Source organism: Caloenas nicobarica, chromosome 4, assembly GCF_036013445.1.
Source record: "Caloenas nicobarica isolate bCalNic1 chromosome 4, bCalNic1.hap1, whole genome shotgun sequence".
Lineage (NCBI taxonomy): Eukaryota > Metazoa > Chordata > Aves > Columbiformes > Columbidae > Caloenas > Caloenas nicobarica.
Genome location: NC_088248.1, coordinates 79,464,248 through 79,602,746, shown reverse-complemented (window position 1 = coordinate 79,602,746; position 138,499 = coordinate 79,464,248). Strand labels below are relative to the sequence as shown.

The window sequence follows — 138,499 nt, the reverse complement described above, 5'->3', positions numbered from 1 at the left end:
GAGAGTGACACTAAAAAGCAAAGAACCAACCGCGGTCATTCACTTTATACTAAAAAGGCAGCCCCGGGCCAGCAGGCGGGCCGCGTTCCGCGGGAATCCCGCAAAAAAAACCCAAACCAAAAACAAAACAAAAAAAACAGAGAGCCGCGGCAGGAAAGCGCCCCTGTCGCAGGGACGGCCGCAAGTCCCGAAAACGAACACCGCCGCCCGCCAGCCCGGTGCCGGAAGGCTAACGCGCCCGGATTGCTCTGCTGGCCGACGGCACCCGGAGGCAGCGCCTCCGAGTCCCGACCCCGGCTGTCCCCGGCCCGCGGCAGCATGCAAGCACGCGATCGGCCCGCTCTGCACTTGAATTGCCATTCCCTCCGCCCATCGCCTCCCCGCCCGAAGCGCAAAGCCACGTGCATATTGGGCGCGAGGCCTTGCGCTGTCTTTTTGTGTGTGCCTTTTCTTTTTCCTTCTCTTGTGCCACGTTGTCCAGAAAGGGGAAGCTGAGCGCGTGGGTGCCACGGCTCCACGGGGCTCCTCTCCACGGGGAGGGCGCTCGGGCCGGGAAGGACCCTGAGCCTGGCGTGGGTGGACACACCCAATCGCACGTACGGACACAGAACCCGCCGGGCCTCGCCCTGAGCTTCCGCACTTCCGCCAAAGCGGCACCCCACTCGCCACGCCGCCGAGCCTGCAACCGCACCTTAGCTCTGTTTTTAAACATCCCCCTGACAAAAGGGGGCTGCGCCGCTCCCGGAGAGACTGCAATACCGGGAACGGGCGCTGCACGGGAGACACGGCTCCAGGCCACAGACCGTTAGCCCACCTGCCCTAAGAGTCACACGCCTCTCACCAGCTTCGCGAGCTCGGCCATGAGGGCAGGAGGGGGAAACCTAACTAAACACCTCCCCACCGCACTGGCCCATCCCGTTCCTCCTGTTCCAACGTCACGGTCACCCTCGCCACGCCCGCACTCACCTGCCGCCTATTTCGCCGCTCCGTTCCCCTCGCTCCCTCCCACCGCGCTCAGCGGGCACCGACACCCGGCGGGAGGTTCCCGCCCGTCACCTCATGCCCCTCTGCCGGCTCCGGGGACCTCACCAAGGACTGCCCTGCCCTGAACCGCCTGCCTCCAGATCCCCGGGAGCCGGCCGCAGCGAGAGCTCCGCAGCCTCCCGTCCCTCGCCCCGACGCCCGTCCCGTTCATTCCCGGTACCCCCCCGAGACACCACGGACACGCTTGCCAGGGAGCTAGCTATTCCAACTGGATTGAGTCGGCGCGCTCTCATTGGCTGCTTTCCACCCCACCGCGCTGCCCTCCTATTGGATGCTCCTTCCCGCGCTCCGCCCCCACAAGCCCGCGCCTGCGCCGGACCTGACTGAGGACTACGCCCACTTGGGCATGCGCAGTAGGGACTTCGCAAGCACCGCCCCTCCGCCAACCTCATTGGCTGCCTACGCACGTCAATCGCCATTCTCGCCGCCTATCAGCGCTCCGCCCCTCAACCTTGCTCGCGCCGTCTGATTGGCCCGCTCTGCATCCTCACTCGCCTGCTCGCCGCCCTGCGGGGACCCCGAGCGCATTTGGCCGTGCAGCTTCAAAGATGGAAACTAAAAAGTAAAGAACAAACCGCGGTCATTCGCTTATCCTAAAAAGGTGTGCGGATGCCTACCCACACCACAAAAAGCCCTTAGCTTTCATTTTCCTCCGGCGCTAAAATTGCATAGGCGTGAACTCGTAAAATTAAACCATCCATCTCCCAGACACACGCTTCGAACTTGACTACGGTGGGTTTCTGTTTGTCTTACACCAACGGACTTGCACATTTGTGAGCAAACACATTCATTTTGAAGCACAGCCCCTCCCGGGGGAAAAACACGTCTTAGTCATTGAACAAAAATAAAATCCGACTTGGAGCTCCCAAACATTCGGGAGCGGCGGGGAAACAAACGAAAGCGAAGACCAACAGCAGCATCGTAAAGTAGTATTCAGCTCCGATTCTGATCACGTACTTAAAAGCCTCTCTCAGCCCTACGAACAATTAGTCCTTTTCTGGAAGGACACATTTTTTTACCTGAATGTCCTCAATTGAAGACTCCACTAAACAGAACGGGGATCGAGCCGCAGGACAACATGCCATCGACATATTAACGAGGAAAAAAACCCACAAGTAAACTCCAGGTTCGATTACTACTTTCCATCCCGTTTCATTCCTTACATTCCAACTGGCACCCAGGTGCTCCAAAATTAACTATACCCATGCCACTTCTCACTAAAAATTCCGTTCTACGTTTAAACATTCAAGGCTATTTCCAGCGTGCCCATAAATTCACCGTCAACAAAGACAAGAGAAACGCTCAACCCTAAGGAGCGCCGGCCGGCAGGTTTCTCCCCGCTCTGCCCGGGACCGAGAAGACGCCGCCACCGCTGCCGCCTCCTGCCGCCTCCTCGCCCGTGCCCCCTCGCAGCGGGGCTGCCCCACGACAGCCGGGGGCCTCTCTTTTTTTCCCGGCGGCCGGTCCGACCGCTGCCCCCCCCGCTTTCTGACGGCCACGGCCACGACCCCGCCCGCAGCGGCAGCGCCCCCCTCGGCCCCGCCCCGGCACGGGCACAGGGCGCCGCTTCCCAGCTGCAGTACCGGCCTGTGGCCACCAGACGGCAGCACCGAGCGCGGGCGCGCCGCGCCCCCCGCGCCGCCGCAGCGCGCCCGCTTCTTTTCAGACCCCCGGCCCTTCTTCTTGACCCGCGGGCAGCTTCAGCTGCCCTGGAACGCGCTTTCCCAGAGCCGCGCGGATGACAGACACGCATACCCACGTACACTTCCCCAAGCCTAAGCGTAGCCAGGATTCCCTTCCTCGCCCTCAACGTTTTTGTTCAAGAGTCCAGCAGCTCACCTGTCCTCGCGAGCTGCCTCGCTGCAAGCAAACGAGCAGAAAAGAAAAAAAAAAAAAGAAAAGAAAACAAGAAAAGGAATGATCTCTTCCAGGCAGTTTCTCGAAACAGTCGAGAGATTATAAAATTGCACGTGTTTTTTCCAAGCAGAATGAGCCTGTGATTCCACGAAAAAGGAGGGCAAGGAGCAGGTCAGCTTGTCAGAGAAAGACAGGGACAGGGAGCAAGACAAGGCGACACAGAGAGAGAGGCAAAAGGGACAGGGAGGCAGGGCAAAGGGAAGGAGAGGCCAAGATCAGAGACCAGCAGCAGGACACAGACGGTGGGGAAAACTCCTAGAATGGGCAGCGGGAGAGACAGACCAAGGAGAAACGGGCGCCGGGCCGCGGGACAGGGAGCGGGGCAGACCGTCACGGAAACAAAAACAAAGAGGCAACGGGACAGAGAAACGAGGGGAAAGACAAGGAGAAGGGCAGAGAAACAGGAACGGGGGCGGGCAGGGAGCAGGACCGAGAGATGGAGCGAGGAAGGGAAAAAAGGACGGGGGCAGAATGCAGGGAGAGAAACGACGACAGGGAGCAGGACAATAGCATGGGCTGCAGGACAGAGACGGAGGAATTGCAAAAACACAGACACGAGGAGCACCACAGAACGACAGCCAGGGGAAAGAGGCACAGAGAGCGCGACAGCGCCGGAGCGGAAAGAAACGAACCAAACCAACGGCGCTGGGCCGCTGGAGAGAGAGACGCAGAAAGAAAAAAAACACCCAGGAAGAGAGAAGAGAAAGAGGGGATGGCTGGCTGGGGGAGGGAGGGGAAAGCAGTTAGAAAGGGCGGGAGAAGGACCGCCACGGAACAACAGAAAAGCCAGCGAGGCCAGGCAGGGCAGGGGGGCCGTGACACTGCTTGTCTAGCAGTATAATCTGCGATCTGCCAATTTATTTCCAGTTTCCTGATCACTGCTCCCTTTCGATGCCCTTTGCAACGCACGATGGCAACTCTTCTAGCAACGGCACAGCTTCCAACAACTGGAGCATCATATTTAATCTGTCTTCCTTCTGCTGTTAATAAACTTTGTTCTTTTCAAATGGCACGCACCATTCTAAAAACATACTTTGAAACAGTGCAAATATTAACCTCCTTCTCTTTGGATAATTCTAAAGCTCGTGTGAGCGCAGCTTTCTGGGCAGAAGTCTCCGCAGGTAAAGGTTTAGTTTCGATTACCTTGTGGGTAGTTGTCACCGCACACCCGGCTTGACGTACTCCTCGCTTTACGCAGAGCTGCTTCCGACGGTGAACCAGGAGCCTTCAGCATCCTCCAGTGGCCGGCTGGTCCTTTAGATCCGGTCCGCTGGAGTAAACAGCTTCTGTTGTTTCCGAGCAATCGGACACCACAGGCTCCGAAACAGATCCACTGAGGAGAGAAGCTGGATTGACAATGTCAGTAGTAGCAATATTTCCATCATCTTGTTCCACCCACACGGCCTGGTATTTCAGGGGACGCTAATACAGTCATTTGCTGTCCCACAGTGAGCTTACGAGCTTCCCGCACATCGAGCGCGACAGCTGCCACGGCTCAAAGACAGCCAGGCCGGCCTTTGCTCGCTTCGTCTGGCTGCTTAGGGAAGCAGACCACGGCTCGCTTAGGAGACCTTAACCGCTGTGCCGGAACACCCAAAGCAATACTTTGCCTTTCGTGTGAGTACAACCAAAATGGTTTGGTGACACCCGGGAGGCCCAGGGCCGGAGCCCTCGCCAGTTCCTTTTTCAGTTGCGAAAAAGCCCTCCCGGCTTCTCCCGTCCAATTCAACTCGGAGCTGTTTTCTTTTAACAGTTCGTACAAAGGCTTTACTGAGAGTCCATCATTCCAAATCCAAAGCCCGCACCAACCTGTCCTTTCAAGAAACGTCCGCAGCCCTTCCACCGTCGCCGGTTCCGGCGTCCGGCAAACAGGTTCTTTCCGCTCTGTCCCCAGCTCTCGCCGTCCTCCGGAGATCTCCAATCCCAGATAAGTCACTCGGTGCCGCATCAGCCGGGCCTTCTGTTGGGAAACCCCATGCTCACTTAAGCACAGAAAATCAGTCAGCTTACAGTCCATTGCACACAACCCTCTTCGGGTTTCGTGCCTATAAGGAGACAACAAAGTCCCATTGCCCGGAAGAGCTTCCCAGGCGTCACGTTCTCATGCTAACTGGTTTCCGAAAATCACAGGGCTGCTCCTGAATCCCCGGGGTGACACGACCCAGGTTAATTGGGTCTTTCTCCCACTAAAGGGATTTTCCCACTCAAAAGCAAAAAGCTTCTGACTCTCTTTGGCTAATGCAAGACAGAAAAAGGCACCTTTGAAATCCAACACGGTAGACCATTTGTGATTTTCTCGCCATTTATCTAACAATGTGTAAGGGTTAGCTACTACCGGGTGTCAATCTGCGGTAATTTTGTTTATTGCTCTCCAATCTTGCACTAACCTATAGCTTTTACTGTCTGGTTTCTTTACAGGCCGGATTGAAGTGCTCGCTTCTGACTCACCTTCTATCAGCAGCCTAAACTGCAAAAAGTTACCGGTCATTTCTTTTACCCCTTCTCTATGCTCTAATTTCAGAGGATATGGTCTAGTTCTGACTGGTCCGGCTCCAGCTTTCAAATTAACTTTCACTGGTTCTGCATTCTTTGATTTACCAGGAACTGCCGAAGCCCATACCCCTGCAAATACTTGATCCAGTATTGCCCGAGCTATTTGGCTTTGCTTGTCGGTTTGAATCATTGCCAATTAAAATCCCGGCTCTTTTATCTTGAATCTCACTTTCCCCCGTTTGAATGTCATGATTGCTTTCAATTGTTTTCACAGGTCTCGTCTTAGTAACAGTTTTGGAGACCTAGGCATATAGAAGAACTTATACATTCCGACTGGTTTTCCTAACTTATATTTGATTGGCCGTAAAAATAAAGCTTTCTTTGGTTGGCCAGTAGCTCCCACTACAGTTACAAAATCTTTATCTGAGGGTATCATTTCCTGGTTCGAAATAGAACAAGATACTCCAGTATCAATTAAAAACTCCATTTCTTTTCTGTGTTTCCCTGGCTTTACTAGGACCGGTGGATCTGCTAGGCTGGATTCCTCAGGTTCCCGTCAATCAACTTCTGCCACTGGCCATTACATCTCATCGAGGTTTCTCTATTCACGTTATCCCCAGGTGGCTCCCCAGTCTCCCCGGTGAGCTAAAATACACCCTAGCGTGCTCTTTTTCGGCGTTTTTTCTGATTGGCTGCTTTCCACGCCACCGCGCCGTCCCATTGGCTGCTCCTCCCCGTGTTCCGCCCCCACGAACCCTCCTCGGGGCGCAGCCGCGCGAGGACCGCGCCACTGGGGCCCGTTTTCCCCACAAGCACGGCTCCCAGAGCCGACTCTCCGGGGCGGCGGAGCCGCAGCGGAGCCGGCCGGGCCGGGCACTCACCGGGGCCGCGCAGAAACGGCGACGAACGGCGGCGCGGCGGGACCGCTCCGGGCTCGAGCGGGGCGCGCACACGGCCGCCGAGAGCGCCGCCCGCGCTTGCCAGCGGCCATCTTTGCGCATGCGCATCGGGAAGCCCGCGGGACACGCCCCCTCCTGCCCTCCCCTTCCTGCCCGCCCCTTCGCCTCCCTTCCCGCAACCCGATTGGCTGCCTATGCACGTCAATTTCCATTCTCCCCGCCTATCATCACCCCTCCCCGTTTGCCCCGCGCGGCGCTCCGCTCCGCCCCTCCAGCTTTCTCGCGCGTCCTGATTGGCCCGCTCTGCACCGCCCTTCGCGTTCTCTCCACCCACTCGCTGGAACCTCCAGGCGATTTGCACAGCCGGCGCGGCTTTCCCTTCTATTTAATCTGTTTCCATTTCTAGGTCTTTCTCGGTCCGTTAGAGCCCTCGGATGCTCCATCTGCATACATATATATATACACACATATGTAAAATATACATATAGGTATCTCTCTATATATCATCTATAGAAACTTAAAAATAATTTCATATGTGTGTGTATATATATATGCATAAATATATATGACTAGAAATAGAAATATAGCTTCCCAGGGAAAACAACTGCCATGGGGCTGGGCTGCAGAGCAGCGAGTGGGTGGGGAGGACAGAGCTACGGGGGGAGACAACGGGCGCTTTGGGGCAGCGCAGGTGCCCCGGGGGTCCGCGAGCAAAGGGGCGACGGGGGGGCAGTGTGGAACGGGGGGGCCGGAGAGGAGAGAGGAGGGAGCGGGGACACGTCTCACGGGGGAAAAAATACCCGCGGGGCACGTTTGGAGAGAAATCGTTTGGGGAGGGGCAGAGACACGCGGGAGGCAGTGCGAGTAGAAAGGTGCGCGGGGCGGGGGGGGGGTGGGCACGGGACGTGTGTGGGGGTGACCTGCACCTGGGGGGTCCACCCGGGACCACCCACAGCAGACGACTCACCTGGGACAACCCGCAAAGGAGAATTCGCTCTGAAGAACCGACCCACGACAGAGACTCCACACCGGATCATCCCCAGCAATGCCCCTGCAACTGCTGGCTTTTCACTCTGTATTTGCCCCAAAAAGGGGGGCAGTGTGCTTGTCCGTAAGACAAGTTTGGTTTTTTTTTTTTCCTAAACTCTTCCAAAATGCCTAATTTTGAGAGGTTTTGGCACTTTTTCACAACATGCTTTTGGTTCAATGCACGAAAATACGGTTCGTTTTGCTTTCCAGCTGCGCGCATCCAGGGAGAGTTCGCTTTCCCCAGGGCCTAAAATTCTTCTTTTTCTTATTATTTTCCCCATTGCACATGCAGACTCAGGGTGTTCGGCGTGTTTCTCAGCTGCTGTGGCGGGTCACGCTCTCTGTGCGCAGCCCCAGAAGGGGGCATCAGGCGTTCACGGCTCCCCCTCTGAAAAACAAAAATTCCAAATGAGAGTTCAGCGTCTGAAAAAAAATAGCGCAGAAGAAAGCAGAGGAATTCAGTCGGAATAAGGGAGAGGAGAGCAGCTGAGCTAACGGAGGACTTGGGGGAAATGGGCCACCTTGAAACACAAGGCATCTTTTAAAAGCCAGAGCGATTTGAGCAATTCAAGACAACATTAAGACAAACTGACACCATTTGGGACACACTCGGCGGACAAGGAAACGCTCTCGCTGACGCTAGAAAGCGTCTCGCCCCTTCCCTCCGGCACCGCCGCAGGAGACAACCCCAGCGAGGCCGCGGGACGGGCTCGCGCCGCCAGCGGGATCTGCGCTCACGGATCCGCCGCCACAGCTGAGCACATCCCTCGCGACGCTGCTGCTGCTGCTCCTGCTGCTACGCATCTGGCTCAGTCAGTAAAGCTGAAAGCGTGCAGCTCCAGAGAGTGACACTAAAAAGCAAAGAACCAACCGCGGTCATTCACTTTATACTAAAAAGGCGTGCGGATGGTTACTTACACCAGAAAAAACCCTTCTCTTCCATTTTCCTTTGGCATTTCCTTTGGCACGGGCGCCTGCGCCATCGCCCAGCGGCAGCGCTCGCTGGCCGTGCGCTGCAGTACCCGAGTTTCGCCACACGAGAGCAGCACCGAGGCGCGCCGCGGCACCGCACTGGGGCGGCCGCCTGCAGTACCGCGCTTTGCCCACAGGACGGCAGCACTGAGACCCGGCGCGGCAGCCCCGGGCCAGCAGACGGGCCGCGTTCCGCGGGAATCCCGCAAAAAAAACCCAAACCAAAAACAAAACAAAAAAAACAGAGAGCCGCGGCAGGAAAGCGCCCCTGTCGCAGGGACGGCCGCAAGTCCCGAAAACGAACACCGCCGCCCGCCAGCCCGGTGCCGGAAGGCTAACGCGCCCGGCTTGCTCTGCTGGCCGACGGCACCCGGAGGCAGCGCCTCTGAGTCCCGACCCCAGCTGTCCCTGGCCCGCGGCAGCATGCAAGCACGCGATCGGCCCGCTCTGCACTTGAATTGCCATTCCCTCCGCCCATCGCCTCCCCGCCCGAAGCGCAAAGCCACGTGCATATTGGGCGCGAGGCCTTGCGCTGTCTTTTTGTGTGTGCCTTTTCTTTTTCCTTCTCTTGTGCCACGTTGTCCAGAAAGGGGAAGCTGAGCGCGTGGGTGCCACGGCTCCACGGGGCTCCTCTCCACGGGGAGGGCGCTCGGGCCAGGAAGGACCCTGAGCCTGGCGTGGGTGGACACACCCAATCGCACGTACGGACACAGAACCCGCCGGGCCTCGCCCTGAGCTTCCGCACTTCCGCCAAAGCGGCACCCCACTCGCCACGTCGCCGAGCCTGCAACCGCACCTTAGCTCTGTTTTTAAACATCCCCCTGACAAAAGGGGGCTGCGCCGCTCCCGGAGAGACTGCAATACCGGGAACGGGCGCTGCACGGGAGACACGGCTCCAGGCCACAGACCGTTAGCCCACCTGCCCTAAGAGTCACACGCCTCTCACCAGCTTCGCGAGCTCGGCCATGAGGGCAGGAGGGGGAAACCTAACTAAACACCTCCCCACCGCACCGGCCCATCCTGTTCCTCCTGTTCCAACGTCACGGTCACCCTCGCCACGCCCGCACTCACCTGCCGCCTATTTCGCCGCTCCGTTCCCCTTGCTCCCTCCCACCGTCCCGCCGCGCTCAGCGGGCACCGACACCCGGCGGGAGGTTCCCGCCCGTCACCTCATGCCCCTCTGCCGGCTCCGGGGACCTCACCAAGGACTGCCCTGCCCTGAACCGCCTGCCTCCAGATCCCCGGGAGCCGGCCGCAGCGAGAGCTCCGCAGCCTCCCGTCCCTCGCCCCGACGCCCGTCCCGTTCATTCCCAGTACCCCCCCGAGACACCACGGACACGCTTGCCAGGGAGCTAGCTATTCCAACTGGATTGAGTCGGCGCGCTCTCATTGGCTACTTTCCACCCCACCGCGCTGCCCTCCTATTGGATGCTCCTTCCCGCGCTCCGCCCCCACAAGCCCGCGCCTGCGCTGGACCTGACTGAGGACTGCGCCCATTTGGGCATGCGCAGTAGGGACTTCACAAGCACCGCCCCTCCGCCAACCTCATTGGCTGCCTACGCACGTCAATCGCCATTCTCACCGCCTATCAGCGCTCCGCCCCTCAACCTTGCTCGCGCCGTCTGATTGGCCCGCTCTGCATCCTCACTCGCCTGCTCGCCGCCCTGCGGGGACCCCGAGCGCATTTGGCCGTGCAGCTTCAAAGATGGAAACTAAAAAGTAAAGAACAAACCGCGGTCATTCGCTTATCCTAAAAAGGTGTGCGGATGCCTACCCACACCACAACAAGCCCTTAGCTTTCATTTTCCTCCGGCACTACAATTGCATAGGTGTGAACTCGTAAAATTAAACCATCCATCTCCCAGACACACGCTTCGAACTTGACTACGGTGGGTTTCTGTTTGTCTTACACCAACGGACTTGCACATTTGTGAGCAAACACATTCATTTTGAAGCACAGCCCCTCCCGGGGGAAAAACACGTCTTAGTCATTGAACAAAAATAAAATCCGACTTGGAGCTCCCAAACATTAGGGAGCGGCGGGGAAACAAACAAAAGCGAAGACCAACAGCAGCATCGTAAAGTAGTATTCAGCTTCGATTCTGATCACGTACTTAAAAGCCTCTCTCAGCCCTACGAACAATTAGTCCTTTTCTGGAAGGACACATTTTTTTACCTGAATGTCCTCAATTGAAGACTCCACTAAACAGAACGGGGATCGAGCCGCAGGACAACATGCCATCGACATATTAACAAGGAAAAAAACCCACAAGTAAACCCCAGGTTCGATTACTACTTTCCATCCCGTTTCATTCCTTACATTCCAACTGGCACCCAGGTGCTCCAAAATTAACTATGCCCATGCCACTTCTCACTAAAAATTCCGTTCTACGTTTAAACATTCAAGGCTATTTCCAGTGTGCCCATAAGTTCACTGTGAACAAAGACAAGAGAAACGCTCAACCCTAAGGAGCGCCGGCCGGCAGGTTTCTCCCCCCTCTGCCCGGGACCGAGAAGACGCCGCCACCGCCGCCGCCTCCTGCCGCCTCCTCGCCCGTGCCCCCTCGCAGCGGGGCCGCCCCACGACAGCCGGGGGCCTCTCTTTTTTTCCCGGCGGCCGGTCCGACCGCTGCCCCCCCGCTTTCTGACGGCCACGGCCACGACCCCGCCCGCAGCGGCAGCGCCCCCCTCGGCCCCGCCCCGGCACGGGCACAGGGCGCCGCTTCCCAGCTGCAGTACCGGCCTGTGGCCACCAGACGGCAGCACCGAGCGCGGGCGCGCCGCGCCCCCCGCGCCGCCGCAGCGCGCCCGCTTCTTTTCAGACCCCCGGCCCTTCTTCTTGACCCGCGGGCAGCTTCAGCTGCCCTGGAACGCGCTTTCCCAGAGCCGCGCGGATGACAGACACGCATACCCACGTACACTTCCCCAAGCCTAAGCGTAGCCAGGATTCCCTTCCTCGCCCTCAACGTTTTTCTTCAAGAGTCCAGCAGCTCACCTGTCCTCGTGAGCTGCCTCGCTGCAAACAAACGAGCAGAAAAGAAAAAAAAAAAGAAAAGAAAACAAGAAAAGGAATGATCTCTTCCAGGCAGTTTCTCGAAACAGTCGAGAGATTATAAAATTGCACGTGTCTTTTCCAAGCAGAATGAGCCTGTGATTCCACGAAAAAGGAGGGCAAGGAGCAGGTCAGCTTGTCAGAGAAAGACAGGGACAGGGAGCAAGACAAGGCGACACAGAGAGAGAGGCAAAAGGGACAGGGAGGCAGGGCAAAGGGAAGGAGAGGCCAAGATCAGAGACCAGCAGCAGGACACAGACGGTGGGGAAAACTCCTAGAATGGGCAGCGGGAGAGACAGACCAAGGAGAAACGGGCGCCGGGCCGCGGGACAGGGAGCGGGGCAGACCGTCACGGAAACAAAAACAAAGAGGCAACGGGACAGAGAAACGAGGGGAAAGACAAGGAGAAGGGCAGAGAAACAGGAACGGGGGCGGGCAGGGAGCAGGACCGAGAGATGGAGCGAGGAAGGGAAAAAAGGACGGGGGCAGAATGCAGGGAGAGAAACGACGACAGGGAGCAGGACAATAGCATGGGCTGCAGGACAGAGACGGAGGAATTGCAAAAACACAGACACGAGGAGCACCACAGAACGACAGCCAGGGGAAAGAGGCACAGAGAGCGCGACAGCGCCGGAGCGGAAAAAAACGAACCAAACCAACGGCGCTGGGCCGCTGGAGAGAGAGACGCAGAAAGAAAAAAAACACCCAGGAAGAGAGAAAAGAAAGAGGGGATGGCTGGCTGGGGGAGGGAGGGGAAAGCAGTTAGAAAGGGCGGGAGAAGGACCGCCACGGAACAACAGAAAAGCCAGCGAGGCCAGGCAGGGCAGGGGGGCCGTGACACTGCTTGTCTAGCAGTATAATCTGCGATCTGCCAATTTATTTCCAGTTTCCTGATCACTGCTCCCTTTCGATGCCCTTTGCAACGCACGATGGCAACTCTTCTAGCAACGGCACAGCTTCCAACAATTGGAGCATCATATTTAATCTGTCTTCCTTCTGCTGTTAATAAACTTTGTTCTTTTCAAATGGCACGCACCATTCTAAAAACATACTTTGAAACAGTGCAAATATTAACCTCCTTCTCTTTGGATAATTCTAAAGCTCGTGTGAGCGCAGCTTTCTGGGCAGAAGTCTCCGCAGGTAAAGGTTTAGTTTCGATTACCTTGTGGGTAGTTGTCACCGCACACCCGGCTTGACGTACTCCTCGCTTTACGCAGAGCTGCTTCCGACGGTGAACCAGGAGCCTTCAGCATCCTCCAGTGGCCGGCTGGTCCTTTAGATCCGGTCCGCTGGAGTAAACAGCTTCTGTTGTTTCCGAGCAATCGGACACCACAGGCTCCGAAACAGATCCACTGAGGAGAGAAGCTGGATTGACAATGTCAGTAGTAGCAATATTTCCATCATCTTGTTCCACCCACACGGCCTGGTATTTCAGGGGACGCTAATACAGTCATTTGCTGTCCCACAGTGAGCTTACGAGCTTCCCGCACATCGAGCGCGACAGCTGCCACGGCTCAAAGACAGCCAGGCCGGCCTTTGCTCGCTTCGTCTGGCTGCTTAGGGAAGCAGACCACGGCTCGCTTAGGAGACCTTAACCGCTGTGCCGGAACACCCAAAGCAATACTTTGCCTTTCGTGTGAGTACAACCAAAATGGTTTGGTGACACCCGGGAGGCCCAGGGCCGGAGCCCTCGCCAGTTCCTTTTTCAGTTGCGAAAAAGCCCTCCCGGCTTCTCCCGTCCAATTCAACTCGGAGCTGTTTTCTTTTAACAGTTCGTACAAAGGCTTTACTGAGAGTCCATCATTCCAAATCCAAAGCCCGCACCAACCTGTCCTTTCAAGAAACGTCCGCAGCCCTTCCACCGTCGCCGGTTCCGGCGTCCGGCAAACAGGTTCTTTCCGCTCTGTCCCCAGCTCTCGCCGTCCTCCGGAGATCTCCAATCCCAGATAAGTCACTCGGTGCCGCATCAGCCGGGCCTTCTGTTGGGAAACCCCATGCTCACTTAAGCGCAGAAAATCAGTCAGCTTACAGTCCATTGCACACAACCCTCTTCGGGTTTCGTGCCTATAAGGAGACAACAAAGTCCCATTGCCCGGAAGAGCTTCCCAGGCGTCACGTTCTCATGCTAACTGGTTTCCGAAAATCACAGGGCTGCTCCTGAATCCCCGGGGTGACACGACCCAGGTTAATTGGGTCTTTCTCCCACTAAAGGGATTTTCCCACTCAAAAGCAAAAAGCTTCTGACTCTCTTTGGCTAATGCAAGACAGAAAAAGGCATCTTTGAAATCCAACACGGTAGACCATTTGTGATTATCTCGCCATTTATCTAACAATGTGTAAGGGTTAGCTACTACCGGGTGTCAATCTGCGGTAATTTTGTTTATCGCTCTCCAATCTTGCACTAACCTATAGCTTTTACTGTCTGGTTTCTTTACAGGCCGGATTGAAGTGTTCGCTTCTGACTCACCTTCTATCAGCAGCCTAAACTGCAAAAAGTTACTGGTCATTTCTGTCACAAACAGACCTGAGAAATCTTTGTTCATTAAAACTCGTGGAAACATGCTGTAGCAAAACAGGAAATAGTGTGTTTACTTGATAGACTTTGCCTGCCATGTTTACCTGATAAGAAGCCGAGACAAGATAACCAGAAACAAAGAGAGATATACAGCGGTCAACGCCCACATGACGCAAGACACACCGCAAGTTGCACCATAGCACAAGCCTTCAATGAGAGTGGAGAATTACATCCGAAAGAGGACTATAAAAGCCGAAAGGACTAAGTTTGTGTGTGCGTGCGCCACCAGAGAGACTGAGGTCTCTAGGCCGCACCCAGCGCTGTCTTTGCTTATCGTAGCCTGCTACTATTTGGCAATAAAATTTTAATTGTTTAAGTTAATTGGAGTCGAAATTTATTACAATTTGGTGCCGTGACTCGGATGAAGGACATTCGGTGACAATCCTTCTGAGGGAGGCGCCCCGCTTTTCTTTTTGCGGCCTTAGGAGAATTTTGCCACCATCCTTCACCGACGAACTTGTCTGAACTACAATAAGCAAAGTAAATGCCGGCAGCCCCTTAAACTTTGTGCACGAAGATCCGAGTGAAGACACAGGACGCGTGAGTATAGGCCGGATTTCCACTCGGGTTGGGGCTGGTTTCCTGGGGTACCACGGCTGAGACGTCCAAGTACGGACGAAGTGAGTGTGGACCCTCCAGTAGTGCAGTTCTCGTAGCCCGCGAGGGAGCGAGTCACGAACGAGGGGAGTGCGTGTGAGTGTGCGTGAGGGTACCCTGGAAGATGGGACAGAAGAAAAGCAGACCTTCTAGTCCCATGGGTGGGGATTTGCAAGTGAAGCTCCCACCGATTCCTCAGAATAGCCCACTAGGATTAATGATTAAGCATTGGAATGATTACCCCTCTAGACGGGGTAAAAGAAAAGTAAAAATGATACACTACTGTATGGAAGTTTGGGGAGGAAAAGAAATTCGTAAGGACCATTTATTTTGGCCAGTATTTGGATCCTTTGAGGATTGGATTTGCCAAGCTCTAAATCTCTATGTTAACTCAAAGGAACCGTTTAGCCAGGAGGAAAGTGATTATGCGCGCTTATGGATAGGGTCAGAAACAAGGATCAATTTATATCCGCTAAAAGAAAAGGGGGATGAAAATCATGGTAAACCAAAAACAAGGCGACATGAGGAAGAAATTCCTGTGACACCCCCACCTTATGTGCCGCCGCCACCACCCCCAATACCTGACCCTAGTCCAAGTGCTCCCCCATTGGCACCGAATCTGGAAGAAATAGACCACGACCAGTCCACAGGACCTGTCACGCGCAGTAAGGCCAGAAAACAACAACAAGGGACAGGACAATTATACCCGTTGCGGGAAATCGCGATGGGAGGCCCACAAGTAGGAATGGGATATGTGACGGTACCTTTACATTCCGGAGACATTAGAGATTTTAAAAAGGAAATGGGAAACCTGCTAGAAGACCCATTAGGAGTCTCAGAGCGGGTTGACCAATTCCTAGGGCCTAATATATATACATGGGATGAACTACAGGCGATCATAGGAATACTATTTACCGCCGAAGAAAGGGGGATGATCCGTAGAGCTGGAATGCGACTCTGGGATGAACAACATCAACAGGGTCCTGCAGCAGACACTAAACGGCCGCTGCAAAAACCAGAATGGGATAATCAGAACCCGGTACATAGAGGTCATATGCAAGACCTGCGGACGATACTAGTCCAAGGTATTAGAGAATCCGTGCCGAGGGGACAAAATATTGGAAAAGTATTTGGTATGCATCAAAAAAAGGATGAAACACCCACAGAATGGCTAGAGCGCCTAAGAAAAAACTTGCAGTTATATTCGGGATTAGATCCTGGTTCCCCTGTGGGGGAAGCATTGTTAAAAACACAATTTGTAGCAAAATCTTGGACAGACATTAGGAAGAAATTGGAAAAGCTTGAGGATTGGCAAAATCGCGGGTTAGATGAGTTATTGAGAGAAGCCCAGAAGGTATATGTAAGGAGAGAAGATGAAAAGGGGCGAAAGACAGTACGAATGATGGTTGCGGCAGTAAGAGAGACTACAGCCCAACAACAGCACAAACCTCGCGAACAAAGAACACAATATAAAGGACCTGGTCCCAAAACAAGACCTATAAGCAATGAGACCGTGATGGAGCGGGGAGAGTTGAGAGAGTGTTTTTACTGTGGAAAGAAAGGGCACATAAAACGGAACTGTAGACAGAAAATTGCGGATGAAAAGATGTTTAAAGCGGAATAGGGGTGCCAGGGGCTCTTTTTGCTGGGGACCCAGAAGGGAACAGAGCCCTTGATAAAATTAAAAGTGGGCCCCCAGCAGCAGGAAATTGAATTTCTTGTCGATTCCGGAGCGGAGCGATCTACCATACAAGCCCTACCTAAGGGATGTAAAATATCCTCTGACACTATGCAAGTAATTGGGGCAAAAGGGGAGCCATTTCGTGTTCCCATTATAAAAAGGGTAGTTATTGAAACAGACTCCAAGATAGGAGTGGGAAATTTACTCCTAGTCCCAGAAGCTGAATATAACCTTTTGGGGCGAGACTTAATAATTGAATTAGGTATCAATCTAGAAGTGGTAGGAAAGGAAATTCAAATAAGATTATGTCCTCTTAAAGAAGAAGATGAGAATAAAATCAATCCCGAAGTATGGTATATGGAGGATTCAGGAGGGAAACTAGAAATAACGCCCTTTAAAGTTAAAATCTCCAATCCAGAAACACCTGTTCGGGTGAAGCAATATGCAATATCAGAAGAAGGCCGAAGGGGACTAAAACCAGAAATAGAGAGATTGTTAAAAAAAGGCTTACTTGAACCTTGTATGTCCCCTTTTAACACCCCCATTTTGCCTGTAAAAAAGAAAGACGGAAAGTGGAGACTAGTACATGACCTAAGGGAGATAAACAAAAGAACAATAAGTCGGTTTCCTGCAGTAGCTAACCCGTATACCCTTCTGAGTCATCTCAGTTCGGATGATAAATGGTATAGTGTAATAGACTTAAAGGACGCGTTCCTGGCCTGCCCATTAGACGAGGAAAGTCGAAATTATTTCGCTTTTGAGTGGGAGGATCCGGATACTCATAGAAAACAACAACTACGATGGACAGTCCTTCCCCAGGGATTTACAGAATCACCTAACTTATTTGGACAGGCCTTAGAGCAAATTCTACAGGAATATGAACGTAATCCTAAAGTAGTATTAGTACAGTATGTGGATGACCTATTGCTGGCGGGCCAAGAGGAAGAGATGGTTAGACAAGAGAGTATAAAATTACTACATTTCCTTAGTCTACAAGGACTCAAGGTATCGAAAACGAAACTCCAATTTGTAGAACAAGAAGTTAAATATTTGGGGCACTATTTAAATAAGGGAACCAAGCATTTAGACCCAGAGAGAGTAAAGGGAATCTTAACGTTGCAAGCTCCAAAATCTAAGAGACAGATCAGACAAATATTGGGATTAACTGGATACCGCAGGCATTGGATTGAAAATTATACAAAGAAAGTAAAGTTTTTATATGAAAAATTAACACAAGAAAACTTAGTACAATGGACAAAACAAGGTGAAGACCAATTAGAAAGTATAAAAAAGGAACTGATAAGTGCCCCTGTATTAAGTTTACCTGACACGCGGAAACCGTTCTATTTGTTTACTAACGTGGACACAGGGACTGCATATGGAATTTTAGCACAGGAATGGGCTGGGCGAAAAAAACCGGTAGCTTACCTGTCTAAATTGTTAGACCCCGTTAGTAGGGGTTGGCCTACATGTTTACAAGCAATTGTATCAACCGCTTTGTTAGTAGAAGAAGCGCAGAAAATAACATTCGGAGGAAAATTACATGTATTAACGCCACATAACATACGAGGGGTTCTTCAACAAAAGTCTGACAAATGGATAACAGATTCTAGGTTACTAAAATATGAAAGCATCCTAATTGAATGCCCGAAATTAATTTTGGAAAGCACTTCTTTGCAGAACCCTGCGCAATTTTTATATGGAGAACCTAGCAAGGAATTAACACACGATTGCTTGCGGGTAATTGAAGAGCAAACCAAAATAAGGCCTGATCTAGAAGAGGAAGAACTATCAGAGGGAGAAAGATTATTTGTAGATGGTTCTTCCCGAGTTGTTGAAGGGAAGCGTAAATCAGGATACGCGATAATAAATGGGAAAACAAATGAAGTTTTAGAGTCGGGACCACTGAACCGCGGATGGTCCGCACAGGCGTGCGAGTTATATGCGGTTTTAGGGGCTTTACAATTGATTGGCACAGGTAGTGGGACCATATACACAGACTCAAAATATGCATTCGGAGTAGTACACACGTTTGGCAAAATATGGGAAGAACGAGGGCTGATAAATTCACAAGGGAAAAATCTAATACATCAAGGATTGATTATACAGATTTTACAGGAAATAAGAAAACCTAAAGAAATAGCAGTGGTACATGTGAAAGGACATCAGAAAGGCTTAAATCCGATCGTGAGAGGAAACAATCTTGCGGATGAAGAGGCGAAAAGAGCAGCCTTATTAAGTCTTAAAGGATTAGACTATGGGATCCCAGACCCAAAAGAACTAAGAAAAGACTGCCCAAACTGTGGGCAAGAGACGATGCGGGAAAACAACTACCCTTGCTATGAGTGCTGGAAGGAGTTTAATGTAGATGCCATTCCATGCACCTGCTTAGGCCTAAGGAATAAATGGTGTCCTAGTCACCCGGGTATATATGTTTTTAGCGCTATGGAGCAAGAAAAACTTGTCAAATTAGGAGCAAAGCAGCAAGGCGAACATTGGAAACTAGAGGATGGGAGGGAAGTAGTTCCAAAAGTAACTGCACTCAGTATAATGAATAGATTACATGATATTACGCATTGGGGAACACAAGCACTAGTAGATCAATTTGCTACAAAGTATGCCTGCATAGGAGCATATAATGTAGCAAAACGGGTGATTGAAACGTGCCTCACCTGTCAGAGGGTGAATAAACAACAAATGAGGAAACGAGTTCCTGGTGGGAGGGAGCTCGCATACCGACCATTTGCAAAGATACAAATCGATTTCACAGATCTACCTAAGGTCGGACGCTACCGCTATTTGTTGGTGATAGCAGATCATCTCACGCACTTTGTGGAAGCATTTCCAACAGCTAGAGCTACTGCTCGCACAGTAGTAAAAATATTGTTAGAGGAAATAATTCCCCGACGTGGAATAATTGAAGCCATAGATTCTGATCGAGGCCCGCACTTTGCATCAAAAATAGTTATGGAAACTTTCCAAGCATTAGGTACCAATTGGCAATATCATACCCCGTGGCATCCACAAAGTTCGGGAAGGGTAGAACGAATGAATGGAGAAATAAAGAAACAACTGACAAAACTAATGATAGAGACTAAAATGTCATGGGTAAGGTGTCTGCCCTTAGCATTATTAAATATAAGAACACAGCCGAGAACTGACCTTGGAATCTCACCGTTTGAGACGTTATATGGTATGCCTTACGATTTAGAAATGCCACAGGAACACCCAGAGATAAAGGACTTTCAGATAAGAAATTATCTAATACAGTTACTAAAAAGGAGAGAATACCTTTGGAAAAAGGGATTAGTAGCACATCGTCCGCCCCTAAACATAAAAATACATACTCTAGAGCCCGGAGATAGAGTACTTATAAAAACCTGGAAGGAGGCATCACTAACCCCTCAATGGGAGGGACCTTATGTTGTTTTACTCACTACAGAAACAGCTATTCGAACTGCCGAGAAGGGGTGGACGCATGCCAGTCGAATAAAAGGCCCGATCAAGATAGACACATGGACTGCAGAATCTACGGATGACCCTTTAAGGATCAAACTGAAAAGACAATAAATGAACCTGGAACTGCCAACCTGCATCGTGCAAGTACAGAAAAACGATAAAATTGAATATAAATACCCCATTTGTACAGATTATAGAGTTAGATGTAATAACATAAGTTGTAATTGTTATCCTTTTGTATGTTTCAAATGCATAGTATGTCAGGAAAATGGGTGGTCGCATTGCCCAGATGGTGTCCCTCCTCGTGGAACTTGTGATCAGTGTTATTACACTGAACGGAAAAATACTAAATTGGCATTAAAATTTAAAGTCTCACAAGGGGAAATAGAAATCGGAGATCCTAGTTGGTGGAACATATATGTCTATGGAATTCGGCCCGAACGATTTTGTTTTCACCCTAATGAACCGACTCCTCTAAAAGCGTATATAATAAGGGTGTGCTGCTGAATCATTGTAAAGGGAATAACGTGTTACTCTCCCTTAGTGAAAAGCTGCAACTGGGAAACTTATAAGCAACGGTGCAGTTGCCAGAAAAATTCGGGGCCCTCTGAAGAATATTCTTGCTGCCGAGAAGATGGCTTACCCCATGGCTCGAAGCAACCGAGTAGACGGGCGAGGCAGAGGGATAACTCGAAGTGGGGGCAAAAACCCGAATGGAGTTGTGCGGCAGTATTGGCAGAACTACCCCAATGTTAGACAACACAATAAATTGCAAAACGAAAGCAAGCAAAACCTGGGCAAATGCAACCCCATCTGGTATACTATGTTAATATTTTTGCCAATGGCAAGCAATGGAGAAACAGCACATAGACCATACAAATGGACTCTAATCCAAGTAGAAGAAGGTCAGGTAATTAAAGAAAACATTACAGTAGGACCCCCTAGCTTTTCTGCTTCCCTTTGTCAACTAGCGCCTATACAACCATGTTTAAACCTATTGGCCTATTACTTGTGTCCCTCTTCTAATCCAGGAAAGAGTTATTGTAACTATCCTAATGAATATTATTGTGCTTATTGGGGTTGTGAAACTATCGCCTCTGATTGGAAACCTCCCGTGCAGGGTAAGTTTTTAATTACAACTTGGGGACCTCCGGGATGTGACCCTCCCCAACGCGATTGGTCAGGAGGAATAACAAAGATCGGTAGCTGCACGCACTTAACACTCACAGTTTTACAGCCAGAAAATCAAGGACGGCTGTTAGGAAAGATTTGGGGAATCAGATATAAAGAACCAGGGAGGGATCGAGGAGGGCTCATAAAGATACAGAAGGAGCCCGCACCCACAGATAAAGCCCAATCAACGGGTCCTAATATAATAGTGAATGAAGAATTAACGAAGGAAGAATTAGGTATGAGTAAAAACGAAATAAATAAGCTTGAGAACACGCAAGGCTCTGATACTAATGAAAATTCACTCTGGATGCTAATGAATGCAAGTTATCAGGTTATTAACAGAACATATCCGAATTTAACGACAGAATGTTGGTTGTGTTTTAATCCAAAACCACCCTACTTTGAGGCCATTGGGTTTGAGGCAACACCTAGACTTGTAAACGGAACAAATCCTAGCCTTTGTAAATGGAATAATGAAACCCAAGGAATTTCGTTGCAGCAGGTACAGGGTAACGGAGTATGCATAGGTAAAGTAACTGCCGAAAAACAACACCTATGCACAAATAAAACACGTTCCGGCCAGTGGATACGAAGAGTCCGAAAGCCCGGCAATTGGATAATACCGGCTAATAATTCCAAGTGGATATGTTCAAAAAGTGGACTCACGCCCTGCGTTTCTTGGAATTACATAAAGCAGTTAAAAGAATTTTGTATACAGATAATAGTGATTCCAAAAATTACTTATCACCCAAAAGGATACGAAGAAACCGTAGTAACACATCAATTGGCAAAAAGAGAACCAGTTACTGCTGTAACCGTGGGCACTCTGATAGCCCTTAGTGCAGCGGGCGCAGGAACTGGTATCGCCTCAATAGTGAATCAGAACCACCAATTTGCAGCACTGAGAGTAGCTGTTGATGAAGACCTGTTAAGAATAGAACAATCCATAAGTGCATTAGAAAAATCAGTAAGATCTCTATCCGAAGTGGTCTTACAAAACCGAAGAGGGTTAGACCTATTGTTTCTTAAAGAAGGAGGGCTTTGTGCAGCTTTAAAAGAAGAGTGTTGCATATATGCCGATCACACGGGACTAGTGAGGGATACGATGAGTAAACTTAGGGAAAATATAGAAAAACGAAAAAGAGAATACGAATCTCATCTAAGCTGGTATGAAAGCTGGTTTAGACAATCACCCTGGCTTACTACCCTTTTATCCTCAATAGCAGGGCCGCTGATCCTTTTAGTCATGGTATTAACATTTGGACCACGCATCCTGAATAAAATATTAGCGATCGTGAAAGGCAGGCTGGAAGCTGCCCATTTGTTATTGATTAAAGCGAAATATGAAAAATTATGTGACCAAAATGACACTGAATTACTAGTATTAAGTAATCAAGAATGACAACGTTTTAACGAACAAAATGGGTAAAAAAAAAAAAAGGGGGGGGAAATTGTCACAAACAGTCCTGAGAAATCTTTGTTCATTAAAACTCGTGGAAACATGCTGTAGCAAAACAGGAAATAGTGTGTTTACTTGATAGACTTTGCCTGCCATGTTTACCTGATAAGAAGCCAAGACAAGATAACTAGAAACAAAGAGAGATATACAGCGGTCAACGCCCACATGACGCAAGACACACCGCAAGTTGCACCATAGCACAAGCCTTCAATGAGAGTGGAGAATTACATCCGAAAGAGGACTATTAAAGCCGAAAGGACTAAGTTTGTGTGTGCGTGCGCCACCAGAGAGACTGAGGTCTCTAGGCCGCACCCAGCGCTGTCTTTGCTTATCGTAGCCTGCTACTATTTGGCAATAAAATTTTAATTGTTTAAGTTAATTGGAGTCGAAATTTATTACAATTTGGTGCCGTGACTCGGATGAAGGACATTCGGTGACAATCCTTCTGAGGGAGGCGCCCCGCTTTTCTTTTTGCGGCCTTAGGAGAATTTTGCCACCATCCTTCACCGACGAACTTGTCTGAACTACAATAAGCAAAGTAAATGCCGGCAGCCCCTTAAACTTTGTGCACGAAGATCCGAGTGAAGACACAGGACGCGTGAGTATAGGCCGGATTTCCACTCGGGTTGGGGCTGGTTTCCTGGGGTACCACGGCTGAGACGTCCAAGTACGGACGAAGTGAGTGTGGACCCTCCAGTAGTGCAGTTCTCGTAGCCCGCGAGGGAGCGAGTCACGAACGAGGGGAGTGCGTGTGAGTGTGCGTGAGGGTACCCTGGAAGATGGGACAGAAGAAAAGCAGACCTTCTAGTCCCATGGGTGGGGATTTGCAAGTGAAGCTCCCACCGATTCCTCAGAATAGCCCACTAGGATTAATGATTAAGCATTGGAATGATTACCCCTCTAGACGGGGTAAAAGAAAAGTAAAAATGATACACTACTGTATGGAAGTTTGGGGAGGAAAAGAAATTCGTAAGGACCATTTATTTTGGCCAGTATTTGGATCCTTTGAGGATTGGATTTGCCAAGCTCTAAATCTCTATGTTAACTCAAAGGAACCGTTTAGCCAGGAGGAAAGTGATTATGCGCGCTTATGGATAGGGTCAGAAACAAGGATCAATTTATATCCGCTAAAAGAAAAGGGGGATGAAAATCATGGTAAACCAAAAACAAGGCGACATGAGGAAGAAATTCCTGTGACACCCCCACCTTATGTGCCGCCGCCACCACCCCCAATACCTGACCCTAGTCCAAGTGCTCCCCCATTGGCACCGAATCTGGAAGAAATAGACCACGACCAGTCCACAGGACCTGTCACGCGCAGTAAGGCCAGAAAACAACAACAAGGGACAGGACAATTATACCCGTTGCGGGAAATCGCGATGGGAGGCCCACAAGTAGGAATGGGATATGTGACGGTACCTTTACATTCCGGAGACATTAGAGATTTTAAAAAGGAAATGGGAAACCTGCTAGAAGACCCATTAGGAGTCTCAGAGCGGGTTGACCAATTCCTAGGGCCTAATATATATACATGGGATGAACTACAGGCGATCATAGGAATACTATTTACCGCCGAAGAAAGGGGGATGATCCGTAGAGCTGGAATGCGACTCTGGGATGAACAACATCAACAGGGTCCTGCAGCAGACACTAAACGGCCGCTGCAAAAACCAGAATGGGATAATCAGAACCCGGTACATAGAGGTCATATGCAAGACCTGCGGACGATACTAGTCCAAGGTATTAGAGAATCCGTGCCGAGGGGACAAAATATTGGAAAAGTATTTGGTATGCATCAAAAAAAGGATGAAACACCCACAGAATGGCTAGAGCGCCTAAGAAAAAACTTGCAGTTATATTCGGGATTAGATCCTGGTTCCCCTGTGGGGGAAGCATTGTTAAAAACACAATTTGTAGCAAAATCTTGGACAGACATTAGGAAGAAATTGGAAAAGCTTGAGGATTGGCAAAATCGCGGGTTAGATGAGTTATTGAGAGAAGCCCAGAAGGTATATGTAAGGAGAGAAGATGAAAAGGGGCGAAAGACAGTACGAATGATGGTTGCGGCAGTAAGAGAGACTACAGCCCAACAACAGCACAAACCTCGCGAACAAAGAACACAATATAAAGGACCTGGTCCCAAAACAAGACCTATAAGCAATGAGACCGTGATGGAGCGGGGAGAGTTGAGAGAGTGTTTTTACTGTGGAAAGAAAGGGCACATAAAACGGAACTGTAGACAGAAAATTGCGGATGAAAAGATGTTTAAAGCGGAATAGGGGTGCCAGGGGCTCTTTTTGCTGGGGACCCAGAAGGGAACAGAGCCCTTGATAAAATTAAAAGTGGGCCCCCAGCAGCAGGAAATTGAATTTCTTGTCGATTCCGGAGCGGAGCGATCTACCATACAAGCCCTACCTAAGGGATGTAAAATATCCTCTGACACTATGCAAGTAATTGGGGCAAAAGGGGAGCCATTTCGTGTTCCCATTATAAAAAGGGTAGTTATTGAAACAGACTCCAAGATAGGAGTGGGAAATTTACTCCTAGTCCCAGAAGCTGAATATAACCTTTTGGGGCGAGACTTAATAATTGAATTAGGTATCAATCTAGAAGTGGTAGGAAAGGAAATTCAAATAAGATTATGTCCTCTTAAAGAAGAAGATGAGAATAAAATCAATCCCGAAGTATGGTATATGGAGGATTCAGGAGGGAAACTAGAAATAACGCCCTTTAAAGTTAAAATCTCCAATCCAGAAACACCTGTTCGGGTGAAGCAATATGCAATATCAGAAGAAGGCCGAAGGGGACTAAAACCAGAAATAGAGAGATTGTTAAAAAAAGGCTTACTTGAACCTTGTATGTCCCCTTTTAACACCCCCATTTTGCCTGTAAAAAAGAAAGACGGAAAGTGGAGACTAGTACATGACCTAAGGGAGATAAACAAAAGAACAATAAGTCGGTTTCCTGCAGTAGCTAACCCGTATACCCTTCTGAGTCATCTCAGTTCGGATGATAAATGGTATAGTGTAATAGACTTAAAGGACGCGTTCCTGGCCTGCCCATTAGACGAGGAAAGTCGAAATTATTTCGCTTTTGAGTGGGAGGATCCGGATACTCATAGAAAACAACAACTACGATGGACAGTCCTTCCCCAGGGATTTACAGAATCACCTAACTTATTTGGACAGGCCTTAGAGCAAATTCTACAGGAATATGAACGTAATCCTAAAGTAGTATTAGTACAGTATGTGGATGACCTATTGCTGGCGGGCCAAGAGGAAGAGATGGTTAGACAAGAGAGTATAAAATTACTACATTTCCTTAGTCTACAAGGACTCAAGGTATCGAAAACGAAACTCCAATTTGTAGAACAAGAAGTTAAATATTTGGGGCACTATTTAAATAAGGGAACCAAGCATTTAGACCCAGAGAGAGTAAAGGGAATCTTAACGTTGCAAGCTCCAAAATCTAAGAGACAGATCAGACAAATATTGGGATTAACTGGATACCGCAGGCATTGGATTGAAAATTATACAAAGAAAGTAAAGTTTTTATATGAAAAATTAACACAAGAAAACTTAGTACAATGGACAAAACAAGGTGAAGACCAATTAGAAAGTATAAAAAAGGAACTGATAAGTGCCCCTGTATTAAGTTTACCTGACACGCGGAAACCGTTCTATTTGTTTACTAACGTGGACACAGGGACTGCATATGGAATTTTAGCACAGGAATGGGCTGGGCGAAAAAAACCGGTAGCTTACCTGTCTAAATTGTTAGACCCCGTTAGTAGGGGTTGGCCTACATGTTTACAAGCAATTGTATCAACCGCTTTGTTAGTAGAAGAAGCGCAGAAAATAACATTCGGAGGAAAATTACATGTATTAACGCCACATAACATACGAGGGGTTCTTCAACAAAAGTCTGACAAATGGATAACAGATTCTAGGTTACTAAAATATGAAAGCATCCTAATTGAATGCCCGAAATTAATTTTGGAAAGCACTTCTTTGCAGAACCCTGCGCAATTTTTATATGGAGAACCTAGCAAGGAATTAACACACGATTGCTTGCGGGTAATTGAAGAGCAAACCAAAATAAGGCCTGATCTAGAAGAGGAAGAACTATCAGAGGGAGAAAGATTATTTGTAGATGGTTCTTCCCGAGTTGTTGAAGGGAAGCGTAAATCAGGATACGCGATAATAAATGGGAAAACAAATGAAGTTTTAGAGTCGGGACCACTGAACCGCGGATGGTCCGCACAGGCGTGCGAGTTATATGCGGTTTTAGGGGCTTTACAATTGATTGGCACAGGTAGTGGGACCATATACACAGACTCAAAATATGCATTCGGAGTAGTACACACGTTTGGCAAAATATGGGAAGAACGAGGGCTGATAAATTCACAAGGGAAAAATCTAATACATCAAGGATTGATTATACAGATTTTACAGGAAATAAGAAAACCTAAAGAAATAGCAGTGGTACATGTGAAAGGACATCAGAAAGGCTTAAATCCGATCGTGAGAGGAAACAATCTTGCGGATGAAGAGGCGAAAAGAGCAGCCTTATTAAGTCTTAAAGGATTAGACTATGGGATCCCAGACCCAAAAGAACTAAGAAAAGACTGCCCAAACTGTGGGCAAGAGACGATGCGGGAAAACAACTACCCTTGCTATGAGTGCTGGAAGGAGTTTAATGTAGATGCCATTCCATGCACCTGCTTAGGCCTAAGGAATAAATGGTGTCCTAGTCACCCGGGTATATATGTTTTTAGCGCTATGGAGCAAGAAAAACTTGTCAAATTAGGAGCAAAGCAGCAAGGCGAACATTGGAAACTAGAGGATGGGAGGGAAGTAGTTCCAAAAGTAACTGCACTCAGTATAATGAATAGATTACATGATATTACGCATTGGGGAACACAAGCACTAGTAGATCAATTTGCTACAAAGTATGCCTGCATAGGAGCATATAATGTAGCAAAACGGGTGATTGAAACGTGCCTCACCTGTCAGAGGGTGAATAAACAACAAATGAGGAAACGAGTTCCTGGTGGGAGGGAGCTCGCATACCGACCATTTGCAAAGATACAAATCGATTTCACAGATCTACCTAAGGTCGGACGCTACCGCTATTTGTTGGTGATAGCAGATCATCTCACGCACTTTGTGGAAGCATTTCCAACAGCTAGAGCTACTGCTCGCACAGTAGTAAAAATATTGTTAGAGGAAATAATTCCCCGACGTGGAATAATTGAAGCCATAGATTCTGATCGAGGCCCGCACTTTGCATCAAAAATAGTTATGGAAACTTTCCAAGCATTAGGTACCAATTGGCAATATCATACCCCGTGGCATCCACAAAGTTCGGGAAGGGTAGAACGAATGAATGGAGAAATAAAGAAACAACTGACAAAACTAATGATAGAGACTAAAATGTCATGGGTAAGGTGTCTGCCCTTAGCATTATTAAATATAAGAACACAGCCGAGAACTGACCTTGGAATCTCACCGTTTGAGACGTTATATGGTATGCCTTACGATTTAGAAATGCCACAGGAACACCCAGAGATAAAGGACTTTCAGATAAGAAATTATCTAATACAGTTACTAAAAAGGAGAGAATACCTTTGGAAAAAGGGATTAGTAGCACATCGTCCGCCCCTAAACATAAAAATACATACTCTAGAGCCCGGAGATAGAGTACTTATAAAAACCTGGAAGGAGGCATCACTAACCCCTCAATGGGAGGGACCTTATGTTGTTTTACTCACTACAGAAACAGCTATTCGAACTGCCGAGAAGGGGTGGACGCATGCCAGTCGAATAAAAGGCCCGATCAAGATAGACACATGGACTGCAGAATCTACGGATGACCCTTTAAGGATCAAACTGAAAAGACAATAAATGAACCTGGAACTGCCAACCTGCATCGTGCAAGTACAGAAAAACGATAAAATTGAATATAAATACCCCATTTGTACAGATTATAGAGTTAGATGTAATAACATAAGTTGTAATTGTTATCCTTTTGTATGTTTCAAATGCATAGTATGTCAGGAAAATGGGTGGTCGCATTGCCCAGATGGTGTCCCTCCTCGTGGAACTTGTGATCAGTGTTATTACACTGAACGGAAAAATACTAAATTGGCATTAAAATTTAAAGTCTCACAAGGGGAAATAGAAATCGGAGATCCTAGTTGGTGGAACATATATGTCTATGGAATTCGGCCCGAACGATTTTGTTTTCACCCTAATGAACCGACTCCTCTAAAAGCGTATATAATAAGGGTGTGCTGCTGAATCATTGTAAAGGGAATAACGTGTTACTCTCCCTTAGTGAAAAGCTGCAACTGGGAAACTTATAAGCAACGGTGCAGTTGCCAGAAAAATTCGGGGCCCTCTGAAGAATATTCTTGCTGCCGAGAAGATGGCTTACCCCATGGCTCGAAGCAACCGAGTAGACGGGCGAGGCAGAGGGATAACTCGAAGTGGGGGCAAAAACCCGAATGGAGTTGTGCGGCAGTATTGGCAGAACTACCCCAATGTTAGACAACACAATAAATTGCAAAACGAAAGCAAGCAAAACCTGGGCAAATGCAACCCCATCTGGTATACTATGTTAATATTTTTGCCAATGGCAAGCAATGGAGAAACAGCACATAGACCATACAAATGGACTCTAATCCAAGTAGAAGAAGGTCAGGTAATTAAAGAAAACATTACAGTAGGACCCCCTAGCTTTTCTGCTTCCCTTTGTCAACTAGCGCCTATACAACCATGTTTAAACCTATTGGCCTATTACTTGTGTCCCTCTTCTAATCCAGGAAAGAGTTATTGTAACTATCCTAATGAATATTATTGTGCTTATTGGGGTTGTGAAACTATCGCCTCTGATTGGAAACCTCCCGTGCAGGGTAAGTTTTTAATTACAACTTGGGGACCTCCGGGATGTGACCCTCCCCAACGCGATTGGTCAGGAGGAATAACAAAGATCGGTAGCTGCACGCACTTAACACTCACAGTTTTACAGCCAGAAAATCAAGGACGGCTGTTAGGAAAGATTTGGGGAATCAGATATAAAGAACCAGGGAGGGATCGAGGAGGGCTCATAAAGATACAGAAGGAGCCCGCACCCACAGATAAAGCCCAATCAACGGGTCCTAATATAATAGTGAATGAAGAATTAACGAAGGAAGAATTAGGTATGAGTAAAAACGAAATAAATAAGCTTGAGAACACGCAAGGCTCTGATACTAATGAAAATTCACTCTGGATGCTAATGAATGCAAGTTATCAGGTTATTAACAGAACATATCCGAATTTAACGACAGAATGTTGGTTGTGTTTTAATCCAAAACCACCCTACTTTGAGGCCATTGGGTTTGAGGCAACACCTAGACTTGTAAACGGAACAAATCCTAGCCTTTGTAAATGGAATAATGAAACCCAAGGAATTTCGTTGCAGCAGGTACAGGGTAACGGAGTATGCATAGGTAAAGTAACTGCCGAAAAACAACACCTATGCACAAATAAAACACGTTCCGGCCAGTGGATACGAAGAGTCCGAAAGCCCGGCAATTGGATAATACCGGCTAATAATTCCAAGTGGATATGTTCAAAAAGTGGACTCACGCCCTGCGTTTCTTGGAATTACATAAAGCAGTTAAAAGAATTTTGTATACAGATAATAGTGATTCCAAAAATTACTTATCACCCAAAAGGATACGAAGAAACCGTAGTAACACATCAATTGGCAAAAAGAGAACCAGTTACTGCTGTAACCGTGGGCACTCTGATAGCCCTTAGTGCAGCGGGCGCAGGAACTGGTATCGCCTCAATAGTGAATCAGAACCACCAATTTGCAGCACTGAGAGTAGCTGTTGATGAAGACCTGTTAAGAATAGAACAATCCATAAGTGCATTAGAAAAATCAGTAAGATCTCTATCCGAAGTGGTCTTACAAAACCGAAGAGGGTTAGACCTATTGTTTCTTAAAGAAGGAGGGCTTTGTGCAGCTTTAAAAGAAGAGTGTTGCATATATGCCGATCACACGGGACTAGTGAGGGATACGATGAGTAAACTTAGGGAAAATATAGAAAAACGAAAAAGAGAATACGAATCTCATCTAAGCTGGTATGAAAGCTGGTTTAGACAATCACCCTGGCTTACTACCCTTTTATCCTCAATAGCAGGGCCGCTGATCCTTTTAGTCATGGTATTAACATTTGGACCACGCATCCTGAATAAAATATTAGCGATCGTGAAAGGCAGGCTGGAAGCTGCCCATTTGTTATTGATTAAAGCGAAATATGAAAAATTATGTGACCAAAATGACACTGAATTACTAGTATTAAGTAATCAAGAATGACAACGTTTTAACGAACAAAATGGGTAAAAAAAAAAAAAGGGGGGGGAAATTGTCACAAACAGTCCTGAGAAATCTTTGTTCATTAAAACTCGTGGAAACATGCTGTAGCAAAACAGGAAATAGTGTGTTTACTTGATAGACTTTGCCTGCCATGTTTACCTGATAAGAAGCCAAGACAAGATAACTAGAAACAAAGAGAGATATACAGCGGTCAACGCCCACATGACGCAAGACACACCGCAAGTTGCACCATAGCACAAGCCTTCAATGAGAGTGGAGAATTACATCCGAAAGAGGACTATAAAAGCCGAAAGGACTAAGTTTGTGTGTGCGTGCGCCACCAGAGAGACTGAGGTCTCTAGGCCGCACCCAGCGCTGTCTTTGCTTATCGTAGCCTGCTACTATTTGGCAATAAAATTTTAATTGTTTAACTTAATTGGTATCGAAATTTATTACAATTTCTTTTACCCCTTCTCTATCCTCTCAGTTCAGAGGATATTGTCTAGTTCTGACTGGTCCAGCTCCAGCTTTCAAATTAATTTTCACTGGTTCTGCATTCTTTGATTTACCAGGAACTGCCGAAGCCCATACCCCTGCAAATACTTGATCCAATATTTCCCGAGCTATTTGGCTTTGCTTGTCAGTTTGAATCATTGCCAATTAAAATCCCGGCTCTTTTATCTTGAATCTCACTTTCCCCCGTTTGAATGTTATGATTGCTTTCAATTGTTTTCATAGGTCTCGTCTTAGTAACAGTTTTGGCGACCTAGGCATATATAAGAACTTATACATTCCGACTGGTTTTCCTAACTTATATTTGATTGGCCGTAAAAATAAAGCTTTCTTTGGTTGGCCAGTAGCTCCCACTACAGTTACAAAATCTTTATCTGAGGGTATCGTTTCCTGGTTCAAAATAGAACAAGATACTCCAGTATCAATTAAAAACTCCATTTCTTTTCTGTGTTTCCCTGGCTTTACTAGGACCGGTGGATCTGCTAGGCTGGATTCCTCAGGTTCCCGTCAATCAACTTCTGCCACTGACCATTACATCTCATCGAGGTTTCTCTATTCACGTTATCCCCAGGTGGCTCCCCAGTCTCCCCGGTGAGCTAAAATACACCCTAGCGGGCTCTTCTTCGGCATTTTTTCTGATTGGCTGCTTTCCACGCCACCGCGCCGTCCCATTGGCTGCTCCTCCCCGTGTTCCGCCCCCACGAACCCTCCTCGGGGCGCAGCCGCGCGAGGACCGCGCCATTGGGGCCCGTTTTCCCCACAAGCACGGCTCCCAGAGCCGACTCTCCGGGGCGGCGGAGCCGCAGCGGAGCCGGCCGGGCCGGGCACTCACCGGGGCCGCGCAGAAACAGCGACGAACGGCGGCGCGGCGGGACCGCTCCGGGCTCGAGCTGGGCGCGCACACGGCCGCCGAGAGCACCGCCCGCGCTTGCCAGCGGCCATCTTCGCGCATGCGCGTCGGGAAGCCCTCGGGACACGCCCCCTCCTGCCCGCCCCTTCCTGCCCGCCCCTTCGCCTCCCTTCCCGCAACCCGATTGGCTGCCTATGCACATCAATTTCCATTCTCCCCGCCTATCATCACCCCTCCCCGTTTGCCCTGCGCTGCGCTCCGCTCCGCCCCTCCAGCTTTCTCGCGCGTCCTGATTGGCCCGCTCTGCACCGCCCTTCGCGTTCTCTCCACCCACTCGCTGGAACCTCCAGGCGATTTGCATAGCCGGCGCGGTTTGACATAGTTACAATCAGATCTATTTAGACCGAGGTATCTCTTTACACCAATTAATAAATAGAAGATATGTATACAGGCATGAGAGAATATATAGAGATGATATATAATATCTATTGGGACTATGTAACACATAGTATTTACACATAGCTCTATCTACTCTACACTTTTTTCTATTTTAAATTGGTTCCTATAAAAAATAATTTCTCATTTTCAAGTCCATCATTATTTAAATTTACATATAGACAAGACGTTTGTATTTTTAAAACCATCAACAGACATTTTTTACATTCTAGAATCCTTTATATAATATAGTAGAAAAAGCTTTCATTTAAAAATCACTTTATATAGACATGAATACCATTCTGCAATATATAAATACAAATGACAGATTTCTCTCTGTTTGAACATCTCACACTCATATTTACAGGTTTTAATACGTTTTATCCTCCCCCATGAATTTTCAGGCATTTCTGTACTGTGACCCCCTCTTTTCAGGGGGACTCCCTTTGACCCCAACTTACCTGCTCCCCCACCTGCATCACCAGCCCCCAGTCACGCCAGGGTGCCATAAGTGACACCATCACACGAAGCAAGGGAAACAGCCCCAACGGGCAGCTCCTTACTCTCATCATGCCATTTGCGTATGTGTACGTACCACAACCCCCAAAAAGCGTAGGGGGCTCCCCTAGGAAAACAAAGAGGGGGCGGCGGCCCAAAGAGTCGCAGCCCCCATCCCACAGGCCGGCAGCTGCCCCGCGGCACGGCGGGGACGGAGGATGGCACCACGTCTCCCGCTCGGGTTCTCCCGCCACGTTCCGTTCCCCTCCTGGGCTGCGGGATCCGTGGGGGACTACGGTGGGTCCGTGGAATCCCTGACGGAGGGCATGGGAACAGAAATCAGCCTTGAAGATATTAAGGCCTACACGTGAGAAAGATGGGAGGAAAGGAGTATCCAGAGATATTAAGGTGTACTCGTGAGAAAGAAGGGAGTAGAAGAGTAACATTGATGATAGCAAAACCAGCCAATGAGATGTTACTGCTGTAACTTGTAACCAAGAGTGAAGAGACAAATGAATTCATAAAACTGTATAAAAATGCACTCGTGGCAATAAACGGCATCTACTACTTTCATCCTGGAAGAACTTGGTCTATATCGTTTGTCCATCTCAACCGCAACACCAATCTGCTGAGCATCAGGCGTTCACAGCTCCCCCTCTGAAAAACAAAAATTCCAAATTAGAGTTCGGCGTCTGAAAAAAAATAGCGCAGAAGAAAGCAGAGGAATTCAGTCAGAATAAGGGATAGCAGAGCAGCTATAGAAAAGTTCGACCACCTCCTGTATAGCAAAGGATAAAAGAAAGTATGGATTTTTGTTGCATCTAATCCATAATGCAAGTTTGAAAACTCAGTGGGAGATTCCTTACAATCCTGTTTAATCTCAAAAAGTTTTGGCGTGTTTATAGCTTTAGGCACAGTGTGTCTGATCGCCTATAAAATGCACTGTCGATACCAGTTCAGCCTGTCCCACGATATAAGTAGGTCATGTGATATATTTCTCCCAGGGACTCCTGACATCTTTCATTCATTTTTAATAAATCTGCTGAAGTGAAGCTATATGTGTTTTTCATTTTAGCGATCTACGGGGAATTCAAAGCAATAATAAGAACTTGCCGTATTATCAGAAACAGTTTATAAAAAGCAAACTGGTAACAATACGGGGCGGGGGGGAGTGGAAAAAACACCACCTGGTTTCATTTTTCCCATATCAATTTTTATGAAAAAAACACACACTAGAATGCAGTTATCAGCAAGGTATACAACTTCACATCTACACACAACGTAATTGCACATTTCTGACCATATTAACTACAAATAGGGCAGCTATAAAATATATCAGTTATACCTTCATTTACTTCTAGATATCTTCACTGAAATTATTTTGTTGCCTAAATTACCGTATAATGTGCACTTTATTAATATATTATACATTAAGTATACAAATATATTATGAAACAACAAATCTAGTACCGATACCTTCGTGAATCTGAAAGGAAGTTGGCCATTGGGTAATGCTGAACAATCAACACTCATCTGGATAAAAAATCCAGGAGCAGAGCTGAAACTTGTTTTCATTGGTAGGTTGTACTTTTCTGCAAGTTGTGTTATCATACCTACATACAACACATAAAGATTTGACCCAAATAACGTACATCTATGTCCACACACACATACATGTTTGTGTTGTACAAAGATGCATACTGTTACTGAGATTTATAGGCATTGAATGTGTCAGGTAAGTAACATGACAAAAGGCTTTAGAGGTGGGTCTTCAGGGAATTATGTAAGAAAGATACTAATGCAACAAATCCGGTGGCATAAAGCTATTGGGAAAAAAAATCCAGTGGAGAATCAGATAAATTCATGTGTTCTTGAAAGACAGTTCATGCATTCAACCAACTCCCAGGTGGGCCTAACTATGGATAGGAAAGTTTGCTCAAGCACTTAGCGTCAGTGTCTAATTAGCAGACAGAGTACCGACTGTAGACTGAGGACTCTCAGATTTCAACCAGTTCATGACTTTGAGCGATCTTCTTTCCCCACACTGTCGGTAACGCTTTACTTTGCAATCCCCTCCTTAAATCCATCTTGTTCCTGGCTGAGAAGATACCGTATGTGGGAAACTGTTGGATGGTAGAATAATTTGTCCTGTTAAATCACAGAGATTTTGAATACTGCAAAGATGATCATAGTGTGGGCATGGACTTTCTTCACCGCCTCATTCGAGATGGTAATAAATGAGGCTGGAGATCCTGGCTGGGAGCGGCTGCTGTTGTTACCGCTCCTGTCTGCTCCGCCAGGCGTTCGGGTACCGATGCTGCGGGTACCGCTGCTACGCTGAGCCAGCGGAGGTGCTCGGCGCCCAGCTGGAATATCTTGACACTGTTAAAAATAAAAGGTTATCAGATGGCTGCTCTTGTCTAGTTTGCAATTTCTTTAAATCCAGTAATGCTGAGGGGGTTTTGGGTTTCATAAAACTGTTTAAAGAAGAAAATTTTATTCATTACACAACTGCCTGCTCTCCTCACCTTGCATTTGGTTCAGGTAGCTGATGCAGAGCCATGCCCTGTAGCGGGACGAGTCCAGGCAGTCAGTGGTCAGAGAGACCAGCAGTCCCACCAGGGAGCCCAGCTGCCGGCAAGGGCGTCCTCTCTGCAGGACAGCAGCAGGACAAGGGTCACAGGCGCCCCAGCACCCGCTCGCCTCGGCCACCTGTCCCGCTCCCTGAGCAGCAGCCGGGCAGAGGGGCCGGCAGGAGCTGCCCAGGAGCCCCCAGACCCAGCACCCAGCCGGGCAGGGCTCCCTCGCGGGGCCAGGAACGGCGGGGAGGGGACACCAGGGTGTGCGGGGGTCCCTACTCACCGTGAGCTCAGCTCGCTCCTTGCAGGCCCCCAGCACACGGGCACAAACCCGCAGGGCTCTCTCCCGCTCCCACGCTCTGTCGGAGCCCAGCCAGTGCTGCAGGACCTGGGGCAGGGTGCAGCTCTCTCACAACAGGGATCTTCCTCTCCTGGAGATCCCTCTCTCTCGTTCTCTGGCCCCTTCCGGGCACGGCCCCCACCCCCACCGAGCCCTGGCCCTGCAGCCTCCGCTGCCTCACTCTCTCCAGCCGACCCTGCCCCAGGCCAGGTGCTGCTTCCCTGCCAGCGTGTCCCTGCTCCAGCCTTCCCCAGGCTGCTGTCACCCAGCCCATGGCTGGCTCTCGGCTTTCCCTCCGGCAGCGACCACTCCTCTGCCCAGCCTGAGGCCGCAGTGGCTGGCACTGCTGTCCCCCAGCTCAGCCCCTGACTGGGCACACAGCCTCAGGGCGAGGGGCCACAGCCCTACGTTCCCGTAGGAAAGGGGTGTCCACCTGCTGTCACCCGCTAAATCCTTGATTCCCTGCCCCTGCGACACTTTCCCCATGGCTACTCACAAGGACCACATCATCAAAGCCAGCTGAGGTCTCCTCTGCCGCCAGGAGAGTCTCGATGAGGTGGCCCAGATCTTCAACACTTCTGTGCAGAAGCTGGAAGCGGGAGAGGAGAGCTGAGGTTCTGCATCACAGGGGCTGCCAGGGCACATCGAGGGGATCCTGAACCAGGGTGGCAGGCACTGCCCTGTGGTACCTGCATGTTCAGAGCTGCCCGCACCGTCCTGCCCCTCTTCATCCCCTCCTCGGAAGGAAAGGACAGGACAGCCTGGCAGCACACGGCCAGCAGGTCGCGGTTCTCCTCCCTGCTCAGCGCTGGCCTCAGCTTGCTGGCCAGAGGAAAAAGGAAGAGAAAAGAGAAAGGGGAATTACCAGCCCTCTCCAGACTGGCTCAAACCACGACCGGGTTCTTCCTAATCGAGGGCTCCAAACCTAACACCCCCAACCCCTGCCAGCAAGCGCTGCCCTCAGCTCCAGCAGTACCTGCCTCCCCCCGGGCAGCAGCAAACCCCCACCTCAGCCGAAGGAACCCCTGGGGCTCAGGAGACACCCAACATGGGGAGCAGCCTCCCACTCCATGGCCCCAGCAGCTCAACACCACTGGGGCTGCCCTGGCCAGCTGGGACGGGGCACACGGGGAATCCTAGGAGCCGGGAAACAGCCCTCACCTCAACTCCTCCAGGGCCTGAAACACTCCGTACACCAGGGAGTCCCCAGGCTCCTCCTTGATCCAGTCCTGCAAGTCCCAGAGACAAAGGTGCAGAGTTGCCAGTGGGCATGGACACGGGACAGCCCTCCCGCCTCCCCCGGGACAGGCTCTGCTGCCAGGCCTGGGCAGACACTGCCCCGTCACCCCACGGGTCCCCAAAGGCACCGCAGGAGGGACCCTGCTCCACAGCCACCCTGCACCGCAGGGCCCTGCAGCTCAGGACACAGCTTCAGGAGCTCGCGTGAAGCCCAGAGACCATCACCTCTCTGGGGAAAGCGCAGCCCAAAGCTCTCCTGTGCGACTGTCCCTGCTGCAGGCACTCACCAGCAGGGTCTGTGTCACCTCCTGCTTCAAGGACAGCTCAAAGCTGCCAGCATCACCCACAGCCTGGATGGCAGAGCTGACCTCAGTGACACTCTGCACCAGGGTGAGCTTGAGCTGCATCTCCTGAGGGCAAAGAGAGCAAAGCAGCCCTTGAACTCTCTGCGGGGCTGAGAGGTGGAAGAGGAGTATGGGCAGGGGGACACACAGGGATTTGCATCTGGATGTTGAGGACAAATCCTTCCTTGGGGGATCTTTAGAAAGAGTTTGTCCATCTTGGTACACCCCAGCCCCAAGGGGCTGGAACGAGGGCACCCAGGCGTCCCTGTCCCTGCACGGGTCATGCTCCTACCCTCTGTGTGACTCTGGAGAGCCGCAGGATGGTGCCCATGATCTCTCTATCCATGCAGGCGAGTAGCTGCTCCCTGGGGGTGCGCAGAGCGGTGCCGCTGTACGTGCACATCAGAGCAGCGCGAGTGGCCCAAGGTCTCTCTGTGCCCTGCGGCGGTTGTGCCTGTGACAACAGAGATGCCCCCAGACGTCAGCCCCAGTACTGCCCCGCACCCTCACCAGCTCCTTCCTCCCCTGGGCACCTCCCCACGCTGCTCCTCGAGCTGCGAGCTCCGGGGCTGGGAGCTGTTCCCGTCCTGCAGCCGGGGCTCTCGCACGGGATGGGGAGCAGGGAGCAGCCAGCATTGCACACACGGCTGGTGGATTTTCCGCTGTCCTTCCCAACACATCTCAGGGGCCCCAACGCTGGGACATCCCCTCTGAAACACAGGTCTTGGGCAGCTCTTACAAGAGGGCTGATATAAACACAGCTGCCACAGTTTGGCTACAGAAGGTGTAGAAGTGAAAATAAGGTCCAAAAAAGGAAAGCCAAAGAGCAAAACCCTGCATCCTTTACCTTCCAGCCCGTGGAAGTCTCATCAAACCCGTCTCTGGTGAAAGCAGTCACCGTGTCCAAGACCAGGTTGAAGTGGGTCTCAGCAACATGGGACACCACAGAAATCATCCCCTGCAACCACAGGGAAATGGGGAGCGGACTCCAGCCCAGGCACTCAGCCATGATCAGTGACGATGGCCAAGCAGGATGTTGCAATAAGGGGGAAACAGCAGCGATGGGGACATCAAGGTCTGGAGCGGGGCCAGGACCAGCTCTCCCTCTGCCCCAGGAACAGGGGCAGGACATGAGCATCACCTCACCTGGGTCTCAGAGAGATCCACAGAGTCTGTGTCCTGGAGGAATCTCAGCACCTGCCCTTGGACATGGCTGAGGTCCCGACAACCTGCCAGCGCCCTCCCGAGAGCCTTGTAGAGGAAAAGCTGAAAGAGAAGAGGCTGAGCCTGAGATGCGGTCACAGCCTGACCTGTCAGGAGAGGGCTGGCCCCAGACGGACCCGACTCCCCCAGGAGCAGGCAAGAGCGGCCACGGTGCCAGGCTGGGGCAGCACGGGGGGAAGCGCAGTTTGGGGGTGAAGCAGTGAAAACTGCCTGCATGGGCAGAGCCCTGGTGTGGGGCAGGAGACAAACCTCCTCCCAGGAGCCAGGGGCAGAGCTGCCCAGCTGCCAGCTCAGCTGCTGGCTCAGGCCCACGGTCCAGGTCTCATCCTCAACGGGCTCCAGGGATGCTCGCAGGAACTGGGGGGAAGAGGAGAGGAAGTGAGTGTCCCCCTGCCCTTGGCCAGGGCCCTTCCCGCACCCATGTGTCTTGGGATGCTGCTGGGGGAGAGCTGCTGGAATGGCAGTGTCTCCTCCTGCCAAACCCAGCCCTCTTTTCACCAGCTTCCCACAACTCTGTCTGCTCCCTCTTCTACCCATCTGTTTGTGACACCCCCCGAGGATGCTGTACCTTAAGCACATGCTGCTCCAACTCTGCAGAGTCCAGGGAGCTCTCGGCTCTTCCTAGAAAGCAAGAGGAAGCAAAAGCTCTTGCTGCCGTTCAAGATCACACCAAAGAAGGGCCCAGTGGTCTCCTCCACCATCAGACCTCCCAAAAGTCCCAGGCCATCAGGCTGGAAAGGGCCCACAAGCACCTATGCCAAAGCCCTTGCAAGGCCACAGACACAGGAGGGAACCCAGGGGCGTTTGTCAGGGCCACTGAATTCATGCTGGGGAAGGATGCACTGACCATGGCTGATCCCCACTGCGTGACTGCTGGGAAGCTGCATTTTCCTGCTCCTCCCTCCCCTCCAGCCTCTCCCCCCACCCACACTTTACCTGCCAGGGGCTGCGGCAGGAGGGGGAACTCGGTGGCCCACGCTGTCCCCAAGGCCCCACGGGTCCAGCCCTGCGGGGCCTGCAGCAGCTGCAAGGCGGTGACTGCGCGGCCGCTGCTGGTGTGAGGAGCCGCCGACAGCACCTGGGCGAGGGCAGGAGAGACAGGTCACTCCTGTCACCAGAGCCACCAGAGCCACCCCTGCCAGCCCCGAGACAGGACTGGGATCCCTGAGGGGCTCCGGCGGGCTCGGGAGTGCTGCCAGAAAAGCTCTTTCTTTCCCCAGGGCCCCACTACTCACCAGCAGTCGAGCCAGCAGCGCCTGGGGAGCCGGCAGCCGGGCTGCGGGGAGCAGGAAAGGCTGGGTGAGACAAAGAAGCCCCCGCCGTGCCCTGACCCTCGTACCTCCCGTGGCCCACACAGGGCTGAGAGCAGCTGCACGGCCACAGTGCCGGCCCGCGGGCTCCCCAGGCTGCCCCGCATGGGATGAAGGCAGATCCAGCACGGCCAGGAAGGAGCCCCAGCTCCCCAGGAGCCAGAGCCTGACTCTGCCCTTTGCTTTTCCTGGGCTCCTGCTCAGGGTTTGTGGGGCACAGAGAGACACAGACTGGTCTGAGCCCCTTCTAAACCCAGCAGTACCCCCTGGGGCTCCTACCTTGCTCCTGCAAGTCCACAGCATCGGGCTCCTCCTCTTCCTCACATCCCGCTCTCTCCCGTCTCTCCAGCAGGGCTCGCAGGGAGCAGGACAGCGAGATCAGCACACCACTGTACTGGGCTGGAACGATGTGCTGCAGCAGCCTGGGCCACAGGAGCTGCAGAGAAGAACCGAGCAATGAAGCACATACGCATTTCCACTTAGCTCCGAGATGTGAAGGATGGTCTACATTTCCCTGAGCCTCATGTGCTTCGTGAGCACACGTGAGGGGAGAGGTTCAGGGCATGAGGAAGAGCAATGAGAAACACTCTGAAGGAAAGAAGTGGCCACAGCAGCAGGCCAGAGAGCAACTTACTTGGGACATCCCTCTCTGAGAGACATCCAGCGAGCCCAGGATGTCCACGCACAGGGCTCGAAGAGCTCTGTGCTCCTGAGGCTGCCAGGCAAAAAGGCCTCCTGCCGCCTGTAAAACAGAGTTGGCAAAACCCCCGTTACTCTCAGCTCCCAACCGACCAGGCTCAGGCACGGCCCCAGCACTGCTGCTGCGCCAGCATCCCAGGAGCAGCGACCTCCCGAAGGAGAATCCAGAAGCCCTTTCCTTCGCCCTGCTCCCAAAACAGCCTCCTGGAGCCCTGGAGAAGAGTGGCACACACACATCTCCCAGACAGCCAGATGCTCCAGCCAGAGAGGGAAGATCCTTGGCAAGCCAGCAGCAGGCTGGGCCATCCCTGGCCTTCATCTCCTGGGTGCCCAGCTGGAAACACTCACTGAAGGGGCTGCCACACAGCCTGTCCCCTTGCCAGAAGGGATGTGGGCCCCCGGGCTGCTATGGGATGGGCAGGGCGTGTTTTGGAGAGCCAGAGCACGAGAACGCCACAGAAAGCTCCTCTAGCCAGGCCCACCTGTGTGCACGGGCTGCGTTGGGCTGATGGCCCATCAGCATTTCGGGGTGGATGATGCCCTGTCCCCACAAGTCTGTCCCTCCCTTCCCAAGGCAGCTTTGCTGGAGGTGCGTGTGGGCACGGCTCAGCCCGTGGGGCGTGCAGGTAGTCCTGGGTGGCGTGTCCAGGTGCAAACCCACATCACCCAGACATCTCCACCACCATGGCACAGCCCTGTGGAGGCCGCTGCGATGGCCGTGCTGGCACCGATGGCCCTGCAGCGTGGAGTTCTCCATGGGCAAGGGTGCCTGCAGGAGCTCTCAGCACGGTCCAGGCACTGGCTGAAGCCCCGGTGTCCTGCTCTGCCCTTACCAGTCTGCCCGAGCTCCGGCTGTACTCGCTGAAGATGTGCCCCACCACATCCTGTGGCCAGCAGCTCTGGGAGCCATAGCTGAGCAGTTCCCGGGTGAACTCCAGAACTGTCCTCTGCACCTGCCGGGGAGAGCATGGTTATCACCCTCCTGTTCCAAACCACAGGGAAGCCGCCTTCACTTGGGGACAGCCTTTGTGGCTCACGGGGAGATGACGAGGGCACGGCAGAAGCTTTTGCTGCTGCCATGGCCTGGCCAGGCTCTGCCCCAAGGGAAAGGGTTTCTCTGCCTTCCCTGGCAGCACTGTCCCTTCCCAAACCAGCTCACCTGGGCGCTGGGGTCGTTGCGCACCAGCTGCACGGCCACCACCACCTGGGGCAGCTTCTTCCTTGCTGCAGGAGCTGGAAGAGACACAGAGAGGTGTGTGTTGAGGCAGAGCCCTGACAGCACAAGGTTCCCTTGAAGCTTCCAAGCTTTACATACACTGGTGGGACAGAAAAGCAAGCCCTGGCTCTGATTTCACAGGAGCCAGCAGTGTGCCCAGAGTGACTCTGTTTCTAGAGGCGTGGCTATTTTATGGGCACCAAAAGCTCTGGTAACACAGAGAATGAGAGAAACGGCACTGGTACGAGCATCTCCTGTGCAAACCACCCACCCGCACCCTGCAGCTCCTTTCGGGTGCAGCTGCACCACTTCCAGCCTGTTCCTGCGCTCAGCCCAGCAGCCCCAGCCCCTGCCGTGTGTCCCCGGCCCCAGCACCGACCGTCAGAGCGGGCCAGCTCTCCCAGCACGCTCAGGGTTGCCACACGCTGGGCCTCGCTCCTGTGCCTCAGCTGGGACCGCAGAACCGCCGCAGGGCAGGTTTGGGCTGCAGGGAAGAAATCGCGTCCTGCATTAGCAGGCGGCTGCCCCTGGCTGCCGAGGACAGGGACAGAGCTGCCACGGCACGGTGACATCGCCCCATCCCCTCTCCTTACCCTGCAGCATCATGTGGCGGGATGGCTTCGCCTTACGGGCCGGGCCAGGCTCCTCAGTCACATCAGGGACCTGTGGGAACAAGGGTCATTTGAGAGAAATGTGCATCAGCCTTGAGAGGGATTGAAAAGAATTGGTGCTTTCTGCCTTCCTCCCCTCCCTTGCTCCTCCTGCAGCTTGGCTGAGAGGGAAATCGCTGTGGGAACCAGGCTGCCCCTCCAGCCCCTTCCAAGCACAGAATCACAGAATGTCCCGAGTTGGAAGGAACCCACAAGGATCTCGAGTCCACCTCCTGTCCCTGCACAGGACACCCCACAGGTCACACCGTGTGTCTGAGGACGTTGTCCAGTCTCTTCTTGAACACTGTCAGGTTGGGGCTGTGACACCTCCCTGGGGAGCCTGTTCCAGTGTCCAGCACCCTCTGGGTGAAGAACCTTTTCCTCATGTCCAACTGATCCTCCCCAGCACATCTTCCTGCCATTCCCTGGGATCCCAGCATTGCTCTTCCTGCAGCCTTAAGGCACCTCCATGGCACCTGGCTCACCACCTGGCGTGCTGCTCTGCAGGTGGTCCTGGCGGAGGGACACCCTGCCCCGCGCCGCAGGCTCCCCTTACCTGGCGGTGCCCAGCGGGGCGGGTGGTGAGAGCGGAGCCCCGTGGGCTTGGGGTCTGACCTCCCTGCAGCATCTGCAGGACGTGGCCGAGGTTCTACAAGAGAACGGGGAGGTGTGAGGAAGAGGAGACTAAAGCCACCGCAATGCCCCAGGAAAAGGAGAAGCCCAGCGCAGCTGGGATGAGGGGAGCCCCTGATGTCAGCTCCCAGGGACATCCCCAAACCCTCCTGCCCGGGGTCCTTGTTTGCCCCCACTCTGAGCAGCACCAGAGGGTCTCTGCCCTCTGCACAGGACCATTGCTGACAACTCAGATTCACAGAATCAGAGAATCATTTTGGTTGGAAAAGCCCCTCAAGCTCATCAAGTCCAACGTTACCCCACCCCTGGCACCACCCCATGTCCCTGAGAACCTCATCTCCACGTCTGTTCAACCCCTCCAGGGATGGTGACTCCACCACTGTCCTGGGCAGCCTGTTCCAGTGCCCGACGGCCCTTTCCAGGAAGAAATGTCTCCTCCCAACACTTCCCACTCAGACCTTGTCCCTCACTGGACGGCACTGGACGTTACGGCAAAGCTCTGCCCACACACAGAGCCCCAGGGAGGTGCCAGTGCCTCCCTTCCCAAGAAGATGAGCGCCAGGGACTCTTGGTTCCCCCTGTCCCCGACCCCCGCATCGCTCTTTTCTTGCCCAAAGAGCCCAGGAAGCCTCAGGCCTCCTCTGCTCTCCCTGCTCCTTCTCTAAGGGCTTCCCAGGTCCCCTGGCACCCCACAGCTCCCCAGCACCGTGTGGCACTGGCAGAGACCCGCCGATCAGCCACGCCGGGCCCTGCGTGAGTCCTCACCTTGGTGACCCGGGACGTGTCCTGGACCCGCTGGTGCCGGCGCAGGAGCCGGAGGAGCTGCTCCCGGGCACGCTGGCAGTGCCGCTCCTCACACACAAGGACGCCAACCATGGCAGCCACCGCACGGAGGACAGCCCGATTATCCTGGGGAGGGAAGGGAGAGGCTCTGCTTGGGCGGCTGAAGCTCTGCCTGGTGCTCAGCACCCCCTGGACACCAGTCTGCCCTTCCCACTGGGAGGGGGTTCCCCTTCCCTTCTGCCCCGCGGGAAAGGGACTCACTCCAGAGCAGAGCCAGCGTTTCCCCAGGCTGGTAGCCCAGCCCTTCCTGCAGAAAGGCTGCAGGACTCGGCTGCTTCTCTCCAGGGAGCCCCCAGCCCCAGGCACAGTGCCAGCAGGCTCCCGGCTCGGAGGCTTTCCCCGCAGACCCCTTCCCTTCCCCGCCTCCCTCTGCTCGACCCCACGGGGCACAGACGGACCCACTGACGCGGACACCCCTGCTGCGGCCCTTCTCACCTCTTCCTCCTTGCAGCCCAGCCAATTTACCACTGCGTGATGGAAGAGCGGGTAAATGTCTCCACAGAGCTGTGCTGCCCTTCTGCGAGGAAAGGGGCATTGCTTGCGGCTGCACAAGTACATGGTGATGCCCTTGGACCATTGCTCCAGAACTGCACCAGGAGAAAGGACAAGGGAGCACGTGAGAGTCTGCAGCAAGGAAGGGTCCTTGCACCCTCGCCCAAGCCTGCTTTAAGTACAGCCCCACGCTCAGCAGGGCCCAGTCCAGGACCAGATCTGGGTCCGAGGACAAGCTGTGCTCTGGAGGTGTCTGGATTCTAACACCCCGCTGTTTCCCTCCTCCCCACTGCACCTGTTCCTCCTCAGTGGCCCCTTGTCTTACCATTGGTTGCCACCGAGAAGAGCCTGGCTCCATCCTCGTGACACTCACCCTTTCTATATTTATAAACATTCATGAGGTCACCCCTCAGTCTCCTCCAAACTAAAGAGCCCCAGCTCCTCAGCCTTTCCTCATAAGGGAGATGCTCCACTCCCTTCAGCATCTTCGTTGCCCTGCGCTGGACTCTCTCCAGCAGTTCCCTGTCCTTCTGGAGCTGAGGGGAGAAGAGAAGGAGTCTCCAGAGAAGGAGGCTCCACACCCGCTCTGGGCAGCCTGGTCCAGGCTCTGGCACCTCACAGCAAAGAAGTTTCTCCTCATGTTCAGATGGACCCTCCTGTGTCTCAGTCTGTGCCCGTTGCCCCTCACCCTGGCGTTGGGCACCACTGAACAGTCTGGTCCATCCTCTGACACCCACCCTTCAGACATTTACCAGAATAAATAAGGTCCCCTCTCAGCCTTCTCCAGGCTGAACAGCCCCAGCTCTCTCAGCCTTTCCTCAGAAGAAAGATGCTCCAGACCCCTCAGCATCTTTGTAGCTCCTCGTTGTAAGGAACAGAAGCCACGGGAAGGGACCCGGGAGCTCCTGATGTGTCCTGCCCACAGAAACCTCCCAGGCTTCCCCCGCTCCTCTGCATACTCAGCAGTTTGGGATCCCAGGGTGGGCTGACACCCAGCACCTCTCCTCTAGGATCACATGGAGCCACCAAAGGCCACCCCAGCCCCTGCGCGGGCCCTGGCCGAGCTGACACTCACCCCCGCAGACAGCGCGCAGGGGCCGGCCGCTCCCCGCCCGGCTCAGCGTCCTGCGCAGCGCCGGCAGCGTCGCTCCCGCGAAGGGGACACAGCGCGGGGCTGCCGAGAAGGGACAGAGGGAGCCAGAGGGTCAGTGACACACAGGGGACACCAGGGTCCATCTCTGGCAAGGCTGGAGCTGCTGGGCCGCGTGGGACATGCCAAAGGGTGCCAGGAGGGTGGCCTTCCCAAGGGGGACATGGGGAAGACCTGTGGGGAAATAGGGGGGACAGTGGGGGACAGAGACCCTGTGGGTTTGTCTCCAATGGGTTCCTACTGTCCAAGCACCAGGACTGGGCTGCTGAGGCAGAGCTGCTGGCCGGTCCTGGCACCAAGCAAGGAGGCGCAGCAACTCCAGAGTTCCCCCCAGTTCAAGACAGGGCATTTAGGGAGAGGGGATCCCTTCTCCCTGTTATCACAGACCTCTGCCAAAACCAGCAGGCCGAGGGTGCCATACCGTAGCTGCTGGCCATCTTGCCCAGGGTGACGAGCACAACCTCATCAGGGACCTTCCCTGCCACCTTCAGGTGGCTCTGGAGCTCAGCCATGACGAAGTAGAAGTGGGAGCGGGCCAGAGCCACCAAGAAGTCACTGGCGGCCATCCTCACATCATCCATCACACCCTGAAAAAAGTGCCACATAGAATTACACAATCATTTTGGTTGGAAAAGCCCCTCAAGGTCATTGAGTCCAACTGTTAACCCACCCCGGCACTGCCCCATGTCCCTGAGAACCTCATGTCCGTCTGTCCAACCCCTCCAGGGATGGTGACTCCAGCACTGCCCTGGGCAGCCTGTTCCAATGCCCCACAGCCCTTTGGGGAAGAAATTGCTCCCCAGATCCAACCTCAACCTCCCCTGGTGCAACTTGAGGCCGTTTCCTCTGGTCCTGGCGCTTGTTCCTGGGGAGCAGAGCCCGACCCCCCCTGGCTCCAAGCTCCTTTCAGGCAGGTCAGAGATCAGAAGGTCTCCCCTCAGCTCCTGTTCTCCAGCTGAACCCTCAGCTCCCTCAGCCGCTCCCATCACCCTTGTGCTCCAGCCCCTCACCAGCTCCCTTCCCTTCTCTCAACTCTCTCCAGCACCTCAAGGGCTGTCCTGCAGTGATGGGCCCAAAAGTGATCCCAGGATTTGAGGTAGAACACAGTATTCAAGAAGTAACCTTGAGCCTGACCCCAGCTCGTGCTCAGTTAGAAACAACCCCAAGTCCACTTCTCTGCACAGCTCTCTGTGTCCCCTCTTCAAATTCTCTGTCATGAGGAGTCCCCAGAGCTTCTCTCTGAGGACCTCCGCTGGGTCTGAATAACCGAGGAACATCTCTGTATTTCCCCAAAAACCAGGGGTGGAGGCAGGCTGCTTTGGTGACTCTGTGGGAGAACAGGCTCACCTGGGCTGCTCGCAAGTCACCCGAGGCCTCTGCTATGAGGCGGTTCACAACACCGCTGGGCAAGCAGCCATCCTGTCCCTGCAAGACACGCTCCAGCTCCCGGTACGTGTCCACCCGGCCGCCCTGGGGACAGACCACAAAGGGCAGTGATGGGACTCGCTTTGCTCTCGTTCCCAGGGAGCCACCAGAGAGACCCGCTGTCCTTCAAACCATCTGTGGGACACGGGCACGAGGTACGAGCTGCAGGTATCGCGTCGGGAAGGCCACGGGGAATGGAAAGATCTTCTGCGGCAGCTCTGAGACAAGCAGGGAGCCAGAGAGGGACACAGACCCCACCAGGGGAAGAGGCCGTGGGGGTCACTCCTGAGGACGGGGAAGGTGGAGGTCAGAGGGAAGGTGCCAGGTGGCCAAGGGGAAGGCGTGGGCACCAGCCCCTGACCTGAGAGGGAGAAGCCAGAGCACCCTGCACCCAGTGCCGCCCCTCGCACAGGCAGGAGCCCCGGGCTGCTGGGACAGCTCCAAACCAAAGCTCGGCAGGGGCCTTGGGGACCTGGGGAAAGGCACTGGGGAGAAGCTGGGGCTGATGGCAGAGGCTCTGCCCTGCCCAGGAGAGAGCTGAGAGCTCCTGGGGACAGGAGGGAGGGAGCAGCAACATTCGTCCCGCCTGAGCGGTAGGATCAGCGCTTGGGGACGCAGCTTGCGGGGCAGAGATGCCATCAGACAAGATCCCTCTCTGCCGCGGCCCCGGGGAAGCCCGGGGCACGGAGGGGAGCCCTCGCCCCCCACCTCACCTCACGGTCTTGCAGCTGTTTCAGCCGAGAAGTCCCGATGGCCACAAAGGTGTCAACAGCCTCAGGGACAGTCCCTGCCGCCCGGCCTCTGTCCTCAGGACTGGCGGCTCTGGACGGGGGACACACGCACGGACAGAGAGCTGGAAGGAAAGAAGGAACTGGTATTGCTGGCTGCAGAGCTTCCAGCAGGGAGGGTGAAGGTCTCCCCAGCCTCCCCCAGCACCACCAGCCTGGGCTGGGCTGGACTGGCAAGAGCGGCCAGCGGGATGAGAGGAGGGAGCGTGCCCCTCGCTGCGGCGCTGGGCAGACCCCCCTGGGGGACTGGGCCCAGTCGGGGCTCCCCAGTGCCAGGGCAGCAGCGACGTGCTGGAGGGAGCCCAGCGCGGGGCCGAGCTGGGCAGGGATGGACACGGGGCTCTGCCAGGGGGCCGGGAGGGCTGGGGCTGGGCAGCACCACAGGAGCCACCAGGCCAGGCTGTCTCAGAGCCATCCCAGGCTGCTCCATGGAGGGCAGGGACAGGACGGAGCCGGAGCCCTCGGGGAGGTGCCTGGCAGCAGGACGGGAGGGGAGGTGACAGGGACACGGCCCCCAGCACCTGGAGGGACAGGCGCTGCCCCAGCCTCCCACCAGCCCCTCACCTCGGAGCGCCCTCATACGCCTCATGGCTGCAGATCTCCCAGATCAACGCTCTCCTCTCACCAGGTTCTCCTCCCTCAAACACCACGAGAAACCAAGGCAACGCCAGCTCCAAGAGGAGGAGATAGAACCCAGGCATTGTGACCCCACCGCAGGGCACGGTGCCTGACCCAGGGCTGCGGTGGCACAGGGACACGTGCTGGCGACACACCGTGGGGCAGGGACCAGACACGACCAGACCAGGAGGAGTCTCTGGTAGGTCCCAGATGCAGCAGTTTTCTCCAAAAGAGAAAAATCATGTCAGGTGGCTTCACTGGAAGAGTCTGGGGCTTCCACCTGGCGTCTCAGCTTCCTGTAGGAAGTGAGGTGACTCTGTGAGACCCTGGGAGGAGTCTTGGGTGGATCCTGCAGGACAGAGTTTCCACTCAGAAAGAAAAATCACCTCGGGTAGATTCATTGGAAGAGTCTGAGGCTGCCACCGAGGATCTTCTGTCCCTAAAGCAGAGGTCAAAATACTCCAGGAGATGCCTGGGAGGAGTTTTGGGCTCTTCCCAGAGAAGTGAGCTTCTAGCATGAGAGACCTGGGGGGGTCCTGAGGGACCTGGGGGGTTCAGCCTGGAGAACAGGAGGCTGAGGTGGGACCTTCTCGCTCTCTGCAACTGCCCGAAAGGAGGTTGTAGCATGGACGGTGTTGGTCTCATCTCCCAAGTAGCAAGTGACAGGACAAGAGGAAATGGCCTCAAGTTGAACCAGAGGAGGCTGAGATTGGATATTAGGAAAAAATTCTTCCTCGAAAGGGCTGTCGGGTATTGGAACAGGCTGCCCAGGGCAGTGGTGGAGTCACCTTCTTTCTACTAGGCCAATCTTTCAGTATACTCTGGTAGGGGATATTTTACTCTGAAAAGGAATTCTGTTCAAGAAATAGGATACATTTCCATATTAGCTGATTCTCCAAGTGTCCAGAAAATTCATCCACAGTTATAATTTTTTTTTTTAACAAATTAAAATACTGTAACAAGTTACTCCTGGGGAGATACTCACTGGATAGAAGAAGGAAGTTTTTCACTATGAGAAGGATCAGTCCTTGGAATAATCTCCCCAAGGCAGTGGTGGGTTCCCCAATATCGGACACTTCTAAGATTCAGCTGGACAGGGTGCTGGGCCAGCTTGTCTAGACCGGGCTTTGCCAAGAAAGGTTGGACTAGATGATCCTTGTGCTCCCTTCCAACCCGCTATTCTATGATGCTAAACTTCAAATAGAAATCATGTCAAACAAAACTTGAGCTTTATGTAGTTACACTTGTGTATTCCATGTGCATGTGGAACGCAAGTACCAGATGTGAGAAAGATTTTTGCATGAGACTGCAGGGTCTAAGAACCACCACAGTTAGGTAAAAACTTCTGTAGAAGCCTGTTTCACCCTATGGCAGAACAATCCTATAGCTATGCAGCAAGGACATCCAAAAATAAATACAAATGCAAGTAAAATTACAATAGAGTATGTTCTTGGAGCAAGTGAAGATTCTCTAATCTGTTGGCAACATAATTTACACACACTACACCAGAGACAGGTAACGTAAGTTACTGTCACCCTTCACACATTGCTATGGAGAGGCCACAGAGGCCTCTCAAAATCCACCTGCAGAGATCAGAGATGGGAAATACAAAAGGCAGCTGTATTTTTTTTAGTTACTACTTATACTAGATGGCATTGTTGAGATAATACAGGCATAAAAGAATTACAACCAAATTACACTCCTTGTGTGGTGAAATCAAATTTTTTCTATAGATTAAGATTCTTGCATCCAGGTGACATAAGGGTAGAAAAACTCCACTGAAAATAATAATAAAACATAAAACTCCCAGAATATTCCCAAATGGCAAAAGCTGTCTTTTTCAGAATAACGAAAGCATCACATAGTCAAGGTCAAATTCACTACTCTGTCACTAAAAGTTTCAAAATTTCATGGATGCAGCTGAAGAGAGCACGGTCTTCAGAGTATAGTTACTGCTGTCCTTGTAAAGCTGTGACGTAGATGAGCTGATACATCTGCATTACAGCTTCCCATGACCTCTCTCTGCATCTGATTATATTTGAGTTCCTCCCCAACTATCTGTCAGGTAACAGACAGTCCTCTAAAGTTATGCTGCTTTTAAAAACAAAAAAACCCACGTCTCCCAAGATTTTTATTTTAACACGAAATTCCAGCAATAAAATACATATGCATATACCAGCATATAGTCACACAAGACAATAGAGATCAAGGTGTTAGCACGATTTTAGCAACTGGACCAATAATTCTGATCTGAGACAAAAATCAATAAACCAATAAGTAACTCTGAATGTCGAATGTTACTTATTCTGTAGTAAAGATCACCTTACAAGCTTTCCTCAAAGACTTTCGCCTTTTCACAGCCCTCTGGTGGTTCATGCTTGAACTCGTAGCTGTCGTTGGGTTTCGGTGAGCTAGCATATTTTGGCAAGGGAGAATTATTCCCATTCTCTGCAAGAAGAGAGCACCTCATTACTTCAGTGTGTCACACTATTAAAAAAAACCAACAGCTATCTTTGTATGTCCCCCAAATTGAAACACACATCGTTACCAATGTTATAAAATTAAGGAACATTTTCAGTCACCTTGAAGTTTTCATTTGCAAATAGGCTTTCTTATCTCAATCACTTTCCTCCTTTCCATTTCTCCTCATATCATTTTTCAGGCTTCTCTGCAATCTCTGTTAATTCCTGGCCACTTCCTGTTTGTAATTGCAAACCTGAATCTATGGTCTGTGCCATCACCACCTAGCCAAAAGAAACAGATAGAAATCATATTCCTTAAAAACCAGAACAAGCTTATGTGGAATTATGAAATTCTCCCAGTGTATCTCAGAAGATTTCTAGTAAAAAAGAAAAATTAGAAAAAGACAGTTAAACTTTTATGGGTGCACGCATGAAATGCTGGAAGGTTGCCCATTTTGTCTGAAATCAAAAAAATACCTCACACAAGCAACAGGACTAACCTATTTTTGCCGTTCCACCTGTTGCTGTACACTCTTGATTCTTCACCTTGTTCAGAGTACTTGAAGAATCTATTATTTAAAACCAAAATCTTGTCTGGGAAGCATATTGCTCAGTCATATCCAGCTCCAATTACAGAGCACTACATATGTGTGCACACATAGTATTTGGAAAAATTCAGAAAAAAAAGATCACTTACAAAATAAAAAACATTCTACCATTTCTCCATGGATGTGGGAAACAAAGTCCCTCTTTTACTACATGGTCATTCACATAGCAACGGGTTAAAGTTAAGCACTGTTAAACTTTTAGAGTTACACAGTACCTTTATCTCTGGAATCAGCAAGAAGATCATCTGTAGAACATGGACTTTCTTCACTGCCTTTGTTCGAGATGGTAAGAAATGAGGCTGGAGATCCTGGCTGGGAGCAGCTGCTGTTGTTACTGCTCCTGTCTGCTCCGCCAGGCGCTCGGGTACCAACGCCGCGGGTACCGCTGCTACGCTGAGCCAGCGGAGGTGCTCGGTGCCCAGCTGGAATATCTTGAGGCTGTTAAAAATAAAAGGGATCAGATGGCTGCTCTTGTCTTGTTAGCAATTTCTTTAAATCCAGTAATGCTGAGGGGGTTTTTGGGTTTCACAAAGCTGGTTGAAGTGGAAATTTTTATCCATTACACAAGATTCCAACATAAAATAAAAAAAATAAGTCAGGTTTGGAAACTAAGGACAACAGTTTTCAGGATTTCACAGAATCACAGTATTGCTCGGGTTGGAAAGGACCCTCCCGAGCTCGGCTGGTCCAAGCCCCGGGCGCAGGCAGAGTCACCGCCGCAGCCTGTCCAGGGCTGTGTCAGGTTTTCAACATCTCCACAGACAGCGATTCCACAGCCTCTCTGGGCAACCCGCTCCAGCTTTGAGCAGCCTCACAGAACTAAAAAAAACCAGATTAAAAAAGTTTTTTTCTTGTGTTTGGATTGTTTTTAAATTTATGCCCATTTGTTCTTGCCCTGTCATGGGGCAATAAGAGTCCGGCTCCCTCCTGCTCACTCTGCACGTCAGATATTTACACGCACCAATAAGATCCCCCTGAGCCTTCTCTTCTCAAGGCTGAACAGTCCCAGCTCCCTCAGCTTCTCTTCATATGAAAGGTGTTCCAGGCCCTTAATCATCTTTGTGGCCTATATTTCTGATACTTCATTACTAAATTTACCTCTAAAAATACCTAACAATAGAATTACAGTTAAAAATTGGCAAGTTGTGCTTCGGCTGAGATGGGGCAGTTCAGCATGGGCAAAGGGAAGAAAAAGTTCCTACAAAAAGTCTCAAAACAGACCTTTTGTCTTCTCCCCTGTTTTACTGAGATTTCTTATTTTATCAGAAGATAAAATACATCACAGTAATCACAGAGGAAAAGGTTCAGATTCAAGCTTTACCTCTTTCCTGCATTTTGCTTTCCAAGGGACATTTCAACTGCCTTTATTAAAGAATTACTTAGACTTCAGCAAAGCCTTTGACACTGTATGCCCCGGCATTTTCCTGGAGCAGCTGCAGCTCATGGCCTGGATGGGTGTCGGAGGTTCAACCAGGCCGAGTGCCGGGTCCTGCACTTGGGCCACAACAACCCCACGAACGCTGCGGGCTGGGGAAGAGCGGCCGGAAAGCGCCTCGCAGAAAAGGACCTGGGGGTGTTGGTGACAGCGGCTGAACATGAGCCAGCGTGTGCCCAGATGGCTCATATTCACATAATTATTACATATGCACTACAATTTTTGAAAAGTTTGACATACAGTACATTTATACTAAGAAAGATTTGATGATGTTAGTTATAATTGTTTAGTTTCTTACTGACAATACATCTATTAATTACTAGTTAAACAGAAACTAAGCCCTCTGCTTCTAAACAATGTGTTACTTAATCTTCTGTCTCCCTCTTGTCACGCAGAAGAATCTAAAACTTGAAAAACATCCCCTCGTTGTGCGGGTGGTCAGAAAGCATTTATCTCATGTCATCTGGTTAATGATGGGTACCTCTTTCATAACTTAATCGCAGTATACAATAACTTGGCAGCTTGTCTTCAAAAGCAGGAGAGAAAAAAGGGACATCTGGAAAAACAAGACTGAGCAAAAAGCAGCAGGGACAGAGGAGAAGAGACCGAAAGAGCATCAAGGAATTGGGCAGAGAAAGAAAAAAAATCAGGGCCGCAGCAGCGGGGCGCAGATGGAGGAAAGAACCTGGCACGGTCTACAGGACACAGAGGAACGTCCCCCGGCAGCCGGCCGCAGCGAGGGCTCCGCAGCGTCCGCTCCCAGCCCGGCCCGCCCCCGGTGCCCCGAGACACCACGGACACGCCGGATGCAGCCATTGACACCGGAAGGAGCCGGCGCGCTCTGATTGGCTGCTTTCCACGCCACCGCGCCGTCCCATTGGCTGCTCCCCTCCGTGTTCCGCCCCCACGAACCCTCCTCGGGGCGCAGCCGCGCGAGGACCGCGCCATTGGGGCCCGTTTTCCCCACAAGCACGGCTCCCAGAGCCGACTCTCCGGGGCGGCGGAGCCGCAGCGGAGCCGGCCGGGCCGGGCACTCACCGGGGCCGCGCAGAAACTTTGTCACACGCATATCTTTGCGTGTTCCCTTTGTCACACGCATATCTTCGCTCCCGGGGGTCCGCGGGCAAAGGGGCGACGGGGGGGCAGTGTGGAACGGGGGGGCTGGAGAGGAGAGAGGAGGGAGCGGGGACACGTCTCACGGGGGAAAAAATGCCCGCGGGGCACGTTTGGAGAGAAATCGTTTGGGGAGGGGCAGAGACACGCGGGAGGCAGTGCGAGTAGAAAGGTGCGCGGGGCGGGGGGGGGTGGGCACGGGACGTGTGTGGGGGTGACCTGCACCTGGGGGGTCCACCCGGGACCACCCACAGCAGACGACTCACCTGGGACAACCCGCAAAGGAGAATTCGCTCTGAAGAACCGACCCACGACAGAGACTCCACACCGGATCATCCCCAGCAATGCCCCTGCAACTGCTGGCGTTTCACTCCGTATTTGCCCCAAAAAGGGGGGCAGTGTGCCTGTCCGTAAGACAAGTTTGTTTTGGTTTTTTTTTTCTTAAACTCTTCCAAAATGCCTAATTTTGAGAGGTTTTGGCACTTTTTCACAACATGCTTTTGGTTCAATGCACGAAAATACGGTTCGTTTTGCTTTCCAGCTGCGCGCATCCAGGGAGAGTTCGCTTTCCCCAGGGCCTAAAATTCTTCTTTTTCTTATTATTTTCCCCATTGCACATGCAGACTCAGGGTGTTCGGCGTGTTTCTCAGCTGCTGTGGTGGGTCACGCTCTCTGTGCGCAGCCCCAGAAGGGGGCATCAGGCGTTCACAGCTCCCCCTCTGAAAAACAAAAATTCCAAATGAGAGTTCAGCGTCTGAAAAAAAATAGCGCAGAAGAAAGCAGAGGAATTCAGTCGGAATAAGGGAGAGGAGAGCAGCTGAGCTAGCGGAGGATTTGGGGGAAATGGGCCACCTTGAAACACAAGGCATCTTTTAAAAGCCAGAGCGATTTGAGCAATTCAAGACAACATTAAGACAAACTGACACCATTTGGGACACACTCAGCGGACAAGGAAACGCTCTCGCTGACGCTAGAAAGCGTCTCGCCCCTTCCCTCCGGCACCGCCGCAGGAGACAACCCCAGCGAGGCCGCGGGACGGGCTCACGCCGCCAGCGGGATCTGCGCTCACGGATCCGCCGCCACAGCTCCGGCCCTCGCCACGCTGCTGCTGCTGCTGCTACGCATCTGGCTCAGTCAGTAAAGCTGAAAGCGTGCAGCTCCAGAGAGTGACACTAAAAAGCAAAGAACCAACCGCGGTCATTCACTTTATACTAAAAAGGCGTGCGGATGGTTACTTACACCAGAAAAAACCCTTCTCTTCCATTTTCCTTTGGCATTTCCTTTGGCACGGGCGCCTGCGCCATCGCCCAGCGGCAGCGCTCGCTGGCCGTGCGCTGCAGTACCCGAGTTTCGCCACACGACGGCAGCACCGAGGCGCGCCGCGGCACCGCATTGGGGCGGCCGCCTGCAGTACCGCGCTTTGCCCACAGGACGGCAGCACTGAGACGCGGCGCGGCAGCCCCGGGCCAGCAGGCGGGCCGCGTTCCGCGGGAATCCCGCAAAAAAAACCCAAACCAAAAACAAAACAAAAAAAACAGAGAGCCGCGGCAGGAAAGCGCCCCTGTCGCAGGGACGGCCGCAAGTCCCGAAAACGAACACCGCCGCCCGCCAGCCCGGTGCCGGAAGGCTAACGCGCCCGGCTTGCTCTGCTGGCCGACGGCACCCGGAGGCAGCGCCTCCGAGTCCCGACCCCGGCTGTCCCCGGCCCGCGGCAGCATGCAAGCACGCGATCGGCCCGCTCTGCACTTGAATTGCCATTCCCTCCGCCCATCGCCTCCCCGCCCGAAGCGCAAAGCCACGTGCATATTGGGCGCGAAGTCTTGCGCTGTCTTTTTCTGTGTGCGTTTTCTTTTTCTTTCTCTTGTGCCACGTTGTCCAGAAACGGGAAGCTGAGCGCGTGGGTGCCACGGCTCCACGGGGCTCCTCTCCATGGGCAGGGTGCTCGGGCCGGGAGGACCCTGAGCCTGGCGTGGGTGGACACACCCAATCGCACGTACGGACACAGAACCCGCCGGGCCTCGCCCTGAGCTTCCGCACTTCCGCCAAAGCGGCACCCCACTCGCCACGCCGCCGAGCCTGCAACCGCACCTTAGCTCTGTTTTTAAACATCCCCCTGACAAAAGGGGGCTGCGCCGCTCCCGGAGAGACTGCAATACCGGGAACGGGCGCTGCACAGGAGACACGGCTCCAGGCCACAGACCGTTAGCCCACCTGCCCTAAGAGTCACACGCCTCTCACCAGCTTCGCGAGCTCGGCCATGAGGGCAGGAGGGGGAAACCTAACTAAACACCTCCCCACCGCACTGGCCCATCCCGTTCCAACGTCACGGTCACCCTCGCCACGCCCGCACTCACCTGCCGCCTATTTCGCCGCTCCGTTCCCCTCGCTCCCTCCCACCGTCCCGCCGCGCTCAGCGGGCACCGACACCCGGCGGGAGGTTCCCGTCTGTCATCTCATGCCCCTCTGCCGGCTCCGGGGACCTCACCAAGGACTGCCCTGCCCTGAACCGCCTGCCTCCAGATCCCCGGGAGCCGGCCGCAGCGAGAGCTCCGCAGCCTCCCGTCCCTCGCCCCGACGCCCGTCCCGTTCATTCCCGGTACCCCCCCGAGACACCACGGACACGCTTGCCAGGGAGCTAGCTATTCCAACTGGATTGAGTCGGCGCGCTCTCATTGGCTGCTTTCCACCCCACCGCGCTGCCCTCCTATTGGATGCTCCTTCCCGCGCTCCGCCCCCACAAGCCCGCGCCTACGCCGGACCTGACTGAGGACTGCGCCCATTTGGGCATGCGCAGTAGGGACTTCGCAAGCACCGTCCCCCCGGCAACCTCATTGGCTGCCTACGCACGTCAATCGCCATTCTCGCCGCCTATCAGCGCTCCGCCCCTCAACCTTGCTCGCGCCGTCTGATTGGCCCGCTCTGCATCCTCACTCGCCTGCTCGCCGCCCTGCGGGGACCCCGAGCGCATTTGGCCGTGCAGCTTCAAAGATGGAAACTAAAAAGTAAAGAACAAACCGCGGTCATTCGCTTATCCTAAAAAGGTGTGCGGATGCCTACCCACACCACAAAAAGCCCTTAGCTTTCATTTTCCTCCGGCACTACAATTGCATAGGTGTGAACTCGTAAAATTAAACCATCCATCTCCCAGACACACGCTTCCAACTTGACTACGGTGGGTTTCTGTTTGTCTTACACCAACGGACTTGCACATTTGTGAGCAAACACATTCATTTTGAAGCACAGCCCCTCCCGGGGGAAAAACACGTCTTAGTCATTGAACAAAAATAAAATCCGACTTGGAGCTCCCAAACATTAGGGAGCGGCGGGGAAACAAACGAAAGCGAAGACCAACAGCAGCATCGTAAAGTAGTATTCAGCTTCAATTCTGATCACGTACTTAAAAGCCTCTCTCAGCCCTACGAACGATTAGTCCTTTTCTGGAAGGACACATTTTTTTACCTGAATGTCCTCAATTGAAGACTCCACTAAACAGAACGGGGATCGAGCCGCAGGACAACATGCCATCGACATATTAACAAGGAAAAAAACCCACAAGTCAACCCCAGCTTCGATTACTAGTTTCCATCCCGTTTCATTCCTTACATTTCAACTGGCACCCAGGTGCTCCAAAATTAACTATACCCATGCCACTTCTCACTAAAAATTCAGTTCTACTGACTATAAAATCACCCCAGACACAAGTAACAACAACAAATCACTAAAGACACAAACAATTATACAATTACTAAGGCACAACCAACAAAATCACTAAAGGTACCTTTATCAAATTACCGTTTGCTCATTTTTCTTTTATTTATTGTTTTCTCATTTTTCTCTTTCTTCTTTAGTTTTTTATTTCTTCTTCTTTTTTCCTTTTTTTTTTAAGTTACCCAATTTACCAAAATGCAGAGACACTAATGCAAAGACCCAATGCGCTGGTGCCACCCCACGTCTCGCGTAGGCAGTATGCAAACCAAACCAAAGAATAAAAGTGCTTTATCTCTATTGATGGGGTTTTACCCACGTCCCGAGTTGGTCCGAGGATCTGTGGTCCCTTCCAGGAATTCCCTGGTGCCAGCATAAGGTTCCAGAGATCCTGGGAGCCACGGGAGGTCAGGCAGATTATCCCATCCTCATCGCCAGAAAATGATACCGAAAAGTCAGCAAAAAGACTCTTTAACACTGTTTTGAAAGTGTTAAAAAGCAGGCACTTTCATTACAGCGCGCTGGATGCTCGGGGGATCGCTCTTCTAATCAAGCGCGCATTCCGCTTTCCTCTGGTTTTGTATATCGTGGAACTCCTAAAACAGCAAAACACGTCAAACAATGTTTACAGACATCACTTGTTCTTTCACCAGTGTGTGCAGTAGCAACGAGAAATCTGCAAGGAGTGTCTACAGAAACATGTACTTATTTGAGTTTACCAAATTCAGAACAATACAGTTTGCCGTATTTCATTGGCAGTAATCCCGCGTGGATTAACACCTGCTTTGCATGGCATGGGTGCCAGCTGTTGACAGTCGGGGCAGGACACAAGAATGCTCCTGGCCTGATCCACTGTAATTTGAAATTGTCGTTTTAACGACCTTGCATTCTGGTGAAAGACTCTATGTGATCATTTAGCTTGCTCCAAGGCTTTAGGCACAGTAAATGGCACAGCTCGTGCATCAGCCCTCCTATCGCCCTCCACAAGAGGTCCTGGAAGGGCAGCGTGAGAGCGGATGTGCACTGCATAAAAATCGTGATGTCTGTGATTTCTTAGGAACCATAACATTCTCAATTCAGCCATCAAAAGAGAATTATCCTCTTCCTTAAGAAAAGAAGCTTCCGGGCGGTTAAGTATGCCAGCTGCATAATGTGAATCAGTTACAACATTCATAGACTCATTACAGAACACCTCAAAAGCAAAACAGCTGTTAGCTCAAGAACTTGTATGACCCTTGATCTCCTTTTTCTACCTTGTGTTCACAACACTGAGTATCTGAGCTTAGCCACGTAATTACAACTTAACATGAGCGACCAGAGGCATCAGTAGATAGTCTTGTCGCTTACCGGTCATTGCTGACAGCAGCATTTGCTGTACAACGGTAAATTACCAATTTCAGCCCACAGTTTATGTTGAGGGTAATAAACTGATATGTTCCCTGTATATGTTGCCAATGCAATCTGGAAATTCACATTTTCAGTTAATAACCACTGCAAATTCTCTTTTGCTGTAGGAATAAATATACATTCAGGGTCTGTCCTGCCCATAGCATATAGATGTTCTCTGCCTTTATTTATTAGTTTTGCATACATTTCATTAATTGTCCAAACTGTTTTCCTTGGCGTGTGAGCTAGAAAAGCCCATTCTGACACTCTTACAGAATCACTTAATGGTTTGTCCCACTGAAACAGTACTGCAAACGGTTGGAAGGTACCGGCTGTGAGTACCAGCCAAACAGGCAGCTGCAAATTGCACCGCCATCCCTATTTTTGTTCAATAGCATCAGCTACTTTCTGCATGGCATGCTGAGCTTTGTCATCCAATGCCCGAGTAGACAATAAATTCGGGTGTAAAAAGTGGATGCAGTTCTCTGTGGTGATACCCAAAATAGGTCAGAGCCAATTTATGGCTTCTAGCAATTTTTTAAAGTCATTTAAGGTCATGACATTATTAAGAGTCACTGGCTGAGGAATGATTTCTTGTTTTGTTATTTGCCATCCCAAATATTTCCACGGAGCAGTTATCTGAATTTTTTCTGGTGCAATTTGTAATCCAGCCTTTTGTATAGCATTACATAGGGCTTGCATTACTTCTCATAGTTTCTGTTCTTGTGACGTGGCAAGCAAAATATCCATATAATGACAGATACAAGCTGGTACAGCTTCCTCACGGGTTGTAAAGCTGCCACAACTACTGTCTGGCAAATGGTTGGACTATTTCTCATCCCTTGTGGTGATACTACCCAATGGTATCTTTTCATAGGCTCCGCTTCATTAAGTGAATGAACAGAAAATGCAAATCTGGGGGCATCCTCAGGATGTAGCAAGGTGGCACAGGTGTCCGTGCCATAATTTTGATTTCACCTTGATAAACAGAGTCAATTACTCCAGGTAAGACAAACAAACCCAATCTGGTAGCAGATGATCGACCTATTAAGAAAGCATGCACGCTAGGTCCTAAAGGCCCCCACACTCTGGGAATAAGCACTACCGCAGCAGTAATTAATTATCATCACTGATGGGCTGGCAGCCAAGTCCAGCCCTGCACTTCCAGCTGTTGCGGGGAGGGGATCGCGGGCCATGCGTTTAGACTCGAATTTATTTGACTGGGCGGCGGGGGGGGGGTCCTGTCCCCCACCTCCTGGGAAGGGTTAATTGGCTCCCCCTTTACATTAACCCTTGAATGACATCCACTCACCCAGTGCCTGCCTTTTCCCCATTTTGGACAATCTCTAGGAGGCACAGCCTTCGAAATCTGGCGTGCATACTTTGTGCAATCTTTCTTCACACGACCCAGTGCCCCACTACGAAAACATTTCGATTTCAGTTTTGTTCCCGATATTTGTAACCATGCCACTAAAGCAGCGGATAGAGAGCTGGTGTAATGTTCAGTTGACTTATGTTTTGACACACTCTCACCACACCTGCTATAGTACACCTTTCCCTATTCCTAATACCCGGTAACACACGCTGACCCTCAGCATTAGCATTCTCAAAAGCCAATTGTTTTAGTAACAACTTACGCACTGCATCGTTATCAATTTGTCTCTCCAAAGCAGTTTGCAAATGGTCTAAAAACTGTGCATAAGGTTCCTGTGATCCTTGCAAGATTTTTGAAAAGGACGTATTGGCATCTCTTGATTCTCTGGCAAAGCATGGGCACATTCCCCAGCTAAATGACTGCAATCAATCCCTCTTTGCCGATATGCATTATCAATAGTCTCTATAGTACAGTTCTCCTGAAAATCAGATAACGATACAGTATATTGAGTAGTGGTTAAGATCATTTTCAACAAAGAACGCCAGTCATGCGGAGTAAATACGTAAGAGGAGCTTAACGCTTCAAAAAACATACAACAAATGATAAAGTAACCCCATTTTCTTTAGCTAATGTCAGTAATTCCTTTACAACATCACACGGTAGCTGTTGAAAGCCTGGAGGCTGCCATTCACGATAGACCACAGGGCATGCTGAAACCACTTTCCAGTCTCCTGCTTTCAAAGCCTCTTCTCTGCATTTATCCCACATGGTTAAATTAGTGTGCAGTTTTGGTTGCAAAGTAACATCCAGGGGAAATAAATCAGGCTCTCACTCCAGGTCTGTCAGGCCAGGATCAAGGGGGCTGTCGGGCAACTCCCACAAACCATCGTTTGCCAAAAGCGTTCACTGTAGTGTACATGCAGGGGCTTCGTTATCAGCCAACCCTTTCTCTGCTACTGCAGCTGTGGTTAGTGCATTTTTGCCTGATATCTCTACAGGATTCCCCTCCTTCCCTGGCAAGGGAGGAGCAGAAGGTTCACAGTCAGTTACGACCTGTGCAACTACTTCCTTCTGCGCCGCTTTTAAAGTAGTCATAATTTTTCCCCAAGTAGATAAATGTTCGCAAGCAGCTTGATCTCCCGTCGCTGCCTGTTCATATAATTCTCGTTCAACTTTGTGCCATGCCTCCAACTGAAATGTACCGTTTGTAGGAAAGTCTGGCACATGATTAGCAATCCATTCTTATAAAGTCACTAATCGGACTACTGGCACATCGTGATTTTGCTTTCTTAATAAACGTTGAAGGACATCTAGGGTTTGCCTTTGTTCAAGAGATAACTTCCCTCCTACAGTTCCAATCACTCACCTTTTCTTGGTGATGGGCCACGCTGTGGTTTCTGTTTCCTGGCTCCGTTTCCCAGTCCTGGTTCGATTGGGCTTCGCTACCAGAACGGCTGCTGCCTTTACAGCCACACTGAAAGTCCCCGTTCGGGCGCCATTTGTAGCGAATGAGGCACGGACTCTTAAGGTGCAATGAGAGACGTTTGTTACAAACTCAGGTTTGCATTTATACTCGCTATGATGCTTGCTCAAGCATTTGCTGATTTGCTAAGTTAGCCATTACATAAGCGATATATTGTTACTGCCATAAAAGCATCTTTGTCTATATCATGAGCTACGCCCCCCCCCCCCCGTCCTTTATGTATCAATCCTGTATCAATCCCCCTGTCCTTGGTATCACGTAGCATACAGTACTTGCTTATTGTATTATTCCAATATATGGCAAATATACAGGTGAAATACGGTACATGCGCCGCTAAAAATGTGGCGAATATACAGGGCAAATACGGTAGCTGCACCACTAAAAATGCGTCTTCCGAGCCTCGTTCCTCCTGTCCTTGTAAAACGGTGACACAGATGCGCAGATTCACCAGCACTCCAGCCTCCCACGCCGCAGCCCCCGCGCCGCCGCAGGCGTCAGACCGGCCGCCCCCGCCGCGCGGCTTGAGGCTGCGCCGCTGCCGGTGCCGCCGGTGCCGCCGCCTGGCGCTTTCCGAAGCTGCCGCTTCTCCTTTTCCCACCCCAGTTTGGGGCCACTTCCCCCAAACCGGGGCTTCCCCCTGCGGGGCCGCACACAGCGCGGGAGCCGCTGCCGCGGCACAAACACTTCTTCTCTCACAATCTGGATCCTGCTCCTTTCCTTCCCTTTCCCCTCTCTGTCCCCCATCCTTCCTTCTGCCTTTTTCTCTTCCTCTGCCCCGACGCCTCTTTCTCCACCTCTCCTGCTCCCTGCCCTTGTTTCCTCTGCCTGTCCCGCTGTCCTGCTCCCTGTCCCTGCTGTTTCTGTCTTTATTTCTCTGTCCTGCTGCCTGTCGGGTTGTTCCTTTCTCCACCTCCCTGTCCAGCCGGCTCTCCCGTTTTCCCTGTCTCTCCTCTGTCCAGCTCCCTGGCCCCTTTTTCTCTTCCTCCATCTCTGTCCTCCAACCCATTATTGTTTTTTAAATTTTCCTTCTTGGTCTCTTTGTATGGATCTGACCCTTTCTTTATTTCCATGCGCTGTTTCTAGTGTCTGCACATGCACACAAATTACGCTTTAAAGCGCATGCGTTACTTTGCTTCTTAAAGCACATCTGCTGTTTACATTGTCGGCGCTTTTCGATGCATGCATTTGTTACCTCAAGTTCTTTTTCTGCTCCAGCTTCTGTCATTGCTCTCACCCAAGTCCTTTCTGAGCTCAAGCTCAGAGCACTGCTCCAACTTGATGTTTCTTACACAGGCTGGACACATTTCATTGTCCTCTTGACGTATTACCTGACTTTGCATTTCCTGGCTGAATCATCAATTCCTATGTAATCGCTCCTTTTCCATCTGCCTTTCTGGGGTCTCTGGCGAAATGATCTTCTTTCTTCATGTGACGCATCTCCGCGGGTCTCTGGCCTCAATTCTCGTTTTGATTTTTCCATAACCTCTGTGTGATCTCACCTGCAAACAGAATTAGTGGACTAAAGTCAATCAATGCTAATGACTCACAAATGAAACAAACTATTTCAGGTTTGCTGAAACCAAATTCTCAGTCTCCAACGTTTCCTCTTTGGTGCTGACTTGACTGCCTTAAGCTAAAACCTCACTCCCAACTCCAACTAACTCCCTTCTCCTCATGGTGGGTATCAGCACCGCTTCTGTGACCTCCAGTCAAACATATTCCGGGTGTTTCATTATTACAAAGCTTTTATCCAAGCACCGCTGTGACTTGCCCCGTTCACTAGGGAAATGGGGTTTATTCTCCGCCTCTTTGCACCATTTGCTTGTGTGCCTGAAGCCCAGAGGGGGGATCCTCATTGCTCTGCCAGACTCAGCTTCTCCAGCACCCACGGACACATCCTCCACCTGTTGCCCTTTTCCCATTCACTGCCATACATTCAACTTCTCATTCTAATAAGCCTTGAAATATCATCTCTATGGACAGTCTTTGGGTTTGTTTTTTTGTTGCTTTTATTTCCTCCTCCCCCCTCATGCAGTACTTGTACTCTCACTATCCACAAAACAAAAACACTGGCCCCCTGAAAAGAGTTGTATTTTCTTTATCACTCCTTGGATGCAATAATTATATTACTCCTGTGTCTTAAGAATCTGGACAGCAGTTGGCAAATAACACTACGAGCCCATTGCCCATCCTCACAAACGAGCGCGGGAGCTGGGTCGGATCAGCCTGTCTGCCCCGCGCGGTTCTGCAGAGGTCGGGGGGAGACGCTGACAGCAGGAACGTAGGAACCGAGCGCAGACAGCTGATAATTCCACTGAAACATCCCCACACCAGGAACTTTTCCTAGGACAAAGGTTTTACCTGCACCTTTCAGTTTAACAGCCACTCATGGGTCTCACTTCATGACCTAATTCCAAAACCATTTGGCACTTTTGGCCTCTGTGCCATCCTCTGCCAGGGAACTCTAATTATGCCCTCTATGAGAAAAAGCCTTTTATTCCTTCGTTTTAAACTTCTACCAGATCATTTAATTCAATGTCTCGTACCACTTTTGTTAATAGAAATATGAATGAGCATTTCTATTTGCTTTCTCAACACCATTCATAACCTCAAATGGTTCTGTCACATATCCCCTCAGCCACTTCTTTTAGAAGCTCAGGGATCAGAATCTACAGGGTGTCTCAAAAAGATGGACCCAATTTGAAATCACGATATCTCTGCACCCACAAACCACCCGTGAATGAAACTCTTACAGTCTGTACAGCAGGGGAGGGAACATCGAGCATTTATAACAAGGTTAATAAAATGCAATAACTCATTAAACCATTTGTAAATTTTTGTGTAATTGTAACATGTCCATCTTTCTGAAACACACTGTATTTAATCTTTTCTTACTCGGAAACGCTGACGTATATTTCATAACCATTGTTTTTCCCTTACTTTTTCTAATCATACTTCATCCCTTGTAAGACAGCAGGATCAGAAGGACGTGGATTCTCTAAAAATGGCTTCATGGGGACTAACACAGAGCAAAACAGTGTTTTCTGCAATGCTGATCACTTGTGTAGTCCTGGCTTTCTGTAGTCTCTTGGTTTTTTTGTTCCATGGTTCAACAGTGTTCAGTGCTATTGAGTCCTGCTGCATAACTTTATAACACATGTAGTATAAACTATATAGACATATCTATATAGCTAGACAACATCCTCAGACACATGGTGTGAACTGTGGGGTTTTCCTGTGCAGGGACAGGAGTTGGACTCGAGATCCTTGTGGGTCCTTTCCAGCTTCAGACATTCTATGATCCTATGAACTATACATATATAGTTATAGTACGAACTCACTATTACCACTATGACTGATAACATTCAGTGACTCCAGCCTCCAACTCTGAGAAAATACTCTAAAAGTTAAATATTTTTCTACTTCAGCTTCCAGTCATTGGATTTACTCTTCTTCAGTCTGACAGATTAAAGAATCCTCTGCACTAGGATACAGAGACAACACATTTCTGCATCTCTCATCTGAAATCCCCTTAACTACATAAGAGGATGGTGCTGCGTCTCTTAACAATTGTGTCTAAGATGTTCTATAATTTTCACCATGATCCGAATTCTCTTCTTGTTTCCCACAAATATACTGCAACCTGCAAATAAGACCTACATATTTCTGTTCCAGCTAATCTGTAACTGTTATTATTTACTGCTCAGGTTATTGCATTATTGATAATTTTGATCCACAATGACTAGAAACACCTGTTCAAATGAATGATAAAGACGTGGGAGATAACACGTTGTTGTAGCATCTGACCAGAAACACATCTGATGAGGTATCAGCACGTAACGGAGATTCAACACATTTATTTTAGTTTAGTTTATAATTTATTTTTAACTGGCATATTTAATTTATAAATCAGAATAACATTCTGAAATGGCAAGGTTCTTCACTGACTTTAGCCTGAGATCTCTAGCATGTATTTTTAGACCAAAATCCCTTCTGAAAACTGCAGGTTTTCCTTTAAGCACCCATTTCTTAATAGCTGAGAGGGCAAGGGCACAGATTAAAAACAGCCGCCTTGGGGCAGAAGTGACTGTCAGTCCTTCTCCCTGTTCCTACGCCTGCCTGTACATGCCAATGCCTGCCTTACGTGCCAGTGCCAGTGCCTGCCTGTCCGTGCCAGTGCCTGCCTGTCCGTGCCTGTGCCAGTGCCTGCCTGTCCGTGCCAGTGCCTGCCTGTCCGTGCCTGTGCCAGTGCCTGCCTGTCCGTGCCAGTGCCTGCCTATACGTGCCAGTGCCAGTGCCTGCCTGTCCGTGCCAGTGCCAGTGCCTGCCTGTCCGTGCCAGTGCCTGCCTGTCCGTGCCAGTGCCAGTGCCTATATGTGCCAGTGCCAGTGCCTGCCTATACGTGCCAGTGCCAGTGCCTGCCTGTCCGTGCCAGTGCCAGCCTGTCCGTGCCTGTGCCAGTGCCTGCCTATACGTGCCAGTGCCAGTGCCTGCCTGTCCGTGCCAGTGCCAGTGCCTGCCTATATGTGCCAGTGCCAGTGCCTGCCTGTCCGTGCCAGTGCCAGTGCCTGCCTATATGTGCCAGTGCCTGCCTGTCCGTGCCAGTGCCAGCCGCGCCTGCCCACCCCGCAGCGCCCGCCCTGTGCCCCGAGGCCGCGCCGCGGGCCCTGGCCCGAGCGAGGGCTGCAGCCCGGGACGTGCCCGGGCTGCTGCGCCGGGGCCCTGGGCAGCAGCACCGGAGCCGTGAGCCCGCCGGGATCGCTGCCGGGACAGCCCAGCAGGTAACCCCGCGCCAGCGCTGCCCGCGCAGGCCCCGCAGGCCCAGCACGGCGGCCCACGCAGGCCCCGGCCGGGGCTGCCGGGAGAAGCTCCTCCCGAGCCAGTGTTTGTGGATGTGGCGCTCGGGGACACGCTTTAGTGGTGAACTTGGTAGCGTTAGTGGTTGGACTCAACGATCTTTTCCAACCTAAACGATTCTACGGTTCTGTTTCTGGAGGAGGACCGGCACCGGCAGCGCTCCACCCGTTTCACCCGCCCGTGTGCCGTGGAACCACGGCAGCGCCGCTCGCAGGCAGGTTCCCCGATCCGGAGGCCGCAGCCGCCCCGGGGCCTCCTCGTGCTCCAGGTGGGACACGCAGTTAAAACCTGCGGAATTTACTGTGCCGGCCGCCTGGGCCCGAGGACAAGGGCAGCAGGTGGCTCCAGGCTGTACTCCCGCGTCTGCGTGCCCAGGCTCAGGGCTCCGCAGGTAGGATTGCTTTCCAAAGCTTTCAAAAACAGTGCAGGAAATAGGAACCTAGGAGAATGTCACAGTGAGACTGAAAATGTAGAGACTCTGAGATCACATCCAAGATACAAGGGGTTTGGGTTGTAGCACAGAATCTAAACACACAGAACTGTGTTTGTAATACAGTAGTATTGTAGGGATTTTATTCTTGATTAACAAGAATTGTTATTAACATATCATTAACACATAAATTGTGCTTTCTGCCACTTGTGTGCAGTAAAATTCATTTATTTTATAAAACCTCTCAAGGACAACTTCCAGACTTGAAAAATCCTAAACTACACCTTAAGAAAACAGAAAGCCATTGAAAAAAATACATATACTAAATCATGCGCTTCGGTTTATCATCCAAATTTAAAGTACTCCATATTTTCAATTATCATATATGACAAATGCCATTCTGTAATAATGGGGAAGTATCAGTTCCATTGCAATTTTGTGAGATACCATCTGAAAAGTTTTGTGCAATTTGAATAAAATATGAACAGGTGTGAAATATGTACAGAACTGGTCAAATTGGAGCATGTGCAGAAATTAGTTACTAGGATAACAGGGGAAATACATAGCCTGTTTTATAAGCTGCAAGTAGAAAAGCCTTTCCTCTTAAAAGGCAAGGCAAAGCGAAGCAGGGATGTGATTTTTCTCTACAAATATGTAAAAGGTGCAAATAATGAGGCAGGAAAAAAAGTTATGAAAGGATAGTGCTGGCAGAAGACCAACAGTGTAAAATGGCCAGACACTGTGTTTAGATGGAAGTTACTGGAAGGTTTCTGATCACTAGAGCTCTGAGGCTCAGGAGCGGTCTGTCCATAGAAACAGCGGGTCAGGAAGCCCTAACTACCTTAAAAGTGAGTCTTGACCAGTTAACAGGGAAACTGCACGACACGCTGTGACATCAAGGACAGTTTCACTGACCAGAGCAGCAGGACAGTGTCCTACACCCCATCATGAGGCCGCTGCTGAATCACCCACTGAGATAAAGCACAACTGGCCGCCAGCGTAACATGCAGCCTCCAAAAGTGTGGGTGCTTTGGGACAGGAGGGAGGAGGAGGAAGGAGATGCAGCCTCTGCTACGTTATTCTGCCCAGGACCTGACAGGAGCTTCTTTGTTTCTTGCACCAATTCTTACTTGGTAGATTGTGGCACAGCCGCGGGGTCTGCCAGGACGTCCTGTCCTGCTCCCCTTCATCACCTTCTCCCTCCCCACGGGCAGATCCGAGAGGAGCAGCTGTTCCAAACCTTCCCAATTCTTCCCACAGAGCTCTGTCTGATTCAGCCTCTGGCTGTCCACAGACCAGCAGAATTTGGTGCCAATGGAGAAATGAGACCATTTTCTTTGGCCTGATGTTTGTGATTTCAGCATTGCTCTTGGTCACCCAGGTGCAGCCCTACCCAGCCACGGCTGAGACAATCCAGTGCAGAACCAAAGCCAAATCCAGACCATGGTGTTAGATTTCTGGGTCTAAACCTGAGCAAGGAATTACTTCAGCTGACCAGGTGAAAGCAGAGAAAAATGGTATCTTAAACCCTCCCCAGCCCACGGAAAGCTCGGGTCTGGGTTGTGCTGAGGCAGCTGCTCCCACCCAGGACGCACATACCAGAGTTTCTCCTGGTGCCAGTGATGAAGTTGCTGCATTCAAAAACCAAGTAGTGATCACTCCTTTGCTGAAGCTGATGTGGTTATTGGTTATTGTATGAAACTTATCGTTTCATACACTGGATTAATGGCTAGAAAATACATCCAGAACGTGCGAGGTATGGATTCCATACTGTTCTCAGGGCAAAGAGTTCACATAAGATGCACCATCTCTCAAGTAAGTGCCCTGACCAGCAGGTTAAAGGATGTTTCAAGGTGTGGTGGAAGGGAAATAACAGTCCCCTCTTCATCCTCTCTCATTGCATTGAAAAGGATTCAAGATGCCTTGGGGAGGAGGAGGAGGAAGAAGTGGGATCGAGAAGGGGGAAGAAATGGAGCAAGCGAGCCTGCCTGTCTGTAGGGCGTTACTGTGGCGGGCAATTCTAGTCTGCTCTGAGACGTAGATGTAGCTCCTGATTTCATGTGCACTTACTAAAGCCCCTCAGTGATGATTACCTGTCTACGGTTCTGTTCTGAGGCTTATGAATTATGCAGGTTTTTATCCGTTTAATGTGTATGTTGACTTCATATCCTTCTAGTTGCTTCATATCATTCTAGTTTCTCCATCAAAATGTCAGGCAAAATAGAGTATATACCCTATGAGGCTTCAATAATTGTACATATAATCTCATCAAAAAAGATATTACAATACCTAAAAAGTTGTAATTCTGAGAGCTCCAGCACAATCACTTCAACAGAAGCCTCTCCTGGTACCAGGGCTTTCCTCAGAGCATTCCTGGCGGGTTTTATGAGCTGGCTGTTGTTCTGTAGGGGCACATGCAGTATGCATTAGCTTGTCCTTGTTTTGCTTTATCTGTGAATACACTGGCTGATAAGCACTCAAAATAATTCGAGCAAAATGTACAGCACTGCCAGCAACTCACTCTGACAGCTGATAACTTCTGGGATATTGAGCAATAAGTGAACGTAGCAGCTGCTAGAACTAACAGTTTTCAGTCACACACTGAATCATGGCATGAATTCCTTAGGCTCGGCTCTGACAGTTCACTTGCTGCTTAAATTATGTTTTACCATAGCAATCAGACTATTAGACAGAATTCTAAAGTGACCCAACCTCATCACAGCCAAGCGTAGCTGGTGCAGGCTGTAAGAGGCAGGCGGCTTACACTGTATGTCAAATATTGTACAGAGAGCTGCACATAAATCATATGAATATTGCTACGCAGAGATTAATTAAGGCACCACAATTAAGCTAAGAAATCCATTCAGTTGATCAAGAGCATGGCTGATAAGGGATCCATTTTACTAAAGTAGTTTAAAAAGCACAGTCCTGTCGAGTGTCAAGAATGAGAGAATTCATTCAAATTTAAGAAAACTGTGTCTTTCTCAGAATCAAGGTTATTTTTGTCTGTGAAACCAATGCAAACCAGAGACCCACTCTCTCCATCTGTGGCTGCAGAAGGGGTTTGTTCCCTGGTCTCAGAAAGCACCAGGCTTGCGGAGCTCAGTGATGTGAAGCTTCATCACAAAAACACAGACTGACAAATGTTTACCCAGGTTCAGTGCAGTAATTTAGTAAACTCTCCTGGAAATTGTAAAGCTCCAGAAGAGACACTGATTAAAGTGGTATCTGGCAGTTTTTCATTTTCAGATGAAATTATATCAGGCTACCAGTCACATATGTACATGATCTATATCTATATTTATAACATTTTCACCAGTTCTGAAATGTTAGCCTCAGTTTTGAAATTCAATCTGCGATCACTCTGTTTTACCTTTACTGACAAACATCCCGGAAATACAGAGATTCTTTTCTGATGATACTTCAATCAAATAGAATTTCTTGCTCTTTTCAAGGCTTACAGAAACTCTCACTCCAGAGTGCTGGGAGCTGTGGAAATGCAGTAACTCGTCTCCTCGGCGAACATACAGGAGTTATTTGTCTCACACCACACAAGTTACAGGAACACACACGGGCCTGGGCTCTGACCAGAGCCCAACTATGTAAACCCAGAGTCGCTTCATAGTTCTACTGACCCTGCTGGGGATCTACACAGCTGCAGGAAGAGTTTGTTCTAGTTCATATTGAGAAGGTACATGCAATTATACGAACGCTTTTCTGGGCACACGGAGACTTGTATGGTTACATGCCACTGCTATTACCAAGGCCAAGACACATTTGTAAAGCATTTTCTAGATCCTTAGAAACAGCACTGGGTGCTTTGTGCAGATACATTCAGATTTAGAGAAGAGAAGATTTCAGGCAGGATCTTTGTTCATAATGAAGGAAGAAAAAGACTTTGTTAACAGGAAAATGTGGGCTCTTGTGCTTAAGATACATGCATTGAAGGAAAATGAGAGGGGGGAACAAAATTCAGGGTCTGAGGATCAGTGCAGGTGAACGCTTTTCTAACCCTTTGAGCCGAAGCAGGAGGTGTCACCGGGCTCAAGGCTGGGGTTTCCCGTTTGGTACCCGTGAGGCACAGACAGGACCCCACAGCACAGCCCTCCTGTTTGCTGCTTGCTGCTTCTCTGCATACGGTTCCACAGGAACAGTCACGTTTGCTTCAAGATTGTGGGGAAGTCTCTCAGAACAGCACAGCTGAGCTCTGTGGTGGTGCTGCAGGATGGGAGGTGGCCGTTTGAGAGGATGCAGAGGGAGAACACGGGGGAGAACAGTGTCCGACCGCACCATCCGTGTGCCGCAGGGACCTGGAGTGTCCCAGGCTCGGCAGCCACAACCACCTCTGCTCCCGCACGCGGGACCAGGAACGGAGGAGCCCTGATCCTTTCCCTTCCAAGCTGTCACCTGCAGCACTGCCAAGCTGTCCTAACAGCCCTCGGTGTCACTTGGCACAGCTCTATGACACATGAAGCGGAGCCAGCTCCATGCACAGCATGCCCGCCTCCCCAGCCAGCTCTGGGAACCAAAGCTGCTGGTTGGCTGAGAACACTTTCTGCTGGAGGTTTTGCCGTGACAAGTTTTTCGAGGCTTGCGACACTTCCCTGTCCCTGAACAGCAAGAGATCCTGCTGGCAGCCCCCATGCTGCGTTCACCGAGGCTTTTGTCTGCGCAGAGCTGACCCCGGGTGTTAGAGACTCTGAAGTACAAAGCTCCATTCTCCACTCTCCACAAAGTAAAACTGATGTATAACCAATATTTTCTTGCTGCAACACGCGGCCTTTTTTGGCTGTGACAGCCACCTGTCTCATCGTGGTATGAAGGCATGGGGACCACATTCTGCTCGGGGTGTTTGGGTGCGATCCCTTGGCCGCTGCAGGAGGCCACAGTCCAGCTCTGCACCAGCTGCTGGACATGACGTCTCTGCTCAAGTCACCTGAGCACTGTGAGGGACCGCGCAACGTGCCACGCAGCTCACCCACAGCCCAGGCACGGCCATGCTGCTAACGTTTGAACTGCTCCAGTGCCTCCATACCAGTGTATCTGCCATGTATTTTCTTTAACTGAACCATTCTGGTTTCTGACCGTATGCATTTCCCCTTGTCTTTGTGTGGATTTATCTTAGAGAACGGGCAATGATTGCTTTGGAGAAAGGCCCAGGAGTCTAATCCATCACTGTCTGCTATGCCTCAGGTTGCTTTCAAGTGAATGGGAAAGGGAGAGTCTCACTCATTGCTATTATTTGTTATTTTTTCCTGTTCAGACGCAGGTGGATAACTGGACATCTAATACGCCCATTCAGAAGCCATGAATTCCAGAAAATTACTCTCCGAAACACAGAGAACATTTCCTGCCACTAAAGTACAGTGCCAGCAGCCCTCACGGATCCTCATCGTGGATGTCACGTCACCCTCCTGGGCCAACACGTGTTCTGTGCTGTCGGAAGCTCTGGAGAACACGCTCTGTCTGGCGTGCGCTTTGGCGGGTCCCTGCCGCGTCCCCCTGCTCAGCGTCTACGTGGTGCAGAGCCAGCAGGAGTGTCTGCTGCCCTTCACGGTACGTGCGACATCGCGGCTCTCGGGAGCTGACAAACATCAATGCACTTCATAAAGTTATGACGTACTGCAAGTGCGTATCTAAAGATTAATCAAAGAGCACAGTTTCAGAGACTTCACGGAAGAGGTGAATTTCATGAAAGAAAGATGTTTAAAAGGAATGTAATAATTTTGACCTGTGAAGTTGCTTGTGTGCATGAATTAGGTTTTGTGCAGTTCCCTTCTAAAACATCTGGTGTGCCTCTCCCTTTCACGTGCAACTTTCTGCACTATCTATACTGCTTCCTTGTCAAAATTATCAAATGCAGTTCTACAGCTGTAATCATCTGGATGGTGAAATGGTCTGTATAGCTGTTGATTACACAAATATTACCACTTTGCAAGAGGTTCCAGATATTTAAAGAGAAAGGATCAGAATTCAAAATATTTTTGCCAAATTTGAAAAATATCCTAAAATCATAGAATTACTGAATCATTTAGGTTGGAAAAGACCCTTGAGATCATCAAGTCCATCCATAAACCTAACACTGCCAAGTGTGGCACTAAACCATGTCCCGAACTGCCACATCTACATGTCTTTTAAGTATATAGATCATTTTTCCTTTCTAACACTTGCTCTAGTAGCTCATCATTGAAGCAGGAGGGTCCACAGACCTTCCATCAGTGTTTGCTTTTTTGGTGATCATTACTGTGGTGAATGTCCTAAAAGAGCAGTATAACAGCACAACAAGTGCTCTCCTGGGTCAGATCAACAGACCAACAGCCACTCCAAAGCAAAGGCTGTTTTGGGGAGTGCTGCAGCCCAATCGCTTCTGCAGTTCACTCTCCTCGCACTACCCTGGTTCCACAGCTGGATTGAGAACGGCAGAGGACACACCTGAGGCTGTTCCTCGTGGTATGTGCTCCTGTTCCCCATGGGTCTGTGGAACCCCTTTTTGAGCCTGTTCCCACCATCTGACTCCAAACCCTCCTGAACACAGGTTCCCGTCCCCACCTCCGGAGTACAGGAACACGGGTATGGTGGGGCGGCTGTGGCCCGGGGACATCACACCACCACGGCGCTCCTGTCCGTGTCCCAAGTTCTGCCTCTGTGTCCTGCCAAACTACCACATTCTGGTTCCCAGCAGACAACAGGCTGAAAACCTGCAGAGTGATCGGTGCCTGTTGTGACTGGTGGCTGGTTTCGGCTCATGTCACTGTTCACGGCTGTGTCCTGGCTCCTGCCCCCAGTCCTGCCTCAGTGCTGTGAGCTCGAAAGCCTCCTTCCACATCAAAAAAAAAAAAACCACCGCACATCATCAGCTTGACATGCCCAGTCCTTCAATTTCGTTGCCTACTGTTTTGCAGCCCGTGAGAGAGAGCTTCCCCCGGGTGCAGGCCTGCCTGTCGGAGCTGCGCTCGCTGCCCCGGGAGGGCAGCTTCCCGGCGGGGCCCCGCGGGGCCGCCCGCGCCGCGCAGGACGCGCTGCAGCAGTTCAAGCAGCACAGCCGGCACTCGGCACACGGAGCGCTGGAGGTGAGGGGCTGAGGGCTGGGAGGGGCTGAGGGCTGGGAGGGGTGGCGGCCGCCCTGCCGCTCGTTAGCGCCTCGGCATGGGGGCTGTGCGGTACCCGGGGCCACGGGAGGGACAGTCACTAAGGAAACAAGCTCTCCAAAAACACCACGTGGCCGTGTCCCGGACAGCAAAACCACTGCGAGCACACGTGGCCTGAACCGACTGTAATTCGGAGCCGAAACCAAACGGCAGAAACCAGTGCGGGGGTAGGAGGGAGAAGGGTCGCGTAATTCAGAAACAGTCAGCACTCCGACAGCATTCACCGGAGTTGCATGTGCCAGCTGGGACATCACCGCAGCTCCCTCAGGGAACCCCGCAGAAATAACCGCTTGCCCGGGGGGCTCAGCTGAGGATGTACTGAGAAGAAATAATCACTCACCCGGGAGCAGGGGCGGGCTCAGTCCCGGCGAGTCTCCCCAGACGGTCCCCGGTCTCAGCGCAGGCTCCGCTCACAGCCCTGCAGCGCCCAAACCCCGCTCGGGGGTGCGGCCGAGGACCCGCTTTGCAGCCCGGCCGTGCCCGGCGTGGCCCTGAGGAGCCGGGCCAGCAGGGCTCTGGTTGGCTGAGGCCCCCGTCTGTCAGCCGGCGTCCCGCCCCCCGCCGTGCCGGGCTGTCCCGAGGGGTCACCGTGCCCGGGGCCGGCGCGGGCGCGGGCGGAGGTGGCGTTGGCGGAGGTGGCACTGGCGTTGACCGAGGAGCCCGCGGCGGGGACAGGGACAGCGGGGCACAAAATGCTGAGGAGCCACCAACTGCCCCATCGAGGGGTGTCCCCTAAACGCTCATGGGGACAGGACATTCGAGTTGCTTGTGGAAACTGGCTGACTTTACCGTATAGAAAAATGGATTTAGTTTCCAGGCACTTAAGACTGGATTTTTTTCAGCTTTACTTTCATTACTTTCACAGAAGAACTGTGTCAAAAGAAAAGACATGGATATGGTTTTCCTCTCAGCTTGTGCTTATGGTGTCACTGATGTGACAGGATGTTTGTACAAAGGTCCTTGTTGTGCCTGAAGCCACGTCCATAGTTCATTGAAAGTGAACTCATACAGACAAAAGAAATATATTTCATCTTGAGAGCAGCTGGGATAGCTGCAAAGGACAGAAAAAGCCTACATAACGGGCATTATCTTGGCACATTCCTCTTCAAATCAGTTTCCAGAGTAAAGAGAAAATATGGTCAGTATTTGGAATAACAAGAGGGTTTGTTTATAATTAGTGTTTTTCTTTTCCCAGTGGCAGCTTGGGAGTTCCACAGGGCTCCTACTCTGCAAATTGTAAGAGGTCCCTTACCATACCTCATTGGCATTGGCTGCATGAAATAACCAAAAAGTGTAAAAAGACCATCATAAGAAGGTCAGGAAGCGTCATGTTTGCTCTTGTCATGCATCCCGACGTGGGGTGAGTGGAGAAAGGGTTATCTCTGACACGGTTGTGGCAGACACAGAGAGAATGGGCCAATCCAATTGCTTTGGCTGTGCTCCAGAGAATGAGGGGAGAACTGCGCCTGCTCTAACCCTGATGCACTGGTACTGTATCTCCATCCTGATGCACTCGTACTGTATCTCCATCCTGATGCACTTGTGCTTTATCCCCTCTCCTCACACGTTACAAGGCCCTGGGTAAGGTGCAGCTCCTAATGCATTAAGACCACCCTGTCTCTCACTTCCCACTTCGTGAATCATGCTTTATGAATGTGTATCTCTCATATTCCATCTACCTACACATAGTTTAGGAAAATTCTTTAAAGACAGCCTAAAAGCAAGTCCTACAACTAAATAAGCATTCCTGCATCATGAAGTTATTTCTGTTGATCTCAGCTCTAGGCTGTGTGTTATTCTGTATCCCATGCCACACCAGTTCCCAAACTGCCGTCTAAGGTGGAAGCCCTAGGAGTAAAGTGTTCTGAAATAGCAGGTGTAAACATTGCCTTTCTGCTCAGGCTTGTGGAGTTTTGAGACTGGCTATTGATGATTTGCCTGGAGAAAGCAGAAAGAACAGGAACTGGGGCTGAGTAAGTCTCGTTGGACAGGTCGGTGACGTGAGCCTGGTGGGACAGCCTGCGGTTCGTCTGGGGTTTCGGTGACATGAGCCTCGTAGCACAGCCTGCGGTCCATCTGGGGTTTTGGTACACGTACACACCGGCGTGCTGTCTGCTGGGATTCTCAGGATGGACACGCACACGGCAGGTCTGCCCGGAGCCCCTGCTCTGGTTGCACGGGTGTGTTGTCACCGCTCAGCTTGAGCGGGGGCTCTGACGTGACCCTGTGTACAGTGAACACGCCAGAGAATTCCAGGTATTCAGCAATCTGGCTGTCAGAGATCCAGTGTCCAGAAATCCTGCATGAATAGATCAAGTCCTCACATCCCTTTAGGCAGATTCCAGTAGAAAAGGGGACATATCCAGGGAAAACTGTCCGTACAGCAGCCTGGGACAGGATCTCACAGATCTGGCGCACACCGCTGGCTGTGTTCTCGGCTGGGTGCGGATACTTGTATAAGTGGGAGAGAACTGCTAACAACACATGAGCACATATGTGCGAATGTAGAAAGCAGAGCAAGGGTCACAGAAAGAAGTATTTTTTTAAAGTAGTATCCATTGATGTGAAAGGACAGGCAGTTCTCAAGAGGGAAGGACTCAGGAGTGGTGTTTTCTTCTGGACACGAGGAAACACCAGCTCCAATCTTTCATTTCAGACACCACAGGCTCAGGATCCACCTGGGTTTGGAGCTTTGTCAGTCCTAGAAAGGAATACAGACTCCCAGGAGTGAAATTCCCCCAAGTTCTGCTACTTTATTTAGATCCTTACGCCCTTCCAGACTCATGCTGTCATTAGGCAGACTCTCCCAGCTCTAATTAAGACTCATTTCTAGTGTCTATCCAGGAAACCTCTCTCCTAATTTGCTGCTTCTCTGTGTTTTCTTAGGCCCTTGAGGAATTTTTCCTGACCATTTCAAATGCGGTTTGTGCTTTAACTTCAAAGCCGGGGGTTGGAACAAACAGAGGACACTTTTGAGACAAGACCTTTTTTGACACACAACAAAATCCAGGACATCTTCTAGTATAGTTGAAGGAATGAGATAGCCACATCCAAAATGAAGTTATCCGTGAATATAAGACTCGATGACCTTGAGGGTGTCTTCCGACTGGAATGATTCTGTGATTCTAATATTCTAAGTATGGTTACATGTGAGGTGACAGAAGTGCAAGTGCTTAAGGATGAGTTACAGTTGTATTAGAAGTACCGTTTCTTTAGCATAAGACCACTATTGTTGTCCCAAAAAATCAGAGTTATTTTACCCGGTGTGCAAAAAGCTGAAAACACACAGAGTTGAGATATTTGTTTATTTTGGTTTTGCACAGATGGGTGCTAGGTGGTAAATCCACACAGCTAGTGTGCCTCAGTTTCCAAAACTTCGGGTTTTTATGCATTGGTCTGGATTGAACCCCTCCTTTCTAATATATATGCATTCCTACCTATGTGTTAATTGGCTAAGGGTCTTCTCACCTTCATTTAAAGATGCAGCATCTTAAAAATTCATTGTGCATGTTCAGTGGGTCGGAGTCTCCTCTGGGCCACGGGCGACTTCCAGAGTAGAGGTGTGGGTTTCGTATTATAATTAGATAGTTCTCTTTCAGAACACCAGTCTGTGGAACTGCTGACTTACCAAGTTAGTTTAGGAAAGGATGCTGTGGTTTAAATCCTTTTGACCTTCTACGTCTCATTATAGATATCCTGTTACTCATTATCTTCAGTACATTCCTTGTTGGAGTAAATAATGTCACCATAACTTCTAACCATTAGTCATCACGATGGCCTGCGTTTATAGTACGAGAGCACCACTGGCAATTTGCTTGTGCAAATCAGATGTAGTTTTAGGCAAATGTGCATTTTCCTAACAAACTGCAAAGAGGCAAGAATATTCCTAGCTGAGCAGTAAGCATAGGAGGTGGTTTGTTACAACCTGCAATCATTTAAAACCCAAATATTTGTTAAAAGTATTGAAAGGTATTGAAAACACTTACTCTCTTGAGATCCTGACTTCAGAGAGAAAAACCACCAGCAGCAGCTACAGGGCAGGAAACATGGCCAGTCTGCAATAGATGAAAAGCGTTTTTCAAGTTACCAGTAGCCCATTTTTGTCAGATTAGGAAGTACAATGGCATTAAGGGATTATATCTAGAAACTGTGGTAACATGAAAGGAAGTCACAGCAGCTACCTCAGTTTTTTGTATGCGGTGAAATATTTCTGCTGGTCTCTGAGCAGCACGTACTGGTGTGAGTTAGGCAGTGAAAGGGTAAATTGGAGGTGATGAGCTACAGACGTAATGCAGCGGTGGTTTTGATGAAATAAAGGACCATTAGTGTAGCAAACGCTCTGTCTATAGCTCTGCAAAAGACAATTAAATATGTTTCAGACAGTTCAGCTACCCCTAGCTCACAAACAGTCCCTGTTAGCCATTTGCATTAGTTTTTAAAAGAAGCCCATGATAATTTCTTTATTCCCAGTGACTCAGAGGCAAACCCCTGGGACAAGTTCGGCTGGAGAGGTGAACTTTGTTATGGAAATCAGGCTGGATCTGACACAGCGAGGCTGCCACAGCGGCATCCCCAGGCCCAGCTGGCTGTGAGGCTGGGCACGTATTCCAAGCCACAAATGCAGGCAGAGCGCATGTATAGAACACATACACACATGGCTGGTCACAGTGGTCACAGACACCCAGAGCACTCACAAACACTCGCACGCCAGCGGCCTCAGCCTGCTCTGTTCTCTGGCTTGCCCAGGTGGAGATCCACTAGCAGCAATATATATATATATGTAAGTGTGTCTACATACATCTATCTCCATCCGTACAGTGCGGATTCCCCCCAGCAGCTGGGCTCAGACACCGGCCCGCCCAGCGGCTGCTCCTGGACCCCGGTGTCCCCAGTCGCTGACATCTGGACGCAGGAGCCCCCGGGCAGCTGCGGCACAGACCACGGTGGGGACACATGGACAGAACCAGCCAGGACGCCCCTCGTCCTGCTGACAGCCGGTTGCCCTCTGAGACCCCTCGCTCCCACAGCCTCTCCCTGTTCAAGGCTCGTCGGTTTGATCTTTGCCAACGATCACACACACACTTGCAGCTGCTCCATCTGCTGTGGCTGCGGCACCAAGCCCCACACGTCCCCTCCCCTGGGACAGGTCTGGGAAGGAGCCTGAGGAGCCGATGGACAGATGGTGGCGGGCAGGGCCTGGCCAGGCAGGTGTACTGACCAGCCAGCCGCTTACACAGGACCGGCTCTTTTATCCCCTTACCGCTCTGTTTTCCCACACTTGTTCCTCCCCAAGTCACCGAGCTCCATCCCTTTGCCCACATTTGGTTCGTCTCTTGAACATCCCATGAGAAGCCTTGTGCAACCCCAAACTGCTCTTCCCCACATCCCACAACGTGTCCCACACCCCCAGGCACAGCCCCCTCTCTCAGGCAGAAGGTGCTCGGGGTTTGACTCGTCCCTGCGTGTTCCACACCTGGACAAGGGCTCTCTGGGCACAGCCCGGGCAGCGGCCCCGCGGGGTGTCCCTTCCTCCGAGCCCCTGATTCGGTTCCTGCCCTGACACTGTCCCTGTGCTCTTTCAGGCCTCGGATGGGCTGGGGCAGCCGCCAGGACAGGGCATCGCTTGGGCTCTTCTGCCCATCACTGTGGGTCTGTTCTTCATACGTGTGCAGATCACCTTCCATCATATAACCTAAAGGTTTTAATGAAATTAAGGTCTACTAGTGAAGCAAATGCTTTACCTATGCCTGTTTAAAAAAATAATTGTATCTTTAGATGGTTCTGCTCCCCCCAAACTCAAGAAAGGTTCCTGTTATCTACTTTTGTCAGTTCATAAAGTAGATCAGAACTACTGCTTCATTCCCAGTATCTCATAGATAAACACCAAGGATAGATCTGGATGGAGATGATAGAGTCCCTACCCCCTGCATTCCCCCCAGCTCCCCCAAATCTGTAACCCTTGAACTGTCACTTCTGTTGGCATTTTTTTAATATCTTTTTTATTTTAATATCTTTTTTATTTTAATATCTCTGAACTAATTTGTGAAGGTCTACTGTTAAGCTTCCCCAAATGTTCCCTACAGGACATTTGTTAGCAGCCTTACCTAAAATACACCTTATCCTTTATTTAGAGTTATTAAATCGTCCTTTGGAGCAATGAGCAGATGTGCTGAGAAGACTCAGTACTTCACCGTCACTAAATATCAGGCAAGCTCAGAACTCTTTCACCAAACTACTTGTTCAGGGTAGAAGCTGGTGTCAAACACACCCGACGTTCCTAGAAACTGTCACTGACTGTCAATGAGGAAGAAACTCTTTGCAGTCACTTACTTAGCGTTACATCAAAACTAGGAGGTGGGAATCTACCTACTGTTGCTCTCTTAAGAAGCATCTTTAGGATAGAGGATATGCTTCTTTTTAAAAGGAAAAAAATTCCCACTTAGCCTCCAAGTGAGAAGGCAGAATTTAGTCCCCTTGCTGTGACTGATGCAGCGATGGAAGCGGACCCATCCCTCGGGAGGTCTCGGGCGCAGTCCCTGCTGTGCTCACACCCTCACTGACTCTCAGTGCAAAGCACAGAATATCAGACAGTTGTGGGTTGTTCAGTCTTCTTCAGCAGTGACACAGAACCTGTTGGTGTTCCTACAGTGAACCTCTCAATCAATTTCATATGGCTTAAATATAAGCCCAAGCACAGAAAAGTGTTTTTAAATCTGATTTTGCATAGATGAGGTATTTTAGCGAGATTTCTCTCCTGTCTGCACAGTGGGACCTGCGCTATTCAAGCAGACCAGGCGTCACTGCCCATCAATAGAGGGTTGGGTAGAGGCAGCTCTTACACTCTCCAATTTGTGTTTCAGATCACAATTCTAACGAGCCAGCCCAGCAAAGAAATGGTAAAGCAGCTGGAAAATAAGTTAAAAGACGTGGATCTCATGAGTCTGCGAAGGATACAAGTCATCGAGGTTCTGAAGAGAGACTTTCTGGAGCCCGAGGCCATGGAGCAGTGCGGGCCGGCAGAGGAGCCCGGCGGCTCTGGTGAGTGAAGGCAGACGGTACCCAGGGCCGTCCCGGCTTGGGGCAGCAGGACAGACACCAGCTCCTGCTCCGACATACACCACCATGTGCCGTTCAGTGGCTGTCCTGTCAGTGGGAACAGTGCCTGGAGAACAGCAAAAAGTTGGTACCACAGCACTTCTTTGGGGCTTTATCACATTTGGGCAGGATTAGTGTAGAGACTTCATGCATTACTGCATCTCCTGGTATTACCCAAAATTAATTTCATGTGCAGCACAGCTTTACTGAGGGATTAGAGAGAAAAATGCACAGAGTTTATGGGGTAACGCTCTCAGACACACAAACTGCTGAGCATCCCCCTGGCAATAGCCCTTGGTGAAGGCAGAGGTGACCAGAGGCCCTGAGACAGGCAGCTGGGGAGAGCAGCAGGCGGACGGGCAAAGGGAGGGAAGGAGAAGCAGGCAGACCATTCACAGTTTCCATGATCCTACAGACAGCCCCTCCTGCCCCTCACCGACTCAAGGTCTTGTCCTTTTCAAGATGTTTGGCTCCCAGACAGTTCTCAGCCTCCAGTCCTTTCCCCCAGACTACATTTTGCACAACGCTGGGCAGAGTTACTTGCCCAGACCAAGTCAGGTACTTACCCTGTTGATCAGCTGGTTTTGTCACTGATATTGTTCTTGATTTGCTGCTGCTGGTTTTCTCCATGCTCAGGGCAGCTTTTCTTGAGCTCCTAAGGTTGTGCTTCTCCAGTAATCAGTAACTGTACATCAGTGAGTTATTTGTAGCTCTGCAGCCTCTGTTTTCCCATACAGGTCTACAATTCAAAGGCCTTTACCACTGACACTTAAACTCCCTATCTACAAGACACACCTGGTACCAAGCTCTGGTTCACACAAGTTCTCACAATTACTTGACAACAAGCTTAAAAACCTGAGTCCTGATGCTTTGCAAAGTTAGTGCAAGACCTGTTAGTAGCAATGACAATACTGTTTTGACTGAGTGACAGGACATGTTGGATGTTGCTCCTTACCTGTCTCTGGCTGTTCTTCTTTTCTGGTTGCAGTTCCAAATTTCTGGTCAATTGGCACAGCAGGGGCTTGGGATGTTTAGGGGGATTGCAGATTCCCTGTTGCCCCATCCCTTGGACACCCAGCCACATCCTTCATTAGTGAAAGAGTGAGCACACCCCAGACCATGAATGTTATTTTTCCTGGCCATATCTCTGAAGAATTCCTCCCTTAGTCTGGCAGTTTTCAGCAGTGAGATTTTAAGCTATAGTAATAATAAATTCAGAAACAGCAGTTCCTGTTAGCTGCTGTTTTGAACCTTTTTATTTCAAAGCAGAAGGTGCTGAGCAGGCTCTAGATAAACCTGTCACATGGTGACCAAAAGTCCGATCCTGCAGCGGTTCGGGGGCAGAAGCCTGTACGCTGCAGTGCTGCTAGAACTGCAGCTTTCACGTCTGTATTTCGTTTTACCTGACTTTCAAATCTGATCAGTTATTTCAGCTCTTTCTCGAGGCTGATGGAACGACTGCTGGACAGCAAGAGTTCGCGAAGTTTTCCCCACACGCAGGACAGCACCGAGTGCACCTCACTGCAGACGATGGCTGCAGTCGCCACTGTCCTCGCTGCCTCTGCCTCTGCTCGGGTTGCAGACCAAATCACACACCAGTTGTGTGACCAAGGGCTCAGAGGTGCATCAGCCCTCTTACTGCTGTTAAAAGCTTCCAGCCGTGGAGGGGCCGCCTCCCTCCGTGAGCCGCAGCGGGTGTTCTGGGCTCTGTGTATCTGCTCTCCAGGAATTTTAAGACCCATCACACAATAGAGATGTCGGCATCCCAACCTGTTCTTCCTAAGAATGGACAGCAGTGAATGCAGTGAATTTCTTTTTACAATTGCCATGTATTGTGCCGACTTAAGATGTGTAAGTGGCTACATATTATGGAATCATGGAATGGTTTGGGTTGGAAGGGACCTTAAAGATCATCCAGTCCAGTGAACGCACTTGAGGGAATAAGGAGGTATGGTGCGGTGGAAAATGCAGAAGAATATTCTTTTCTGTGGCTGAAAATATTTGTGCTTCTTCATATTTTTTTCCTGCAGATATTGCAATCCTGGGAATGGACATCGATGTGCAAACCGTAGAGGGCAACGTCATCAGCTTGGAGATGCTGTTTAAAACATGGCTACACGACTACGGCACAGAGAGAGAACATCTCCACCTCCTCCTGCCCTCGGGAGCCTTCAGCCACACCACTGCACCCAAGCCCACCTTAAGTATTGAATTTTCTCTCGCCCTCTGCAGGGAGCTCCTAAATTCCACAGCCTTAAAGATCACCCAGGCCTGTCCTATCGGCACATTCCCTCACACTTAGAGACCCAAGTAGGGTCTCTGGGTGACTTTGACAGCTCTCTGGGGTTCCTGTTGTCTCGAGCTGAGAGGGGCCATTTGCTTAGGATATTTCTAAGTTGCTGCTGATAAATCATTTTCACTCTGCAGCAAAAACATGCCTTGAAGAGTACATGAATTTGCAGCTGCTTGGTCAAAGTAAAAGGGGCTTTACATACTGAGGGCCAAGGACCTTCTGGCTCAGCTCGATAGCCCTAAAATTGTGTTCCTTGTGTTTGATACTAAAAGTCTGTACCAGAGCTGCACTTAAAATAAAGGCTGTCTTACAAAGGGACTTAGTTTGTATTTATATCTATTGATTTAGCACTAAAATAGCTAATGTTCTAGCTGGAGCTGCCAGCAGTTGTAATAGTGCATGGGAAAGTTTATAAGGAATATGTAATTTTTTTTTCCCTTTACTTGTTTGAATCCAAATCCCTAATCCATCCTTGTGTGAGCACTGAAAACAACAGCAGCTCCAGCACACACAGGTGTTTCCTGTAAGGTGTTGTGAACTGTATTGTCACCATTGCACAGCCATGGGAATCTGCACATGCAGTTATTGTAGAATGGTTTGGGTTGAAGGGACCTCAAAGCTCCCCCAGTGCCCCCCCTGCCATGAGCAGGGACATCTGCACCAGCTCAGGTTGCTCAGAGCCCCGTCCAGCCTGGCCTGGGATGTCTCCAGGGATGGGGCACCCACCACCTCTCTGGGTACCTGGGCCAGGCTCTCACCAACCCCACAGGGAAGAATTCCTTCCTGACACCTAATGTAAATCTCCTCTCTTTCAGTGTAAAACTGTTACCCCTTGTCCTGTCACTCCATGACTTCTTACAAGTCCCTCTACAGCTTTCCTGTAGGTCCGTTCAGGTGCTGGAGGCTGCTCTAAGGTCTCCCTGGAGCTTCTCCAGGCTGAACACCCCACAGACACAGACAGAGAAGGTGTCAGGAACCATGTGGCCCTGAACCCCACGTGGCCCTGGGACATGAGCGTCTGTCCCCTCTGCAGCTGCCGCTCATCGCCAAAGCTGGAATCGCCTGCCCAGCTACCGACCAGCCCTTGTTTCATTAACGTTCCGAGCATGCGGCATTTCCTTGTGTGTTAAATGAGGATGGATTGTTGCCTGGTGTCACAGACTGCAGCGTGTTCTTCCCTTAATATTTACTGTTGCTAGAAAACATTGATTTAGTGTTTGTAAGTGCTTTGAGCACGTCATGTTCTAAAAATTGCCATTTCCAGCAGTCTAAACCAATCTCCTTCTCCTAGTGTGCCTGAAGTGCGATTTGCAGGAGAGATTGCTTGACCCAGCTCTACTTTCTGGGGTGGCTGATGGCACCATGAGAGCAGCAGATGTGAATTCCCCCTGCCAGATGGCAGCCTGGCCAGCTACGGTGCTGTATAAACTCCGGGTTGTAAAGTAAGTGTTACGTGCTTTGCACTTGTTAACCGGAAGGCTGAAAGAGCAGCCTTCACTCTTTCTGTGCAGTTTCATGTAGGACCTGGTAACATCACCATAGAGCACTGGAGTACTCAAAGGGCTTGTGAGCAAAATTCTGATGTCAGAGACCCTCACCTGCTGTAACTTAGTGTGGAACAGCACAACCCACACATGCAGACAGGGGTGCAGGGTCAAAAAATGCTGTTACCATGTCACCAGCACTTTGTGAGTGTGACACCATAGATGTTATTCATGCAACAGTTGCTTCTCTCCAGTGTGAAGTTCTGTAGATTGCAGCCATTGCTCCACAGATAATTCTGCTTCTCCCATTACCTAATGAGGCCACAGCAATTAACTTCATGTTAGAGCCTGAGCTAACTAGTTGACTAGTTGTAAAAAAGCAAGCAAAGCCTCGTAGTGCTGTGTGACCACGTAAGAATTTATTCACTTTCCCATCAGCAGTCTATGGCTGGTAAGCACAGAGCATAACAAGAAGAGTGATGCTCTCTAGTGTCTTGTCTGAGGTTTATTTATAGGAAAAAAAAAGTGTAATTTTTGGACTATACAGTCTTTCTCAAAATGATGCTCATCCTGTTGGCAGCTGAAGAGCATTCAGCTAATTGTGCATGAACGGCCCACAGCCCAAGCACTGAACCTACTTACTAATGCCCTGTCACGAAGCAGCAGTGTGCTATGGACAGGCAGCACTGAGCACAGTACTGTTGGTGGGGTTTGTTGGCTCTGCGCGGTAGAGCACCTGTCGGTTTAAGTGACAGATAACCACAATCCAGTAAAAATCACTTAGGCATAGATGTAATTGCCTGGGTGAGTTATTGCCCCAGAGGCCAGATTGACACTCTGCTTTGTGTAAATGCGCAAAGAACCGATTTACTTCTTGGCATGCTCTTGTCAATGCAGATACAAGGGAATCTGGAAATCAGCAAGAAAGCCTCTTTTCACTGCAGTCGGGCTTTTCTGCAAGGTTTCATAGTGACAGGCCACAGCAATGCAGACATGAAGTGCTGTAGCAGCATTGCAGCTGGCACGGCCACAGCCCCTCGAGCTGGTGATTCTGGGAGAGCCCTCGCGGGTTCCTGCTGGCTGCGCATCGCTAACGTGAGCTGCGTATTTGCTGACTGTATTAGCTCGCTAACCTAAGCTGTGTATTTGCAGGGCTCTGAAGGCTGAAGGCGTCTGCGAGTCTGTGCTCTACGGGCTGCCCTTCCTCATCAGGCCCACAAGCTGCTGGCAGCTGGACTGGGATGAACTGGAGATCAACCAGCACAGCTTCCATGCTCTGTGTCACAGTCTTCTGGTGAGTGTGCAAAAGTTGCAGCCTCATGGGAGGGATTGCCACAGAAAGGAATAGTGAGACCTGTGCAGCCTGCACCAGAAAATGTTTCAAAAGCTGCAGCTTCATCTCATGGGCCAGAGTTTGGCTTGTAAATCCTCCCAGCCAATGCATCCTCTGGAAAGAAGCTACAGCACATCAAACCTTAGAGAAGACTCCCTGGCCTATCAGAAATCCAGTGTTTGCAGGTATGGGGTGCAAAAGTCAGGGTTGGAGTTAGACATGCATCTCTAACTGTGAAAATAATTCACCAAGGCTTGGGATGTGGAGGACTTTCCATTACTGACACGTCATAAAGCCAAATTGGATGTTTTTCTTAAGAATTGACTTGCATTCAGTTAAAGCCCCAAACATCATACTATCCTCAACTGTAATGCAGAATAGCATTCTTATTCTGATGTGTGTGACTGTTTCTGCTCCTGAATCCAGCAGCCTCTGCAGTGAAAGTGCTGGAAGAAGCAGCTATTGCCTGTTGTTAACATCGGGTTTGTTTTTTGCTGTTTAGAAAAGGAAGTGGATGCTTTTGGCCAAACGCGAGCCACAGAACACTAGTCCAAACTGGAATAGTGTGGTGGATTCCTACTACATCATTGTCCCTTCCAACTCTGCCACTCTCCTTCTCAAAGCTGTCGCCATCAGAGAGCTCTTGCTGCCGTCGACCTTCCCAGCCCTCGTGACTGAGCATCCCGAGCAAGTGCATGGCCCTGTGGAGGTGAGTGACCGGCAGCCCCACGCAAACAGCCAGGAAAGGATCCCAGTTGTACAAGCAGGGACCAGAGTAACCATCGGCCTTCATGCGCGGGATACACAGCTGCTGCTGAAGGTGTATCTATCTCCCTCATTGCTGGGGAACACAGATCTCCTCAGGCTGCAGAGAGATGCTTTAGGCATCAATACATAAAGTGTCTCTGTTTCTTCCAATAGATTCAGGCTTCTCATTTCCTGTTGTGCATCCATATGTTCTTCTCCTGAGTTCTCTGCTTCAGGTGATGCCAGGAAGGGCAGAGCCTTCACTATCGATCTCAGCAGATGAGCAGAGGAGGAAATGGCTGTGAAAATGTCTAGTGACAGCAGGAATATGATGTAGCACTCCAAACCTTCTTCCCAGCAGTCAATGTGTCCTGCAGCTTTCTTCATGGACAGCAAATGCCTGTCCTTTGGAGCAGTGTTGCATGTCTGTTGTGGGAAAAGCTGCCAGAAAGCTGAGGGTGACGGTGCGCAGAAAGGGCACTCCAGCTCCTTGGCTGATTCTGGGCATGGGGGAAGGTAGGACTGCACCTTCCAAGGGAATGCTTAAATCCATTAAGATGTGGTTGCAGCCACCTCTTGTTCTATACGCAGCTAACAGTGCTCCTTGTGGGCAGCAGCACAGCCAAAGATCCCTTCTCCCATGGCTGCAGGGTGGCACAGAGTGACAGTAACATTCACACCTGCAAAAACAGCCCTTGATAGTAAAACCAACAAAAAACCCAAGCAAACCCCACAGCCTCTACCTCTCAGATCTTGTAGCCACTGAGTTCTTTCTTCTGTCTGAGCAGAGTGCCCTGAACAGCTTGGAAGTGGAAGTTGCTTATAACCCCCTGCACCTCAAAAGCAACCTCTACAAATACTTGAAGAGTGTGTTGTACAAACCTCTGCAGAGGCAGCAGGCCCAGCCCAGGGACCAGCGACCGGAGCGGCATCAGCCCAAGCAGGTACGTCTCTTGGCTCTGCCCACACCTGCTGCCTGTGAAGGGCCGAGGGCAGCTCCCCGGCCCCCGGTGGCACAGGGACAGCAGCACGTGGCGGGGGCAACATCCACGTGCAGCTGGCAGAGCAGAGGGATGGCTGTAGCATGAGCTCACACAGCTGAAAAGGGGGATGCTGAGCGGCTGGCACACGCAGACACAACTGGACAGTGGACAAAGCAGTGCCTCCTGTCACAAGGTGCATTCACGGTCTGTCGCTGTGTTGCAGCATCAGAGCAGAGCCAAAGCCACGGTGGCACCTCTTCTGATGGCTCCTCCTCCTCTCCAAGCGTTCAGACCAGCAGCAGCCCGGAGAGATTCCTGTGAGCGCTCCCTGTTGCCCAAAGAGGACGATGAGTTCCTGCAGTGAACCCGGCACTGCTGAGCCTGCCCACGTGCAGTCAGGGCTCGGCTTCTTCCTCGGCCACCAAGCCTTGCGCACCGGGCCAGCAGCAGTCAGGCAAGACACGGAGCTTGGCCTTGGTCAGACAAATACTTCCGATCGTTTGTTCCTCCTTGTTGTTTTATGGTTCTGTTGGTCACCAGGTCAGTCTGCAGCACACCTGCTGCTCTGGGGCCCTCTGTCCAGACATTCAGCTCCCCCTGCAGCACCCCATGTTTTCCACTCTCATCAGCACATCACCAGCACACCTCATGTTTCGGTTTCTGAGACTCGGTTAGTACAGGCCACAAACCACAGATTGCCGTCAGCGGGTGCAGAAAAGCTGCAAGGCAGGCGCTGAGGAAGTCAGACAGCTAACGTGGGTGGTAACGCCAGCTGCTCTCACCCTGCAGGAACAGGTTCAGCGGGGTATTTGAACAGGCATAAAACAGGGTTTTTGAATTTAATCTTAAAGCCCAGAAGCCAAGAGCAGCACTACCCATGATGACGCTGGTCTGCTTGCTCCCATAGCTGGTGTCACCATCCAACTCCCCAGCTCATGAAGGGGCTGTGGCAGGTGCCACGCCAGCCGTACCACCTGCTGGCTCCTGCGCGGTGCCAGCTCAGAGCTGTGGCACAGCACTGCTCTCCTCCCTGTGGCACATCAGCATCCATGGGGCTGTTCTGGAAGCCAGCACAGTGAGTGTTTTCTCTCCAGAGCTCCTGCCCTACACCTGCACAGACACCAGCCAGTTTTTCAGTGCAGACTTGGGACAAGTGCCCCTGGCAGGGCAGGCGCTGAGGGCAGCTCAACTGAGCCAAGGTGTTGGGCGGGTCTCACTGGGCTTCTGGGGACCAAGCACCAGCAGGGGTTTGTGTTCTACTTTGTTCTGACAAGCTGTTTCAAAATAAAGTTATTGACAGAATGTTCCCTCACTGCCTGTAATTCCTAACGTGCACTGTATGCCACAACCCCAGCATCCACCTGAGTCCTGAGAAACGGCTGCAGGTGACCAAGGGCAGGATGCAAACACCACGTTCCCAGGGGCTGAGCAGGAGAGCAGGGCCAGCAGAGCCACCTCTGTTCCTGGGACCCGCTTGGTGACAGGCCCTGTGGCCACCCAGGGCTCGGGGCTGCTCTCCCCCGGCGGCGCTGCACGCTGGGCAGGCTGCGCCGCAGGCAGCTGCTTGGGGTGCGATATCGAGGGCAGGGACCTCGAGAAGAAGCACAGGGATACGGCTTCGTTAGGGCATGCAGGCTGGTAGGTGATCCTGCCTCTCTAATGAGCCCACGGCGTGAGGAGCCAGGGAAGGAGCAGCAGAAAAGGGCAGCAACACACCTACAAACAGCCCAGCCTGGGACGCACAGCCAGACACCGGTGTGAAAGGACAAAGTGAGGCGGATTGGAGGGGACAGGACCACAGGGGATTACCTTGACTGAACTGATGCTGCAGGTGGAAGTTACTTTGACAACCATATCAAATACCAAACCTGGGTAACAAAGTCACCAAAGCACCCTGCCCTTGGGAAGGGATGAACAAACGGGCTTGGGATTTACTGCTGGTAGAAGGAAGCTGCTAAAGGGGAAACTCAGGATGAGGGACTATAGAGGGAAGCAAATCACAAAATGGGGGCCGTTTGGGGGTCTCCATTGAAAAGCTCTCCACCTGATCACCACAGCGCAAGGCACAGCAATAACTGTGCTGTTGCTCTGACCAGCTCTTGAAGCCAGAGGGAACTTGGGAGCTTTCCCTAATGCCAGTGTGAAACGGATACGCTGGCGAACAGTCCCATGCATGCACCATGTAGGGTCTCAAAGGGGAGGAGGTAGCAGTTATAAAAGGACATTTCTTTCAGAACAGGAAACAGAAAAAGGCAGCCCCAAGAGCAGGACGTTGGCTGGGCTTTGAGCACCTCCCAAGTCATTTTCTCCAGGTAAAAATGGCCACCTGGCCTACAGAGACTGAGACTTCTGGTTCTGTCACATCCCAGCTGTGGCTGCTGGCCCGGTACTGACATGTCCCAGCCAACCTGGGGCACGGGCTTTCAGCAGAGAGCGGGGAGGCACCCAGGCTGTCCTCAGATGAGGAACCCTGAGATCCACAGCCCTTGGGCTGGGCAGAAACAAACGAAGCTGCTCGTCCAGGGCCGTTTCTGCAGGGTAAGAAAACAGGCACAGCGAGCGGCCAAGCGTGAGCCGCACCCCAGCACCTCGGCACAGCCGCGATCGGGACTGGCTGCCCAGTAAGGAGACAGTGGAAGAGAGGCAAAGGAAAAGGAAAGGCGGCCACGAAGATCAGAGGGCTGGAGCACCTTCCAGATGAGAACAGGCTGAGTGTTTGGGTTGTTTAACCTAGAGAAGAGAGGGCTCCAGGGAGAACTTAGTGCAGCCTCCAATACCTAAAGGGACCTACAAAAAGGCTGAGGAAGGACTTTTTACAAGGACAAGGAGTGATAGGACAAGGGGTCACAGTTTTACACTGAAAGAGGGGAGATTTACATTAGATATCAAGAAGTTCTTCCCCACGAGAGCAGTGAGACCCCGGCCCAGGCTGCCCAGAGCAGCTGTGGATGCCCCATCCCTGGAGTGTTCCAGGCTGGATGGGGCTCAGAGTGGCCTGGGCTGGTGGAAGGTGTCCCTGCCCATGGTGGGGGGATTGGAACTAGATGATCTGTTAAGGTTCCTTCCAATCCAAACCATTCTGTGAAGGCAGACAGGTGAAACCCTAATCTGGGCAGGAGCCAGAAAGATCATAATCTGCTCCTAAAGTCAGGGGTTCACTGAAGACTTTTGCTTTGGCCACAAGAAGGCTGTGACCAGCCAAAGGCTCGCTCTGCACTTACCTTCTCATGCTTTCCCAAAGCCGCTATTGCACCCGAACTGCCGCCAGAGCAGAGGTGACGCACAGAGCAGCAGCCTGGGAGAGATGACAGATCTGGTCCACAACACCGAGCCAGGACAGACTGGACTGTCTCTCCTACCAGCAGAGACTAAAAGTCTTCCCCGCTGCACGCACTTCTGTCATGTGGCAGGGTGCGTAAATAAAGCAGGTCACACGTAGGAGTGTTCCTTAAGTCTTGCGCATTTATGTTTTAGTCCCAAGACTGCTGTTAGGAGATGATGTCGTTGCTGAAGCAAGAAAAATAAAAACCCTTTCCTACCAGCCAAGAGGAGCATAGGGCTGTGCAGGGACCACTAATGCGGCACAGATGCTGGAGCATTTTCCTTCCTCACCATCACCCCCTTTACCGAAAGCCAGGTCAGCCACTCTGCGTGTCTGTCACACGCAGCGCCACAGGACAGAGTGGATGCCGCGCTGAGATGCAGTGACCACGGTGATGGAGATGCACAAACACCCACGGCCTTATGGAAGGGACAGCCCCAGGGGTCCACTCCTGGGAGGCTGCTCCTCATCGTTTAAAGTCTTGAAGCCTCACACTAGAGACAGGAGCAAGGATTATGGGCAGGGGCCTGGCCCCCCCACTAAGCAATGCCCAGAGCTCTTCTCTGGAGCAGGCGGCAGAACTGCTCTTGGGATGTGTACGAGGACAGGCACACAAGCACGAGACCACCCAGAGCAACCGTGAGCAGCAGATGCCTGCCGCTCGTCCCAGGCAGGAACCACCTCAGCCTCCCTCAGAAACCCCTTCGTCTTTTTCCCTTCCCCTGCAGTCAAACCCCAGTGTGGAAGAGGACCTAGCACAGAACAGCCACAAACTGGTCCCAGCTACAGCTGTGCTGTGTCATCACAGGACTGAGCTCCCCCCTGCACTCGGGCATCAGACAGATGCCCAGCCGGGACTCACCGCCTTGTCACCATCCCACCAGCCCGGGGACCTGATGCTCTAGACTCCCTGCTGGTCGGAGACTCCCGGGTCCGAGCTGGGGCTGCAGGTCACGCTCAGTGCTCTGCACATCGCAGAGCTGCGTGTCAGCCACTGCTCTGCTGTCGGTACCAACGGGCCAGGAAACGTGCAGATGTCATCGGCAGCCCCAACAAGGCTCAGGGACAGCCGATGCCAAGGCACCACTCTAGCCCCGCGCAAAAAGGACATGGCATCTCTCAAAACCATTACCAGCACCAAAAGGACAAGCTGTTTTATCCCCTGCACAGGTTTCTGCCCAACCACAGCCAAACCCCAGCACAGACCACACAGCACAGATCACAGATTTTGCCACTAAAGTCAACAGGACCCAGGCTGGGCCATCCCAGGCCTTTCAAGAGCAGCTGGGAGAGGGGGAAACCAGCAGAGGGATCGGGGTGGGGAAGGAGAGGTCTTGTGACTGATCCACAGTCGCTGAGCTGCAGCAGAGCTGGAGCCGGGCCCTGCCCAGCCTTACACCCAAAGACCCACACGTTTTCAGGCCATCACAACATTCTGTGTCCCGATCAGCACATAAACATATCTGCAAGCCTGACTCTCACAACCCCTAATCCCCTGACATCAGGACATCCTACCGCAGCTGAATGCAGCACGTGCTTTTCTCTGCGGTCCCCTCTCAGCTCAGCAGCTCTGGCGCAGACACAAACGTGCCAGCACGTCGGCACGGCTCAGCCGGCCGCCCGCTCCGCAGCACCGCGCCAGCACCGCGCCAGCCACGGGCCTCACAGCCCAGACATGCCACAGGCAAACGCTTCATTCTGAGACACACAGATTTTAATATTAAAATAATTTTGTATAAAAATACTTTTGGAAACTGATGGCAAGCAGTCTCCCATGCACCGCAACGGGTGTCTCGGCCCCGCGGGCTGGTCAGAGAGGGAGCCGGAGCAGCAGCGGCAGGGCGGCCCTGCCAGCTGGCCGGGGTGGCAGCGGAACCAGCTCCCGAGCGGGGGACACGCTGGCACCCGCGCCGGCCACAGCTGTGCCGCTCTCACTGCGGAGAGGCCCCCAGGGAGACGCAGCCCTCGGGGGCCCGAGCCAGGGCAGACCCAGCCCCAAGCCACGCCGGGACCTGGGGCCAGCAGCCATGGCCACCCACGAGCAGCCCTGGCCCCAGCCCCTCTGGGCAGGTATGGAGCAGCAGCACGCTAAATCTCTCCCAAGTCCTCATAGACGGGTGACAAGCTGCACTCATCCACAGACTGCTCCTTCTTCTGCTTGTGCTGGGGCTTCACCACCCGGCTGTACAGCCCCTCCACGTTGTTGTTGTTGTTGCTGCTGTTGAGGCTGGGTTTGACAACCCCCTTCTCCGGAGCAGCGTTCCCCCGCCGCCGGCCAACGTCCCTGCTCCGCTCGGCGCCTTTAGGGACAAAGGCTGCCTGCGGCTTGGGGGCAGGCACCGGCTTGGGGCCCTTGGCCTTGGCCTGGAAGGCGGGTACTGAGTAGTCGTCAGTGCTGGGGTTGTAGGGATACTCGTAGCCGCTGTGGTCATCATGGCCCTGGGTGCGCCAGGCGTCGCCTGCGGGCCGCGCCTCGTCGTAGATGCAGGCGGCAGGGGGCAGCGAGCGGGGGGCACGGCCCTCGGGCTCGTCGTAGATGTGCTCCCTGCACGGGGGGGCCGGGCTGGGCCCCTCGGCCCGCGCCCGCTCGTACGCGACCGAGTACAGCAGCGCTGGCGGCCGGAGCTTCGCCTCGTCCTTGGCCCCGCTGGCGGGTTTGCTGTCTACGGGGTCTGAGTACAGCGGGTCCGGCTGGGGCCGCGCGGCCTTCACCGAGTCCAGCGGCTCCGAGTACACGCAGGATGGGTCCTCGGCCGGCAGCACAGCGCAGGGCGCCGTGGGCAGCGGGGAGCGCGGAGGGGTGCTCAGCACTGCGGGCTTGGCTGGCGGCACCGGGAGCTCCGGCAGAGTCCGGGTCTTCAGCAGAGACGCAGCATCTCTCTCCTCCGCCGCCGCTCCGGGTCTGGGCGCCAGCCCCGCTTTGGGTGCCGGGTTGTCGTCCCCCTCCGCGGGCAGCTCCAGGCTCAGGGAGTCGGCCAGGGCCTGGCGGAGCAGCACCACGCTGGGGCTGTCCGAGTCCAGCGAGCCACAGCTCTGCCGGTTCTCCTCCGCCTGCGCCTTCTGCTCGCGGATGGAGGCTTCCACCAGGCGGAAGATCTCGTTGCCCTGCTTGGTCTCAAAGGTGAAGTTTCCCGGGCCGGAGTCGCAGCGCCTGCCAGCTTCAAAGGAGAACATCACCTGCGGGGGAACGAGAGGGTTAGACCCGCATGCTGTGTGGGCTGTGAATCCCGCCGAAGGGCGCATGGCTGCGGCGCTTACCCCACACGAGACTTCACTGAACATCCCGCTCTCCCACTCCCCACAGCGAGGGCTGCGGCTCAGCCAGCACCGCCCCGGGGACACGCTGTGCTCGGGGAGGCTGCGCTGCCCAGCAGCCCAGAACAAGCATGAAATTGGAGCGGGACGCACACTCGAGGGGACGTCCCTATGAGACGCCCCAGGGTCAGAGCTGCAGGTCCTGTTGCCTCACCTGAGCAGTTCCAGCACCTGGCATCAGATAGCATAGGAAATAATATACAGTTAGCTCTGAGAATGGAGCAGGGTGAGAAGACGAGTGACAGCTCAGCAGGCAAAACTATTATGGGCACCTTGGGTAAGTCAGCATTAGTCAGGCAGAAGGGAAGCAGTCCAGGGGCGGGAGATACAAGACGGAGGAACATGGCTTTCCACAGGAGAACGGCCAGAACCAGCAGTTTGGCTACCACTAGCAAGCAAAGCATCTGCCTCGTCAGTGTTACTCTGTTAATGGTATAAAGCACCGTGAAGGGAAGTCTTGCACCAAGGCTGTTCCTCAGGCCTGAACACGGCCCCTCCTGAACCTCAGCCCCTGAACCCAGGGGGGTTCTCTGCCTCACCGCATCTCCTGCAGGCAGCAGCAGCCTCTGGGGCCAGACCCTCGTTTGTGGGTCAGTGCTGCCAAACACAAGCCAGCCTGCTGTCACTGCGTGGGGACGGGGGTGCAGCCGCCTGCTCCTCGCAGTGCGGTTCTCATCCCGCCCCCGCCACAGACCCTGCGGACGAGCCACACGCCTCCTCAAGAGCGGCTCAGCTTCTGCTTCTGTTTTGATAAAGTGCCACAGAACACACCGCCAGCAAACTGCAGCTGACACCGTCACTTCTATAAACAGCTCTAGGAGCCACTTCCTCTCACCCAGTGCTACAGATGCCTCTTGCGCTCCAGGGAGCAGCAAGTCAGACTGGGGACCCACTGCTGGAGGGCACTGGAGAGGGGACACAGTTCAGCCAGGCTAAGAGCAGCATGCCCCATAAGGCAAGCAAAGCCAGAGTAACTGGTGTCTCACACAGCCCTTCCTGCTCTGGCCACCGTCCTTCAGAGGGATGGACGGAACCCAAGGCAGAGCAAGGACTGCAGGGAACCGCGGTCCCTAGAGGCCGGGGACAGCTTGTGCACAGCGCAGAGGGACAGGCCAGCCCACGGCACGGGCTGCAGAACAGCGGCAGCACAAGGACCAGAGAGGGGCCCTGCACAGCCATGCCCTCGCAGGGACGGCTGTCCCGCCAGCCCACGCTCCTGCGTGGTGACAGGGGCGGGAGCTGAGGGCAGATGGGATCACAGATACCCTGGGGACCCTGCCATGGGCACCCCCCGACTCCCACCTTGTCCCGGCCATATCTCCGGAGAAGCCGATAGGGCCAGACGTAGAGGGTCTCGTTTGTCCGCGGGTCCTTCAGGACGAGGCTGTCACGCTCAGCCTTGAGCACGTAGGCACCACGCAGCTCGCACCGCTCCGCGGCCTCGGTCCGTTGCACCGTCACCCAGAAGGCGTTCACTGCGGGGACAGGGACGCCCAGGGGATGGCAGAGGAAGCCACGTCCCCAGGCGAGGCCTCGCCCTGCCCCCAGAGCCCCGGGCAGCAGCAGGACAGGCCCGCAGAAGGTGGCCCAAGGTCAGGGCAGGTCCCACCTTCGTCTCTGGAGCAGTAGATGGAGTTCACGGCCATCTCCAGGGCTGGCACCTCCCCGCTGCCCTCTCTGCCACGCTGGGCCGCCACGTCAGCATTGCTGGGGCCGTTTCCCTGACAAGGGAGAGCAGATCAGCCCCGGCCCCCAGCTCCCACATCGGCCCCCGCACCCCCAGCCCCGTGTTGCCTGGGACCCACCGCCCTCCCCGAGGGACCTGCCCGGCCCCGCACAGCTCGGCCATCCTGCAGCCATTGCCGAGCCCTTCCCCGCCCAGCGTCAGCGCCCAGGTCCAACATTAACACCGATGAACGGGGCCAGGCAGCACGGGGGGGGCCCTGGAGCTCCTGGCAGGACCCTCGGCCCCAGCCAGGCAGTGCATTGAATGACGTGCAGAAAAAAGCAGTTACACCAGCAACCCTACCCTGCAGACCCTGCCCCAGCGCAGCACCAGCCAGCACTGAGATGTGGCCTCCTGAGGGGCAGCACCTGGGGGACCCGTGTGCCCACGGTGCTGATCATCTCCCCACTCCAGCACAGCCGTGCGGCTGCTGTGGTGCCGGGGCAGAGAACAGCTCTGCTTCCTCACCGAGGTGCCCCAGCACGGCGACACCGATGCCCAAAACATCACATGGGCCTGGCACACTGTCCCAGCACCACGAGCAATGGAAGGAGCTGAGGGGATGACCCGGTAACGTGAGGGTCTGTGTCCTGCTCTGCACAGGCAGGGGGTGGTGCCAGTACCAGTGCTCAGCCCACAGAAAGGAAGCAAGCGCTTCTATTTTAGCGCATGCAGAACTGAAAGTGCAACGCACACACTGTCAGCAGCTGTGCCCTGCAGCAAGGTCCCCTAACGCGGTGCTACCACCGAACAGCAAAGATCCTCCTCCAGGAAAGCCCCATGCGAACCAAAAGCTCCCAGACACCCAGCGAGAGCTGCTTCAGCAGACTCTGCACCATTGTGTGAGGGTCTGTATTCGGACAGGAGCCGGAAGCTGTTTCTCAGGGTTGCAGCAGAGTGTGTCTTGCAGAAGACATACAGACATTTCAACTTAAAACTCAGTCAGACGAGCTTCTTAACTAGAGAAAAGGCCCAAAAAGGGCCATCGGGCCCCCTTGTTTGGCCCCTACACAGAACGTGGACTGCTACATCCTCGTGTCCTTAGAGCTGACAGCAGCAGCTCCTGCTCAGCTAAAGCCTCCAACGCAGCAGCTTCCAGCCTGCGATCGGGAAGTCGCGGGCCAGCCGATCTGCTACAGCCCTTTAGCGCTGCGTTTGACTGCACCTTCCCTCAACTTCAAAAGAAAAAGAAATTCTGTTCTGAACTCCAAACAACTTCTAGCCCCAGTTCCCAAGCTACTGGACCCTGCTTACCCTCTGGGCAGCAACAAACAGGACACAAACTCATACTGTCCATGCAGATGACCAGAAATCACAACTGAGGATCTTCAGCTTTTTGCAGAGAGGCCACAGGCAGCTCCTGCGCCTCCTGCTCCAGCCCAGGCCTCTCCGGAGCACATGCCATCCCTGCAGCCTTTCGCTCACTGCTCCCTAAACCATCAGCTTGTTTCTGGACCTCAAGCACGCCGGCTGACAGTGACCATGTGCAGGCAGGCGTGAGCACACCCTGCTCCGATTAGATGTCACTCTGCAGCACCCCAAAGGCACATGCTGTGTTCCTGGCCCAGGACAAAGGTTGTAACACCGTCTGCACCAAACAGACACCGGCACAGACATGGAGTAATTTCCAGTATCACACCAGTGCCTCTTGGCCTGGTCAGCAGGGCTCTTACTGCACAGACACATTTGGCTTCACAGCAGACTGCAGGGAAATGCAAGCAGAGGGAAAAAAAAAAAAAAAAAAGCTTAAGATAAACCACGCTCGGCAAACAGCCAGGTCCTTGTGGGAAGACCCTGTGATGAGCAGCTGTGCAGCCAGCCATCCTGCAAGGCAGCCCAGTGCTCAGAGCCTGCAATGGGCTAGAGCACAACCTAGCGCTCTGCAAACATCCAGGAGCAAGAGCAGGGGACCCCGGGGCAGGGCAGGCACGGGCTGCTCTGCAGAGCCATGGGGATCACTGTGCTCGCGGGCCACCTGCGGAGCAAACTGCCCTCGCAGGGAAGGCTGCAGAGCTGACACAAGGACACAAGATAGAGGACAGGGAGGCGGAGGGCTGTGCCGCAGGCTCAGCACTGATGGGGCATTTCCAGCAGCGGGCAGGAGCGAGACCCAAGGCTGGGGCTGGGCAAGGGGCTGCACCGGCCCTGCAGCTGCTGGTGCTGCCGCCCAGGAGCCAGGGGGTCCCAGAGCCCGGCTCTGCAATGCACTCGGCCCCGCGCCGCGCTCGGCCCCGCTTCCGCCGCCGCTGTGGCAGGAAAGACAGCGGTGTCTGTGCCAAGAGGAAACGCTGCTCAGTGATCACCAGCCCCCGCTGGCTCTCTGCGGGGCGTGAGGACAGGCTCCCCACTGGGGGAGAAGAGCTCGACTTGAAATCCTGAGCTGCAACCAAGAATTACTGTCAGCACACCAAGGAGTCCCGTAACCCACCCAGCTGCTGGCACAGCAGGAACTACCAAGAGGGAACTGGAGTCCCGGTGCCCGGGACCACCCCTGCATGCCATGGGTCACCTCCCGCTGTGTGGGAAGGGGTCGCACCAAACCCCCAGCACCCCCGGCCCCCTCCTCCCGGACGCCCCAGCCCGGTGCCCGGGCTGCCCCCCCGGTCCGGTGCTCACCGGGAAGGCGATCTCGCACAGCTTCGCCACCCACTCCTCGCTCTGCTGCTTCTCGGCCGCGAAGAGGTAGCTCCTGCCGCTGGTGTCCAGGCGGAACACGGCGGTGCCGGCGCGGGGGCCGCTGTCGGGCACCGGCCCCACGCTGGTGCAGTCCGCCAGCCGCACCACGGTCCGCGCCAGCCGCCGGCTGCCCAGCCGCTCCGGCGACAGCGGCTCCTTGCAGTCGAAGAACTCGAGGCGGGCGACGCCGTGCTGGCTGGCGGGGTACAGCACGAACCAGCTCCGCTTCCAGCGCTGCAAGCGGCGGCGTCACCGCGGGCCGGGCCGGCGGATCGCGGCGGGGCCGGGGCTGCCCCCGCCCGGCCCGGCCCGCGGCAGAGACCGGCCCCGCCCGCGCCCGCCGGTCCCCGTGCCCAGACAGCCCCGGGGGGCCGGGCGCGGGTACCGGCGGCCGCCAGAGCCCCGGCGCCACTTCCCCAGTCGCCGGGCGGCGCCCGGCAGCGCGCACCGCCGCGGCGGCCAGGGCGGCCGTGGGCAGCGGGGACGGCGGGCCCGGCCCGGGAGGCGGCACGGGGCGGAATGGAGCCCGCCGACCCCGGGAGAGAGGAGGGAGGGGAAGGAGCCCACCCGGCCCGGCCCACCCCCCGCCCCGGGGACGGCGCGTGCCGGCAGCACCCACCTTGGTGCCGAACTTGTGGCTGTGCTGCACCAGCAGCGGCCCCTCCTTGGCCGGCGGGTCCATCCCGCGGCGCCGGGAGACGCGGGGACACGCGGGGACACGCCGCGCGCTTCCGCACGCGCCCGGGGGTGGGGCCGGGGCGGGGCCGCGCGAGGGACGCACGTGCGGGCGGAGCGGGGGGGAGGCGCGCGCGGCGTGTGGTCACGTGTGCTGCCGCGCCCCGGCACGTGCGCGCGGGGCCCCGGGCCGGGCCCGCGGGGGGGGGGCGGGGCCGCGGGGGGGGGGGCCGGGCCGCGGGGGGGGGGGCGGGGCCGCGGGGGACCCTCGCGGCGCTGGCCCGTGTCCCTGCAGCTGCGGCCCCCGGATCGCGGGAAAAAAAGGAAGCGAAGATTTAGGGGCCTCTGAGCTCAACTCCAAAGCCCAAGAAACCCACAGAACAAATCCCCAGGTGCTCCCACAGACAACAGGGAAAAGGAAGACTCAGCAAACACACCAGTGTGTGTGTGCACATACGCAAGCACATCGCAAGAAGAGCCAGAGGCCACGAATGCATTGCAAAGAGCAAGTTTTATTTGAGTTACCTCTCTACCGGGGATCTCCGAAGTCGCACCTGAGCTCCCAGGCAGAGGTGACACAAGGGGGACGCGGGCGCTGGTCAGCTCAGCCCTGCTGGAAGATCGCTGCGCCCGCTGAGCTCGCCTGCATTTCACGGCTTCAGGCCGGCGCAGCCTCCCGCTCTTGCTCACAACACAGCAGGAATCTCAGACATAGCGATAAGGTGCCTAGAGCTTCTCACGGGCCTATGTTATCTAACACAGAGGTTCTACTCATCAAGCACACAAGGCCAGTAAAATAATTAGTGTGATGTATGTGCTTTTTCTACAGACAGGTGCAAGTCACTTGGGCGTATTTACACTTAACTAACCTCCTCGCCAAATCTTCCGCACCGTTCCCATACATTGTGCACAGCCCTGCCTGGCCCTGTCTGGCAGTCTCCGTGGACAGGGCGATGTCACCCACATCTCCCCGCTCTGGCCGAGCCGTGTCCCGGGCACTGCGGCGGCCCCGGGTGCCCCCCGCGCTGCCCCCGCCGTGGCGGCCGCTCCGGTCTGCCCAGCAGCCTTCCCGGGCCGGGCTGAGCTCGGCGCTCCTGGCACCAGGACTCAGCCGGGGCTGGTGGGGGCATGAGGCAAAGAGCAAACACCAGCATGGCCTGTGCCCAGCAATCCCAGCGTGCGAATAACCCCGGTAGAGCCGGGCTGGCTTCCCTGCCCTGCACCCAACACGTGGCTGTTATTGCTGTATGTGAACCTGGTTAGAAGGTTTTATTGATGTTATGAGTGTGGGTTTATTGCTGTGTGTGAGTCTGGTTATGAGACCCTGTTCAGGGGCTGGGGCTCTAAGCGCTCTGTGCTCTCCTTGCTCTGCGCGCTCTCCTGTGCTGCACCGCTGCGCTTCGGGCAGACCGTGCTGGCCTGCTGTGCGCTCTGATGGCCTCTTCCCTGCCCGGCCACTGCTGCTCCGTCGTTCTTGGGCTCCTGGCTGCTTTGATGGCCCAGACTCCATAACTTGGTGTCCCGTCCCGGCAGATGGGACGAGTGATGAGTTAACCCTGAACGCGACACGCGCCCTGACTCAACAGATGAAAACAGGTGTGAGTAAACTCTGGGTAATTCTGCACGGCAATGCGAAGTGAATGACACACAATGACTCCGGGGGTCTGATTATGAATTTACTAAAAGCCCATGGTGGTATACAAATTACAGCGATTAGTGACTTGGCAAAAGTATGTTACGGTAACATGAAACTTATCAATACATTGACAGCAAAAGCCCTTCTAAAAACAGTGGATTGGCAACAATTAGTAACTGTAATGCAAAACTTAACAAGACTTTAGCAGCAGAACTTAAAATGGTATTACTTTTATATGTTCAAGAAAAAGAAAGAGAGAGAGAGAACAAAAACTAGGTTATCAGAAAGAGAAAGGAAGAGAGAGAGAGAGAGAAAGATATCACCACTCCACAGGTACATCGGTCCTGCGACGACCTCTGGAGGGGGGGACGCGTTGAAGATTTACACACCACCAACGTGAGGTTGTTTTATAACCCAGTTCATTTACATGCGAGATAGGAGAGGGCGGTTCATCTCCTCCCTCTGCTCGCTCTTCATGCTAATTAGGAAGGGTCTTCTGGAAATGGGTCTGGGGTCTTCAAACTAGGGGAAAGTTCACAGTACTGACCAGAAGTGAGTTGTTTTGCCCATCACGGGTAGCTGTTGGTTCGTGGTTTCTTATGGTAGTTGGTTGTCCGACAGATTGGACTAGATGATCTTTCGAGGTCCCTTCCAATCCCTAACATTCTGTGATTCTGTGATTCTGTAACCCTAGGGGATATGATTAATGAAAAGATGGTTCATCTCTATCATCCCAATTACGTCTTGAGGCCTTTCACAGCAACACTGTTAATTGCCCTTATCTTACAAGGTGTCTGCCTCCATGGCCATAAAACTTTGGGAAAGATAAGACGAGGTGTCATCTATCTTTTCCTCCCAAAGTAACAAAAACCAGAAGTTTAAGGCATAACAAGGTCCTTTGTTCTGCTAGGGATGGGGGGTGTGCTTCAAGGTTGTCACACTTGGCTTCCTAGCACTACGTTAACCTGCAAAGGGGAGAGGGAGATGCCACTGATCCTGATTTTCTAGGCCTCTGATGCCCATTTCTCCCATGTGAGCCCATGCCTGTGGGCCAGAGGAAACAGCTGCAGGTGGTGACCGCTGCTGGGAGGGCACTTGGCAGTGCCTCACTGCAGGCAGAAAGCACATCTGCTTTCTCCTTTCTCCCTCCCTCACACTTGCGTGGTAAAAATGTCGTGCATTTGCTGTCTGGGTTAGGAGGCCGTTTGGCTGGGGAAGGCTGCAGAACACAGGTCCACCTTACAATGAGACTGACAAACAGGAAAAGTCATCAGAAAAACAGCAGAGCAAGTCAGTGACGTCAAACACACAGTCTTGCTGTGACTGTGCAGCTGCAGGATGGGGAACTAATGACATGGCAGCACTTCTGCAAACCGGAACCTGTGGGATGGAGCGGATCACGAGCCAAACATGTGTCAACAGCTCAGAGCAGCGTCACAAAAGGCAAATAGCAGCCTGACATACACAAGCAGGTGAGGCACGTGCAAGGCTCATGAAACAGTCCTGATCCCGTGAACCTGGCAAGCCAGAGGCATCACAGCCTGGGCCCGGCATGAGGCACCGCGGGGACGCGCCGGCTCAGTGCTGAGCACAAGGGGACAATGACACCCGGCCGCTGGGGACAGCGCTCGGACCTGGGGCTGTTGGGTCCTGGAAGCTGCAAAGGCGGGAAAAACAACTGCCCTGGGCCTGCACCGGGAGAACCCCGCGGCTGGGGACGCGGTGCGGGGGCTGACACGGGCACCGGGCTGCGGGCCGGGACCAGGCGCTGTCCTGGGCTCCCTCCGCTGCCAGCGTGGCGGGCGCTCCGGCCCGGCGGGGCTGCCGAGGGGCTGCCGAGGGGCTGCCGAGGGGCTGCCGAGGGGCTGCCGAGGGGCTGCCGAGGGGCTGCCGAGGGGCTGCCGGGCCCGCCCCGAGCCGCGGCCCCGCTCCCGCACGGCACCGCGCGGCTCCGCCCGGCCCACCACGGGGCGGCTCTGCCCGGGGGCTACGCGGGTCCCCCGCCCCGGCCCGGCCCCGCCGCGGCGCCTCCCACCGGGGCCGCCCCCTGCGCTGCGGCGGGCGCGTCTCCGCGGGGGAGGGCAGGCGGCGGAGCCGCCCCTCCGCCAGTCCTGCGCGCACCCTGCAGCCCTCCGCACATCCCTCCCTCTCTCCGCGCACCCTCCGTCCCTCCGCGCACCCCTCTGTCCTTCCCTCCGTCCCTCTGTCCTTCCCTGCATCCCTCCCCGCACCCTTCTGTCCTTCCCTGCATCCCTCCGCGCACCCCTCTGAGCTTCCCTGCATCCTCCGCGCACCCCTCCGTCCTTCCCTCCGTCCCTCCGCGCACCCGTCTGTCCTTCCCTCCGTCCCTCTGTCCTTCCCTCCGTCCCTCTGTCCTTCCCTCCGTCCCTCCGCCCGCCCCAGCAGCGGCATGGCGGGGCGGCCGCGCTTCCTCTGCGGCGTGGTGGAAGGTAGGTAGGTCCCTCGGGGGCCCCGCCCGGGCATTGCAGGGGCTGCCCCGTCCACTCGGAGCGAACAGGGCCGGGAAGGGCCGCCGGGACCCGAGCCGCGCCCGAGCCCCCGGGTGTTGGGGAGTCAGGGATCGGGCCCCTGCACACCCCCCACCTCTGCCCGGGGATGCGGGACCAGCACCCTCCGCTGACACTGCCCAGCTCTTCCCCACATCCCTGCTGCACCTCGCAGCCATTCCTGGCTTCAGCACCCTGAAGGGTTTCTCCCTGCCCGGGGCATGGCAGCACATCCCATGTGTGCCCCTTCCGTCCCTGCCCAAGGACAACGCCTGGCCAGGCAGAGCCGGGCCTCTCGTGGCAGCTCCGTATGGCTCAGCCCCATCCTGCCCACCCCCGCCCCAACTCCTGTTTCTGCAGCATCTCTGGAGCAGGGCCAGGCCTGGCACCCACCGGGCAAAAGCATCTCTGTTCTTCCCAGCAGCACAGTGTCCCGCCTTGCCTGGGAGGAAGCAAAACCACCATGCAAATAAACACAAAATAAATAGAAAGCACAGGGATGGGGAGGTTGATAGTAAAAAGAAATATGAGTCAGACAAGAATCATTGATACAGGAAAGTTGACCTGGGAATGAGAAGGACACAGACACTGCCAGCAAAGCCGCTCCAGGAGAAGGAGGTCCCTGGAGGGGGAGGAAGGAAAGGCTCCCTCACCCTGGTAGCACAGGCGTTTTCAACAGAGCTGCTGCTGGCAGGGCACGTGTAGGGGGTGAGCATCGCACTTGCAAGGTCCTGTCAGTTCAAAGCAAAGTGTAAGTGAGGCACTTGCAGGCAGATGCTGTACAGGGACTCCTGGGACCTCACTGTGAGCTGAGCAGGGGTTCCGATGGGTTGGGAAATGGAAAATCTATTTATCATGGAAATACTTTCTTTGGGTAAAATGTTTGATCCCTGAGTGGCCACATATTTGGCCCTGTGCACAGTGTGGGACAAATATATATTATTTCAAAGTAGATGGAACAACAGCGTAAGTGTTCAAGCAGGCAGAAAATCTCCCTGCAAAGAAGACGATGGTCAGTGTGTGCTGTGGTGCAACGACCATGCCATTGCCCACGGCTGGTGCTGGAGGCGTCAGGGTGGCCCCTGCTGAGGGGAGCAGGGCAGCAGGGTCTCCCCCTAGACAGACCAGCTCTGGCGCACTCGGGTGTTTGGGGAAATGAGGCTGTTTCCTGGGCCTCACACAGATGCTGAGAGCCGGTCCTTTCTCCCAGACTATGGGGGTAATTGCAATCTGCTCTTGTGCGGTGCACAGTTCAGCAAATGTATTCACTTCCCTGAATATCTGCTCCTGTTGGCCTCGTCTGCTAGAAAGTGCGTCGACTAGTTCAAAAGTTGCCCACAAGACAGAGCCCATCCGAATCTAGGAAGCTGCCTTGATAGCTTGTTGCCATCACTGTTCAAAATGTAATGTATTTTCAGTGAGACTTCACATTGCAGCTGACAGTTCTTTGCAGAGACTTGAAATGTTAAAGATCCTTCTCTTGCTAGATTTCAGGTCAATGCTGGAACACTTGCAGGTTCCTCTTAACCTCCTCTTTAAGAAGCTGTCAAATCTGTATCTCACCAAACACATTTACCTGCCTGTTCACCCATTGTCCCCAAGTGAGCTGGCTTGCTTTCCACTAGATGTTCTTTCTCGCTGGCTTTGCAGACAACTCTGCACCTCCCAGGTCTTCCTACATGCAGAAATAGGAAGGGCTCTTCCCTGGAAGCGGGGGAACGGGTGCTGCACACCCAGCAGTGCCCCTGCCCGCTGTCCCCAGCCCCAGAGCACAGGGCGGGCTGCTGTCAGACACCGGTGCCCAAGAACCAAGTAAAGCCTGCAAGCAGCAGAAGTGGAAATGTTAAGGAACACTTGGGAATTTGCTGAGTCCAGATCTGCAGTTCCTGCATTCGGTTTCGTTGGTGTGAACCTTCTGGAAGGACGATGTCCTTGCGGGCATTGATGAGTGTCTTTGTTAGCAGACAGCTGGCAGGGCTGCCTCCTTGTGTGCTTTCCCTTTCTGGATTTTCCCTTGCAAGCTCATGTGGATGGTGTTTTCCAGCGGGGGACAGACAAGGTGTCTGTGAAACATCTTGTGGAGTCACAGTCCAGCACTCAGGGGCATGCTGGAAGGCTGTGTGTGTGTTCTTGACCTGAACGCTTGCCATGGGACAGGGACATTGCCGCCGAGTCCTGCCCTGCTGCAGTGCAGGTGTGTGTTTGCAGGGTGTAGGGGAGATCTGTGTCAGTGCAGTTTTGGTGCAGTTTGATTTTTGTGGTGATTAAAGACAGAGAGAGCAGCTTTTGTAGCCCATGTAGGAGTGATGATGCTTTGCTTCACACAGCCTGACACTACACAGACACAGAGAGATGCAAAGAGAGACAGAACTGGTCTCTATAAAGAAGAAAATCCCCAGGCAGAAAACTCTATGGTGGATGTACAATAGCTCTGTGCTTTGGTGCACCCCAAATTCATGCTCGAGTGCCCTATAACCCAGCCAGCCCTCAGCTGTCTCCCCTAGGCTTGGCTTTTACTGTGCAAATCCCACCCAGGTTAAGAGCTACCTTGTGTAATTCTTCCCAGCTGCCTCTTTCTGGGGAGTCTAGAAGCACAGGCATCATACCCACTGGATCAATAACCAGTGCCCAGCAAGATCGTATCAGGATAACAATTGTGAAGTGCCCAGAGGTGAACAGCTGGTGGATATCTGGGTTTAAGAGCAGTCACTGGGGGACAGCACAGAGAGAGACTCGGTTTTAAGGCAGTTACAAATGCATTTTGGTATTGTGTTTGTTTTTTTTTTTTTCCCCACTTTTATAGGTTTCTACGGGAGACCATGGTCTATGGAACAGAGGAAACTTCTATTTCAATGGCAAGTACCTAGAATTTTCCTGTGTGAAGGTACTTGCCTGTGGTAGAGTGACAGGGTGGAAGGCAGAGTGCTGTGGAGGCAGAACGGTGAGGACGCCATGCGAGATGGAGGCTCCTGCGGCTGGCCAGCCTTTGGGACACCGGGGCTCCCAGGAGTGCACTGGGGGCGCTGGGAGCATGGCAGCCGGGGGCTCAGGCTGCTCCCAGCGCCCCCAGTGCACTCCTGCTCCCTGGATCCAGCCCAGGGAAAGGGGACGGACAGGCAGCCCAAGGACGCCGGGACAGATGTGGGCTGTGCTGCCCTGTGCCGGCAGAGGGTGCTGGGACTCTGCCACAGCCCAGCTGCAGCCAGATGTGCTGGGATGGGGACCTGGGGATGGGGCCTGGAAGGGGGTGGGGGGAGCGGGTGGGCACCAGCCCCTGGTGCGGGGGGGCTGCCCGGCTGGCACGGGAGCTGCGGCAAGGGACAGGGGACGGGGAGGGACCTGCTGCCATGGGGCAGCAATGGGGTCAGCGGGACAGGACCTGCTGCCATGGGGCAGCAATGGGGTCAGCGGGACAGGACCTGCTGCCATGGGGGAGCGGTGGGGTCAGCGGGACAGGACCTGCTGCCATGGGGCAGCAATGGGGTCAGCGGGACAGGACCTGCTGCCGTGGGGGAGCGGTGGGGTCAGCGGGACAGGGCCAGACCTGCTGCCCACGCCATAGGAGAGCGACAGCAGCTGGGCAGGGTTTGGAGAGGAGCGTGGGGGCTGCACAAGCCCAGCAGTGCTGCCTCTGGAGGCACCAGCACAGCTGCTCTGCCCCGGCTGCAGCATGGCGTGGGTCGGCCGTGGCAGCCCGTGCACAGGAGGGGTGTTGGGGAGCACGTGGAGGGGCTGGGGCTGGAAATGGGAAGTCGGATCCATGTGAGAGAACACGGGGTTGCTCACCCCACCTCGAGCGCCAAGCTGGCAGCACAAGTGCCCACTGCCCCGTCTCTGAGCCAGGCAGGCCTGGGCAGCGCCGCATGGCACCAGCCCGGCAGGTGCGCTGGCCGCAGGACAGCACGCTGCATCCCCGCTGCCACCCACCGTGAGCGGCCAGCTCACCCTGCCTGGGACCACCGTCCTCCTGCTCCCCGCGAGGGCACCGGCGGGTGTTTCCAGCCAGCCCGGCCCGCTGGAGCCGCACTTGTCATTGTGGAACAAACGGCACAGCAAACCCGCCTCACTCAACCGTGGGCACAGGTGGTGACTTTAGCCAGAGGCTGCCATCCCTGCCTGGTGCTAAGGTGGCCCTTGTGCCCCTGTGAGTCACCATGTATGTCTGTGTGTCACCATGTGTCCCTGTACGGAAGGATGTGGGCAGGATCTGCCACTGGCTGGCAGTGAGGGTTGTGTTGGGATGGGAGTTGATCTGTGCAGGAGAGACAAAGGGGTATCCTGGCAGCTGGTGCCCCAGCACTGGCCATGGGCGGGATGAGCTGCAGGGACAGGACCGGTGACAGACTCGGGCCCCGCAGGACCCGCCGTGGGCAGCACCATGGCCATGAGCCAGGCAGTGCACCGTCAGTGGGGACAGTGACACCGACAGTGTGCTGGGGACGGTGAGGAGAGCGTGCTGGTCACAGAACGGGCAGTGTGCTGGTGACAGCGTGGGCAGTGCAGTGTTTTTGGCGTGGGCAGTGCAGTGGTTTTGACACGGGCGTTGCACTGGTTTTGGCATCGTCAGTGCAGTATTTTTGGCACGGGCAATGCACTGGCAATGGGCAGTGTCACCGGGCCGTGTGCCGGTGGCTGTGCTGGCGCTGGCACTGGCAGCCGAGCACCACAGGGGAAACGTGCTGGTCGTGCTGTGAAAGCACTGGTGGCACTGTGCTGGTCAGGAGTGCGGGGACCAGAGATGCAGATACGGGAAAATGTAGCTTAGAAAATTTGGGGAAATGTGCAGAAAGAAAAACAATATGTGATGCTTTAAAGTACGTTAGGAATGAGAAGGTCTAATGGTGGCCTTGTCTGGGACGGGACTGGGATGTGTGTGAGCACTATGATCATCAGTGTTTTCTACTCTGGAAAGAAACAAGATGAGGTGCCTGTATCATGTGGGACAGAAAGTGCTTTCCAGCCTGTTCCATTGTGGGAAAATGTAAAACATTGTCTACTGAGGAGGATAAATAAAAATAAATGAGTATATCAGATGGCTTTCATACAGGAGTGCCAAAAGAGCTGTCTAGGGAGGCGTCTGCCCCATCCTGATAATTTCCAATGAGTCTGGGATTACTGAGGAGATTCTGGAAGGAATTTGTGCTTTCTGAGGCCAGGGCCTGGTGACGGTGCAGTCTGATCTGAAGCAGACGGGCTCTGATCTCTCTCTGACTCCCTTCCCTTCGCTCCAGCTGCAGTGGAGCCTCTGCAGAGCTGGGCAGCTTTCCTCCCCGTCTCGCCCCAGCGTGTGTCCCCATGAGTCACATCTGGACCGTGTCCCCGGGTGTGGGTGGCTCGGGACTCGGTGCAGGCCCTGGCAGAGCCGCGGTGCAGCCGCAGCGGGGTCTGGCCTGATGGAGCCCACGGCCGGACCCCGGGCTGCAGCGCACGGAGCTGCAGCGCACGGAGCTGCTGTGCACGGAGCTGCAGCGCACGGAGCTGCAGCGCACGGAGCTGCAGCGCACGGAGCTGCTGTGCACGGAGCTGCTGTGCACGGAGCTGCTGTGCACGGAGCTGCAGCGCACGGAGCTGCTGTGCACGGAGCTGCTGTGCACAGAGCTGCAGCGCACGGAGCTGCTGTGCACGGAGCTGCAGCGCACGGAGCTGCAGCGCACGGAGCTGCTCCTGCAGCACCAGCCCCGTTCTCTCCCTGGCCGCTTTGTTCTCAGTCTCCCTGAGGCTGCTCTCTCCTCCCTGAGGCTGCTCCGGCGGTTCACCCCTCCTCCATCCCTTGCTCAGGACATGGAGCTTTTCGTCATCACAGACTTTGTCAAGTGGTTAAAACAGGCTGTTTAGGCCAAGCTGGTCCCTCCCACTCACGTTTTCCACAGCAAGGGTGTTAACCTCTCCCCCAGGAGGCAATGTCCTGCTGGTCTCTGAGACCTTCTCATCCAGGTGCATGATCTTTCTGGCAGTCCCTAAACAACACAAGTTGTTGGGCTCGGCACTGGGAGCACTGGGATGGAATTGCATCTCCGCTGTGTGTGAGCAGGGGCTGGCACTGCGGGACCCCACGCAGATCCGCGGAGGGACAGGGACAGGAGCTCCTGGTGCTGCGATGGCACCTGCCCCAATGCTGCTTTGCGAAGAGCCCATCTGGAGCCGTGGGTGACCCCTTGTCCTTGCACAGGCTGAAACGCCGGGAGCTGAACTGCTACATGTACGCGCCCAAGGACGAGCTGAAGCACCGGCTGCTCTGGCGAGAGCCCTACACGGAGCACGAGGCAGGTAGCGGCTCTGCTGGGCCCCGACGGGTGGCTGCAGGGTCTGCAGGGGGGAAGCAGGGTCTGCATCCCAGCCAGCGTCCGGCGGGCTGTTGCCAAGAACCTGCCCGTTGCAGGCAACCCCAGACCCTGCCCGGTGCAAGGAGCCTCCTAGACTCCGTTCATCGCACGGCATTGCTCACAAGCCCACCCAGCACAGGGAGCTCCTCAGGGGGCTCTGGCAATATGTTTGAACATGCCAAGGCCTAGAGACTGTTGCAGAGAGCCCTCTGTCTCGCAAGGGCCTGGAAACTCTCTCCCCTGGGCATCTCCAGGTGCTCTCTCCTGCCTCCCAATGTCCCCAGATCCTTCCTTTTGGGCCGCCGTGGTTCCATCTCCCTCCTCCCAGCGCTCACAGCACCTGCTTTGTCCCCAGCCCGCATGCAGTCTCTTATCGAAGCCGCCCAAGAGCAGGGTGTGGAGTTTGTTTTTGCCATTTCTGCTGGCCAGGACATGGTGTTTTCAAGTGCTGGGGATCGGCTCCTGCTGCAGCAAAAACTCAGGCAGGTACCGTGGACCTTCCTTCACCCCGCTGCTCCAAGGCAAGGGGCACAGGAGCTTGTGCATGAGCCCCATGCCCACCCCAAAGGCTGGTGGGCTCTGTAAACCCCTCCTGCTGCTGCATGTCGGGAGCAGCTGTGGGGTGCCCCGTGGCAGACGTGCTGTCCCCGTCACGGTGACAGGGAGCCGAGGGCTCCCCGGGTGCCTGACTGCGTGTGGGCAGCGCTGGGGCAGGAGGGGGACCGGCCAAGCCCCAGAGCTCACCGGGCAGCACCGGGGGCTGGTGCAGGGTGGTGCTGACCCCGGGTCCCCAAGGAGGGTGAAGAGCCGCCAGCACAGCGGGTTTGCTCTGTGGGCAGCTGCTCCTGCCCGCCGCACAGCCCGGCAGCCGCTGCCCTGTGCCATGCCTGGCCACCACCTGCAGCAAACTTGGCCGTGCCCAGGGCTGGGGCCGTGGCTGTGCGGCTGGCGTGTGCCCACGGAGTGGCTGGGCCTCGTGCGAGGGGACACGGCGCGGGACACTGCTCTGCCCACCGTGGCTGTCCGGCCATCCAGACCCCTGCCCAGGCGGCGGGGGCTCGTCCAGGGCTTGCTGCCTCCCTTCTCTCTGCTGCCCAGGGATCCCTGCAGTCCGTGCCCATGCCCGCAGGTGGCTGCCATGGGGTGCCACTCCTTCGCTCTGCTCTTTGATGACATCGACCCCTGCATGTGCCAAGCTGACAGAGACGTCTTCCCCTCCCTGGCGCAGGCTCAGGCCTCTGTGGCAAACGAGGCATACCAGGAGCTGGGCCAGCCCTCCATCTTCCTCTTCTGCCCCACAGGTACTGCCTGCAGCAGCACGGCCCCAGCCCCCAATCCCTGGGGCCCGGTGCTTGAGCAGCCCTGGCAGCCCACAGCAGACGGGGCTGGCGGCACCCAGCACCTGTGCCTGCTGAGAGCCGGCTGCCCGGGCAGCCCCCACGGCTCCCCCCTGCCCCTGCTCTCACGGGAGCCCTGGGGATCTCAGCACTGGGACGGGACCAGGCTGCGGATAGGCTGGCACGCCAGCAGCCGTGCATGCATGCTCCCTGCACCGCACGCGTTGCCAGCCCCTGTCCACTGGTCCCAGGCAGCCGCTCCTTTCCTGGTCTCTGCCCCACAGGGATGCTCTCTGCTCTCTCCACAGAGTACTGCAGCTCCCTGTGCTCTCCCAGCCCCAGCCAGTCCTGCTACTTGCTGACCCTTGGCCAGGAGCTGCTCCCAGGGATCGGTGTCATCTGGACAGGTGGGCACCGGCCCGACGCTGGGGGTGCCGTGGGGCTGACAGCGGGTCAGGCTGTGGGTCGGGCTGTGGGTCTGCTCTGCTGGCTGGGGAGCGTGTGCAGGGGTGGAGTGACCCTCGTCCCCACGCTCGGTGCCCGGCCACGTGCACGTCCCTGTTTGTGCGTGACGGGCCGTGTTCCTGCTGCTCCACGTGTGTCCGTGCTGTGGTGCTCCAGGCCCAAAGGTGGTGTCACAGGAGCTCTCGGCCACACTGCTGGAGGAGGTGGAGGGTGTCCTGCGGCGCCAGCCCGTCATCTGGGACAACCTCTACGCCAACGACTACGACTGCAGACGTGTCTTCCTGGGCCCCTACACGGGACGTGCCCCCGGCCTCATGTCCAGGCTCTGTGGACTGCTCCTCAACCCCAACTGCGAGCTCCAGGCCAACTTCATCCCCATACACACCCTGGGCAGCTGGTTTCAGAGCGAGCTGGGGAGCTGTGCCCACCCCGATCACACAGGTAGCTGGTCCCAGCACACCAGGCAGCTCTGCACGTGGGGCCTGGGCTGGCAGGGGGTACGTGCACCCAGGACAGGGCCCAGCTATCGCTGCCTGTCTGTGCCTTGGCCTTGAGGCTTTCGCACGGCAGCGGGGTGAGGTGTCTCACCTGGGTGGGGTGTCTCACCTGGGTGGGCACCAGCCGGCACCCCTGGGCACGGCATCCGTCCTGGGGGCATCTCCCTGGGCTGGCGGGGAGGGACTGCTTGCCCTCAGTGTGGTGTGTGACAGCTCTGTCAAGCAAAGAATGGGGCTGCCCAGGCTGATGAGTGCCGGTTCCTTAGGGATGGAGATTACGGCAGCCCTGGGGGACAGCCAAGGCTCGCAGGAGGGGACATACAGCCCTCGAGAGGGGACATACAGCCCCCAGGAGGCCCTGGAGCTGGCGCTGCTTGACTGGGTGGCCGAGATAAACCAGCAGGCCTCAGAGCCAGGTAGGTGATGAACTCTCACTGTGCAGCATCCTCAGCCTCCCTGGAGTGCTGGTCTGGCTCTGCTGGGCGCTCGGTGGGTCAGGGAGCCCCGTCCCTGCCCGTTTGGATGGGGTGCTCTGGCTGGTGCTGCTGCACGGTCTGTGTGCCCTGGTGGGCAGCCGCGGGCGTCCATCGTGCCGTGCTGCCCCGTGGGTGCTGCTGCCCCAGCCGCACCCCAGAAGGGATGTCCTTGGCTGGCAGCGTGTTGGCCCAGGCCGTGGCACGGCTCTGGAAGAGCAGATTCAGCCAGGAGCAAGCTTGATGCTTCACAGTGTTTGCCTCTGCAAAGTCTCACCTGCCACGGAGGCCTGAAAGGCACAGAGCAAACCAAAGCCCCTGGTCCTGCCAGCTCCCTGGTCCTGCCGGCTTGGAGATGGAGCTCCCCGGCACAGCCCCCAGGGCTGCCCTGCCCACAGGCAGCAGGTTCCATGCAGGTGCCAGCGGGGCCTCCCCTTGCTCCTTTCTGCCAGGAGGAAGGGCCCTGGGACACCCCAGCATCAGCCTGAAGGGAGGAGCGAGGCTGCAGCCCAGCACGGGAGGACAGGAGGTGGTGTCTGAGCCCCAGCCCCACGACTGTGTTCCCGGTGGGGCAGAGCAGTGTGGCCCTGAGCCCTGCGGTGCGGCACCGGGGCAAGGATGGAGGACGGTGACCTCGGAGCCTGGGAAGGGCAGTGGGAGCAGGACCTCTCCTGACGGTCAGCAAAGCCCCACAGGGGCCGGGGACCAGCTCACCACAGGGAGCAGAGAGAGCTGCGAGCCCTCTGCTCTGCCCAGCGCGGCTGGGAGCACCCAGTCCACAACAACCCCGGTGGCTACAGAGACCCTGCACAGCCCAGGCCCTGCCATGTGCTGCAGCAACAGGGCCAATGCCAGCCAGAACCTTCCCCTTCCCACCAGTGATGCCAGGACAGGGGGTGGCAGCCCCTCCCAGCCCCCCTGCAGTGCCCAGCCTGAGGCCGGCAGGGCTGACATGTCCCAGACACCCCCAGGGCCTGGGGCTGGTGCCAGCCCTGGCCCCACGGCCCCGCTCCTCGATGGGGCTGGTGCCAGCCCTGGCTCCGCAGCATCCTTGACCCCAGAGGAGGCTGGGTCCAGCACCATGGCCCTGCTGACTCTGGAGAAGTCTGGGTCTGGCCCCGCAGAACCACTGTCTGCCAAGGAGGCCAGGTCCAGCCCCACAGCCCCAGTGACCTCAGAGGAGGCCAGGTCCACCCCCATGGCACCAGTGACCCCAGACGAGGCCAGGGCCAACCCCACAGCCCCAGTGACCCCAGATGAGGCCAGGTCTGGTCCCACAGCCCCGGTGACCCCAGACGAGGCCAGGTCCGGTCCCATAGCCCTGGTGACTCCAGAGGAGGCCAGGTCCAACCCCACAGCACCACTGACCCTGGAGGAAGTGCGGATGCTGGTAGAGCTCTTCTACCTGCCCTACCATCACGGGCCGCAGGCGCAGCGTCTCCTGGAGCACTTTCGGTGGCTCCAGGCAAACAGCCTCAGCGTGGGTGTCCCGGCGGCAGCGCCCGATGCCTGTGGGGTAAGGCTGGTCCAGGGGCTGCTGCGGGCCGGTGCGCACCATAGTTGCACTGACGCGTGTCTGTCCCCAGGGCACGCGGTGGCGCGGCCGAGCCCAGTCCTTCCAGCTGCTCTGTGCTCAGATCTGCCGCCTGCACAGCCGCTTGGTCAGCAGCGCCAGCCGGGCACTGCTCTACGACCTGCACGGCTACCTCTGGGACATCCGCAACGTGCTGCTGGCCGCCAGTGCCTTTGTCCTCTGGCTGGGTACGTGTTGATGCCAGACCCGAGCCAGCCTTGGGGCCCTGTAGTCCCTGTTTGCATCAAATCCAGACACCCTGAAGGGCAGCGGCACCCGGGCGCTGTGGCACACCCAGGCATCTGAAGCTTGTTCTGTGGTGATCCACTGTTCCTCCCCGTAAGGAGGTGCAGGTGCCTGGGACCCCTCCCAGCGGTCTGGGGTCCCTGTGTCCAGCTGGGGGTGTCAGGGTCTCTCCTGGGTGAACACCTCCAGCTGAGCTGTACCCATGTAACCGCCTCGCCTCCCTTGCAGATGGACATCTCCTCTGCGACCCCGACCCCAAGGGCACCTGGGGAAGCTGCTTTGGCTGTGAGTACCAGTGCTGCCCAGTTCCCCTCCTGCCCGCTACCCCGGTCACCTCCAGCCCCGCAGCAGCAGCACCGGCCATGGGGCTGCCTCCTCCGGCACCCTGTGGCCGGCAGAGCGGGGTGGCCATGAGGAGACCAGCACCCCACATGCCCTGTACACCGAGGCAGGATGGGGCACCGCTGCGGGGGATGGGGCAGGCATCGGAATGGCTCTTCATCTCTCACAGTCCAGAGGAATGCCTGTTCCTAGGGCACGGTTCCTCAGGCCTTTTAATCCAGGCACTTCCGTCCTTTCTGGTAAAAGGGATCCAGGGGCCATGGGGAGCAGTAATGCCCTGGGTGGCAGAGACGAGGCTGGATTTTGAATGCCTGTGCATCACTTTGGGAGCCCCGGTTCCTCTGGTTTAGGGTTCCCTAGTTGCTCTGTGAGCCTTGTTATCTCTTACCAGCCAGGACCTGTTACCAGATGACGACCTGAGAGGGTCTCCAGGTCCAGTGAGGGACGGGCCATGTGCCTTGAACCACTTGTGCAGGGCAGCAGGCGCACGCTGTGCCAGGCTGCAGCTCCGCGGCTGTACCCAGGAGCTGTCTTACCTTACACCCTTCGTGGAGGCAAGATCATACCTTTCCCCCTTCCCCACTTCAGGCCTTGTTGCGGAAGGCGTGCGGCTGGCTGCCGCGGCCAGGCAAGGTTCTGTGCCCGGGCTGCACGGCTCTGGGACAGACCCTTGGAGCTGCGACCAGTGTGCGTCATGACATTGCTGTGCAGTGGAGGCTGATCTCCCCCAGCCCAGCAGGTTTTTGTTCACCTCACATGTATCTGTCACCTGCTGCCTCCAGGGTGCCAGAGCATCACTGCCCCGATCCTGCTGGCGGGAGACGCCGAGCCCTGGGCACGCCGCGGGGGCCTCTTTGGAGAGCTGCAGGTGAGAGCACGCACGAGGCTGTGGGGCTGAAGGAGCCGTTGGGGAGCCAGGATCCCAGCTGCTGCTCTCGGCCCTGCCTTTGGGTCACAGGAAGGCAGAGGTGCCCTGGGCCTCTGTGCCTTGGCTGCAGCTCCTGGGGCTCAGGGTGCCTCAGAGGGACCCTCCTCTTGCTGCCTCCAGGTCAAGCTCTGGAGCCAGGACAACCTGCTCCTTGATGGGCTGTGTCTCTTCCAGGCTCTGCTGCCCGTGGGGAACAGCTGTGACCTCTTCTACCACCCACCTCCGCTCTTCCCGTCCAGCCAGCTGTACCTGCTGCACCCGCTGCTGCCCCTGGACAAGGTGAGAGCCACGGCACAAAGGCGTAGGCAGAGCTCACCTGTGCATGGTCTAACGAGATATGTGTGCTCGTCTGCTGCTGCTGCAGTGCTGAGCTCGCAGTGCAGGTGATGCAGGTGGGAAGGGATGTCTGGGCTCCAGACCCGCTCAGAGCAGGACAGCCTGGGCAGGTCACCAGGTGCTGTGTCCAGCAGCGTGTCAGCCCCAGCGGCCCCGGCGGGGACCGTCACCTGCCCCTCTGGCAGCCAGCAGCTGGAGAGAGAGACCCGGCCCAGACATGAGCAGCAGGAGCCACGGATAAACCGGCACAGACTTGGAGTTGCCAGGTTGCGAGGGGCTCTCCAGATCAGCCCCAGCACTGATCTCCAGCGATGGCCACAAGCAGAGGCCAGGAAAGATCCAGAACAGACAAGGGTGGATGGCGACCTCCTGCAGCCTTCATCAGCCTGCAGCTCTGGGCACCGGCTGAGCCTGTCCAGGTCCAGCTCCAAATCAGCCTCTTCTTCAAATGCTCACCCAGTTTACAGGACGGTTCCCACTGGAGAGGCAGCAGCCTCCGTCAGCTGTGACCTGCTTGCTGCCAGCCCTACCTGTGACATCCCAGCAGTTCGATGGGACAGGGAGGGAATGGGAGAATTTGGAGGTGGGGGGACACAGGAGGTAAACTGCTGCTGAATCCAGCAGAGCCCTGGCTTCCCCATGTACCACAGTCTGCAGTGAACACGCCGCTCCCTGGCCCTGCTGCCTCCCCTCACTAAAGGCAGAGCTAACACTGCAGATCTGGCCATCACGGACACAACTGCGCATCCCTGCTAAATACAGCACCCAGCAACATGGAGCTGCAGCGCTTGTAAATAACAGAGGAGGAGCTGCCAGCACATGAGAGCAAATTATAATATAATATCAGACTGCAGCTGCCAGCACTTCCCATTGCAAGAGCTCTTCTTCAGCTGCCTGTTGTCAGATTTAATCTGATCAGGCTAAACTTTAACAAGCTGAATGTCTGCGTTCAGTGAAACTTTGAGAGAAAAATCCAGCTCAGCACTTCAGCCGGTTCTGGGACTGGCGCTCAAAAGAGCACTGTCCTGCCCTTGGTCAGTGGTGAGGGCCTGTGCTTTGAGAAGCAATGCTTTTAGCAGGGTGTTCTTTTTGCTGATCCCATGATCAGCAGCAAACTCAAATCTGACCAAGACAGGAAATTTTGAGATGTCCCACTTTGCACATGCTCTGTGGAGACTTGAGTTTCAGCGTTGGTTTTGCTGCTGTTGCTCTGAGCATGCTTGGTCCTGGGGCTGAGCTCCTCAGCAGCTGCTGCTCAGGGATGCCGGCTGCAGTGGCAGCTTCTCCTGGTGAAGTGTTGCTGTGCTGTGGCAATGAGCCTCAGGCCAGCAGAGGCGGTGCTCGGTGCATTGCTTGGCGCAGATGCCAGCGCCCTTGGACGGCTGAAGCACATACCCTTGTACCTTCCCTGGCCAGGACGCGCAGGACGACGCAGCCCTGGCTGCGGTCCTTTATAGTCACCCTGCGCAGCTGCTGGTCCCACGGCTTGGCAGGGACTGTGGGCAGGGATGGGGCAGGGCAGGGACAGCGGGGCTGAGGTGGGTCTGCATCTTCCAGGCAGAGCTTTACCGGATGTGCCAGGAGAGTTTGGACTGTGACCCCAAAGTTGCAGAGATCCTCGCGGCCCACCCCGACATCCTCGGTGACAGGTGAGTCGTGGCCCTTCGGGGGCTCCCTCTTGCCGAGCCCGGCCATGCGCAGGGCGATGCTGGGCTGCGGTGGGAGGCAGCGGCCCCTCCTCTCATCACTGTGGGGACCAACTCTGCCCGCGCCACGGCTGCGATGGCCCTGCCGTGCAGGAGGGAACAGGGAGGGCAGTCCCTGCGCCAATGTCCGTGCGGATGGACCCGCTCTCAGCCTGGCTGCGAGGGCTGCAGTTGCTCCCCTTGGCCCAGGGCTTTGCTGGGGTGCTGTCCCACGGGGGCAGGAATGAGGAGGCTGGGCTGGGCCGGGCTGGGCTTCCCTGGGCCAGGCTGGGCGCCAGGCTCGGCTCAGCTCAGCGGTGCTTCTGCTCCGGCTGGCAGGCTGCTGGGCAGCTTCCTGAGCCTGAGCCCCGAGTACACGTTTGTGCTGGAGGATGAGGGTGGCCCATGCGGCTACGCAGCCGGAGCACTCTGCGCTGAAAGCTTCCTGCAACAGCGAGACAGCAACTGGCTGCCGGCCACACGGCACAAGTACCCCCGAGACCTGGGCACAGGGACCCCAGCTCCAGGACAGGTGAGGGGGCACCTGGAGCAGAGGGGAGCGGGTATGGGGGTATGGAGGGAGCTCCCTCACTTGTTTTTGTCTCCTGCAGGATGTCCTGGAGGAAGCACTGCTCTTCTTCCACACAGAGCCCCTGGCTGTGCCCCTGCCCGTGCTGCGGCGCTTCCCCTCCCTGGTGCAGCTGGGCACGGCCCCCCGCGTACTGGATGTGGGGGCCAGCCGCAGCCTGGCCATCTGCCTGCTCAGTGCGCTCAGGGCCAACGGTGAGCACGGCCCCCGAGCCGGGGCCCTGGGGTCCCCTTCATGCCACCCGGCCCTGTCCCGCCTGCTCCCCTGCCCACTGCAGAGCCAGGGGCCAGCCCCACCTGCACGCCCCCCTCAGCCCTCCCTGGGGCTCCCTGTCCCATCCCTGACTCAGTCTGGCCCCGGCGTGCCCACCAGGGCACATGGACCCGTGTCTCAGGGCATTGCTCAGGCACCCAGTGCCAAAGGGCAGCGGAGAGGCTTCCCCGCTAGGGGAGGGGGTCCCGGCCACTGGCCCCAACCCCAGCATTGGGGTCCTGGTGCCAGGGCCTGACCTCTCCCCTCCCTTCCAGGGTCACGGGGAGTGTTTTGCCAGGTCAGTGCCACTGACCAGCAGCAGCTGAGCTTCTACAGCAGGCTGGGCTTTGTCGCCCTGCCAGTGGCCTGGGACAGCTCTCCTGGCACTCGGCTCCTGGGACGTCTCCTCTGAGCAGCTGAGGGTGCAGGCACAGGGAGGCTGTGCCACAGGACGTGCTGACCCCCATCCCACACGGCATCGGCCTGAGGCAGTGGGAGCAGGGGGCACCTTGAGCAGGGCAGGTGGACGTGAGGGGGACATGGCCTGGGGGCGAGCAGAACGTCACTGGGATGTGTGCAGGGCACTCGGCGGTGAGGGTCCTTTGGCGACAGAGAGGTATTTCTGCCTTCTCAGGAGATCTGGGCAGCAGGGCCCCTCTGCTCCCCTCCTGACTGTTCCTGCTTGCTGAGCACCCTCCTCCTTTGCTGGGCAGCCAGTGACATCCCTGGGCTGGCTGCAGAGCACAGACCTGGTGAAGCCACATGGGCAGTGTTCAGGGCAGTGGTCACAGAGAATGGCATCGTGCACCAGCGCTAAGGGGCTGTCCTTGTCCTGCAGGCTGGGCTGTCCAGCTCTCTCCATCCCGTGTGGCACTAGGCAGGGCAGCTGGTGCTGGGGCTGGCTCTCGGCACCAAGGACCTGCTTGTCCGTATGGTCTGGTACGGGACACAGTGAGGCAGCTGCCATCTCTGCTGCCTGAGGGAAGTGCTGTCCTTGGCAATAAAGCATTTGCTGGGCTCTCACTGTGGTTCGTCTCTTGGGGGAAAATGTTGGGGTACCAGCATGTCCCTCTCACACCCTCATGCCCACCTTGCAGCCAGCCCTCTGTCCAGCTCACACCAGCTGTCGTTGTAGCTGGTCCTGTGTAACCTCAAATGAAGCAGCTCCCCACACGTCCACCTCTCCAGCTGCTCACCAGCCCTTGGCCTTCTCCTGCAGCGCGCTGCGGGAAGGAGCTCCAGGCGCTGGCAGCCGTGTGCCACGGCAGGGCTCCCCGATGCTGCGGGATGGGGCTCTGCTACGGGATGGGACCCCTCAGCCTGGGCATTCCCTGCGGTCACGGCTGCCTCGTGGGCCTGGGGGGCTGCTGCACTTCCAGAACAGGCAGGGTGGCCAGGGAGGGGATGTCTGTCCAGCCATCCTGCGGCAGCCCTGGGGACAGTGCTGGAAGGGGTGGAAGGAGCAAACTGTCGCTGGAGGTTTCTGTGCCCTCTAGAGCTGTCTGCCTCGGGCCCCAGCAGTGAGGAGGAGGCTGGGGCAGGGGTGGCCAAGAGCCCAGGAGCGGGGGGACTCCAGCAGCCCTGCCCTTCTCTCTGGCTGGCCGTGCCCGGAGAGCTGCCCTGCAGGGCAGCAGCAGCCCCGTCCCTGTACCGGGGCTGCCGGGGGTTACCCGGGCTGGACGGGGAGCTCGGTGCTCCCGGGCTGCCGGGTCCCACTGCCACAGCCAAGCCGGCAGGAGCGATGCTCGGGGACCCTCCACGGGCGGGCGGCGAGCGCTGGGCTGTCCGGAGGAAGGCCCGGGGCTGCCCCCCCGCAGCGGGCAGTGTCCCCGCAGCGGGCCCCGGAGCGGCGGGGCGGCCCCGAGACTCCGTCCCGGGGGGCCGGTGCCGGCCCTGGAGCGCACTCCGGCCGGGGCGGGGGCCCTGGTAGGATCGGCCCATCCCGGGGCGGTGGGCGGGGGGCGCGGTGCCCGTCCTCCCCGTACCGGCTGCGGGGCCGGGCCGCTCGGCGCGGGCTGGGGCGGCGGGGCGGCCCCGGACACTCGGGCACGGCGCGGGGCGGGCCGGGGCGGAGAGGGGCGGCACGGCTCGGCTCGGCTCGGCACGGCTCGGCTCGGCACGGCTCGGCTCGGCTCCGCACGGCTCGGCTCCGCACGGCACGGCTCGGCTCGGCTCGGCTCCGCACGGCTCGGCTCCGCACGGCACGGCTCGGCTCGGCTCGGCTCGCCTCGCCTGCACTCGGCCCAGCTCGGCTCGGCTGGGTCCGGCTCGGCCCCGCCGGCACTCGGCTGGACGCTCTCGCTCGGCGCTACCGGAGCCGCGCAGCCCGCGGAGACGAGAGGTACCGGCCGGGGCAATGCAGCGGGACGGGACCGGCGCCGGGGAGAGCGCGTGGGGACAGGCCGGGGTGCGGGTGGGTTGCCCGCGGGGCGGGGGGGCCATGGCGGGGCGGGCGCGGAGCGGGGCCGGGGCTCGGGGGTCTCCCGGGCCGGGCTGCGGGGGCCGTGTGAGGGGGCCGGCGTCGCTGCCCCAAAGCCCGGGTTGTCAGAGCGACTGCCGTGTCTGTGGGGCGCTGGCGGCTCGGGCTGTGGCTGCCGTGGGTGCTCGCTGCGGAAAGCTGGCGTTGTGCGGTGATGGGCAGTTGTGTGGTGCTGTCGGCTGTGCCGCCTGTCCCGGCATGACAGGGTGACAGGGTGACAGGGTGTGGGCAGCGCGGTGTCCACGTGCTCGATGGAAGGGGTGCCCAGCAGAGCTGGCAGGTTTGTGGCGTGCTCGATGGAAGGGACGCCCGGCAGAGCCAGCAGGTTTGAGGGTGCTGCGTCGGAGCTGTGTAGCCACACCGTATCCCTGAGCATCCTGTGTGCTGGCTGCAGGACGCTTGTTTGCTGAGCTGTGGTTTACAAAGGCCAGTGGAGACTCAGGATTTCCATGAAGATGGAATTTGCTTTAGCCCTTGGAAGAGAGGAGTGATGAAGGGCCGTGAGGTGTGAGAGCTGGGAGTGCGTTCTCTCTTTGGTGCTGGCGCTGTATCTTCCCAGCTGCTCTCCAGGGTTGCAGGCAGGCGGCTGAGCAGCTCCCAGGAGCTCCAAGCGGGCTGTGTCTCTGCTCCGGGGTGCCTGGGCCCCCCAGACCCACCGCCTGCTCCTCAGCCTGTCTGGGCTGTCAGGACCATGTGGCTGATGGCTGCAGTGTCTGCACATTCCTCTGGGGTCTTTCTCTCCTGCTGCAGCTGCTTCTTCCCAGGGCTGCCCCTCCAGAGCCCAGGGGAGCCCAGAGCAGAGCAGGCAAACCCCTCAGAGCTGAGGGCCCCGCCGTGTCCTGGGGAAACTGGGTGCTGTTAGGAGCTGCGAAGTGCTGTACTGTGACCTGCCTAGACTTAGAAGGGGACAGCAGGACAGCGGGATATCAGGTAGCCCAATGGGGATGGACTCAGAGTCAGGAGCCCCAGCAAAGCACTCAGTGCCCTGCTGCAGCTGACACCCCGCCAGCCCTGGGAGCCAGACTGCACTGTCCACAGCAGTGTCTGTGTCACTGCCGGGGATGGGGACACGCAGCAGGACAGTGTGCACAGGCACCCTGCCTTCTGGGCAGTGAGCTCCCAGCCCGCGGGAGGCGGGCGGCGTTGGGAGGTGTCATCGAGCCTGCCAGGGCGGCCAGGCTCCTGTGGCGGCCCTGGGCTGTTCCCTGGTGCTTCTGAGCCCAGTTCAGCTGCGGAGCACCTACTGCCCTCCAGCCCTTGGCTGCGCTCACCCAGAGCTCCAACCCCATCGAGTCCCTGCAGGCAGGGGCTGGTCCCGGCCTGAGCGGGGTGCGGTGTTGAGGCTCCCCCAGCTCGTGCGCTCCCAGCTCGTGGTTGCCGGGAAGCAGGAGAGTGAAGCGGGCCCATCCACGCAGCCGGGATTGCGCAAGGGCCAGCACTGGGCTGTGTGTGCTGGGGCTCTGGGGAGAAGGGAAGGGATGGAGCCATCGCCTGAAGCCATGGGACCCACCAGACCTTCTGCTGCCCCGAGCGCTGGGGACGTGACCCCGTGCTCTCAGGGATGTCCTGGCGTCGGTCTCTGCAGAGTGTGACTGTGTCACCCCTTAACCTTCCCGAGGAAGGATAAACAGAGGGAGCTTTTTCCTCCTTCTGCTGGCGGGTTTCCCAGGTCTTTGCTCACTTGTGCTGCTCTTCTCTGAGTCCTTCCAGTTGTCAGTGCCTGGGCTGCTCCATGTCCCTGTGTCCCAGGCTGCTGCTGAGAGCGCGTGTTCCATGGCCAGGCCCTTCCCTGCTGCTGCGGCCTGGGCTGTCATCCCCACGCCACAAGGATGTCCCGGCTTGGCTGCTTGAACACGTGCTGATCAAACACGCCAACTCGTCAGGGGCTCGTTCATCAGGAGCTGCCGCTTCCCGAGGGCTGTTTGCTGTTCACTGGGGTTTTGCTGGGATGGGCTAATGTCCCTCTGAGTGCCTTGTGGGTGCCAAATGCCGCATTAGATTTGACCAGTCCTGGAGAGCCAGCAGCACCCCTGGGCTCTGGGCACCCCTTGTCAGCACCGAGCCCTCCCAGGAGGGTGTCCTGGGGGCCGCAGGAGCCCCCATCACAGCTGGGACAGGCAGAGCAGCGTGGCTGTGTGGGAGCAGGTCGGGCGGTTCTGTGGCTCCTGCTCCGCGCGGGGCTGCACCGAAGGGTCCCTGCGCCTGCGCTGCGGCAGCGTGGGGCTGCGGCCGGGGGAGCCGCAGGGTCTCAGCCCCACAGGGCTCTCGGCCGCCTGCTGCCAGCGCCAGCGGTGGCCCCAGCCGGAGGTGGCTCGGGGCCCGCGCACGCCCAGCCGGGACATTCCTGAGGTTTCCTGGGCAGCGGCGAGGCCCTGGGATGCTCTCTGGCTCCCACGCCCAGCGCTCGGCCAGGCCAGGCCGCCCTCCCAGGCCCTTTCCTCTTGCAGCCCGAGTGCTGCCGTGCCCGAGCCTGCTCACACACCAGGGCAGGCACATTCGGCATGGCACGGCACAGGCCAGGGGCTCTGGCAGGAGCCCCAGACCAGAGGAGCTTGTCCCTGGCTGCCGCGGGCAGCAGGACGGCCGGGCGGGCAGGACCGTGCCCAGCTCCTGTCTGAGGCGTGCGGCGCCAGCGGCCAGGGAACGAGCCCAGACATCCCGTCCCTGTCCCAGGCGCTTCGCGGCCCCTGCCCCTCCCGCCGGTGCCGGCTGTCCCCCGGCTGTCTGCACCTCTGCCCTGTGCCCTCTCCAGGGCACGTGTGCGGCTCCTGCAGATTCCCCTGGAAGCACCAGCGCTCGTGTCCTCCCACTGTGCTGCTGGTGGCACCGACTGTCCCACGTGCCGATGGAGTGGGAGCCGTCACCCTGTGGGACCCTTGGACTCAGCAGAAACAGCCCGCAGGGGCTGGGCAGAGGTGTGCGCTTTCCCCGGAGAGAGGGAGGGAGAAGTCCCCCGTGGGACCTGTGCTGGTTGATCAGCCCCTCCAGGGCAGAGGGACCCCCCCGCGCTCATCTGTCCCAGCCAGAGCCCCAGCCCGGGCACAGACCTTGTGCCCTCTGGCCGTGCCAGCCGGCAGGACCGCGGTGCTGTGAGCCGGTGCCGTCAGGCAGCGTCAGGGCTGGCCGGCAGGAGGGACGGAGCCCCAGGCTGGAACCGGCAGGTGCTGCACACGGGTTGGCCCCATCGCCGACCTGCAAAGCTGTGGGGCAGGGATGGCCCTGCCGGGCTGGGCGCCGCAGACGGGACCTGCGGCAGCGTGGGGAAGTCAGACAGCGTCACATGGCTGGGGAAGAGCAAATGTGCTGCTCGCGTTTCAGAAAGCGGAAAAAGTGATCTAGACAATGAGAGCCCTGTTAGCCTGACCTCCCTGGCACACGGACTTGGAGCATGTTCCGAGAGGGAGATCGTACAGGAACGGGGAAACGGCTCATGCCGTGTCCCGGGGAGTTGGCGCTGCCAGCCCGACAGCTGTCCCGGGCTGGGTGTGGGAAGAGCTGCTGGCATTTCACTGGGAAATCAGCGGTGAGTGGCAGGAGCTGAGGACGGGCTGAGCAGCGAGGGCAGAGGAAGCGCAGGGGGATGAGGGGCGCTGGAGCCTGAGCACAGGCACGCTGTGACCCGCGAGAAGAGTGCCAGCAAGCTGGGCTTAATGCAGAACGGGATGGCAGAAGTTTGAGCACGTTCAGAAGCAACTGCAGGACTGCAAGGAAGAGAAATCCACAGTGGTCTTTTCAATGCTGAGGCTGAGGTAGCTGAGCTGCGAGTGACAGAGCAGGGACAGGCAGGACATCCTGCCCTGTCCCAGGCACCTCCTGCCGCGGCCGTAGGGGTTGGGGGGCGTTTGTCGTGGCCTCACACAGCCCCACAGCCCTTGCCCCACCGCCGCGGCGCCAGGACAGAGACGCTCTCCCCGCAGCAGCTCTTCTGGCTGCACCTGTGCTGGCCACGGGGCCAGGAGCTTGCCTGGGGGCTGTGGGACCGCGGGCACGTGTGGGGCTGCCCCCCGTCGCTGCAGGGCTGGGGCTGAGACCTCGTGTCAGGCCAAGTGATGATTTTGGTGATCCAGACTGAGCACACCAGATCCCGGAGGCCGCGCTGCTGGGGCTCACTGGGGACACGGTACTTTGCCGCACAAAGCCTCAGCAGTTTCTCTGGTGCCATGTTCTGGTCCCTGGTCCTGTATGCTTTGTTCCTAAATGCACGGGCTTAAATTTTCCTTGTGGTCAAGGATATAGGCTGCATGATGCCATTTTAGCTGTCCGTCCAGTTCTGCATGCTACCCCCCGCTGCTGCCTTTGCAGAGTTTTTTCCTCCTCCAGACAGGGTTTTGCTTTGAAAGGCATGTGATCCTCACCAGAAAGCCCACTGAATGGTGACTTCCCTGTTGTAGCCACATTTTATTTCCAGCAGGTGACCAGTTTTAATCCACTTAGCAGAAGGTGCACTGATTTTTTGAGTGCTAATTATTCATTAAAAGGTGGTGCAAGATGAATCGAATGCCTTCCAGTCTCAGCCTGTTTTATCAACACAGTTACTCCAATTAACCAAACCTGTGATCTCATAAAAGGTCACACCAGCTTTCTGACGTGGGCTATTTCTGCAGAACTGTGGAGATTGGCATTAATTGTGCCACTGTCCTTTGGTGTTGTATTGACCCCGTTGCAAACAGCCCGAGCCTGCCGGCCGCATCAGCAGAGAGGATCTTGCTCCTTCGCTGGTGAAGCTTTTGTCCTCTCGTGCTTGCAGCTCCCACGCTCTCCCAAACTGTGTTACGATTAGCGCCTAGAGGGCCCAAACTTTGATAACGCTTCATTTGGGCAGGGAAGTGTCCGCTCGGTGGCGGACGGGCAGAATAAGAAGTGTTTTATGACTGCTGTGAGATGTAAACTCATCCCTTTGCTGCTCTCCAGACAGAGCAGCGCGTCCCTGCCCCGGCAAGCCCTGGGGCTGGGTGGCCCTTGGCGCCTGCCCCCCTCCTGCCCCTGCCGTCACAGGCTGATTAAAAGGTTCAGCAAAGCGTTTCCCTGCTGCCTGCCCACAAATACGCTTCCTGCTGGGCCTTGTTTTGTCCGTGCGGTGCCAGAGCCGGCGGCTGGGGCGCGGGGAGCCCGGAGCCAGGTCCAGCACCCCAGGGCTGCCGTCCCCATCGGCACCGCGGTGTCCCCCGTGCCCTGGGCTGTGACAGGAGGAGCAGGACCCGCGTGTGAGTGCAGGGTCTGCTCTCAGGCTGGGGTGCGGGGCGCAGACGTACCCGTGCTGGGCCCGTCCCAGAGTCTCCCAGGTTTCGGATGTGCTCTCCCAGCGCGGAGGGGACGGGCTGAAGGGTGAGCTGAGGCTGCGGTGGCGAAGGGCAGGCTGGGCACCGGCGCTGGGCGAGCCCAGCCTGGAGCAGGGCTGCCCCTGGGCTGCCGCGGCACCCGTGGGGTTAAATGGGAACGGTGCAGGGGCAGGCAGTTCACAGAGAAGTGTTTTCACCATTGTTTGCCATGGGGCTGGTGCAGAAATACCACATCTCCCTCAGGTATTCAGGGAGCCACAGATGTTGTTGCAGGGCTGGAGAGGAGCCGCACAGGGAGGAATACGAGGGGCTCGAGCTGCCTGGCTCCTGGCAGCGGGCAGGAGCGTGGGCTGGCAGCCCCTCACTGCCGGCAGCCCTTGCACGGCTCCTGGTGGGTCAGGCTCCTGGTGGATTCGGCTCCCAGCCGGCCCAGCCGGGCTTCCCCTGCTCCTGCTCCAGCTCCTGCTGCTCCGGCGGCTGTTCCCACTCTGCTCCGGCTGCCCCTCCTGGGGTGGCACACACCCCTGGGCCCGGCTGCCCCCACGGCCCTTTGGCGTAGGAGACGCAGCCCCGCAGCGCGGGGGGATTTCAGGAGCGGCTGTTGGCGGAGGGCGCGAGGTGGCGGGGGGCACCAGGCAAACCCTGCCCGATGGCAGCCGGGGGTGCAGAGCTGGGCTGGGGGCACAGGGCAGAGCTGCGTGTGAGCAGGAGTATAACCAGCGTGGGTCAGGATTGAGGGAGCCGGTGTTTTGGCATAGCTCGTCCATCTTGCGCACCCTGACCCTTTGTGCCCTTGCAGAGCCGGCTGCCATGGGGAGCTGCGGCACGTGGGCAGGTCGGGAGCTGCTGGTGCTGCTGAGCGGCATGTGGCTCTGCGCCGCCCAGCCCTCCCTCCCGGGCCCCACGCGCAGCCCCGCGCCCCCGCTCAAGTTCCGCCTGGCTGGGTACCCGCGCAAGCACAACGAGGGCCGTGTCGAGGTCTTCTACAACGACGAGTGGGGTACCGTCTGCGACGACGACTTCACGCTGGCCAACGCGCACGTGCTGTGCCGGCACCTCGGCTTCGTGGCTGCCACCGGCTGGGCCCACAGCGCCAAGTATGGCAAAGGCGTTGGTAAGAGGGGGCAGTGGGTGTAGCCTGGCTGTGGCTGCACATTGGCACACTGCCGGGGGTGGTGCGTGTGCTGTGGTGGGTTTGCATGCACGTGTGTGTGCCATGGCGGTTTGCGCGCATGGGTGTGTGTCACAGCGGGTCTGCATGCACGGGTGTGTGTCACGGTGGGTCTGCATGCACGGGTGTGTGTCACAGCGGGTCTGCATGCACGGGTGTGTGTCACGGTGGGTCTGCATGCACGGGTGTGTGTCACAGTGGGTCTGCATGCACGGGTGTGTGTCACGGCGGGTCTGCATGCACGGGTGTGTGTCACAGCGGGTCTGCATGCACGGGTGTGTGTGACAGTGGGTCTGCATGCACGGGTGTGTGCCATGGCGGGTCTGCATGCACGGGTGTGTGTCACGGCGGGTCTGCATGCACGGGTGTGTGTCACAGCGGGTCTGCATGCACGGGTGTGTGTCACGGTGGGTCTGCATGCACGGGTGTGTGTCACAGCGGGTCTGCATGCACGGGTGCGTGTCACGGCGGGTCTGCGTGCACGGGTGCGTGTCACAGCGGGTCTGCATGCACGGGTGTGTGTCACGGCGGGTCTGCATGCACGGGTGTGTGTGACAGTGGGTCTGCATGCACGGGTGTGTGTCACAGCGGGTCTGCATGCACGGGTGTGTGTGACAGTGGGTCTGCATGCACGGGTGCGTGTCACAGCGGGTCTGCATGCACGGGTGTGTGTCACGGCGGGTCTGCATGCACGGGTGTGTGCCACGGTGGGTCTGCATGCACAGGTGTGTGTCACAGCGGGTCTGCATGCACGGGTGCGTGTCACAGCGGGTCTGCATGCACGGGTGCGTGCCACGGCGGGTCTGCATGCACGGGTGTGTGTGACAGTGGGTCTGCATGCATGGTGGGCAGTGGGAGGGGTGCAGAGGTGCCGCAGGCTGTGCTGCAGCTGAGATGCTGCACAGACCCCAGGGCACACATTGCGTGGGGGCTTTGCGTCTGGCAGAGCAGCCCTGTGGGGAGGTGGGAACTCCTCACCTGCAGATCTCCGCTCAGGGCTTTGGCGTTTCACCAGCCCTAGCTTTGTGCTGCAGAAGGGCTGCCCCCAGCCCAGCACCCACGCTCCTGCTGCGCAGTGTGGTCCCTGGCTGTGCCCCACAGGCACCCCCTGTCCTGGGGACGCTGCCTGGGCTTGGCACCCCTCACCCCAGCCCTGGTGTCTCGCAGGGCGGATCTGGCTGGACAACCTGAACTGTGCTGGAGGTGAGAAGAACGTCGGGGATTGTAAACACCGGGGCTGGGGGAACAGCGACTGCAGCCATGAGGAAGATGCGGGCGTCATCTGCAAGGACGAGCGCATCCCAGGCTTCAAGGACTCCAATGTCATCGAGGTGGGCAAGCTGCTGGCCAGGGTCCCGCAGAACCAGCTGCCAGGAGCTGTGCCGTGGGGCAGCCCAGGTGTGGGGCAGCCCAGGTGTGGGGCAGCCCAGGTGTGGGGCAGCCTAGCCACAGGTGCAGCGTGAGCCTGGGCCGCCCTGTGCCCGCAGACGGAGCAGAGCCATGTGGAGGAGGTTCGGCTGCGGCCCGTGGTGTCTGGGGCCCGCAGGCAGCTGCCGGTGAGCGAGGGCATCGTGGAGGTGCGCTACAAGGATGGCTGGGCACAGATCTGCGACGAGGGCTGGGACAGCCGCAACAGCCACGTCATCTGCGGCATGATGGGCTTCCCTGCGGAGAAGAAGGTCAACAGGAACTTCTACAAGTGAGTGGGGCCGGCAGGGAGCCTGTGGGGCTGGGGTGTCAGAGCAGAGCTGGGGCACAGGGCTGGGGACAGTGCCAGGGACACGGGGCAGAGCTGGGGGGACAGCAGGGGCTGTGCTGTTGGGCGTTGTGGCTCCCCAGCATCCCTCCCGTCCCTGCTGCTCGCCAGTCCGAGCCACAGCTGGCCGTGTGGGCGCTGGCCAACCAAACCGGGAAGCCATGGCGTGGCTGGGGCCGTGCCCCACCTGCCCCGTGTGCTACTGCAGAGGCCACTCAAGGCAGCGCTGCCGCTCCTGGCAGTGCTGGTGAACCCCCACGTTTCCTGCGGCCTGGAGCGTGGGAGTCATCGGGCCGAGGGGAGGCTTGCGGCCGAGCCAGGCAGGGATGCTCTGGCAGCACCGCGGCCCGAGTGAAGGGCCTGGGGTGTGGGCACGGACGCGCTGTCCGTGGTGCGGTGCCCGGTGCGGTGCCCGGTGCGGTGCCCGGCACCGCACACACCCTGACCAGGCAGGCGGGCATTGCTCCACAGGCAGCTGAAACGCGCGGCCAGGACGAAGGGCCGGAGCCCCAGGCCAGGCAGCAGGTACAGCAGGTAAGGGGCCGGGGCGCCCCGTCTGCTGAGCCCTCGGCAGAGCCGGGCTGTCCAGCCCCGCGGTCGCTGCCATCAGAGCGGATCCTGGCGCAGATGGATCCGGATGGAGCAGACTGAAGCTGGGGCTGTGCTGGACAGGCAGGACAAACCCATCGCAGTGGGACCTGCCTGTGCGCACCAGGGTCCCCTGTCCCCCGTGAGAGGCAACCTTCCTCCCAGGCCGCCGTGCCCCAGGCGAGCAGCCCTGTCCCGTGCACGGGCAGGAGTCCTGGCACAGGGGTCACTGCGGGCAGGATGCCCAAGGGGCACAGGGTGTCCTGTGCTGTGGCCCCACAGGGACCAGGAGGCCTTGAAGCGGAGCTGTCTCTGCCGGAGGATAGGGAGGGTGGCTGTGGAAATGGGCTGCTCTCTGCAGAAAGCAGCGGTGGGGAAGCAGTAAAGGCTGCGCACCCCTGCATTCCCCACGGGCAGGCTGGTGCGGGAGCACAGGCTCAGCGGTGCTGGTGGAGCTGGGCATGGAGCGGCAGGTCTTGTCCCGAGAGCTGCGTCCGTTTTCTCTCATGCTCTTCCCTGTGGTGGTGGGAACAAGCAGGCTCTGGCTCCCCGGCAGCCCCGTGCTGTGTCCTGGGTCTCGCGGGGCCGTGTGGGCTGACAACAACCTGCCACCGCCAGCACGGTCAGGTGCCAGGCCTGGTTTTGCCCTGTCCCTTGGCGGGTGTCCGTCCCCTTGGCCAGCAGTCCCTGCAGCAAGTGTCACCGTGCCCTGTGGCACGGGGGACCATCCCCGCCTGTGCTGCTCGCTCTGTGCTGCGCTTGCTGCGCGTCCTGCTCCCCGGGAGCACGGGCAGTGACGTTGTCTGGTGTCTGGACAGGGACACGGGCACACCTCACTGGTACCTGGCAGATCAAACCGTTGCCGCTGGTGTTTGATCTTCTGCTGTGTGACAAGGCAGCACGGATGTTGCTGCATCCGGCAGAGTTTCCTGGCGGGATGTGGGCAGGAAACTGCATCATTGCTGCGGAGGGCAGTTGTGTTGCGTTGCTGGCAGCAGATGATGCTGCTGCACCCATGCATGACACCAAGGGGACGTGCGTGAGCCTCCCCAGGGGACCGATGTGCCCATTTCAGTCTTCAATGAAAGCTGGGGGGGCTGTGCTCCCCGTGTCACTGCAGCCAGTGGAGGTGACAGCCTGAGGCTCTGAGCTCCTTGACGGTTGTTTTCTGTTTTCCAGGCTGGCCAACAAATCTCAGCCTAAACAAAAGCGCAGGGAGGACATAGGGTTCAAGAAGAGGTAAATGGCTCAGCACAGAGCCTGAGTGCCAGGAGCCCCACTCAGTCCCACCAGAGCTGCGTGTGTCCCCGGGGACATGGCGCAGGCAGCTGGCGAGGGGTGGGCATCCCGCGGCATCGCGTGTCCCTCCCCAGGACAGCGCAAGGGGCAGGGACAGCGAGCGCAGCCGTGGGCAGGGCGGCCATTGACACCTGCGCTGCCGGCCGTGCGGTTGTGCCTCAGGCTCCTCTCTCTTTGCAGGCTCTTCATGGAGCGGCAGCAGCTCAACTACCGCCTGCACTCGGTGTCCTGCACGGGGACGGAGGTTCACCTCTCCATGTGCACCTTCGAGTTCTACCGCGGCAATGCCTCGGTCGCCTGCGCAGCCGGCATGCCCGCCGTTGTCAGCTGCGTGCCCGGGCCCCTCTTCGCCACCGGCAACGGGCACAAGAAGAAGCAGCGCCAGCAGCAGCAGGGCCAGGTGAGCCCTGGGAGGGGACCCGCAGCTGCCCCGTCCCCCTGCAGGGCTTGTCCCCCGGGCTGTCCCCGAGAGTGGGTGTGCGCGTCCCTGGGTGACCAGCTCCTGGAGCAGGAGGTGGGGACAGTGTCGTGTCCCATCACATACCAAGAGTCACGGCCAGCAATCTCTGTGCACATGTTGTGCTACAGCACGCCATGCTGTGCTGTGCTGCACTGTGCCATTCAGCACCACACCGTGCCGTGCTGTGCCGCGCCGTGCCGTGCCGTGCTGTCCGTACCCCCTGACCCTGCTCCCCTGCAGCCGCGGCTCCGGCTGAAGGGCGGCGCGAAGGTGGGCGAGGGCCGCGTCGAGGTGCTCAAGAGCAGCGAGTGGGGCACGATCTGTGATGACCGCTGGAACCTGCTGTCCGCCAGCGTGGTGTGCCGCGAGCTGGGCTTCGGCAGCGCCAAGGAGGCCCTCACCGGGGCACGCATGGGCCAAGGTGAGGTGCTGGGGTGCGGGACCAGGCTCCTGGGGCTGTGCATGAGGCTCTGCCAGGCTGGGGGGCCACGGCCAGGCTTGTCCCTTGGGTGCCTGGCTGCTGGTCACACGTGGTGCAGGGTGTCCCCGAGCATCCCCAGGGACCGCAGGCACTCAGCTGTGCTGCCCTGGGCAGCAGCTGCGGGGCCAGGAGTGCCCGGGCTCCTTGGTGTGAGCTGGGGAGCAGCCGCAGCCATGAGGACAGGCTGGCTGTGGCTGTCCCCATGTCCCTGTGTCCTGAGCTCCACTGTCCCCCTGCAGGGACGGGGCCCATCCACATGAACGAGGTGCAGTGCCTGGGCACTGAGAAATCCCTGTGGAGCTGCCCCTTCAAGAACATCACGCAGGAGGACTGCAAGCACACAGAGGATGCGGCCGTCCGCTGCAACGTCCCCTACATGGGCTACGAGAACCTGGTGCGCAGCATGGGGAGCTGGGGAGGGCCCGGGAACCTGTGTGGGGGTGGCCCAGAATTTCTCCTCTGCACCCCAGCGCGTCCCAGCGCACCCCACGCGTTCTGCCTGGTCTGAGGCAGGGGCTGCCCTGGGGGGCTCGGGGTTTGTGGGGGTGAGTCCCAAGATGCCGTGTGAGGCCATGGGGCTCTGCGGGTCCCTGTGCGGGGGGCGATGTGGGGGGCTGCTCCCCACGCTCTCCCTGCTGCCGGCCTGTGCCAGCTCTGCAGCAGAACCAGAAAAAAAAATCACCATGGACCAACCAAGAGAGATTTTTTTACTGATGATGAAATGAGCAAATGGAGCCATGTGGTGCTGTTTGCCCTGGTCTGTCATTTCATCCATTTTGGGCTTTTTAATCATTTTAAACTCTCCCATACCTGTCATTTCTGAAATGAGCCTGCCATTTCAAAATGAACCATTTTCTCTGCTTTAGTGAGACAATTCCCAAGCTCACAAGTGATTTCTTGGCCCCAATCCCAGCAGTTTTGGTCAGTTCCCTGCTGACCAAAGCTGCCGCCACTGTGGGATGGGGCTGGGCAGGACCGTCCTCAGGACGCAGCCCCAGCAGGGGCATCCCTTGTGGTGACAATGACGCTGCCGCTGCCTCTCTCCGCAGATTCGGCTGAGTGGGGGCCGGAGCCGCTTCGAGGGGCGGGTCGAGGTGGCGGTGGGGGCTGCGGACGGGGACCAGCCTCGCTGGGGTCTGGTCTGCGGCGAAGGCTGGGGGACGCTGGAGGCGATGGTGGCCTGTCGCCAGCTGGGGCTGGGCTTCGCTAACCACGGCTTACAAGTAGGTGCCAGCACCAGCTTGGCTAGGGCAGCGAGCCGCCACCAGCACCGCTCCGCAGGGACAGGGACGCGGATGGGACAGGGACAGGGACGCGGATGGGATGGGATGGGGCTGGGGTGAGGGTGCGGCGTGGTGCGGGTGCTGGCTCACGGCCCCAGGGTTTCCGCAGATCCGCCTGGCCGGCGGGAGGACGGCGTTCGAGGGCCGTGTGGAGGTGAAGCGAGGCAGTAAGTGGGGCACGGTGTGCAGCGATGGGTGGACCACCAAGGAGGCCATGGTGGCCTGTCGCCAGCTCGGCCTGGGCTACTCCCTGCATGCGGTGACGGTAGGTGCCGGCGGGGAGGCCCCGGTGACACCCCGGCGAGCACAGGCACCGGTGCTTCCCTGACAGCGGGGGGGCTGTGTGGGGCAAAGGGGCATGGCCGCTCCATGGGTGGGACAGGACCCTCGGGGCAGCCGGGGTACGTGGGCAGGGCTGTGCTGGGCGGTGGGCTGTGGTGTGGGGCAGCCGTGGCAGCCAGCCCCCCGCCCAGCCCGCCTGCCCCTCCCCAGGAGACGTGGTACTGGGACGCCAGCAACGTGACGGAGATGGTGCTGAGCGGAGTGAAGTGCGCCGGCCACGAGATGTCCCTGAGCCACTGCCAGCACCACGGCACCAGCCTCAACTGCAGGAACACGGGCACGCGCTTCGCCGCCGGCGTCATCTGCTCCGAGAGTGAGCGGCGGCGGGGCTGGGGGGCTGCGGGAAACGGGGGCTGTGGGCAGTGCAGGCTGCAGGCAGTGGGGTCTGTGGGGGCAGGGGCTGCAGATAAAGGGGCTGTGAGCAATGGAGCTGGGAGCACTGGGGCTGGGGGCAATGGGGCTGTGGGCACTGGGGTTTGCAGATGACAGGGCTGCAGGCTCAGGCTGTGCCCAGCCGATGGGGAGGGCACAGGTTCCCCCGGCTGGCTCAGCCCTGCCCGTGCTGGGCACTCGCCCCGTCCCTGCCAAGCTGCGGGACATCGGTCTATTCTTTCTGCTCCGCAGCCGCCTCCGACCTGCTGCTGCACGCGCCGCTGGTGCAGGAGACGGCGTACATCGAGGACCGGCCACTGCACATGCTGTACTGCGCGGCCGAGGAGAACTGCCTCTCCAGCTCAGCGCGCCTGGCCAACTGGCCCTACGGGCACCGGCGCCTGCTGCGCTTCTCCTCGCAGATCCACAACAACGGCCGCGCCGACTTCCGACCCAAGGCCGGCCGGCACTCCTGGGTCTGGCACGAGTGCCACCGGTGTGTGCAGGGACAGGGATGGGGACAGGGACAGGGACGGGCAGGGGAGCACCTGGGCTGGGGCTTAGGGTGGGGAGAGGGCGATGGTGTTGCTGTGGTGGGCTGGGCAAGGGTGTCACTGGGTGAAGGTGATGCCAGGTGAGGGTGTCACCAGGTGTGGGTGTCACCGGGTGAGGGTGACACTGGGTGTGGCGCGGTGGCTGAGCGAGGCACCGGCTGCTGCCCAGGGCCCAGTTTTGCTGCGCTGGCTCAGGGCTGTCCCCAGTGAGCCGGGCTGGGGCTGGGGGTCGGGGATGGGGCCACGAGCTGTGTCCTGCAGCTGAGCCCCCCACCTGGGCCATCGGGCTGGGGACAGCTGCGTCCCCTCCCAGGGCAGGACTGAGCTCTGCCCAACCTCATGGCACTGCGGCCTCAGAGCAGGGGCTGTGGGGACCTTTCCCAACGGGACAGGGCTGGGCGGGTGACAGGGGACCTGAGGCAGAGCAGGATGGGTCCCCCATCCATTCTGGGGGGCTCCTTCTCCCCCCGAGCTCCCCAGGCTCTGGGCACTGGTGCAGCCCTGTGGTTTGGGCCCTGCTCGCAGGCACTACCACAGCATGGACATCTTCACCCACTACGACATCCTGACCCCCAACGGCACCAAGGTGGCTGAGGGACACAAGGCCAGCTTCTGCCTCGAGGACACCGAGTGCGAGGAAGGTGGGTGCATCGAGGCCTTGTGGCACCATCCCTGCCCGTGTCCCCCGTGCGCGCTGCCTGTCCCTGGTCACCATGCAGGCTGGGGCCAGGCCGGGGTGACACGGGGCTGCGCACACGCTGCAGCGGGGACAGGGACAAGCCGCTCTCTCCTGCCTGCAGACGTGGCCAAGCGGTACGAGTGTGCCAACTTCGGGGAGCAGGGCATCACCGTGGGCTGCTGGGACCTCTACCGGCACGACATCGACTGCCAGTGGATCGACATCACCGATGTCAAGCCCGGCAACTACATCCTGCAGGTGCTGCTGCTGAGCTGCCCCCAGCCCCCTGCACCCCAGCTCCACCCCTGCACCCCCTGCAGCCTCCCTGTGCACCCCCACCTCTGCCCCCGCACCCCGGTCTCTGACCCTGCACCGCCTGCAGCCTCCCTGTGCACCCCGACCTCTGCCCCCGCACCCCGGTCTCTGACCCTGCACCCCCTGCAGCCTCCCTGTGCACCCCCACCTCTGCCCCCGCACCCTGGTCTCTGACCCTGCACCCCCTGCAGCCTCCCTGTGCACCCCGACCTCTGCCCCCACACCCTGGTCTCTGACCCTGCAGCCTCCCTGTGCACCCCCACCTCTGCCCCCGCACCCCGGTCTCTGACCCTGCACCCCCTGCAGCCTCCCTGTGCACCCCGACCTCTGCCCTGCCCCGCCGCTCTGCGCTGCCCCTGGCCCTGGCTCCCCGCTCTCGCGCAGGTCGGGCTCGGTGGGCTGGGGGTGTGTGCCAGCGCAGGGCTCCTGCGGGAACTGCTCGGCTGGGTTTACCTGCTCTGAGCAACCCTGGTCGTGGGTACGTGGGCACAGTGACACAGTGACAGGGCCACCCCACCACAGTGGCAGCCACACAGTGCGGCCACGTCCTGCTGGGTGCTGGGGCAGCAGCAGCTCCGCGGGAAGGACAAACTGACACGGCACAGGGCTGCAGCACGGCCGGGCAGGGGACTGTCACCCTCACTGTTGGTGCCCCGCAGGTTGTGATCAACCCCAACTTTGAGGTGGCAGAGAGCGACTTCACCAACAACGCCATGAAATGCAACTGCAAGTACGACGGGCATCGCATCTGGGTCCACAGCTGCCACATCGGTAACAGCCCTGGGATGTTGCGTGAAGGGACAGGGGTGTCCTGGCAGGGCTGCCCAGGAGGAGGGGACGGGGGCTGCAGGAAGCCGTGGGGCTGGGGAGCGTGGGGCAGGATGGTGGGGCTGGTGTGGGGGTCAGGGCTGGGGTCCCGGGGCAGCCGCGGCGGCAGTGCCGGTGCTGGCAGGGCACACAGCGGGCAGTGCCGTACTGACGGCTCTCTCCCTCTGCCCACCCAGGTGATGCGCTCAGCGAAGAGGCCAGCAAGCGGTTCGAGCAGTACCCAGGTCAGCTCAACAACCAGATTTCATAAGGCCCGGCCCTGGGGAGACGGGCACCTCCCTCCCTCACCGCACAGACGAGGAAGCTGCCGGGGGCCAGTGCGGAGGCCTCGTGCCCGGCACCGCCGTGCCCTGCCCAGGGCTCACATCGCCGGCTGCCGTTCCCACCGCGGAGCTGGTGCTGGAGGCACCGCACAACCACACCTCCCAGCCTGGGGCCACCACCAGACCACTGGCCAGAGGCTCCGTGCCCACGTCCCAGGGCTGTGGCACATGGGGACAGGCCAGGAGGTCCCCTACCCGACACTGTCCCGCTCTGGTCCCATCCCTGCCATCCCAGCTGCATCGCCCTTCCTGCTCCCCCGTTCTCCTGGTTCCTCTCACCCCACGGCCCCGCCAGGGCTCTGCCCTCAGCCCCAGGACACACACGGCCCACACAGGACTCACCCCCTGCCCGACCCGCAGAGCCCCAGGAGCCCCTTGTCCTGCGACGGTGCGGCCACCCCTGCCCCAGCAGCACTGTCCCCGCCAGCTGCTCAGCAGCGGCCCCACACCCAGCTCTTAGTTGTAATTTTATTTTCTCTATAAAGTTGTCAGTTCTGTTTCCCTGCTGGCTCTTCTCTGAGTGGGACAGGGCGCTGGCAGGACCAGGGGACAGCGCGGCTCCCACCGCAGGGCTGGCCGGACACAGGGCGCCGAGCGCGGGAGCTGAGCCCGTCCCCTGCACCCACCCCAGCACCAGGGGAGCACAAACACCCTCGCTGCCCACAAAGCCCCGGCTGGGTGAGGACCAGGCCCACACCAGCCCCCCCGCTGCCCACACCCCCTGCCAGCATGGGCTGGAGAACAAGGGCCTCAAGTTGCGCCAGGGGAGGTTGAGGTTGGATCTGGGGAACAATTTCTTCCCCAAAGGGCTGTGGGGCATTGGAACAGGCTGCCCAGGGCAGTGCTGGAGTCACCGTCCCTGGAGGGGTTGGACAGACGGACAT

At 55.4% G+C, this 138,499-nt stretch overlaps 5 protein-coding genes, 1 long non-coding RNA gene and 1 pseudogene across 19 annotated transcripts; 4 read left to right on the top strand and 3 right to left on the bottom strand.

The window, feature by feature from the left end:
* Positions 1-34,187: 34,187 nt before the first annotated feature.
* LOC135988741 (maestro heat-like repeat-containing protein family member 2B) lies at positions 34,188-49,177 on the bottom strand. Its single transcript, XM_065634905.1, has 28 exons — positions 48,513-49,177; positions 47,874-48,013; positions 47,083-47,205; positions 46,157-46,322; positions 45,661-45,759; positions 44,529-44,680; positions 44,016-44,159; positions 43,174-43,266; positions 42,561-42,630; positions 42,347-42,451; positions 41,911-41,984; positions 41,585-41,704; positions 40,687-40,794; positions 40,332-40,488; positions 39,978-40,018; positions 39,679-39,820; positions 39,311-39,363; positions 38,992-39,099; positions 38,665-38,784; positions 38,366-38,476; positions 37,811-37,972; positions 37,462-37,584; positions 37,097-37,164; positions 36,625-36,757; positions 36,432-36,524; positions 35,879-35,983; positions 35,545-35,668; positions 34,188-35,398 (listed from the first exon to the last, which is right to left on the bottom strand). Exons 1-28 carry the CDS (start codon positions 48,535-48,537, stop codon positions 35,349-35,351), a joined length of 3,009 nt encoding a protein of 1,002 aa, XP_065490977.1. The 5' UTR covers positions 48,538-49,177; the 3' UTR covers positions 34,188-35,348.
* Positions 49,178-50,429: 1,252 nt separating this feature from the next.
* LOC135988231 (uncharacterized) lies at positions 50,430-53,878 on the bottom strand. The gene is made up of 4 exons (XR_010606126.1): positions 53,553-53,878; positions 51,852-52,074; positions 51,149-51,310; positions 50,430-51,014 (listed from the first exon to the last, which is right to left on the bottom strand). It is a non-coding gene; the product is annotated as an uncharacterized LOC135988231 (long non-coding RNA).
* Positions 53,879-72,724: 18,846 nt separating this feature from the next.
* Positions 72,725-88,867, top strand: M1AP (meiosis 1 associated protein). The gene is made up of 9 exons (XM_065634632.1): positions 72,725-72,976; positions 74,323-74,490; positions 81,429-81,606; positions 83,694-83,867; positions 85,248-85,398; positions 86,593-86,734; positions 87,276-87,482; positions 88,309-88,464; positions 88,727-88,867. The coding sequence occupies exons 1-9, from the start codon at positions 72,728-72,730 to the stop codon at positions 88,865-88,867; spliced, it is 1,566 nt and encodes a 521-aa protein (XP_065490704.1). The 5' UTR covers positions 72,725-72,727.
* Positions 88,868-93,548: 4,681 nt separating this feature from the next.
* Positions 93,549-100,284, bottom strand: DOK1 (docking protein 1). 2 transcript variants are annotated; one of them, XM_065634856.1, is made up of 5 exons: positions 100,162-100,284; positions 99,483-99,776; positions 96,750-96,861; positions 96,443-96,615; positions 93,549-95,002 (listed from the first exon to the last, which is right to left on the bottom strand). In XM_065634856.1, the coding sequence occupies exons 1-5, from the start codon at positions 100,222-100,224 to the stop codon at positions 93,914-93,916; spliced, it is 1,731 nt and encodes a 576-aa protein (XP_065490928.1). In that variant the 5' UTR covers positions 100,225-100,284; the 3' UTR covers positions 93,549-93,913. The 2 variants fall into 2 exon arrangements, with proteins under 2 accessions (XP_065490928.1, XP_065490929.1); XM_065634857.1 differs by having other exon boundaries at positions 99,483-99,738; positions 100,162-100,242.
* Positions 100,285-103,244: 2,960 nt separating this feature from the next.
* On the top strand, positions 103,245-120,400 carry LOC135988434 (protein O-GlcNAcase-like). 6 transcript variants are annotated; one of them, XM_065634411.1, is made up of 18 exons: positions 103,980-104,303; positions 107,164-107,215; positions 110,530-110,623; positions 111,039-111,169; positions 111,782-111,984; positions 112,329-112,427; positions 112,642-112,926; positions 113,249-113,398; positions 113,908-114,132; positions 114,736-114,971; positions 115,042-115,216; positions 115,503-115,559; positions 116,399-116,484; positions 116,719-116,823; positions 118,438-118,529; positions 118,905-119,097; positions 119,177-119,348; positions 119,682-120,400. In XM_065634411.1, the coding sequence occupies exons 1-18, from the start codon at positions 104,264-104,266 to the stop codon at positions 119,816-119,818; spliced, it is 2,532 nt and encodes an 843-aa protein (XP_065490483.1). In that variant the 5' UTR covers positions 103,980-104,263; the 3' UTR covers positions 119,819-120,400. The 6 variants fall into 6 exon arrangements, with proteins under 6 accessions (XP_065490478.1, XP_065490480.1, XP_065490483.1 ...); XM_065634406.1 differs by lacking the exon at positions 103,980-104,303 and adding an exon at positions 103,245-103,325 and having other exon boundaries at positions 111,813-111,984; positions 113,908-114,971; XM_065634408.1 differs by lacking the exon at positions 103,980-104,303 and adding an exon at positions 103,300-103,325 and having other exon boundaries at positions 113,908-114,971.
* On the top strand, positions 120,338-122,095 carry LOC135988740 (collagen alpha-1(I) chain-like; annotated as a pseudogene).
* On the top strand, positions 121,556-138,115 carry LOXL3 (lysyl oxidase like 3). Of its 8 annotated transcripts, none has more exons than XM_065634393.1 (17): positions 121,556-121,747; positions 127,964-128,278; positions 129,503-129,666; positions 129,823-130,034; positions 130,563-130,625; positions 131,859-131,918; positions 132,159-132,378; positions 132,679-132,859; positions 133,159-133,313; positions 133,969-134,142; positions 134,312-134,467; positions 134,695-134,857; positions 135,169-135,412; positions 135,996-136,111; positions 136,271-136,407; positions 137,124-137,235; positions 137,469-138,115. In XM_065634393.1, exons 2-17 carry the CDS (start codon positions 127,975-127,977, stop codon positions 137,540-137,542), a joined length of 2,535 nt encoding a protein of 844 aa, XP_065490465.1. In that variant the 5' UTR covers positions 121,556-121,747; positions 127,964-127,974; the 3' UTR covers positions 137,543-138,115. The 8 variants fall into 8 exon arrangements, with proteins under 8 accessions (XP_065490465.1, XP_065490458.1, XP_065490459.1 ...); XM_065634385.1 differs by lacking the exon at positions 121,556-121,747 and adding an exon at positions 125,367-125,408; XM_065634386.1 differs by lacking the exon at positions 130,563-130,625.
* Positions 138,116-138,499: the final 384 nt, after the last annotated feature.

Coding starts and splice junctions, on each gene's coding strand:
- M1AP (XM_065634632.1), top strand. CDS start 72,728: ATGAATTCCAGAAAATTACTCTCCGAAACACAGAGAACATTTCCTGCC. Junction 74,491..81,428: donor CGGCACACGGAGCGCTGGAG/GTGAGGGGCTGA, acceptor TTTGTGTTTCAG/ATCACAATTCTAACGAGCCA. Junction 85,399..86,592: donor TATAAACTCCGGGTTGTAAA/GTAAGTGTTACG, acceptor GTGTATTTGCAG/GGCTCTGAAGGCTGAAGGCG.
- LOC135988741 (XM_065634905.1), bottom strand. CDS start 48,537: ATGAGGCGTATGAGGGCGCTCCGAG. Junction 37,973..38,365: donor AGACTTCCACGGGCTGGAAG/GTAAAGGATGCA, acceptor CTGTTGTCACAG/GCACAACCGCCGCAGGGCAC. Junction 37,585..37,810: donor TCTCCAGAGTCACACAGAGG/GTAGGAGCATGA, acceptor CTTTGCCCTCAG/GAGATGCAGCTCAAGCTCAC.
- DOK1 (XM_065634856.1), bottom strand. CDS start 100,224: ATGGACCCGCCGGCCAAGGAGGGGCCGCTGCTGGTGCAGCACAGCCAC. Junction 99,777..100,161: donor GCCACAAGTTCGGCACCAAG/GTGGGTGCTGCC, acceptor CGCCGCTTGCAG/CGCTGGAAGCGGAGCTGGTT. Junction 96,862..99,482: donor TGTGCGAGATCGCCTTCCCG/GTGAGCACCGGA, acceptor CTCCCTTGTCAG/GGAAACGGCCCCAGCAATGC.
- LOC135988434 (XM_065634405.1), top strand. CDS start 104,264: ATGGCGGGGCGGCCGCGCTTCCTCTGCGGCGTGGTGGAAG. Junction 113,399..113,907: donor CCAGCAGGCCTCAGAGCCAG/GTAGGTGATGAA, acceptor CCTTTCTGCCAG/GAGGAAGGGCCCTGGGACAC. Junction 116,824..118,437: donor CGCTGCTGCCCCTGGACAAG/GTGAGAGCCACG, acceptor TGCATCTTCCAG/GCAGAGCTTTACCGGATGTG.
- LOXL3 (XM_065634393.1), top strand. CDS start 127,975: ATGGGGAGCTGCGGCACGTGGGCAGGTCGGGAGCTGCTGGTGCTGCTG. Junction 133,314..133,968: donor ACATGGGCTACGAGAACCTG/GTGCGCAGCATG, acceptor CTCTCTCCGCAG/ATTCGGCTGAGTGGGGGCCG. Junction 136,408..137,123: donor CCGGCAACTACATCCTGCAG/GTGCTGCTGCTG, acceptor GGTGCCCCGCAG/GTTGTGATCAACCCCAACTT.